Raw genomic sequence first — 144179 nt, 5'->3', positions numbered from 1 at the left:
ATGCCCGTCCCAGCACACCACAGCCCACCACAGCCCATCACAGCCCGTCACAGCTTACCACAGCCCACCACAGCCCGTCCCAGCCCACCACTGCCCGTCCCAACCCACCACTGCCCGTCCCAGCCCGTCCCAGCCTGTCCCAACCCACCACAGCCCGTCCCAGCCCACCACAGCCCACCACAGGCCACCGCAGGCCATCCCAGCCCAAAACAGCCGGTCATGGCCAACCACAGCTCGTCGAGCCCACCACGGCCCGTCCCAGCCCACCACGGCCCATCACAGCCCACCGCAGTTCACCACAGCCCGTCCTAGCCCAGCACGGCCCGTCCCAGCCAACCACGGACCACCACGGCCCATCTCAGCCCACCACAGCCTGTCCAAGCCCAGCACAGCCCTCCACAACCCTCCACAGCCCGTCCCAACCCTCCACAGCTCATCCCAGCCTACCACAGCCCGTCGCAGCCCAACACAGCTTATCCCAGCCCACCGCAGCCCGTCCTAGCCCACCGAAACCCGTCCCAGCCCACCGCAACCCGTCCCAGCGCACCACAGCCCACCACCGGTCACCACAGCCCACCACAGGTCACCACAGCCTGTTTCAGCCCACCACGGCAAACCACGGCCCGTCCCAGCCCACCACGGCCCGCCATGGCCCACCACAGCTCGTCCCAGATAAACACGGCGCACCACAGCCCACCACGGCCCGTCCCGGCCCACCACAGCCCGTCCCAGCACACCACAGCCCACCACAGCCCGTCCCAGCTTACCACAGCCCACCACAGACCGTCCCAGCCCACCACAGCCTGTCCCAGCCCACCACAGCCCACCACAGGCCACCGCAGGCCATCCCAGCCCAAAACAGACGGTCCCAGCCAACCACAGCCCGTCGAGCCCACCACAGCCCGTCCCAGCCCTCCACAGCCCGTCCCAGCCCTCCACAGCCCACCACAGCCCGTCCTAGGTCACAACAGCCCGTCCCAGCCTACCACAGCCCACCACGGCTCACCACGGCCCACTACAGCCCACCACGGCCAACGACGGCCCGCCACAGCCCGCCACAGACTGTCCCGGCCCGCCAAAGCCCATCCCAGCCTGCCACAGCCCGACCCAGCCCACCACAGCCTGTCACAGCCCACCACAGCCCGTCCCGGTCCACCACAGCCCGTCCCTGACCACAACAGCCCGTCCCAGCCCACCACAACCCACCACAGACCGTCCCAACCCACCACAGCCCGTCTAAGCTCACCATAACCCACCACAGCCCACCACAGCCCGTCCCGGCCCACAACAGCCCGTCACAGCCCACCACAGCCTGGCACAGCCCGTCCAAGCCCGGCATAGCCCGTCCCAGCTCGGCACAGCCCACCACAGCCCGGCAAGGCCCACCACAGACCGTCCCAGCCCGTCTCCGCCCACCACAAACTGTCCTCGCCCACCACAGCCTGTCCCCGCCCAGCAAAATCTCTCCCCGCCCACCACAGCCCATCCCAGCCCACCACAGCTCACCACAAACCACCACAGCCCACCACGGCCCGTCCCAGACCACCACGGCCCGTCCCAGCGCACCACGGCCTGTCTCCACTCACCACAGCACGTACCAGCCTGTCTCAGCCTACCACAGCCCGTCCCCGCCCACCGCAGCCCGTCCCAGCCCACCACAGCCCGTCCCAGCCCACCACAGCCCGTCCCAGCCCACCACAGCCCGTCCCAGCCCACCACAGCCCGTCCCAGCCCAGCGCAGCCCGTCCCAGCCCAGCGCAGCCCGTCCCAGCCCAGCGCAGCCCGTCCCAGCACACCACAGCTCGTCCCAGCACACCACAGCCCGTCCCAGCCCACCACAGCCCACCACAGCCCGTCCCAGCCCGTCTCCGCCCACCACAAACTGTCCTCGCCCACCACAGCCTGTCCCCGCCCAGCAAAATCTCTCCCCGCCCACCACAGCCCATCCCAGCCCACCACAGCTCACCACAAACCACCACAGCCCACCACAGCCCGTCCCAGACCATCCCAGCCCATCCCAGCCCACGACAGCCCGTCACAGCCCGTCCCAGCCCACCACAGCCCGTCCCAGCCCACAACAGCCAGTCCCAGCCCGTCCCAGCCCACCACAGCCCGTACCAGCCCACCACAGCCCGTACCAGCCCACCACATCAAGTACCAGTCCGTCCTAGCCCACCACGGCTTGTCCCAGCCCACCACGGCCCGTCTCTGCTCACCACAGCACGTACCAGCCTGTCTCAGCCCACCGCAGCCCGTCCCAGCCCACCGCACCCCGTCCCAGCCCAGCGCAGCCCGTCCCAGCCCAGCGCAGCCCGTCCCAGCCCACCACAGCCCGTCCCAGCCCGTCCCAGCCCACCACAGCCCGTCCCGGCTCACCACAGCTCGTCCCGTCCCAACACGGCCGACCACAGCCCATTACGGCCCACCACAGCCTGTCCCAGCCCACCACGGCCCGTCCCAGCCCACCACGGCCCGTCCCAGCCTACCACGGCCCGTCCCAGCCCACCTCAGCCCACCACAGCCCGTCCCAGCCCACCACAGCCCGTCCCAATTCACCACGGCCCGTCCCAGCCCACCACGGCCTGTCCCAGCGAACCGCAGCCCGTCCCAGCCCACCACAGCCCACCATAGTCAGTCCAAGCCCACCACAGCTCGTGCCTGTCCATCCCAGCCCACCACAGCCCACCACAGCCCGTCCCAGCCCACCACAACCCGTCCAAGCCCACCACAGGTCGTACCTATCCATCCCAGCCCACCACAGCCCACCACAGCCCGTCCCAGCCAACCAGAGCCAGTCCCAGCCCACCACAACACGTCCAAGCCCTCCACAGGTCGTACCTGTCCATCCCAGCCCACCACAGCCCGTGTCAGCCCGTCCCAGACCGTCCCAGCTCACCACAACCCACCACAGCCCGTCCCCGCCCAGCAGAGCCCGTCCCCGCGCAGAAGAGCCCGTCCCCGCCCAGCACAGCTCGTCCCAGCCTGTCCCAGGCCTTCCAAGCCCACCACAGCCCGTCCCGGCCCACCACAGCCCTGTCCGGCCCACCACGGCGCACCACAACCCACCACAACTTGTCCCAGCACACCACAGCCCGTCCTAGCCCACCACAGCCCGTCCCAGCCCACCACAGCCCGTCACAGCCCGTCCCAGCCCGTGCCAACCCGTCCCAGCCCGTCCCAGCCCACCACAGCCCGTGCCTACCCACCACAGCCCGTCCCAGCCCACCACAGCCCGTCCCAGCCCACCACAGCCCACCACAGCCCGTCCCAGCCCACCACAGCCCGTCTCCGCCCACCACAAACTGTCCTCGCCCACCACAGCCTGTCCCCGCCCAGCAAAATCTCTCCCCGCCCACCAAAGACAATCCCAGCCCACCACAGCTCACCACAAACCACCACAGCCCACTACAGCCCGTCCCAGACCATCCCAGCCCATCCCAGCCCAGGACAGCCCGTCACAGCCCGTCCCAGCCCACAACAGCCAGTCCCAGCTTGTCCCAGACCACCACAGCCCGTCCCAGCCCACCACAGCCCGTACCAGCCCACCACATCAAGTACCAGTCCGTCCTAGCCCACCACGGCCCGTCCAAGCCCACCACAGCCCGTCTCCGCTCACCACAGCACGTACCAGCCTGTCTCAGCCTACCACAGCCCGTCCCAGCATGTCCCAGCCCACCGCAGCCCGTCCCAGCCCATCACAGCTCGCCCCAGCCCGTCACAGCTCGTCCCAGACCTTCCCAGCCCACCACAGTATGTCCCAGGCCCCCACAGCCCACGACAGCCCGTCCCAGCCCACGACAGCCCGTCCCATCCCATGACAGCCCGTCCCAGCCCACCACAGACCACTACAGCACACCACAGCCTACCGCAGCCCACCACAGCCCGTCCCAGCCCGTCACAGCTCGTCCCAGCCCGTCACAGCCCGTCCCAGCCCACCACGGCCCGTCCCAGCCCACAACAGACCACCACAGTTCGTCCCAGCCCGCCACAACCCGTCCCAAACCGCCACGGCCCGTCCCAGCCCACCATGGCCCGTCCCGGCCCACCACGGCCTGTCCGGGCCCACTACGCCCCGTCCCGGCCCACCACGGCCCGTCCCGGCCCACCACGGCCCGTCCCGGCCCACCACAGCCTTTCCCAGCCCACCACAGCCCGTTCCAGCCCACCACAGACCGTCGCAGCTCACCACAGAAAGTCCCTACCCATCCCAGCCCACCACAACCCGTCCCAGCTTACCACAGCCCACCACAGCCCGTGTCAGCCCGTCCCAGCTCACCACAACCCACCACAGCCCGCTCCAGCCCGCCACAGCCCGTACCAGCCCACCACAGCCCGTACCAGCCCACCACAGCCCGTGCCATCCCACCATGGCCCGTCCCAGCTTGTCGCAGCCCACCACAGCGCGTCCCAGCCCACCACAGCCAACCACAGCCAGTCCCAGCCCGTCCCAGCCCACCACAGCCCGTCCTAGCCCATCCCAGCCCACCACGGCCCGTCCCAGCCCACCACGGCACATCACAGCCCGTCCCAGCCCTCCACAGCACACCACAGCCCACTACAGCCCATCCCAGCGCACCACAGCCCGTCCCAGCCCACCACAGCCCACCACAACACGTCCCAGCCTGTCCCAGCTCATCCCAGGCCACCATAGCCCACCACAGTTTGTCCCAGCCCACCACAGGCCACTACAGCACACCACAGCCCGTCACAGCTCGTCCCAGCCCGTCACAGCTTGTCCCAGCCCTTCCCAGCCCACCACAGCATGTCCCAGGCCCCCACAGCCCACGGCAGCCCGTCCCAGCCCACGACAGCCCGTCCCAGCCCACCACAGCCCGTCCCAGCCCACCACAGCCCATCCCAGCCCATCACAGACCACTACAGCACACCACAGCCTACCGCAGCCCACCACAGCCAGTCCCAGCCCGGCACAGCTCGTCCCAGCCCGTCCCAGCCCACCACGGCCCGTACCAGCCCACCACAGACCACCACAGTTCGTCCCAGTCCTCCACAACCCGTCCCAGCCCACCACGGCCCGGCCCGGCCCACCACGGCCCGGCCCAGCCCACCACGGCCCGTCCCAGCCAAACACAGCCCGTCCCGGCCCACCACGGCCCGTCCCGGCCCACCACGGCCCGTCCCGGCCCACCACGGCCCGTCTTGGCACACCACGGCCCGTCCCAGCCCACCGCGGCCCGTCCCAGCCCACCGCAGCCCGTCCCAGCCCACCGCAGCTCGTCCCAGCCCACCGCAGCCAATCCCAGCCCGTCCCAGCCCACCGCAGACCGTCCCAGCCCACCGCAGACCGTCCCAGCCCACCACAGCCCCTTCCAGCCGTCCCAGCAAATCCCAGCCCACCACAGCCCGTCTCAGCTCACCACAGCGCGTCCCAGGCCACCACACCCACCACAGCCCGTCCCAGCCCATTCCAGCCCACCACAGCCCACCGCAGCCGGTCCCAGCCCACCACAGCCCACCACAGCCAGTCCCAACCCACCACAGCCCACCACAGCCTGTCCCGGCCCTCCAGAGCCCATCCCGGCTTACCACAGCCCGTCCCGGCCCACCACGGCCCGTCCCGGCCCGTCCCAGCCCACAGCCCGTCCCAGCTCACCACATCCCGTCCCAGACCTTGCCAGCCCACCACAGCCCACTACAGACCGTCCCAGCCCGTCCCAGCCCGTCCAAGCCCACCACAGCACGTCCCCACCCACCACAGCCCGTCCCTGTCCACCACATCCCGTCCCAGCCCACCGCAGCCCATCCCAGCCCACCACAGTCGACCACAGCCCGTCCCAACTCACCACAGCCCACCACAGCCCGTCCCGGCCTACCAGAGCCCGTCCCGGATTACCATGGCCCGTCCCAGCGAACCACAGCCCGTCCCAGCCCACCACAGCCCGTCCCTAGCCCAACACAGCCTGTCCCAGCCCGTGCCAGCCCATCCCAGCCCGTCCCAGCCCACCACAGCCCGTCCCCGCCCGTCCCAGCCCACCACAGACCAGCACAGCCCGTCCCAGCACACCACAGCCCGTCCCAGCCCGTCACAGCCCGTCCCAGCCCACCACAGACCGTCCCAGCCCACCACAGACCGTCCCAGCCCACCACAGACCGTCCCAGCCCACCACAGACCGTTCCAGACCACCACAGCCCGTCCCCGCCCACCACAGCCCGTCCCATCCCACCACAGCCCGTCCCAGCCCACCACAGCCCGTCCCAGCCCACCACAACCCATCCCAGCTCGTTCCAGCCCACCACAGCCCGTCTCAAGCTCAGCAGAACCCACCACAGCCCACCACAGCCCGTCCCAGCCCGTCCCAGACCACCACAGCCCACCACAGCCCGTCCCAGCCCACCACAGCCCGTCCCAGCCCGTCACAGCTCATCCCAGCCCAACACAGCTGGTCCCAGCCCACCACAGCCCGTCCCAGCCCACCACGGCCCGTCCCTGATTACCACGGACCGTCCCGTCCCACCACTGCCCGTCCCGGCCCACCACGGCCCGTCCCGGCCCACCACGGCCCATCCCAGCCAACCACGGCCCATCCCAGCCAACCACGGCCCATCCCAGCACACCACAGCCCGTCCCAGCCCACCACAGCCTACAACAGCACGTCCCGGCCCACCAAAGCCCGTCCCAGCCCACTACGGTCCACCACGGCCCGTCCCGGCCCACCATGGTCCGTCCCGGCCCACCATGGTCCGTCCCGGCCCACCGTGGCCCACCTCAGCCCACCACTGCCCGTCCCAGCCCACCACAGGCCACTACAGCACACCACAGGCTACCGTAGACCACCACAGCCCGTCCCAGCCCACCACAGCCTGTCCCGTCCCACCACAGCCCACCACAGCCCGTCCCAGCCCGCCACAGCCCGTCCCAGCCCACCACAGCCCACCATAGCCCAATACAGCCCACCACAGCCCGTCCCAGCCCGTCCCAGCCCATCTCAGCTCACCACAACCCACCACAACCCGTCCAAGCCCACCACAGCCCATTACAGCTCTTTCCATCCTGTTCCAGCCCAGCAGAGCCCGTTCCAGCCCACCAGAGCCCATCCCCGCCCAACACAGCCCGTCCCCGCTCACCACAGCCCGTCCCAGGCCACCACAGCCCTTCCCTGCTCACCACAGCCTGTCCCCGCCCACCACAACTTGACCCGGCCCACTACAGCCCGGCCCGGCCCACCACGGCCCGTCACGGCCAACCAAGGCCAGTCCTGGCCCACCACGGCCCGTCCTGGCCCACCACAGCCCGTCCCAGCCCACCACAGCTTGTCCCAGCCCACCACGTCCGACCACAGCCCACCACGGCCCACCACAACCCACCACGGCTTACCACAGCCCACCACAGTTCACCACGGCACACCACGGCACGTCATAGCCCACCACAGCCTGTCCCAGCCCACCACGGCCCACCACAGCCCACCACGGCCCACCGCATCCTGTCCCAGCCCACCACAGCCCGTCCCAGCCCACCACAGCCCATCCCAGGCCACCACAGCCGGTCCCAGCCCGTCACAGCTCGTCCCAGCCCATCACAGCCCGTCCCAGCCCACCACGGCCCGTCCCTGATTACCATAGCCCGTCCCGGCCCACCACGGCCCGTCCCGGCCCACCACGGCCCGTCCCAGCACACCACGGCCCACCACGACAGATCACAACCCACCACAGCCTGTCCAAGCCCACCACAGCCCTCCACAGCTCTCCACAGCACGTCCCAACCCACCACAGACTGTCTCAGCTCATCACAACCCAACACAGCGCACCAGAGCCCATCCCAACCCACCACAGCCCGGCCCAGCCCACCAAATCGTGTCCCAGCACACCACAGCCCGTCTCAACTCACCACAGCCTGTCCCAGCCCACCACAACCCACCACAGCCAAACACGGCCCACCACAGCCCGTCCCAGCCCACCACAGCTTGTCCCAGCCCACCACAGCCCGTCCCAGCCCACCACAGGACACTACAGCACACCACAGCCTACCGCAGACCACCACAGCCCGTCCCAGCCCACCACAGCCCGTCCCAGCCCTCCACAGCCCACCTCAGCTCACCACAGCCCGTCCCAGCCCACCACAGCCCGTCCCAGCCCACCACAGCCCGTCCCAGCCCGTCCCAGCCCCCCACAGCCCGTCCCAACCCACCACAGTTCACCACGGCCCGTCCCAGCCCACAACGGTACACCACGGCTCACCACAGCCCGTCCCAGCCCACCACAATTCGTCCCAGTGCACCACAGCGCGTCCCAGCCCACCACAGCCCGTCCCGGCACACCACAGCCCATCCCGTCCCACCACAGCCCGTCCCGTCCCACCACAGCCCGTCCCGGCCCACCACAGCCCGTCCCGGCCCACCACAGCCCGTCACGGCCCACCACAGCCCGTCACGGCCCACCACAGCCCGTCACGGCCCACCAGAGCCCGTCTCAGCACACCACAGCCCGTCCCAGCCCACCACAGCCCATCCCGTCCCACCACAGCCCACCAAAGCCCGTCCCAGACCACCACAGCCCAATACAGCCCACCACAGCCCAATACAGCACACCACAGGCTACCGTAGACCACCACAGCCCGTCCCAGCCCACCACAGCCCATCCCGGCCCACCACAGCCCACCACAGCGCGTCCCAGCCTGCCACAGCCCGTCCCAGCCCGCCACAGCCCAATACAGCCCACCACAGCCCAATACAGCCCACCACAGCCCGTCTCAGCTCACCACAACCCACCACAGCCCGTCCAAGCCCACCACAGCCCATTACAGCTTACCACAGCCCGTCCCAGCCCACCAGACCCCGTTCCAGCCCACCAGAGCCCACCAAAGCCCGTCCCCGCCCACCACAGCCTGTCCCCGCTCACCACAGCCCGTCCCAGCCCGTCCCAGGCCACCACAGCCCTTCCCTGCTCACCACAGCCTGTCCCCGCCCACCACAACTTGTCCCCGCTCACTACAGCCCGGCCCGGCCCACCACGGCCCGTCATGGCCAACCAAGGCTGGTCCTGGCCCACCACAGCCCGTCCCAGCCCTTCCCAGCCCACCGCAGCGCGTGCCAGCCCACCACAGCGCGTCCCAGCCCACCACAGCCCGTCCCAGCCCACCACAGCGCGTCCCAGCATAGCACAGCGCGTCCCAGCCCACCACAGCCCGTCCCAGCCCACCACAGCCCGTCCCAGCACACCACAGCCTACAACAGCACGTCATAGCCCACCAAAGCCCGTCCCAGCCCACTACAGTCCACCACGGCCCGTCCAGGCCCATCACCGCCCGTCCCGGCCCACCATGGTCCGTCCCGGCCCACCGCGGCCCACCTCAGGCCACCACTGCCCGTCCCAGCCCACCACTGCCCGTCCCAGCCCGTCCCAGCTCGTCCCAGCCCATCACAGGCCTTCCCAGCCCCTCCCAGACCCCCAGAGCCGGCCCAGCCCGTTCCAGCCCCTCCCAGACCGTCTCAGCTCACCACACCCCACCACAGCCCATCCCAGCCCACCACGGCATGTTCCAGCCCACCAGAGCCCGTCCCAGTCCACCACAGCCCGTCCCAACCTACCACAGCTTGTCCCGGCCCACCATAGCCCATCCCGTCCCACCACAGCCCGTCCTGGCCCACCAGAGCCCGTCTCAGCACACCACAGCCCGTCCCGGCCCACCAGAGCCTGTCCCAGCCCACCATAGCCCAATACAGCCAACCACAGCCTGTCCCAGCCCGTCCCAGCCCATCTCAGCTCACCACAACCCACCACAGCCCGTCCCAACCCTCCACAGCTCATCCCAGCCTACCACAGCCCGTCGCAGCCCAACACAGCTTATCCCAGCCCACCGCAGCCCGTCCTAGCCCACCGAAACCCGTCCCAGCCCACCGCAACCCGTCCCAGCGCACCACAGCCCACCACCGGTCACCACAGCCCACCACAGGTCACCACAGCCTGTTTCAGCCCACCACGGCAAACCACGGCCCGTCCCAGCCCACCACGGCCCGCCATGGCCCACCACAGCTCGTCCCAGATAAACACGGCGCACCACAGCCCACCACGGCCCGTCCCGGCCCACCACAGCCCGTCCCAGCACACCACAGCCCACCACAGCCCGTCCCAGCTTACCACAGCCCACCACAGACCGTCCCAGCCCACCACAGCCTGTCCCAGCCCACCACAGCCCACCACAGGCCACCGCAGGCCATCCCAGCCCAAAACAGACGGTCCCAGCCAACCACAGCCCGTCGAGCCCACCACAGCCCGTCCCAGCCCTCCACAGCCCGTCCCAGCCCTCCACAGCCCACCACAGCCCGTCCTAGGTCACAACAGCCCGTCCCAGCCTACCACAGCCCACCACGGCTCACCACGGCCCACTACAGCCCACCACGGCCAACGACGGCCCGCCACAGCCCGCCACAGACTGTCCCGGCCCGCCAAAGCCCATCCCAGCCTGCCACAGCCCGACCCAGCCCACCACAGCCTGTCACAGCCCACCACAGCCCGTCCCGGTCCACCACAGCCCGTCCCTGACCACAACAGCCCGTCCCAGCCCACCACAACCCACCACAGACCGTCCCAACCCACCACAGCCCGTCTAAGCTCACCATAACCCACCACAGCCCACCACAGCCCGTCCCGGCCCACAACAGCCCGTCACAGCCCACCACAGCCTGGCACAGCCCGTCCAAGCCCGGCATAGCCCGTCCCAGCTCGGCACAGCCCACCACAGCCCGGCAAGGCCCACCACAGACCGTCCCAGCCCGTCTCCGCCCACCACAAACTGTCCTCGCCCACCACAGCCTGTCCCCGCCCAGCAAAATCTCTCCCCGCCCACCACAGCCCATCCCAGCCCACCACAGCTCACCACAAACCACCACAGCCCACCACGGCCCGTCCCAGACCACCACGGCCCGTCCCAGCGCACCACGGCCTGTCTCCACTCACCACAGCACGTACCAGCCTGTCTCAGCCTACCACAGCCCGTCCCCGCCCACCGCAGCCCGTCCCAGCCCACCACAGCCCGTCCCAGCCCACCACAGCCCGTCCCAGCCCACCACAGCCCGTCCCAGCCCACCACAGCCCGTCCCAGCCCAGCGCAGCCCGTCCCAGCCCAGCGCAGCCCGTCCCAGCCCAGCGCAGCCCGTCCCAGCACACCACAGCTCGTCCCAGCACACCACAGCCCGTCCCAGCCCACCACAGCCCACCACAGCCCGTCCCAGCCCGTCTCCGCCCACCACAAACTGTCCTCGCCCACCACAGCCTGTCCCCGCCCAGCAAAATCTCTCCCCGCCCACCACAGCCCATCCCAGCCCACCACAGCTCACCACAAACCACCACAGCCCACCACAGCCCGTCCCAGACCATCCCAGCCCATCCCAGCCCACGACAGCCCGTCACAGCCCGTCCCAGCCCACCACAGCCCGTCCCAGCCCACAACAGCCAGTCCCAGCCCGTCCCAGCCCACCACAGCCCGTACCAGCCCACCACAGCCCGTACCAGCCCACCACATCAAGTACCAGTCCGTCCTAGCCCACCACGGCTTGTCCCAGCCCACCACGGCCCGTCTCTGCTCACCACAGCACGTACCAGCCTGTCTCAGCCCACCGCAGCCCGTCCCAGCCCACCGCACCCCGTCCCAGCCCAGCGCAGCCCGTCCCAGCCCAGCGCAGCCCGTCCCAGCCCACCACAGCCCGTCCCAGCCCGTCCCAGCCCACCACAGCCCGTCCCGGCTCACCACAGCTCGTCCCGTCCCAACACGGCCGACCACAGCCCATTACGGCCCACCACAGCCTGTCCCAGCCCACCACGGCCCGTCCCAGCCCACCACGGCCCGTCCCAGCCTACCACGGCCCGTCCCAGCCCACCTCAGCCCACCACAGCCCGTCCCAGCCCACCACAGCCCGTCCCAATTCACCACGGCCCGTCCCAGCCCACCACGGCCTGTCCCAGCGAACCGCAGCCCGTCCCAGCCCACCACAGCCCACCATAGTCAGTCCAAGCCCACCACAGCTCGTGCCTGTCCATCCCAGCCCACCACAGCCCACCACAGCCCGTCCCAGCCCACCACAACCCGTCCAAGCCCACCACAGGTCGTACCTATCCATCCCAGCCCACCACAGCCCACCACAGCCCGTCCCAGCCAACCAGAGCCAGTCCCAGCCCACCACAACACGTCCAAGCCCTCCACAGGTCGTACCTGTCCATCCCAGCCCACCACAGCCCGTGTCAGCCCGTCCCAGACCGTCCCAGCTCACCACAACCCACCACAGCCCGTCCCCGCCCAGCAGAGCCCGTCCCCGCGCAGAAGAGCCCGTCCCCGCCCAGCACAGCTCGTCCCAGCCTGTCCCAGGCCTTCCAAGCCCACCACAGCCCGTCCCGGCCCACCACAGCCCTGTCCGGCCCACCACGGCGCACCACAACCCACCACAACTTGTCCCAGCACACCACAGCCCGTCCTAGCCCACCACAGCCCGTCCCAGCCCACCACAGCCCGTCACAGCCCGTCCCAGCCCGTGCCAACCCGTCCCAGCCCGTCCCAGCCCACCACAGCCCGTGCCTACCCACCACAGCCCGTCCCAGCCCACCACAGCCCGTCCCAGCCCACCACAGCCCACCACAGCCCGTCCCAGCCCACCACAGCCCGTCTCCGCCCACCACAAACTGTCCTCGCCCACCACAGCCTGTCCCCGCCCAGCAAAATCTCTCCCCGCCCACCAAAGACAATCCCAGCCCACCACAGCTCACCACAAACCACCACAGCCCACTACAGCCCGTCCCAGACCATCCCAGCCCATCCCAGCCCAGGACAGCCCGTCACAGCCCGTCCCAGCCCACAACAGCCAGTCCCAGCTTGTCCCAGACCACCACAGCCCGTCCCAGCCCACCACAGCCCGTACCAGCCCACCACATCAAGTACCAGTCCGTCCTAGCCCACCACGGCCCGTCCAAGCCCACCACAGCCCGTCTCCGCTCACCACAGCACGTACCAGCCTGTCTCAGCCTACCACAGCCCGTCCCAGCATGTCCCAGCCCACCGCAGCCCGTCCCAGCCCATCACAGCTCGCCCCAGCCCGTCACAGACCTTCCCAGCCCACCACAGTATGTCCCAGGCCCCCACAGCCCACGACAGCCCGTCCCAGCCCACGACAGCCCGTCCCATCCCACGACAGCCCGTCCCAGCCCACCACAGACCACTACAGCACACCACAGCCTACCGCAGCCCACCACAGCCCGTCCCAGCCCGTCACAGCTCGTCCCAGCCCGTCACAGCCCGTCCCAGCCCACCACGGCCCGTCCCAGCCCACAACAGACCACCACAGTTCGTCCCAGCCCGCCACAACCCGTCCCAAACCGCCACGGCCCGTCCCAGCCCACCATGGCCCGTCCCGGCCCACCACGGCCTGTCCGGGCCCACTACGCCCCGTCCCGGCCCACCACGGCCCGTCCCGGCCCACCACGGCCCGTCCCGGCCCACCACAGCCTTTCCCAGCCCACCACAGCCCGTTCCAGCCCACCACAGACCGTCGCAGCTCACCACAGAAAGTCCCTACCCATCCCAGCCCACCACAACCCGTCCCAGCTTACCACAGCCCACCACAGCCCGTGTCAGCCCGTCCCAGCTCACCACAACCCACCACAGCCTGCTCCAGCCCGCCACAGCCCGTACCAGCCCACCACAGCCCGTACCAGCCCACCACAGCCCGTACCAGCCCACCACAGCCCGTGCCATCCCACCATGGCCCGTCCCAGCTTGTCGCAGCCCACCACAGCGCGTCCCAGCCCACCACAGCCAACCACAGCCAGTCCCAGCCCGTCCCAGCCCACCACAGCCCGTCCTAGCCCATCCCAGCCCACCACGGCCCGTCCCAGCCCACCACGGCACATCACAGCCCGTCCCAGCCCTCCACAGCACACCACAGCCCACTACAGCCCATCCCAGCGCACCACAGCCCGTCCCAGCCCACCACAGCCCACCACAACACGTCCCAGCCTGTCCCAGCTCATCCCAGGCCACCATAGCCCACCACAGTTTGTCCCAGCCCACCACAGGCCACTACAGCACACCACAGCCCGTCACAGCTCGTCCCAGCCCGTCACAGCTTGTCCCAGCCCTTCCCAGCCCACCACAGCATGTCCCAGGCCCCCACAGCCCACGGCAGCCCGTCCCAGCCCACGACAGCCCGTCCCAGCCCACCACAGCCCGTCCCAGCCCACCACAGCCCATCCCAGCCCATCACAGACCACTACAGCACACCACAGCCTACCGCAGCCCACCACAGCCAGTCCCAGCCCGGCACAGCTCGTCCCAGCCCGTCCCAGCCCACCACGGCCCGTACCAGCCCACCACAGACCACCACAGTTCGTCCCAGTCCTCCACAACCCGTCCCAGCCCACCACGGCCCGGCCCGGCCCACCACGGCCCGTCCCAGCCCACCACGGCCCGTCCCAGCCAAACACAGCCCGTCCCGGCCCACCACGGCCCGTCCCGGCCCACCACGGCCCGTCCCGGCCCACCACGGCCCGTCCCGGCCCACCACGGCCCGTCTTGGCACACCACGGCCCGTCCCAGCCCACCGCGGCCCGTCCCAGCCCACCGCAGCCCGTCCCAGCCCACCGCAGCTCGTCCCAGCCCACCGCAGCCAATCCCAGCCCGTCCCAGCCCACCGCAGACCGTCCCAGCCCACCGCAGACCGTCCCAGCCCACCACAGCCCCTTCCAGCCGTCCCAGCAAATCCCAGCCCACCACAGCCCGTCTCAGCTCACCACAGCGCGTCCCAGGCCACCACACCCACCACAGCCCGTCCCAGCCCATTCCAGCCCACCACAGCCCACCGCAGCCGGTCCCAGCCCACCACAGCCCACCACAGCCAGTCCCAACCCACCACAGCCCACCACAGCCTGTCCCGGCCCTCCAGAGCCCATCCCGGCTTACCACAGCCCGTCCCGGCCCACCACGGCCCGTCCCGGCCCGTCCCAGCCCACAGCCCGTCCCAGCTCACCACATCCCGTCCCAGACCTTGCCAGCCCACCACAGCCCACTACAGACCGTCCCAGCCCGTCCCAGCCCGTCCAAGCCCACCACAGCACGTCCCCACCCACCACAGCCCGTCCCTGTCCACCACATCCCGTCCCAGCCCACCGCAGCCCATCCCAGCCCACCACAGTCGACCACAGCCCGTCCCAACTCACCACAGCCCACCACAGCCCGTCCCGGCCTACCAGAGCCCGTCCCGGATTACCATGGCCCGTCCCAGCGAACCACAGCCCGTCCCAGCCCACCACAGCCCGTCCCTAGCCCAACACAGCCTGTCCCAGCCCGTGCCAGCCCATCCCAGCCCGTCCCAGCCCACCACAGCCCGTCCCCGCCCGTCCCAGCCCACCACAGACCAGCACAGCCCGTCCCAGCACACCACAGCCCGTCCCAGCCCGTCACAGCCCGTCCCAGCCCACCACAGACCGTCCCAGCCCACCACAGACCGTCCCAGCCCACCACAGACCGTCCCAGCCCACCACAGACCGTTCCAGACCACCACAGCCCGTCCCCGCCCACCACAGCCCGTCCCATCCCACCACAGCCCGTCCCAGCCCACCACAGCCCGTCCCAGCCCACCACAACCCATCCCAGCTCGTTCCAGCCCACCACAGCCCGTCTCAAGCTCAGCAGAACCCACCACAGCCCACCACAGCCCGTCCCAGCCCGTCCCAGACCACCACAGCCCACCACAGCCCGTCCCAGCCCACCACAGCCCGTCCCAGCCCGTCACAGCTCATCCCAGCCCAACACAGCTGGTCCCAGCCCACCACAGCCCGTCCCAGCCCACCACGGCCCGTCCCTGATTACCACGGACCGTCCCGTCCCACCACTGCCCGTCCCGGCCCACCACGGCCCGTCCCGGCCCACCACGGCCCATCCCAGCCAACCACGGCCCATCCCAGCCAACCACGGCCCATCCCAGCACACCACAGCCCGTCCCAGCCCACCACAGCCTACAACAGCACGTCCCGGCCCACCAAAGCCCGTCCCAGCCCACTACGGTCCACCACGGCCCGTCCCGGCCCACCATGGTCCGTCCCGGCCCACCATGGTCCGTCCCGGCCCACCGTGGCCCACCTCAGCCCACCACTGCCCGTCCCAGCCCACCACAGGCCACTACAGCACACCACAGGCTACCGTAGACCACCACAGCCCGTCCCAGCCCACCACAGCCTGTCCCGTCCCAGCACAGCCCACCACAGCCCGTCCCAGCCCGCCACAGCCCGTCCCAGCCCACCACAGCCCACCATAGCCCAATACAGCCCACCACAGCCCGTCCCAGCCCGTCCCAGCCCATCTCAGCTCACCACAACCCACCACAACCCGTCCAAGCCCACCACAGCCCATTACAGCTCTTTCCATCCTGTTCCAGCCCAGCAGAGCCCGTTCCAGCCCACCAGAGCCCATCCCTGCCCAACACAGCCCGTCCCCGCTCACCACAGCCCGTCCCAGGCCACCACAGCCCTTCCCTGCTCACCACAGCCTGTCCCCGCCCACCACAACTTGACCCGGCCCACTACAGCCCGGCCCGGCCCACCACGGCCCGTCACGGCCAACCAAGGCCAGTCCTGGCCCACCACGGCCCGTCCTGGCCCACCACAGCCCGTCCCAGCCCACCACAGCTTGTCCCAGCCCACCACGGCCCACCACAACCCACCACGGCTTACCACAGCCCACCACAGTTCACCACGGCACACCACGGCACGTCATAGCCCACCACAGCCTGTCCCAGCCCACCACGGCCCACCACAGCCCACCACGGCCCACCGCATCCTGTCCCAGCCCACCACAGCCCGTCCCAGCCCACCACAGCCCATCCCAGGCCACCACAGCCGGTCCCAGCCCGTCACAGCTCGTCCCAGCCCATCACAGCCCGTCCCAGCCCACCACGGCCCGTCCCTGATTACCATAGCCCGTCCCGGCCCACCACGGCCCGTCCCGGCCCACCACGGCCCGTCCCAGCACACCACGGCCCACCACGACAGATCACAACCCACCACAGCCTGTCCAAGCCCACCACAGCCCTCCACAGCTCTCCACAGCACGTCCCAACCCACCACAGACTGTCTCAGCTCATCACAACCCAACACAGCGCACCAGAGCCCATTCCAACCCACCACAGCCCGGCCCAGCCCACCAAATCGTGTCCCAGCACACCACAGCCCGTCTCAACTCACCACAGCCTGTCCCAGCCCACCACAACCCACCACAGCCAAACACGGCCCACCACAGCCCGTCCCAGCCCACCACAGCTTGTCCCAGCCCACCACAGCCCGTCCCAGCCCACCACAGGACACTACAGCACACCACAGCCTACCGCAGACCACCACAGCCCGTCCCAGCCCACCACAGCCCGTCCCAGCCCTCCACAGCCCACCTCAGCTCACCACAGCCCGTCCCAGCCCACCACAGCCCGTCCCAGCCCACCACAGCCCGTCCCAGCCCGTCCCAGCCCCCCACAGCCCGTCCCAACCCACCACAGTTCACCACGGCCCGTCCCAGCCCACAACGGTACACCACGGCTCACCACAGCCCGTCCCAGCCCACCACAATTCGTCCCAGTGCACCACAGCGCGTCCCAGCCCACCACAGCCCGTCCCGGCACACCACAGCCCATCCCGTCCCACCACAGCCCGTCCCGGCCCACCACAGCCCGTCACGGCCCACCACAGCCCGTCACGGCCCACCACAGCCCGTCACGGCCCACCAGAGCCCGTCTCAGCACACCACAGCCCGTCCCAGCCCACCACAGCCCATCCCGTCCCACCACAGCCCACCAAAGCCCGTCCCAGACCACCACAGCCCAATACAGCCCACCACAGCCCAATACAGCACACCACAGGCTACCGTAGACCACCACAGCCCGTCCCAGCCCACCACAGCCCATCCCGGCCCACCACAGCCCACCACAGCGCGTCCCAGCCTGCCACAGCCCGTCCCAGCCCGCCACAGCCCAATACAGCCCACCACAGCCCAATACAGCCCACCACAGCCCGTCTCAGCTCACCACAACCCACCACAGCCCGTCCAAGCCCACCACAGCCCATTACAGCTTACCACAGCCCGTCCCAGCCCACCAGACCCCGTTCCAGCCCACCAGAGCCCACCAAAGCCCGTCCCCGCCCACCACAGCCTGTCCCCGCTCACCACAGCCCGTCCCAGCCCGTCCCAGGCCACCACAGCCCTTCCCTGCTCACCACAGCCTGTCCCCGCCCACCACAACTTGTCCCCGCTCACTACAGCCCGGCCCGGCCCACCACGGCCCGTCATGGCCAACCAAGGCTGGTCCTGGCCCACCACAGCCCGTCCCAGCCCTTCCCAGCCCACCGCAGCGCGTGCCAGCCCACCACAGCGCGTCCCAGCCCACCACAGCCCGTCCCAGCCCACCACAGCGCGTCCCAGCATAGCACAGCGCGTCCCAGCCCACCACAGCCCGTCCCAGCCCACCACAGCCCGTCCCAGCCCACCACAGCCCGTCCCAGCCCACCACAGCCTACAACAGCACGTCATAGCCCACCAAAGCCCGTCCCAGCCCACTACAGTCCACCACGGCCCGTCCAGGCCCATCACCGCCCGTCCCGGCCCACCGCGGCCCACCTCAGGCCACCACTGCCCGTCCCAGCCCGTCCCAGCTCGTCCCAGCCCATCACAGGCCTTCCCAGCCCCTCCCAGACCCCCAGAGCCGGCCCAGCCCGTTCCAGCCCCTCCCAGACCGTCTCAGCTCACCACACCCCACCACAGCCAATCCCAGCCCACCACGGCATGTTCCAGCCCACCAGAGCCCGTCCCAGTCCACCACAGCCCGTCCCAACCTACCACAGCTTGTCCCGGCCCACCATAGCCCATCCCGTCCCACCACAGCCCGTCCTGGCCCACCAGAGCCCGTCTCAGCACACCACAGCCCGTCCCGGCCCACCAGAGCCTGTCCCAGCCCACCATAGCCCAATACAGCCCACCACAGCCTGTCCCAGCCCGTCCCAGCCCATCTCAGCTCACCACAACCCACCACAGCCCGTCCAAGCCCACCACAGCCCATTACAGCTTACCACAGCACGTCCCAGCCCACCAGAGCCCGTTCCAGCCCACCAGAGCACACCAAAGCCCGTCCCCGCCCAACACAGCCCGTCCCAGCCCACCACAGCCCTTCCCTGCTCACCACAGCCTGTCCCAGCCCACCACGTCCGACCACAGCCCACCACGGCCCACCACAACCCACCACGGCTTACCACAGCCCACCACAGTTCACCACGGCACACCACGGCACGTCATAGCCCACCACAGCCTGTCCCAGCCCACCACGGCCCACCGCATCCCGTCCCAGCCCACCACAGCCCGTCCCAGCCCACCACAGCCCGTCCCAGCCCTCCACAGCCCGTCTCAGCCCACCACAGCCCACCACAGCTTGTCCCAGCCCACCACAGTCCGTCCCAGCCCACCACAGCCTATCCCAGCACACCACAGCCCGTCCCAGCCCACCACAGCCCGTCCCAGCCCACCACAGCCCGTCCCAGCCCACCACGGCCAGTCCCAGCCCACCACGGCCCGTCCCAGCCCGTCCCAGCCCACGACAGCCCGTCCCAGCCCACGATAGTCCGTCCCAGCCCACCAGAGCCCACCAGAGCCCACCACAGCCCGTCCCAGCCCACCACAGCCCACTACGGCCCACCACAGCCCGTCCCAGCCCACCACAACCCGTCCCAGCCCACCACAGCCCGTAACAGCCCACCACAGCAAGTACCAGCCCGTCCCAGCCCACTACGGCCTGTCTCAGCCCACCACGGCCCGTCTCAGCCCACCACGGCCCGTCTCAGCTCACCACAACCCGTCCCAGCCCACCACAGCCCACCACAGCCCGTCCCAGCCCACCACAGCCCGTCCCAGGCCACCACAGCCCGTCCCAGCCCACGACAGCCCGTCCCAGCCCACGACAGCCCGTCCCAGCCCACCAGAGCCCACCAGAGCCCACCACAGCTCGTCCCAGCCCACCACAGCCCACAAGAGCTTTTCACAGACCACCACAGCCCGTCCCAGCCCACCACAGCCCACTACGGCCCACCACAGCCCGTCCCAGCTCGTCCCAGACCACCACAGCCTCTCACAGCACATCACAGCCCGTAACAGCCCACCACAGCAAGTACCAGCCCGTCCCAGCCCACCACGGCCCGTCTCAGCCCACCACGGCCCGTCTCAGCTCACCACAACCCGTCCCAGACGACCACAGCCCGTCCCAGCCCACCACAGCCCACCACAGCCCGTCCCAGCCCACCACGGCCCGTCCCAGCCCACCACATCCCGTCCCAGCCCACCACATCCCGTCCCAGCCTGTTTCAGCCCAGCACGGCTAACCACGGCCTGTCCCGGCCCACCACGGCCAACCACGGTCCACCATGGCCCACCAGAGCACACCACGGCCCACCACGGCCCTTCCCAGTCCACCACAGCCCACCACAGCCTGTCCCAGCCCACCACGGCCCGTCCCAGCCCACCACGGCCCGTCGCAGCCCACCACGGCCCGTCGCACCCCACCATGGCCCGTCCCAGCCCACCACGGCCCATCACAGCCCACCACAGTTCACCACAGCCCGTCCTAGCCCAGCACGGCTCGTCCCAGCCCACCACGGACCACCACGGCCCATCTCAGCCCACCACAGCCTGTCCAAGCCCAGCACAGCCCTCCACAACCCTTCACAGCCCGTCCCAACCCTCCACAGCTCATCCCAGCCTACCATAGCCCGTCGCAGCCCAACACAGCTTATCCCAGCCCACCGCAGCCCGTCCCAGCCCACCGAAACCCGTCCCAGCCCACCGCAACCCGTCCCAGCCCACCACAGCCCACCACAGGTCACCACAGCCCACCACCGGTCACCACAGCCCACCACCGGTCACCACAGCCCACCACCGGTCACCACAGCCTGTTTCAGCCCACCACGGCAAACCACGGCCCGTCCCAGCCCACCACGGCCCGCCATGGCCCACCACAGCTCGTCCCAGCTAAACAAGGCGCACCACAGCCCACCATGGCCCGTCCCGGCCCACCACAGCCCGTCCCAGCCCACCACTGCCCGTCCCAGCCCGTCCCAACCCTCCAAAGCCCGTCCCAGCACACCACAGCCTACCACAGCCCATCACAGCCCACCACAGCCTGTCCCAGCTTACCACAGCCCACACCAGACCGTCCCAGCCCACCACAGCCCGTCCCAGCCCACCACAGCCCGTCCCAGCCCACCACAGCCCGTCCCAGCCCACCACTGCCCGTCCCAGCCCACCACTGCCCGTCCCAGCCCGTCCCAACCCACCACAGCCCGTCCCAGCCCACCACAGCCCACCACAGCCCACCGCAGCCCATCCCAGCCCACCACGGCCCGTTCCAGCCCGTGCCAACCCGTCATAACACGCCACAGCCCGTCCCAGCCCACCACAGCCCACCACAGCCCACCGCAGCCCATCCCAACCCACCACAGCCCGTCCCTACCCACCACAGCGTGTCCCAACCCACCACAGCCCGTCCCTACCCACCACAGCCCACCACAGCCCGTCCCAGCCCACCACAGCACGTCCCAGGCCACCACAGACCACCACAGCCCACCACAGCCCATGAAGCCCACCACAGCCCGCCTCAGCCCACTACAGCCCGTCCCAGCCCACCACAGCACGTCCCAGGCCACCACAGACCACCACAGCCCACCACAGCCCACCACAGCTTGTCCCAGACCACCACAGCTCTTCCCAGCCCACCATAACCAACCACAGCCTATCCCAGCCGATCCCAGCCCACCACAGCCCGTCCCATCACACCACAGCCCACCACAGCCCGTCCCAGCCAACCACGGCCCGTCCCAGCCCACCACAGCCCGTCCCAGCCCACCACGGCCCACCACAGCCCACCACAGTTCACCACAGCCCGTCCTAGCCCAGCACGGCTCGTCCCAGCCCACCACGGACCACCACGGCCCATCTCAGCCCACCACAGCCTGTCCAAGCCCAGCACAGCCCTCCACAACCCTTCACAGCCCGTCCCAACCCTCCACAGCTCATCCCAGCCTACCATAGCCCGTCGCAGCCCAACACAGCTTATCCCAGCCCACCGCAGCCCGTCCCAGCCCACCGCAGCCCGTCCCAGCCCACCGAAACCCGTCCCAGCCCACCGCAACCCGTCCCAGCCCACCACAGCCCACCACAGGTCACCACAGCCCACCACCGGTCACCACAGCCCACCACCGGTCACCACAGCCCACCACCGGTCACCACAGCCTGTTTCAGCCCACCACGGCAAACCACGGCCCGTCCCAGCCCACCACGGCCCGCCATGGCCCACCACAGCTCGTCCCAGCTAAACAAGGTGCACTACAGCCCACCATGGCCCGTCCCGGCCCACCACAGCCCGTCCCAGCCCACCACTGCCCGTCCCAACCCGTCCCAGCCCGTCCCAACCCTCCAAAGCCCGTCCCAGCACACCACAGCCCACCACAGCCCATCACAGCCCACCACAGCCTGTCCCAGCTTACCACAGCCCACACCAGACCGTCCCAGCCCACCACAGACCGTCCCAGCCCACCACAGCCCGTCCCAGCCCACCACTGCCCGTCCCAGCCCGTCCCAACCCACCACAGCCCGTCCCAGCCCACCACAGCCCACCACAGCCCACCGCAGCCCATCCCAGCCCACCACGGCCCGTCCCTACCCACCACAGCGTGTCCCAACCCACCACAGCCCACCACAGCCCGTCCCTACCCACCACAGCCCACCACAGCCCGTCCCAGCCCACCACAGCACGTCCTAGGCCACCACAGACCACCACAGCCCACCACAGCCCATGAAGCCCACCACAGCCCGCCTCAGCCCACTACAGCCCGTCCCAGCCCACCACAGCACGTTCCAGGCCACCACAGCCAACCACAGCCCACCACAGCTTGTCCCAGACCACCACAGCTCTTCCCAGCCCACCATAACCAACCACAGCCTATCCCAGCCGATCCCAGCCCACCACAGCCCGTCCCATCACACCACAGCCCACCACTGCCCGTCCCAGCCAACCACGGCCCGTCCCAGCCCACCACAGCCCGTCCCAGCCCACCATGGCCCACCACGGCCCATCCGGGCCCAACACAGCCCACCAAGGCGCACCACAGCCCATCACAGCCCATTACAGCCTGTCCCAGACCACCACATCCCATCTCAGCCCACCACAGCCCGTCCCAGCCCACCACAACCGACCACAGCCCACCACAGCCCACCACGGCCGACCACAGCCCACCACGGCAGACCACAGCCCACCACGGCCCATCCAAGCCCACCACGGCCCATCCAAGCCCACCACGGTCCACCACGGCACGTCCCAGCCCACCACAGAGCACCACAGCCCGTCCCAGCCCGTCCCAGCCCACCACAGTATGTCCCAGACCACCAGAGCCCGTCCCAGCCCACCACAGCCCGTCCCAGCCCACCACAGCCCACCACGCCCCGTGCCAACCCACCAGAGCCCGTCCCAGCTCACCACAGCCCACCACAGCCCGTCCCAGACCACAAGAGGTCGTCCCAGCCCACCACTAACCCACCAAAGCCCGTCCCCGCCCACCACAGCCCGTCCCAGCCCACCACTGCCCGTCCCAACCCACCACTGCCCGTCCCAGCCCGTCCCAGCCTGTCCCAACCCACCACAGCCCGTCCCAGCCCACCACAGCCCACCACAGGCCACCGCAGGCCATCCCAGCCCAAAACAGCTGGTCATGGCCAACCACAGCTCGTCGAGCCCACCACGGCCCGTCCCAGCCCACCACGGCCCATCACAGCCCACCGCAGTTCACCACAGCCCGTCCTAGCCCAGCACGGCCCGTCCCAGCCAACCACGGACCACCACGGCCCATCTCAGCCCACCACAGCCTGTCCAAGCCCAGCACAGCCCTCCACAACCCTCCACAGCCCGTCCCAACCCTCCACAGCTCATCCCAGCCTACCACAGCCCGTCGCAGCCCAACACAGCTTATCCCAGCCCACCGCAGCCCGTCCTAGCCCACCGAAACCCGTCCCAGCCCACCGCAACCCGTCCCAGCGCACCACAGCCCACCACCGGTCACCACAGCCCACCACCGGTCACCACAGCCTGTTTCAGCCCACCACGGCAAACCACGGCCCGTCCCAGCCCACCACGGCCCGCCATGGCCCACCACAGCTCGTCCCAGCTAAACAAGGCGCACCACAGCCCACCATGGCCCGTCCCGGCCCACCACAGCCCGTCCCAGCCCACCACTGCCCGTCCCAGCCCGTCCCAGCCCGTCCCAACCCTCCAAAGCCCGTCCCAGCACACCACAGCCTACCACAGCCCATCACAGCCTGTCCCAGCTTACCACAGCCCACACCAGACCGTCCCAGCCCACCACAGACCGTCCCAGCCCACCACAGCCCGTCCCAGCCCACCACAGCCCGTTCCAGCCCACCACTGCCCGTCCCAGCCCACCACTGCCCGTCCCAGCCCGTCCCAACCCACCACAGCCCGTCCCAGCCCACCACAGCCCACCACAGCCCACCGCAGCCCATCCCAGCCCACCACGGCCCGTTCCAGCCCGTGCCAACCCGTCATAACACGCCACAGCCCGTCCCAGCCCACCACAGCCCAACACAGCCCACCGCAGCCCATCCCAACCCACCACAGCCCGTCCCTACCCACCACAGCGTGTCCCAACCCACCACAGCCCACCACAGCCCGTCCCTACCCACCACAGCCCACCACAGCCCGTCCCAGCCCACCACAGCACGTCCCAGGCCACCACAGACCACCACAGCCCACCACAGCCCATGAAGCCCACCACAGCCCGCCTCAGCCCACTACAGCCCGTCCCAGCCCACCACAGCACGTCCCAGGCCACCACAGCCCACCACAGCCCACCACAGCTTGTCCCAGACCACCACAGCTCTTCCCAGCCCACCATAACCAACCACAGCCTATCCCAGCCGATCCCAGCCCACCACAGCCCGTCCCATCACACCACAGCCCACCACTGCCCGTCCCAGCCAACCACGGCCCGTCCCAGCCCACCACAGCCCGTCCCAGCCCACCATGGCCCACCACGGCCCATCCGGGCCCAACACAGCCCACCAAGGCGCACCACAGCCCATCACAGCCCATTACAGCCTGTCCCAGACCACCACATCCCATCTCAGCCCACCACAGCCCGTCCCAGCCCACCACAACCGACCACAGCCCACCACAGCCCACCACGGCCGACCACAGCCCACCACGGCAGACCACAGCCCACCACGGCCCATCCAAGCCCACCACGGCCCATCCAAGCCCACCACGGTCCACCACGGCACGTCCCAGCCCACCACAGAGCACCACAGCCCGTCCCAGCCCGTCCCAGCCCACCACAGTATGTCCCAGACCACCAGAGCCCGTCCCAGCCCACCACAGCCCGTCCCAGCCCACCACAGCCCACCACGCCCCGTGCCAACCCACCAGAGCCCGTCCCAGCTCACCACAGCCCACCACAGCCCGTCCCAGACCACAAGAGGTCGTCCTAGCCCACCACTAACCCACCAAAGCACGTCCCCGCCCACCACAGCCCGTCCCAGCCCACCACTGCCCGTCCCAACCCACCACTGCCCGTCCCAGCCCGTCCCAGCCTGTCCCAACCCACCACAGCCCGTCCCAGCCCACCACAGCCCACCACAGGCCACCGCAGGCCATCCCAGCCCAAAACAGCCGGTCATGGCCAACCACAGCTCGTCGAGCCCACCACGGCCCGTCCCAGCCCACCACGGCCCATCACAGCCCACCGCAGTTCACCACAGCCCGTCCTAGCCCAGCACGGCCCGTCCCAGCCAACCACGGACCACCACGGCCCATCTCAGCCCACCACAGCCTGTCCAAGCCCAGCACAGCCCTCCACAACCCTCCACAGCCCGTCCCAACCCTCCATAGCTCATCCCAGCCTACCACAGCCCGTCGCAGCCCAACACAGCTTATCCCAGCCCACCGCAGCCCGTCCTAGCCCCCCGAAACCCGTCCCAGCCCACCGCAACCCGTCCCAGCCCACCACAGCCCACCACCGGTCACCACAGCCCACCACCGGTCACCACAGCCTGTTTCAGCCCACCACGGCAAACCACGGCCCGTCCCAGCCCACCACGGCCCGCCATGGCCCACCACAGCTCGTCCCAGATAAACACGGCGCACCACAGCCCACCACGGCCCGTCCCGGCCCACCACAGCCCGTCCCAGCACACCACAGCCCACCACAGCCCGTCCCAGCTTACCACAGCCCACCACAGCCCGTCCCAGCCCACCACAGCCCGTCCCAGCCCACCACAGCCCACCACAGGCCACCGCAGGCCATCCCAGCCCAAAACAGACGGTCCCAGCCAACCACAGCCCGTCGAGCCCACCACAGCCCGTCCCAGCCCTCCACAGCCCGTCCCAGCCCTCCACAGCCCACCACAGCCCGTCCTAGGTCACCACAGCCCGTCCCAGCCTACCACAGCCCACCACGGCTCACCACGGCCCACTACAGCCCACCACGGCCAACGACGGCCCGCCACAGCCCGCCACAGACTGTCCCGGCCCGCCAAAGCCCATCCCAGCCTGCCACAGCCCGACCCAGCCCACCACAGCCTGTCACAGCCCACCACAGCCCGTCCCGGTCCACCACAGCCCGTCCCTGACCACAACAGCCCGTCCCAGCCCACCACAACCCACCACAGACCGTCCCAACCCACCACAGCCCGTCTAAGCTCACCATAACCCACCACAGCCCACCACAGCCCGTCCCGGCCCACAACAGCCCGTCACAGCCCACCACAGCCTGGCACAGCCCGTCCTAGCCCGGCATAGCCCGTCCCAGCTCGGCACAGCCCACCACAGCCCGGCAAGGCCCACCACAGACCGTCCCAGCCTGTCCCAGCCCTTCCCAGCCCGTCCTAGCCCACCACAGCCCGGCACAGCCCACCACAGCCCACCACAGCCCACCAGAGCCCGTCCCGGCCCACCAGAGCCCGCCCCGAGCCACCACGGCCCGTCCCAGCCCACCACGGCTGACCACAGCCTGTCCCAGCCCACTACAGCCGGTGCCAGCCCACCACAGCCCACCAGAGCCCGTCCCAGCCCACCACGGCCGGTCCCGGCCCACCACGGCCCACCACAGCCCGTCCCAGCACATCACAGCCTGTCCCAGCCCACCACAGCTCGTCCCAGCCCACCACAGCCCGTGCCAGCCCACCACGGCTGACCACAGCCCGTGCCAGGCCACCACGGCCCACCACAGCCCATCACAGTTCACCACGGCCCTTCCCAGCCCACCACGGACCACCGCAGCCCACCACGGCCCGTCCCAGTTCACCACGGCCTGTCCCAGCCCACCACAGCCCATCCCAGCCCACCACAGCCCATCCCAGACCACCACAGACCGTCCCAGCCCACCACAGCTTGTCCCAGCACATCACAGCCCGTCCCAGCCAGCCACAGCCCACCACAGCCCACCACAGCACGTCCCAGACCGTCCCAATCCTTCCGAGCCCGTCCTAGCCAAACAAAGACCGCCACAGCCCACCACAGCCCACCACAGCCCGTCCCAACCCACCAGAGCCCGTCCGGAGCCACAACGGCCCGTCCCAGCCCACCACGGCTGACCAAAGCCCTTCCCAGCCCACCACAGCCCGTCCAAGCCCACCACAGCACGTCCCTGCCCACCACAGCACGTCCCTGCCCACCACAGCACGTCCCCGCCGACCACAGCCCACCACAGCCCACCACAGCCCAACACAGTGCATCCCAGCCTGTCCCTGCCCACCACAGCCCATCACAGCACGTCCCAGCTCGTCCCAGCCCACCACAGCTTGTCCCAGCCCACCATAGCCCGTCCAAGCTCACCACAACCCACCATAGCCCGTCCCAGCCCGTCCCAGCCCAGCCTAGCCCACCACAGCCCGTCCCCGCCAACCACAGCCCGTCCCCGCCCACCACAGCCCGTCCCCGCCCACCACAGCCCGTCCCCGCCCACCACAGCCCACCACAGCCCGTCCCAGCCCACCACAGCTTGTCCCAGCCCGTCCCAGCCCACCACAGCCCGACTCAAGCTCACCAGAACCCACCACGCCCCACCACAGCCCAACACGGCCCATCCCAGCCCACCACTGCCCACCACAGCCCACCACAGTTCACCACGTCCCATCCCAGCCCACCACGGCCCATCTCAGCCCACCAGAGCCCGTCCCAGCCCATCCCAGACCACCACATCCCGTCCCAGCCCACCACAGGCCACCACAGCCCGTCCCAGCCCACCACAGCCCGTCCCAGCCCACCAGAGCCCGTCACAGCCCGTCCCAGCCCACCATATAAAGTACAAGCCCATAGAAGCCCACCACAGCCCGTCCCAGCCCACCACGGCCCGTCCCAGACCACCACAGCCCACCACAGCCGGTTACAGCTTATCACAGCCCATCCCAGCCCACCACAACCCGTCCCAGCCCACCACAACCCGTCCCAGCCCACCACAACCCACCATAGCCCGTCCCAGCCCACCACAACACGTCCCAGCCCGTCCCAGCCTACCACAGCCCGTCCCAGCCCACCACAGCCCACCACAGCCTGTCCCAGCCCATCCCAGCCCACGACAGCCCGTCACAGCCCACCACAGCCAGTCCCAGCTTGTCCCAGACCACCACAGCCCGTCCCAGCCCACCACAGCCCGTACCAGCCCACCACATCAAGTACCAGTCCGTCCCAGCGCACCACGGCCCGTCCCAGACCACCACGGCCTGTCTCCACTCACCACAGCACGTACCAGCCTGTCTCAGCCTACCACAGCCCGTCCCCGCCCACCGCAGCCCGTCCCAGCCCACCACAGCCCGTCCCAGCCCACCACAGCCCGTCCCAGCCCAGCGCAGCCCGTCCCCGCCCACCGCAGCCCGTCCCAGCCCACGACAGCCCGTCCCAGCCCACGACAGCCCGTCCCAGCCCACCACAGCCCGTCCCAGCCCACCACAGCCCGTCCCAGCCCATCACAGACCACTACAGGACACCACAGCCTACCGCAGCCCACCACAGCCAGTCCCAGCCCGGCACAGCTCGTCCCAGCCCGTCCCAGCCCACCACGGCCCGTACCAGCCCACCACAGACCACCACAGTTCGTCCCAGTCCTCCACAACCCGTCCCAGCCCGCCACGGCCCGTCCCAGCCCACCACGGCCCGTCCTGGCCCACCACGGCCCGGCCCGGCCCACCACGGCCCGGCCCAGCCCACCACAGCCCGTCCCAGCCAAACACAGCCCGTCCCGGCCCACCACGGCCCGTCCCGGCCCACCACGGCCCGTCCCGGCCCACCACGGCCCGTCCCGGCACACCACGGCCCGTCCCGGCACACCACAGCCCGTCCCAGCCCACCGCGGCCCGTCCCAGCCCACCGCGGCCCGTCCCAGCCCACCGCAGCCCGTCCCAGCCCACCGCAGCTCGTCCCAGCCCACCGCAGCCAATCCCAGCCCGTCCCAGCCCGTCCCAGCCCACCGCAGACCGTCCCAGCCCACCGCAGACCGTCCCAGCCCACCACAGCCCCTTCCAGCCGTCCCAGCAAATCCCAGCCCACCACAGCCCGTCTCAGCTCACCACAGCGCGTCCCAGGCCACCACACCCACCACAGCCCGTCCCAGCCCATTCCAGCCCACCACAGCCCACCGCAGCCGGTCCCAGCCCACCACAGCCCACCACAGCCCACCACAGCCAGTCCCAACCCACCACAGCCCACCACAGCCTGTCCCGGCCCACCAGAGCCCATCCCGGCTTACCACAGCCCGTCCCGGCCCACCACGGCCCGTCCCGGCCCGTCCCAGCCCACAGCCCGTCCCAGCTCACCACATCCCGTCCCAGACCTTGCCAGCCCACCACAGCCCACTACAGACCGTCCCAGCCCGTCCAAGCCCACCACAGCACGTCCCCACCCACCACAGCCCGTCCCTGTCCACCACATCCCGTCCCAGCCCACCGCAGCCCATCCCAGCCCACCACAGTCGACCACAGCCCGTCCCAACTCACCACAGCCCACCACAGCCCGTCCCGGCCTACCAGAGCCCGTCCCGGATTACCATGGCCCGTCCCAGCGAACCACAGCCCGTCCCAGCCCACCACAGCCCGTCCCTAGCCCAACACAGCCCGTCCCAGCCCGTGCCAGCCCATCCCAGCCCGTCCCAGCCCACCACAGCCCGTCCCCGCCCGTCCCAGCCCACCACAGACCAGCACAGCCCGTCCCAGCACACCACAGCCCGTCCCAGCCCGTCACAGCCCGTCCCAGCCCACCACAGACCGTCCCAGCCCACCACAGACCGTTCCAGACCACCACAGCCCGTCCCCGCCCACCACAGCCCGTCCCATCCCACCACAGCCCGTACCAGCCCACCACAGCCCGTCCCAGCCCACCACAACCCATCCCAGCTCGTTCCAGCCCACCACAGCCCGTCTCAAGCTCAGCAGAACCCACCACAGCCCACCACAGCCCGTCCCAGCCCGTCCCAGACCACCACAGCCCACCACAGCCCGTCCCAGCCCACCACAGCCCGTCCCAGCCCGTCACAGCTCATCCCCGCCCACCACAGCTGGTCCCAGCCCACCACAGCCCGTCCCAGCCCACCACGGCCCGTCCCTGATTACCACGGACCGTCCCGTCCCACCACTGCCCGTCCCGGCCCACCACGGCCCGTCCTGGCCCACCACGGCCCATCCCAGCCCCCCACGGCCCATCCCAGCACACCACGGCCCGTCCCAGCCCACCACGGCCCACCACGACAGATCTCAACCCACCACAGCCTGCCACAGCCCACCACAGCCCTCCACAGCCCTCCCCAACCCACCACAGACTGTCTCAGCTCATCACAACCCAACACAGCGCACTACAGCCCGTCCCAACCCACCACAGCCCGGCCCAGCCCACCACATCGTGTCCCAGCCCACCACAGCCCGTCTCAACTCACCACAGCCCGTCCCAGACCACCACAGCGCGTCCACGCCCACCACAGCGCGTCCTAGACCACCACAGCCCGTCCCAGCCCACCACAGTGCGTCCCAGCCCACCACAGCGCGTCCCAGCCCACCACAGCGCGTCCCAGCCCACCACAGCGCGTCCCAGCCCACCACAGCCCGTCCCAGCCCACCACAGCCCGTCCCAGCCCACCACTGCCCGTCCCAGCCCACCACAGACCATCCCAGCCCGTCCCAGCTCGTCCCAGCCCACCACAGGCCTTCCCAGCCCCTCCCAGACCCCCAGAGCCGGCCCAGCCCGTTTCAGCCCCTCCCAGACCGTCTCAACTCACCACACCCCACGACAGCCCATCCCAGCCCACCACGGCCTGTTCCAGCCCACCAGAGCCCGTCCCAGTCCACCAGAGCCCGTCGCAACCTACCACAGCTTGTCCCGGCCCACCATAGCCCGTCCCAGCCCACCACAACCCGTCCCAGCCCACTGCGGCCCATCCCAGCCCACCACAGCCCGTCTTAGCCCGACCCAGCCCCCCACAGCCCGTCCCAACCTACCACAGTTCACCACGGCCCATCCCAGCCCACAATGGCCCACCACGGCCCACCACAGCCCGTGCCAGCCCACCACAATTCGTCCCAGTGCACCACAGCGCGTCACAGCCCACCACAGCCCGTCACAGCCTACCACAGCCCGTCCCGGCACACCACAGCCCGTCCCGGCCCACCAGAGCCCGTCTCAGCACACCACAGCCCGTCCCGGCTCACCACAGACCGTTCCGTCCCACCACAGCCTACCACAGCCCGTCCCAGCCCACCACAGCCCGTCCCAGCCCACCACAGGCCACTACAGCACACCACAGGCTACCGTAGACCACCACAGCCCGTCCCAGCCCACCACAGCCTGTCCCGTCCCACCACAGCCCACCACAGCCCGTCCCAGCCCGCCACAGCCCGTCCCAGCCCACCACAGCCCACCATAGCCCAATACAGCCCACCACAGCCCGTCCCAGCCCGTCCCAGCCCATCTCAGCTCACCACAACCCACCACAACCCGTCCAAGCCCACCACAGCCCATTACAGCTCTTTCCATCCTGTTCCAGCCCAGCAGAGCCCGTTCCAGCCCACCAGAGCCCATCCCCGCCCAACACAGCCCGTCCCCGCTCACCACAGCCCGTCCCAGGCCACCACAGCCCTTCCCTGCTCACCACAGCCTGTCCCCGCCCACCACAACTTGACCCGGCCCACTACAGCCCGGCCCGGCCCACCACGGCCCGTCACGGCCAACCAAGGCCAGTCCTGGCCCACCACGGCCCGTCCTGGCCCACCACGGCCCGTCCCAGCCCACCACAGCTTGTCCCAGCCCACCACGTCCGACCACAGCCCACCACGGCCCACCACAACCCACCACGGCTTACCACAGCCCACCACAGTTCACCACGGCACACCACGGCACGTCATAGCCCACCACAGCCTGTCCCAGCCCACCACGGCCCACCACAGCCCACCACGGCCCACCGCATCCCGTCCCAGCCCACCACAGCCCGTCCCAGCCCACCACAGCCCATCCCAGGCCACCACAGCCGGTCCCAGCCCGTCACAGCTCGTCCCAGCCCATCACAGCCCGTCCCAGCCCACCACGGCCCGTCCCTGATTACCATAGCCCGTCCCGGCCCACCACGGCCTGTCCCGGCCCACCACGGCCCGTCCCAGCACACCACGGCCCACCACGACAGATCACAACCCACCACAGCCTGTCCAAGCCCACCACAGCCCTCCACAGCTCTCCACAGCACGCCCCAACCCACCACAGACTGTCTCAGCTCATCACAACCCAACACAGCGCACCAGAGCCCATCCCAACCCACCACAGCCCGGCCCAGCCCACCAAATCGTGTCCCAACACACCACAGCCCGTCTCAACTCACCACAGCCTGTCCCAGCCCACCACAACCCACCACAGCCAAACACGGCCCACCACAGCCCGTCCCAGCCCACCACAGCTTGTCCCAGCCCACCACAGCCCGTCCCAGCCCACCACAGGACACTACAGCACACCACAGCCTACCGCAGACCACCACAGCCCGTCCCAGCCCACCACAGCCCACCTCAGCCCACCACAGCCCGTCCCAGCCCACCATAGCCCGTCCCAGCCCACCACAGCCCGTCCCAGCCCGTCCCAGCCCACCACAGCCCGTCCCAGCCCACCACAGCCCGTCCCAGGCCACCACAGCCCTTCCCTGCTCACCACAGCCTGTCCCCGCCCACTACAGCCCGGTCCTGGCCCACCACGGCCCGTCCCAGCCCACCACAGCCCGTCCCAGCCCTTCCCAGCCCACCACAGCGCGTCCCAGCCCACCACAGCCCACCACAGCCCGTCCCAGCCCACCACAGCCCGTCCCAGCACACCACAGCCTACAACAGCACGTCCCGGCCCACCAAAGCCCGTCCCAGCCCACTACGGTCCACCACGGCCCGTCCAGGCCCATCACCGCCCGTCCCGGCCCACCATGGTCCGTCCCGGCCCACCGCGGCACACCTCAGCCCACCACAGCCCGTCCCAGCCCACCACAGCCCGTCCCAGCCCACCACTGCCCGTCCCAGCCCACCACTGCCCGTCCCAGCCCACCAGTGCCCGTCCCAGCCCGTCCCAGCTCGTCCCAGCCCACCACAGGCCTTCCCAGCCCCTCCCAGACCCCCAGAGCCGGCCCAGCCCGTTTCAGCCCCTCCCAGACCGTCTGAGCTCACCACACCCCACCACAGCCCATCCCAGCCCACCACGGCCTGTTCCAGCCCACCAGAGGCCGTTCCAGTCCACCAGAGCCCGTCCCAACCTACCACAGCTTGTCCCGGCCCACCATAGCCCGTCCCAGCCCACTGCGACCCGTCCCAGCCCACCACAGCCCGTCTTAGCCCGACCCAGCCCCCCACAGCCCGTCCCAACCCACCACAGTTCACCACGGCCCGTCCCAGCCCACAACGGTCCACCACGGCTCACCACAGCCCGTCCCAGCCCACCACAATTCGTCCCAGTGCACCACAGCGCGTCCCAGCCCACCACAGCCCGTCCCGGCACACCACAGCCCATCCCGTCCCACCACAGCCCGTCCCGTCCCACCACAGCCCGTCCCGGCCCACCACAGCCCATCCCGGCCCACCACAGCCCGTCACGGCCCACCACAGCCCGTCACGGCCCACCACAGCCCGTCACGGCCCACCACAGCCCGTCACGGCCCACCACAGCCCGTCACGGCCCACCACAGCCCGTCACGGCCCACCACAGCCCGTCACGGCCCACCAGAGCCCGTCTCAGCACACCACAGCACACCAAAGCCCGTCCCAGACCACCACAGCCCAATACAGCCCACCACAGCCCAATACAGCACACCACAGGCTACCGTAGACCACCACAGCCCGTCCCAGCCCACCACAGCCCATCCCGGCCCACCACAGCCCACCACAGCGCGTCCCAGCCTGCCACAGCCCGTCCCAGCCCGCCACAGCCCAATACAGCCCACCACAGCCCAATACAGCCCACCACAGCCCGTCTCAGCTCACCACAACCCACCACAGCCCGTCCAAGCCCACCACAGCCCATTACAGCTTACCAAAGCCCGTCCCAGCCCACCAGACCCCGTTCCAGCCCACCAGAGCCCACCAAAGCCCGTCCCCGCCCACCACAGCCTGTCCCCGCTCACCACAGCCCGTCCCAGCCTGTCCCAGGCCACCACAGCCCTTCCCTGCTCACCACAGCCTGTCCCCGCCCACCACAACTTGTCCCCGCTCACTACAGCCCGGCCCGGCCCACCACGGCCCGTCATGGCCAACCAAGGCTGGTCCTGGCCCACCACAGCCCGTCATAGCCCTTCCCAGCCCACCGCAGCGCGTGCCAGCCCACCACAGCCCGTCCCAGCCAACCACAGCCCGTCCCAGCCCACCACAGCGCGTCCCAGCATAGCACAGCGCGTCCCAGCCCACCACAGCCCGTCCCAGCCCACCACAGCCCGTCCCAGCCCACCACAGCCCGTCCCAGCACACCACAGCCTACAACAGCACGTCATAGCCCACCAAAGCCCGTCCCAGCCCACTACAGTCCACCACGGCCCGTCCAGGCCCATCACCGCCCGTCCCGGCCCACCATGGTCCGGCCCGGCCCACCGCGGCCCACCTCAGGCCACCACTGCCCGTCCCAGCCCACCACTGCCCGTCCCAGCCCGTCCCAGCTCGTCCCAGCCCATTACACGCCTTCCCAGCCCCTCCCAGACCCCCAGAGCCGGCCCAGCCCGTTCCAGCCCCTCCCAGACCGTCTCAGCTCACCACACCCCACCACAGCCAATCCCAGCCCACCACGGCATGTTCCAGCCCACCAGAGCCCGTCCCAGTCCACCACAGCCCGTCCCAACCTACCACAGCTTGTCCCGGCCCACCATAGCCCATCCCGTCCCACCACAGCCCGTCCTGGCCCACCAGAGCCCGTCTCAGCACACCACAGCCCGTCCCGGCCCACCAGAGCCCGTCCCAGCCCACCATAGCCCAATACAGCCCACCACAGCCTGTCCCAGCCCGTCCCAGCCCATCTCAGCTCACCACAACCCACCAAAGCCCGTCCAAGCCCACCACAGCCCATTACAGCTAACCACAGCCCGTCCCAGCCCACCAGAGCCCGTTCCAGCCCATCAGAACCCACCAAAGCCCGTCCCCGCCCAACACAGCCCGTCCCAGCCCACCACAGCCCACCACAGCCCTTCCCTGCTCACCACAGCCTGTCCCAGCCCACCACGTCCGACCACAGCCCACCACGGCCCACCACAACCCACCACGGCTTACCACAGCCCACCACAGTTCACCACGGCACACCACGTCACGTCATAGCCCACCACAGCCTGTCCCAGCCCACCACGGCCCACCGCATCCCGTCCCAGCCCACCACAGCCCGTCCCAGACCACCACAGCCCGTCCCAGCCCTCCACAGCCCGTCTCAGCCCACCACAGCCAACCACAGCTTGTCCCAGCCCACCACAGTCCGTCCCAGCCCACCACAGCCTATCCCAGCACACCACAGCCCGTCCCAGCCAACCACAGCCCGTCCCAGCCCGTCCCAGCCCACCACAGCCCGTCCCAGCCCACCACGGCCCGTCCCAGCCCACCACGGCCCGTCCCAGCACACCACGGCCCGTCCCAGCCCGTCCCAGCCCACGACAGCCCGTCCCATCCCACGATAGTCCGTCCCAGCCCACCAGAGCCCACCACAGCTCGTCCCAGCCCACCACAGCCCACAAGAGCTTGTCACAGCCCACTACGGCCCACCACAGCCCGTCCCAGCCCACCACAGCCCACTACGGCCCACCACAGCCCGTCCCAGCCCACCACAGCCCGTAACAGCCCACCACAGCAAGTACCAGCCCGTCCCAGCCCACTATGGCCTGTCTCAGCCCACCACGGCACGTCTCAGCCCACCACGGCCCGTCTCAGCTCACAACAACACGTCCCAGCCCACCACAGCCCGTCCCAGCCCACCACGGCCCGTCCCAGGCCACCACAGCCCGTCCCAGCCCACGACAGCTCGTCCCAGCCCACCACAGCCCACAAGAGCTTGTCACAGACCACCACAGCCCGTCCCAGCCCACCACAGCCCACTACGGCCCACCACAGCCCGTCCCAGCCCACCACAGCCTGTCCCAGCTAGTCCCAGACCACCACAGCCTCTCACAGCACATCACAGCCCGTAACAGCCCACCACAGCAAGTACCAGCCCGTCCCAGCCCACCACGGCCCGTCTCAGCCCACCACGGCCCGTCTCAGCTCACCACAACCCGTCCCAGACGACCACAGCCCGTCCCAGCCCACCACAGCCCACCACAGCCCGTCCCAGCCCACCACGGCCCGTCCCAGCCCACCACATCCCGTCCCAGCCTGTTTCAGCCCAGCACAGCTAACCACGGCCTGTCCCGGCCCACCACGGCCAACCACGGTCCACCATGGCCCACCAGAGCACACCACGGCCCACCACGGCCCTTCCCAGTCCACCACAGCCCACCACAGCCTGTCCCAGCCCACCACGGCCCGTCCCAGCCCACCACGGCCCACCCCAGCCCACCACGGCCCGTCCCAGACCACCACGGCCCGTCCCAGCCCACCACGGCCCATCACAGCCCACCACAGTTCACCACAGCCCGTCCTAGCCCAGCACGGCTCGTCCCAGCCCACCACAGACCACCACGGCCCATCTCAGCCCACCACAGCCTGTCCAAGCCCAGCACAGCCCTCCACAACCCTTCACAGCCCGTCCCAACCCTCCACAGCTCATCCCAGCCTACCATAGCCCGTCGCAGCCCAACACAGCTTATCCCAGCCCACCGCAGCCCGTCGCAGCCCACCGCAGCCCGTCCTAGCCCACCGAAACCCGTCCCAGCCCACCGCAACCCGTCCCAGCCCACCACAGCCCACCACCGGTCACCACAGCCCACCACCGGTCACCACAGCCCACCACCGGTCACCACAGACTGTTTCAGCCCACCACGGCAAACCACGGCCCGTCCCAGCCCACCACGGCCCGCCATGGCCCACCACAGCTCGTCCCAGCTAAACAAGGCGCACCACAGCAAACCATGGCCCGTCCCGGCCCACCACAGCCCGTCCCAGCCCGTCCCAGCCCGTCCCAGCCCGTCCCAACCCTCCAAAGACCATCCCAGCACACCACAGCCTACCACAGCCCATCACAGCCCACCACAGCCCGTCCCAGCTTACCACAGCCCACACCAGACCGTCCCAGCCACCACAGACCGTCCCAGCCCACCACAGCCCGTCCCAGCCCACCACTGCCCGTCCCAGCCCACCACAACCCACCACAGCCCGTCCCAGCCCACCACAGCCCACCACAGCCCAACGCAGCCCATCCCAGCCCACCACGGCCCGTTCCAGCCCGTGCCAACCCGTCACAACACGCCACAGCCCGTCCCAGCCCACCACAGCCCACCGCAGCCCATCCCAACCCGTCCCTACCCACCACAGCGTGTCCCAACCCACCACAGCCCACCACAGCCCTTCAGAACCCACCACAGCCCACCACAGCCCGTCCCAGCCCACCACAGCACGTCCCAGGCCACCACAGACCACCACAGCCCACCACAGCCCATGAAGCCCACCACAGCCCGCCTCAGTCCACTACAGCCCGTCCCAGCCCACCACAGCCCATCCCAGCCCACCACAGCCCGTCCCAGCCCACCACAGCTTGTCCCAGACCACCACAGCTCTTCCCAGCCCACCATAACCAACCACAGCCTATCCCAGCCCACCACAGCCCGTCCCATCACACCACAGCCCACCACTGCCTGTCCCAGCCAACCACGGCCCGTCTCAGCCCACCACGGCCCGTCTCAGCCCACCACAGCCTGTCCCAGCCCACCACGGCCCGTCCCAGCCCACCACATCCCGTCCCAGCCCACCAGAGCCCGTCCCAGCCTGTTTCAGCCCAGCACGGCTAACCACGGCCTGTCCCGGCCCACCACGGCCAACCACGGTCCACCATGGCCCACCAGAGCACACCACGGCCCACCACAGCCCGTCCCAGCCCACCACGGCACACCACAGCCCACCACGGCACACCACAGCCCACCACGGCACACCACGGCACACCACAGCCCACCACGGCCCGTCCCAGCCCATCACGGCACACCACAGCCCACCACGGCCCGTCCCAGCCCATCACGGCACACCACAGCCCACCACGGCCCGTCCCAGCCCACCACATCAAGTACCGGCCCGTCCCAGCCCACCCCGGCCCGTCCCAGCCCACCACGGCCCGTCCCAGCCCACCACAGCACACCACAGCCGGTTACAGCCTGTCCCAGCCCGTCCCGGCCCACCGCGGCCCGTCCCGGCTCACCTGTGTTAGGAACAGTATCTCACCTTCTTGATTTTGGCACCTCCTTTCGCTATGATGTTCTTGTGGAACTGTTTGCAGATGGGGACAGAAATAGAAAAGCTGTTTTCAACCTAAGGGAGAAAGGAAGGGAGACATGAAGTTTACACTGTCGTGGCAAGGGAGGCCTGACTTCAGGAGCTCTGATAAACGAGCTTTTGAAAACAGGCTTAGACCCAAGGAAGTTCTCTATACGAGGGACTTTTGTAAGACTAAACAAAGGCAAGGACGTTCCCCTATAGCCTTCCCATAACAGGTACTATCCCCCTGCCTCCATTCAGCCAAAACAGAGCTGACAGCTCCCTCCTCTTGAGGTGTTTTAGCTCTACCCAAGCCAGTAGAGCTCTGCTTTGCCCCAGGGTTATCCAGGCACGTAGGAGGGAAGAGCAGGCAGAAGACCTCCTTACCAGGTCTGCCACCATCTTTTGCATGTACTCGGTGCACTTCTCCACCTCGTTTTTGGGACCTCGGAGTTGGACGATGTCACTCTTGTGTGCAGGGTCTGGGAAGCTGATGATAACCTGCAGGAGCGGTCATTTCTAGTTAGCTCAAGCAAAAGCAAGAACCCTTGTGTCAGACACATGCAAAGGTTGGGGGGATCCTACTCATGCCCTTTTCCCATTCAGAAACGGGGAACCGTGTTAGCGGCCTCTGGCTAAAAGAACTATCTTCTCAGACACTTGCGCTACAGAGCCACTAAAGTTACGACTTCTGTGACGACAGGCCTACTACCCATGTAGGAAATATCCCCTCTGGATTCCTCCTCTCCTACAAAGCCTTACCTCTGGGAATTGCTCCCGGATTTCCCAGACCCGCTCAGCCTTCTGCCCAATGATGGTCCGGTGGAATTTCTGCTCAACGATTAGGTCCGCAGCGTGTTCATTTTCCTGATGGGAACAGAGGGCACACTGAGTGTTCAGCCGGAGAGCCATCTACTTTGACTTAGCGGTTTGCTGCCCGACGGTTTACTTGCCAGCACTGTCCCTCTTTTCTCCAGACAAAATTCACTCTGCGTTGACAGAGAAAGGCTACCCGAGGGAACAGGGGAAGACATTTGTGAAGAGGAACTTGCACTTGTCATGAGATCCAAGTGCTCGGTGGGCAAGGGGCACACACTCGCACCAGAAGGTTACAAGGGAACACGAGAGCGCAAACCCTGCAGTCTCCCAAACATCACGTCCTACCCACTCACCATACGGGAAGCGAGTTCCAGCAGCTCTTTCTTGGCCTGTGGGACCCCCTGTGGGTCTCCTTCCATTCTGATCGGGTTGCTCTTCTCGTTGTCCGGGGGAATGCGCACAGACACCTTGTACAGATCCTTCATCCTGTTCACTTCGAGGCAAGGACTGTGGTGACGCCATCTGCTAGGCAAAGACCTGGAAGCAAGGCACCTTGATTATCACTGCTCAGAGGCTGTTGAAGAAGTAAAGCCGCCTCTGGGAAGGGCTCAGCGGGGTAGGGTTGAGACAGGGGAAATTGCCTCTTCCCCCTGGAGTTCAGTGAGAGCAGACCTGTGCCACACGAGAGCCTGTCCAAGTAAATACCGTGGCATCTACAGAGCCCATTGTTCCCTTGTCAGAGCGAGGCGTGTTTCTTCCCCAAACAGTATCACATTTAGAGCAGAAGATAATCGTTCCTTTCTACCCCAAACTCTTGGCTGGGGTCACGTTGCAGTGCTATCAAACTAGCAGACCGCAACAAGGCTCTACCGTTGACCATATTCTACTGCCGGTGCTGTAGCGCCTTCCTCCAGAGGCCAGACCACACTGCTCCTCCTCCAGCTGACACCCTCTCCCACAAGCCACAGGGCTATTTAACCCCTTAGCGGGAACCAGCTACACCTGCACGTCATCCACGTCAATCAACCCACTGCCTCTGAGGCAAGGCCACAGCTGCGTGTTATCAATGCTAATCAACCCACCGCCTTCATTCCTCTACAGGGAGAAGCTCACCAAGCACATTTCCACCACCCACAACTGGCTGCTAAAATGTCATTCGCACAGAGAAGTAATTCCACTACTGTTCAGGCTCCCAAGGTACTTTCACACGTTAAAGCCATCGCAAGGCCTCACGGCCCATTTCTCTCCTTGTACCACCACCACTCCAGGAAAGCAGAGGAAACGTGATGGAGACAGCACACTGGGTGAGCTACAGAGCCCCTGATACCATCTACTAAACACGAAGAGTGTGAGCATGGGAAGGACTAGAAAGGCACTCCACTTACCGTTTAGCTGCGTTCTTGCCAATGAGGTGTCGGTGGAATTGGTGGTCAGCCTTGATTATTGCGTAATCCATCCCGTGGATCTAAAAAGAATTATATTTTTATATCTATATCTATATATGTATGTATGTCCACTATTATATATTATATTATATAGGGCCAGGTAGGACAGGCCACCGCTTCTGTCTCGTGCCCTAAGTAACTGCCTACTGCCAGTATTGGCACTGACTCACCAGCGGTCAGCTACAAGCACTTCTGCTCTTAAGCAGAGCACAAGCATTCCTCTGCTTTGAGAAGAGAGCATTGTGCTCATGAAACATTGAAAAGACTCACTTCTATGCCTCTCCAGCTATAACCAAGAGAATCCTTCCTTCTCCGCACCAAAAAAATTAATGCTGACTTTTCAAGGATGCTATGGATGACCAAGGGGTGTCATCCACCTGCCACACAATTTGTCTCCTGCAAGTTCGATTAAGCATGCCAAGACATCCTATGGATGTGACAAACACCTCATCACCTCTGCTCTGTTGCCCCTTCTTCCCCCAGTTTCTTACTGGAACTAGTAACTGCAGCTCACCAGTTCCTTGAGCACGGCTTCAATCTGTTCCTGAGCCACATGCACATCTTCTGTAGGTCCTTCCAAAGTGATGTTATCCTCTCCTCCAGTGAATTTGATGTGAACCTTGAGGTGAAGGACAATGAATCTCTTCAGAATTTGCCAAGATCCAAGCCAGGCCAATGCTTTTGGTCAGGCCTACACCATCGATCCCTGCCACTGAGAGATGCGCTCCTTCCCCAAAAGCCCAGACCAAATCCCCACAATTTTACAAGTCAGAAACTTAACAATTTCGGCCATATGGCAGTGCCTAGAGCCCAAGGCTCTGGTGCCGTCCCGGTTTCTGCAAGGGCTTTGGAGAAGTTTACTCATTTAGCCTTTATCTAGATACCGTCTAACTCCCCAGGGAGAAGCCTTGCTGCACTCGCCATTTCCAGGTATCCTACTACATCAGTTCTCAAAACAGCACCACATAAAGCTTCCTTGGAAGGGCTCAACCCATGACAATAACATAGGAGGAGCAGTGTTTGCAGCAGTAAAAGAGAGGGTTCCCTTGAACGGCAAAGATCTGTGTCATTTCCCCCTGGTTTTACCCACGCTAGAATACACCTCTCTCTTTCGTGACGAGTGATCTGGACTAAACCTTTTTCTACGCCGGGGGTGCTAAGCTAACCAGCTCACCCATACCTTTGGCATCTGCTGAGTTATTTTGGCGAGGTTCTGTCCTTTCTTTCTAATAATGAAACGATGAAGCCAAGAGGGGGCAGAGACCGAGGAGACGGTAAAACTGTTGGCCTGAGAGACAGAAAAACAGAGAAGCTGTTTGATGGACAAACCACAGCACACCACAGCAAGTCCCAGCCCACCACAGCCCGTCCCAGCCACCCACAGCCCGTCCCAGCCCGTCCCAGCTCACCACAGTCCATCCCAGCCCACCACAGCCCACCAGAGCCCGTCCAGGACCACCACAGTCCGTTCCAGCCCACCACAGCCCGTCCCAGCCCAACACAGCCCGTCCCAGACCACCACAGCCCGTCCCAGCCCCTCCCAGCCCGTCTCAGCCCACCACAGCCCGTCCCAGCCTGTCCCAGCCCGTCCCAGACCACCAGAGCCCATTCCAGCCCACCACAGCCCGTCACAGCTCTCCACAACCCACCACAGCCCGTCCCAGCCCGTCCTCGCCCACCACAGCCCACCACAGCCCACGAAAGCCCACCACGGCCCACCACAGTTCACCACAGCCCGTCCCAGCCCACCACAGCCCTCCAGAGCCCGTCTCAGCTCACCACAGCCTGTCCCAGCCCACCACAGCCCACCGCAGCCCATCCCAGCCCACCACGGCCCGTCCCAGCCCGTGCCAACCCGTCACAACACACCACAGCCCACCACAGCCCGTCCCTACCCACCACAGCGTGTCCCAACCCACCACAGCCCACCACAGCCCTTCAGAACCCACCACAGCCCACCACAGCCCGTCCCAGGCCACCACAGACCACCACAGCCCACCACAGCCCGTGCCAGCCCACCACAGCCCGTCCCAGCTCGTCCCAGACCACCACAGCCTCTCACAGCACACCACAGCCCGTAACAGCCCACCACAGCAAGTACCAGCCCGTCCCAGCCCACCACGGCCCGTCTCAGCCCAACACGGCCCGTCTCAGCTCACCACAACCCGTCCCAGACGACCACAGCCCGTCCCAGCCCACCACAGCCCACCACAGCCCGTCCCAGCCCACCACGGCCCGTCCCAGCCCACCACATCCCGTCCCAGCCCACCACGGCCCGTCCCAGCCCACCACAGCCCGTCCCAGCCCACCACAGCCCGTCCCAGCCTGTTTCAGCCGAGCACGGCCAGCCACGGCCTGTCCCGGCCCACCACGGCCAACCACGGTCCACCATGGCCCACCAGAGCACACCACGGCCCACCACGGCCCTTCCCAGTCCACCACAGCCCACCACGGCCTGTCCCAGCCCACCACGGCCCGTCCCAGCCCACCACAGCCCACCCCAGCCAACCACAGCCCATCCCAGCCCACCACGGCCCGTCCCAGCCCACCACGGCCCATCACAGCCCACCACAGCCCGTCCTAGCCCAGCACGGCCCGTCCCAGCCCACCACGGACCACCACGGCCCATCTCAGCCCACCACAGCCTGTCCAAGTCCAGCACAGCCCTCCACAACCCTCCACAGCCCGTCCCAAACCTACACAGCTCATCCCAGCCTACCACAGCCCGTCGCAGCCCAACACAGCTTATCCCAGCCCACCGAAACCCGTCCCAGCCCACCGCAGCCCTACCCAGCACACCACAGCCCACCACAGCCCACCACAGCCCACCACCGGTCACCACAGCCCACCACAGGTCACCACAGCCTGTTTCAGCCCACCACGGCAAACCACGGCCCGTCCCAGCCCACCACGGCCCGCCATGGCCCACCACAGCTCGTCCCAGCTAAACAAGGCGCACCACAGCCCACCACGGCCCGTCCCGGCCCACCACAGCCCGTCCCAGCACACCACAGCCCACCACAGCCCATCACAGCCCACCACAGCCCGTCCCAGCTTACCACAGCCCACCACAGACCGTCCCAGCCCACCACAGCCCGTCCCAGCCCCTCCCAGCCCGTCTCAGCCCACCACAGCCTGTCCCAGCTCGTCCAAGCATGTCCCAGACCCCCAGAGCCCGTCGCAGCCCACCACAGCCCGTCACAGCCCGTCCCAGCTCTCCACAACCCACCGCAGCTCGTCCCAGCCCACCGCAGCCCGTCCCAGCCCACCACGGCCAACAAAAGCCCACCACAGCCCACCACGGCCCACCACAGCCCGTCCCAGCCCACCACAAGCCGTCCTAGCCCACCACAGACCTCCAGAGCCCGTCTCAGCTCACCACAGCCTATCCCAGCCCACCACGGCCCACCACAGCACACCACGGCCCACCGCAGCCTATCCCAACCCGTCCCAGCCCACCACGGCCCGTCCCAGCCCACCACGGCCCGTCCCAGCCCGTCCCAGCCCACGACAGCCCGTCCCAGCCCACCAGAGCCCACCAGAGCCCACCACAGCTCGTCCCAGCCCACCACAGCCCACAAGAGCTTGTCACAGACCACCACAGCCCGTCCCAGCCCACCACAGCCCGTCCCAGCCCACCACAGCCCGTCCCAGCCCACCACAGCCCGTCCCAGCTCGTCCCAGACCACCACAGCCTCTCACAGCACATCACAGCCCGTAACAGCCCACCACAGCAAGTACCAGCCCGTCCCAGCCCACCACGGCCCGTCTCAGCCCACCACGGCCCGTCTCAGCTCACCACAACCCGTCCCAGACGACCACAGCCCGTCCCAGCCCACCACAGCCCACCACAGCCCGTCCCAGCCCACCACGGCCCGTCCCAGCCCACCACATCCCGTCCCAGCCCACCAGAGCCCGTCCCAGCCTGTTTCAGCCCACCACGGCTAACCACGGCCTGTCCCGGCCCACCACGGCCAACCACGGTCCACCATGGCCCACCAGAGCACACCACGGCCCACCACGGCCCTTCCCAGTCCACCACAGCCCACCACAGCCTGTCCCAGCCCACCACGGCCCGTCCCAGCCCACCACGGCCCGTCGCAGCCCACCACGGCCCGTCCCAGCCCACCACGGCCCGTCCCAGCCCACCACGGCCCGTCCCAGCCCGTCCCAACCCACCACAGCCCGTCCCAGCCCACCACAGCCCACCACAGCCCACCGCAGCCCATCCCAGCCCACCACGGCCCGTCCCAGCCCGTCACAACACACCACAGCCCGTCCCTACCCACCACAGCGTGTCCCAACCCACCACAGCCCACCACAGCCCTTCAGAACCCACCACAGCCCACCACAGCCCGTCCCAGCCCACCACAGCACGTCCCAGGCCACCACAGACCACCACAGCCCACCACAGCCCGTGAAGCCCACCACAGCCCGCCTCAGCCCACTACAGCCCGTCCCAGTCCACCACAGCCCGTCCCAGCCCACCACAGCCCACCACAGCTTGTCCCAGACCACCACAGCTCTTCCCAGCCCACCATAACCAACCACAGCCTATCCCAGCCGATCCCAGCCCACCACAGCCCGTCCCATCACACCACAGCCCACCACAGCCCACCACAGCCCACCACGGCCCGTCCCAGCCCACCACAGCCCGTCCCAGCCCACCACGGCCCACCACAGCCCACCACGGCCCATCCGGGCCCAACACAGCCCACCAAGGCGCACCACAGCCCATCCCAGTACACCACAGCCCGTCCCAGCCCACCACAACCGACCACAGCCCACCACAGCCCACCACAGCCGACCACAGCCCACCACGGCCGACCACAGCCCACCACGGCCCATCCAAGCCCACCACGGCCCATCCAAGCCCACCACGGTCCACCACGGCACGTCCCAGCCCACCACAGAGCACCACAGCCCGTCCCAGCCCGTCCCAGCCCACCACAGTATGTCCCAGACCACCAGAGCCCGTCCCAGCTCACCACAGCCCGTCCCAGCCCACCACAGCCCACCACGCCCCGTGCCAACCCACCAGAGCCCGTCCCAGCTCACCACAGCCCACCACAGCCCGTCCCAGACCACAAGAGGTCGTCCCAGCCCACCACTAACCCACCAAAGCCCGTCCCCGCCCACCACAGCCCGTCCCAGCCAACCACAGCGCACCACAGCCTGCCCCAACCCACCTGAGCCCGTCCCAGCTTACCACAGCCCACCACAGCCCGTCACAGCCCGTCCCAGCCCACCAGAGGTCGTCCCAGCTCACCACAACCCAACACAGCCCTTCCCAGCCCGTCCCAGCCCACCACAGCCCGTCCCAGCCCACCACGGCCGCCGCAGACCATCAGAGCCCGTCCCAGCCCACCACAATCCCGTCCCAGCCCACTATAGCACGTCCCAGCCCACCACAACCCGTTCTAGCTCACCACAACCCACCACAGCGCACCATAGCCCACCACAGCCCACCACAGCGCACCAGAGTCTGTCCCGGCCCACCAGAGCCTGTCCCAGCCCACCGCAGCCCGCCACGGCCCGTCCCAGCCCACCACAGCCCATTCCAGACCACCAGAGCCCTTCCCAGTTCACCACAGCCCACCACAGCCCGTCCAATTTCACCACAGCCCGTCTCAGCTCACCACAACCCACCACAGCCCGTCCCAGCCCACCGCAGCCTATCCCAACCCGTCCCAGCCCACCACGGCCCGTCCCAGCCCACCACGGCCCGTCCCAGCCCGTCCCAGCCCACGACAGCCCGTCCCAGCCCACGACAGTCCGTCCCAGCCCACCAGAGCCCACCACAGCTCGTCCCAGCCCACCACAGCCCACAAGAGCTTGTCACAGACCACCACAGCCCGTCCCAGCCCACCACAGCCCACTACGGCCCACCACAGCCCGTCCCAGCCCACCACAGCCCGTCCCAGCCCACCACAGCCCGTCCCAGCTCGTCCCAGACCACCACAGCCTCTCACAGCACACCACAGCCCGTAACAGCCCACCACAGCAAGTACCAGCCCGTCCCAGCCCACCACAGCCCGTCCCAGGCCACCAGGGCCGCCGCAGACCATCAGAGCCCGTCCCAGCCCACCACAACCCGTTCTAGCTCACCACAACCCACCACAGCGCACCAGAGCCTGTCCCAGCCCACCACAGCCCGTCCCAGCCCACCGCAGCCCGCCACGGCCCGTCCCAGCCCACCACAGCCCATTCCAGACCACCAGAGCCCTTCCCAGTTCACCACAGCATGTCCCAGCACACCACAGCCCACCACAGCCCGTCCAATTTCACCACAGCCCGTCTTAGCTCACCACAACCCACCACAGCCCGTCCCAGCACACCGCAGCCTATCCCAGCCCGTCACAGCCCACAACGGCCCGTCCCAGCCCGTCCCAGCCCACGACAGCCCGTCCCAGCCAACGACAGTCCGTCCCAGCCCACCAGAGCCCACCAGAGCCCACCACAGCTCGTCCCAGCCCCACCACAGCCCACAAGAGCTTGTCACAGACCACCACAGCCCGTCCCAGCCCACCACAGCCCGTCCCAGCCCACCACAGCCCGTCCCAGCTCGTCCCAGAACACCACAGCCTCTCACAGCACACCACAGCCCGTAACAGCCCACCACAGCAAGTACCAGCCCGTCCCAGCCCACCACGGCCCGTCTCAGCCCACCCACGGCCCGTCTCAGCTCACCACAACCCGTCCCAGACGACCACAGCCCGTCCCAGCCCACCACAGCCCGTCCCAGCCCACCACGGCCCGTCCCAGCCCACCACATCCCGTCCCAGCCCACCAGACCCCGTCCCAGCCTGTTTCAGCCGAGCACGGCCAACCACGGCCTGTCCCGGCCCACCACGGCCAACCACGGTCCACCATGGCCCACCAGAGCACACCACGGCCCACCACGGCCCTTCCCAGTCCACCACAGCCCACCACGGCCTGTCCCAGCCCACCACGGCCCGTCCCAGCCCACCACGGCCCACCCCAGCCCACCACGGCCCGTCCCAGCCCACCACGGCCCGTCCCAGCCCACCACGGCCCATCACAGCCCACCACAGTTCACCACAGCCCGTCCCAGCCCACCACAGCCCACTACGGCCCACCACAGCCCGTCCCAGCCCACCACAGCCCGTCCCAGCCCACCACAGCCCGTCCCAGCTCACCACAGCCCGTCCCCAGCTCGTCCCAGACCACCACAGCCTCTCACAGCACACCACAGCCCGTAACAGCCCACCACAGCAAGTACCAGCCCGTCTCAGCCCACCACGGCCCGTCCCAGACGACCACGGCCCGTCTCAGCACACCACAATCCGTCCCAGACGACCACAGCCCGTCCCAGCCCACCACAGCCGACCACAGCCCGTCCCAGCTTACCAGATCCCGTCCCAGCCTGTTTCAGCCCACCACGGCTAACCACGGCCTGTGCCGGCCCACAACAGCCAACCACGGTCCACCATGGCCCACCAGAGCACACCACGGCCCACCACGGCCCTTCCCAGTCCTCCACAGCCCACCACAGACTGTCCCAGCCCACCACGGCCCTGTCCCAGCCCACCACGGCCCACCCCAGCCCACCACGGCCCGTCCCAGCCCACCACGGCCCGTCCCAGCCCACCACGGCCCATCACAGCCCACCACAGTTCACCACAGCCCGTCCTAGCCCAGCACGGCCCGTCCCAGCCCACCACGGACCACCCACGGCCAATCTCAGCCCACCACAGCCTGTCCAAGCTCAGCACAGCCCTCCACAACCCTCCACAGCCCGTCCCAACCCTCCACAGCTCATCCCAGCCTACCACAGCCCGTCGCAGCCCAACACAGCTTATCCCAGCCCACCGCAGCCCGTCCCAGCCCACCGCAGCCCGTCCTAGCCCACCGAAACCCGTCCCAGCCCACCGCAACCCGTCCCAGCCCACCACAGCCCACCACCGGTCACCACAGCCCACCACCGGTCACCACAGCCCACCACAGGTCACCACAGCCTGTTTCAGCCCACCACGGCAAACCACGGCCCGTCCCAGCCCACCACGGCCCGCCATGGCTCACCACAGCTCGTCCCAGAAAAACACGGCACACCACAGCCCACCACGGCCCGTCCCGGCCCACCACAGCCCGTCCCAGCACACCACAGCCCACCACAGCCCATCACAGCCCACCACAGCCCGTCCCAGCTTACCACAGCCCACCAAAGACCGTCCCAGCCCACCACAGCCCGTCCCAGCCCACGACAGTCCGTCCCAGCCCACCAGAGCCCACCAGAGCCCACCACAGCTCGCCCCAGCCCACCACAGCCCACAAGAGCTTGTCACAGACCACCACAGCCCGTCCCAGCCCACCACAGCCCACTACGGCCCACCACGGCCCGTCTCAGCCCACCACAACCCGTCCCAGACGACCACAGCCCGTCCCAGCTCGTCCCAGCCCACCACAGCCTCTCACAGCACACCACAGCCCGTAACAGCCCACCACAGCAAGTACCAGCCCGTCCCAGCCCACCACGGCCCGTCCCAGCCCACCACGGCCCGTCTCAGCCCACCACGGCCCGTCTCAGCTCACCACAACCCGTCCCAGACGACCACAGCCCAGTCCCAGCCCACCACAGCCCACCACAGCCCGTCCCAGCCCACCATGGCCCGTCCCAGCCCACCACATCCCGTCCCAGCCCACCAGAGCCCGTCCCAGCCTGTTTCAGCCGAGCACGGCCAGCCACGGCCTGTCCCGGCCCACCACGGCCAACCACGGTCCACCATGGCCCACCAGAGCACACCACGGCCCACCACGGCCCTTCCCAGTCCACCACAGCCCACCACGGCCTGTCCCAGCCCACCACGGCCCGTCCCAGCCCACCACGGCCCACCCCAGCCCACCACGGCCCGTCCCAGCCCACCACAGCCCGTCCCAGCCCACCACAACCCATCACAGCCCACCACAGTTCACCACAGCCCGTCCCAGCTCATCCCAGCCCACTACGGCCCACCACAGCCCGTCCCAGCCCACCACAGCCCGTCCCAGCCCACCACAGCCCGTCCCAGCTCACCACAGCCCGTCCCAGCTCGTCCCAGACCACCACAGCCTCTCACAGCACACCACAGCCCGTAACAGCCCACCACAGCAAGTACCAGCCCGTCTCAGCCCACCACGGCCCGTCCCAGACGACCACGGCCCGTCTCAGCACACCACAATCCGTCCCAGACGACCACATCCCGTCCCAGCCCACCACAGCCGACCACAGCCCGTCCCAGCTTACCAGATCCCGTCCCAGCCTGTTTCAGCCCACCACGGCTAACCACGGCCTGTGCCGGCCCACAACGGCCAACCACGGTCCACCATGGCCCACCAGAGCACACCACGGCCCACCACGGCCCTTCCCAGTCCTCCACAGCCCACCACAGACTGTCCCAGCCCACCACGGCCCGTCCCAGCCCACCACGGCCCACCCCAGCCCACCACGGCCCGTCCCAGCCCACCACGGCCCGTCCCAGCCCACCACGGCCCATCACAGCCCACCACAGTTCACCACAGCCCGTCCTAGCCCACCACGGCCCGTCCCAGCCCACCACGGACCACCACGGCCCATCTCAGCCCACCACAGCCTGTCCAAGCTCAGCACAGCCCTCCACAACCCTCCACAGCCCGTCCCAACCCTCCACAGCTCATCCCAGCCTACCACAGCCCGTCGCAGCCCAACACAGCTTATCCCAGCCCACCGCAGCCCGTCCCAGCCCACCGCAGCCCGTCCTAGCCCACCGAAACCCGTCCCAGCCCACCGCAACCCGTCCCAGCCCACCACAGCCCACCACCGGTCACCACAGCCCACCACCGGTCACCACAGCCCACCACAGGTCACCACAGCCTGTTTCAGCCCACCACGGCAAACCACGGCCCGTCCCAGCCCACCACGGCCCGCCATGGCCCACCACAGCTCGTCCCAGATAAACACGGCACACCACAGCCCACCACGGCCCGTCCCGGCCCACCACAGCCCGTCCCAGCACACCACAGCCCACCACAGCCCATCACAGCCCACCACAGCCCGTCCCAGCTTACCACAGCCCACCACAGACCGTCCCAGCCCACCACAGCCCGTCCCAGCCCACGACAGTCCGTCCCAGCCCACCAGAGCCCACCAGAGCCCACCACAGCTCGTCCCAGCCCACCACAGCCCACAAGAGCTTGTCACAGACCACCACAGCCCGTCCCAGCCCACCACAGCCCACTACGGCCCACCACGGCCCGTCTCAGCCCACCACAACCCGTCCCAGACGACCACAGCCCGTCCCAGCTCGTCCCAGCCCACCACAGCCTCTCACAGCACACCACAGCCCGTAACAGCCCACCACAGCAAGTACCAGCCCGTCCCAGCCCACCACGGCCCGTCTCAGCCCACCACGGCCCGTCTCAGCCCACCACGGCCCGTCTCAGCTCACCACAACCCGTCCCAGACGACCACAGCCCGTCCCAGCCCACCACAGCCCACCACAGCCCGTCCCAGCCCACCACGGCCCGTCCCAGCCCACCATATCCCGTCCCAGCCCACCAGAGCCCGTCCCAGCCTGTTTCAGCCCAGCACGGCCAGCCACGGCCTGTCCCGGCCCACCACGGCCAACCACGGTCCACCATGGCCCACCAGAGCACACCACGGCCCACCACGGCCCTTCCCAGTCCACCACAGCCCACCACGGCCTGTCCCAGCCCACCACGGCCCGTCCCAGCCCACCACGGCCCACCCCAGCCCACCACGGCCCGTCCCAGCCCACCACGGCCCGTCCCAGCCCACCACGGCCCATCACAGCCCACCACAGTTCACCACAGCTTATCCCAGCCCACAACAGCCCACTACGGCCCACCACAGCCCGTCCCAGCCCACCACAGCCCGTCCCAGCCCACCACAGCCCGTCCCAGCTCACCACAGCCCGTTCCAGCTCGTCCCAGACCACCACAGCCTCTCACAGCGCACCACAGCCCGTAACAGCCCACCACAGCAAGTACCAGCCCGTCTCAGCCCACCACAGCCCGTCTCAGCCCACCACGGCCCGTCTCAGCACACCACAATCCGTCCCAGACGACCACAGCCCGTCCCAGCCCACCACAGCCGACCACAGCCCGTCCCAGCCCACCAGAGCCTGTCCCAGCCCACCAGAGCCCGTCCCAGCCTGTTTCAGCCCACCACGGCTAACCACGGCCTGTCCCGGCCCACCACGGTCCACCATGGCCCACCAGAGCACACCACGGCCCACCACGGCCCTTCCCAGTCCACCACAGCCCACCACAGCCTGTCCCAGCCCACCACGGCCCGTCCCAGCCCACCACGGCCCACCCCAGCCCACCACGGCCCGTCCCAGCCCACCACGGCCCGTCCCAGCCCACCACGGCCCGTCCCAGCCCACCACGGCCCATCACAGCCCACCACAGTTCACCACAGCCCGTCCTAGCCCAGCACGGCCCGTCCCAGCCCACCACGGACCACCACGGCCCATCTCAGCCCACCACAGCCTGTCCAAGCCCAGCACAGCCCTCCACAACCCTCCACAGCCCGTCCCAACCCTCCACAGCTCATCCCAGCCTACCACAGCCCGTCGCAGCCCAACACAGCTTATCCCAGCCCACCGCAGCCCGTCCTAGCCCACCGAAACCCGTCCCAGCCCACCGCAACCCGTCCCAGCCCACCACAGCCCACCACCGGTCACCACAGCCCACCACAGGTCACCACAGCCCACCACAGGTCACCACAGCCTGTTTCAGCCCACCACGGCAAACCACGGCCCGTCCCAGCCCACCACGGCCCGCCATGGCCCACCACAGCTCGTCCCAGATAAACACGGCACACCACAGCCCACCACGGCCCGTCCCGGCCCACCACAGCCCGTCCCAGCACACCACAGCCCACCACAGCCCATCACAGCCCACCACAGCCTGTCCCAGCTTACCACAGCCCACCACAGACCGTCCCAGCCCAGAACAGCCCGTCCCAGCCCACCACTGCCCGTCCCAGCCCACCACAGCCCGTCCCAGCCCGTCCCAGCCCACCACAGCCCACCGCAGCCCATCCCAGCCCACCATGGCCCGTCCCAGCCCGTGCCAACCCGTCACAACACACCACAGCCCACCACAGCCCGTCCCTATCCACCACAGCGTGTCCCAACCCACCACAGCCCACCACAGCCCTTCAGAACCCACCACAGCCCACCACAGCCCGTCCCAGCCCACCACAGCACGTCCCAGGCCACCACAGACCACCACAGCCCACCACAGCCCGTGAAGCCCACCACAGCCCGCCTCAGCCCACTACAGCCCGTCCCAGCCCACCACAGCCCGTCCCAGCCCACCACAGCCCACCACAGCTTGTCCCAGACCTCCACAGCTCTTCCCAGCCCACCATAACCAACCACAGCCTATCCCAGCCGATCCCAGCCCACCACAGCCCGTCCCATCACACCACAGCCCACCACAGCCTGTCCCAGCCAACCACGGCCCGTCCCAGCCCACCACAGCCCGTCCCAGCCCACCACGGCCCACCACAGCCCACCACGGCCCATCCGGGCCCAACACAGCCCACCAAGGCGCACCACAGCCCATCCCAGCCCATTACAGCCTGTCCCAGACCACCACATCCCATCTCAGCCCACCACAGCCCGTCCCAGCCCACCACAACCGACCACAGCCCACCACAGCCCACCACGGCCGACCACAGCCCACCACGGCAGACCACAGCCCACCACGGCCCATCCAAGCCCACCACGGCCCATCCAAGCCCACCACGGTCCACCACGGCACGTCCCAGCCCACCACAGAGCACCACAGCCCGTCCCAGCCCGTCCCAGCCCACCACAGTATGTCCCAGACCACCAGAGCCCGTCCCAGCCCACCACAGCCCGTCCCAGCCCACCACGCCCCGTGCCAACCCACCAGAGCCCGTCCCAGCTCACCACAGCCCACCACAGCCCGTCCCAGCCCACCACGGCCGCCGCAGACCATCAGAGCCCATCCCAGCCCACCACAATCCCGTCCCAGCCCACTATAGCCCGTCCCAGCCCACCACAACCCGTTCTAGCTCACCACAACCCACCACAGCGCACCATAGCCCACCACAGCCCACCACAGCGCACCAGAGTCTGTCCCGGCCCACCAGAGCCTGTCCCAGCCCACCACAGCCCGTCCCAGCCCACCGCAGCCCGCCACGGCCCGTCCCAGCCCACCACAGCCCATTCCAGACCACCAGAGCCCTTCCCAGTTCACCACAGCCCACCACAGCCCGTCCAATTTCACCACAGCCCGTCTCAGCTCACCACAACCCACCACAGCCCGTCCCAGCCCACCGCAGCCTATCCCAACCCGTCCCAGACCACCACTGCTCGTCCCAGCCCACCACGGCCCGTCCCAGCCCGTCCCAGCCCACGACAGCTCGTCCCAGCCCACGACAGCCCGTCCCAGCCCACCACAGCCCACCACAGCTCGTCCCAGCCCACCACAGCCCACAAGAGCTTGTCACAGACCACCACAGCCCGTCCAAGCCCAACACAGCCCACTACGGCCCACCACAGCCCGTCCCAGCCCACCACAGCCCGTCCCAGCCCACCACAGCCCGTCCCAGACCACCACAGCCTCTCACAGCACACCACAGCCCGTAACAGCCCACCACAGCAAGTACCAGCCCGTCCCAGCCCACCACGGCCCGTCTCAGCCCACCACGGCCCGTCTCAGCTCACCACAACCCGTCCCAGACGACCACAGCCCGTCCCAGCCCACCACATCCCGTCCCAGCCCGTCCCAGCCCACCACGGCCCGTCCCAGCCCACCACATCCCGTCCCAGCCCACCAGAGCCCGTCCCAGCCTGTTTCGGCCCACCACGGCTAACCACGGCCTGTCCCGGCCCACCACGGCCAACCACGGTCAACCATGGCCCACCAGAGCACACCACGGCCCACCACGGCCCGTCCCAGCCCACCACAGCCCACCACGGCCTGTCCCAGCCCACCACGGCCCGTCCCAGCCCACCACGGCCCACCCCAGCCCACCACGGCCCGTCCCAGCCCACCACGGCCCATCACAGCCCACCACAGTTCACCACAGCCCGTCCTAGCCCAGCACGGCCCGTCCCAGCCCACCACGGACCACCACGGCCCATCTCAGCCCACCACAGCCTGTCCAAGCCCAGCACAGCCCTCCACAACCCTCCACAGCCCGTCCCAACCCTCCACATCTCATCCCAGCCTACCACAGCCCGTCGCAGCCCAACACAGCTTATCCCAGCCCACCGAAACCCGTCCCAGCCCACTGCAACCCGTCCCAGCCCACCACAGCCCACCACCGGTCACCACAGCCTACCACAGGTCACCATAGCCTGTTTCAGCCCACCACGGCAAACCACGGCCCGTCTCAGCCCACCACGGCCCACCACAGCTCGTCCCAGATAAACACGGCGCACCACAGCCCACCACGGCCCGTCCCGGCCCACCACAGCCCGTCACAGCCCGTCCCAGCTCTCCACAACACACCGCAGCCCGTCCCAGCCCACCACGGGCCACGAAAGCCCACCACAGCCCACCACAGCCCGTCCCAGCCCACCACTAAGCCGTCCTAGCCCACCACAGACCTCCAGAGCCCGTCTCAGCTCACCACAGCCTATCCCAGCCCACCACGGCCCACCACAGCACACCACGGCCCGCCGCAGCCTATCCCAACCCGTCCCAGCCCACCACGGCCCGTCCCAGCCCACCACGGCCCGTCCCAGCCCGTCCCAGCCCACCACAGCCCGTCCCAGCCCACCACAGCCCGTCCCAGCCCACCAGAGCCCACCAGAGCCCACCACAGCTCGTCCCAGCCCACCAGAGCCCACCACAGCTTGTCCCAGCCCACCACAGCCCGTCCCAGCCCACCACAGCTCACCACAGCCCGTCCCAGCCCACCACAGCCCGTCCCAGCTCGTCCCAGACCACCACAGCCTCTCACAGCACACCACAGCCCGTAACAGCCCACCACAGCAAGTACCAGCCCGTCCCAGCCCACCACGGCCCGTCTCAGCCCACCACGGCCCGTCTCAGCTCACCACAACCCGTCCCAGACGACCACAGCCCGTCCCAGCCCACCACAGCCCACCACAGCCCGTCCCAGCCCACCACGGCCCGTCCCAGCCCACCACATCCCGTCCCAGCCCACCAGAGCCCGTCCCAGCCTGTTTCAGCCCACCACGGCTAACCACGGCCTGTCCCGGCCCACCACGGCCAACCACGGTCCACCATGGCCCACCAGAGCACACCACGGCCCACCACGGCCCTTCCCAGTCCACCACAGCCCACCACAGCCTGTCCCAGCCCACCACGGCCTGTCCCAGCCCACCACGGCCCACCCCAGCCCACCACGGCCCGTCCCAGCCCACCACGGCCCGTCCCAGCCCACCACGGCCCATCACAGCCCACCACAGTTCACCACAGCCCGTCCTAGCCCAGCACGGCCCGTCCCAGCCCACCACGGACCACCACGGCCCATCTCAGCCCACCACAGCCTGTCCAAGCCCAGCACAGCCCTCCACAACCCTCCACAGCCCGTCCCAACCCTCCACAGCTCATCCCAGCCTACCACAGCCCGTCGCAGCCCAACACAGCTTATCCCAGCCCACCGCAACCCGTCCCAGCCCACCGCAGCCCGTCCTAGCCCACCGAAACCCGTCCCAGCCCACCGCAACCCGTCCCAGCCCACCACAGCCCACCACCGGTCACCACAGCCTGTTTCAGCCCACCACGGCAAACCACGGCCCGTCCAAGCCCACCAAGGCCCGCCATGGCCCACCACAGCCCGTCCCAGATAAACACGGCGCACCACAGCCCACCACGGACCGTCCCACCCCACCACAGCCCGTCCCAGCTTACCACAGCCCGACCCAGCCCACCACAGCCCGTCCCAGCTTACCACAGCCCACCACAGACCGTCCCAGCCCACCACGGCCCGTCCCAGCCCACCACTGACCGTCCCAGCCCACCACGGCCCGTCCCAGCCCACCACGGCCCGTCCCAGCCTGTCCCAGCCCACGACAGCCCATCCCAGCCCACGACAGTCCGTCCCAGCCCACCAGAGCCCACCACAACTCGTCCCAGCCCACCACAGCCCACAAGAGCTTGTCACAGACCACCACAGCCCGTCCCAGCCCACCACAGCCCACTACGGCCCACCACAGCCCGTCCCAGCCCACCACAGCCCGTCCCAGCCCACCACAGCCCGTCCCAGCCCACCACAGCCCGTCCCAGCCCACCACAGCCCGTCCCAGCTCGTCCCAGACCACCACAGCCTCTCACAGCACACCACAGCCCGTAACAGCCCACCACAGCAAGTACCAGCCCGTCCCAGCCCACCACAGCCCGTCCCAGCCCACCACAGCTCACCACAGCCCGTCCCAGCCCACCACAGCCCGTCCCAGCTCGTCCCAGACCACCACAGCCTCTCACAGCACACCCCAGCCCGTAACAGCCCACCACAGCAAGTACCAGCCCGTCCCAGCCCACCACGGCCCGTCTCAGCCCACCACGGCCCGTCTCAGCTCACCACAACCCGTCCCAGACGACCACAGCCCGTCCCAGCCCACCACAGCCCACCACAGCCCGTCCCAGCCCACCACAGCCCGTCCCAGCCCACCAGAGCCCGTCCCAGCCCACCAGAGCCTGTCCCAGCCTGTTTCAGCCCAGCACGGCTAACCACGGCCTGTCCCGGCCCACCACGGCCAACCACGGTCCACCATGGCCCACCAGAGCACACCACGGCCCACCACGGCCCTTCCCAGTCCACCACAGCCCACCACAGCCTGTCCCAGCCCACCACGGCCTGTCCCAGCCCACCACGGCCCACCCCAGCCCACCACGGCCCGTCGCAACCCACCACGGCCCGTCCCAGCCCACCATGGCCCATCACAGCCCAACACAGTTCACCACAGCCCGTCCTAGCCCAGCACGGCCCGTCCCAGCCCACCACGGACGACCACGGCCCATCTCAGCCCACCACAGCCTGTCCAAGCCCAGCACAGCCCTCCACAACCCTCCACAGCCCGTCCCAACCCTCCACAGCTCATCCCAGCCTACCACAGCCCGTCGCAGCCCAACACAGCTTATCCCAGCCCACCGCAGCCCGTCCCAGCCCACCGCAGCCCGTCCTAGCCCACCGCAACCCGTCCCAGCCCACCGCAACCCGTCCCAGCCCACCACAGCCCACCACCGGTCACCACAGCCCACCACAGGTCACCACAGCCTGTTTCAGCCCACCACGGCAAACCACAGCCCGTCCCAGCCCACCAAGGCCCGCCATGGCCCACCACAGCTCGTCCCAGATAAACACGGCGCACCACAGCCCACCACGGCCCGTCCCAGCCCACCACAGCCCGTCCCAGCTTACCACAGCCCGTCCCAGCCCACCACAGCCCGTCCCAGCCCACCACAGCCCGTCCCAGCTTACCACAGCCCACCACTGACCGTCCCAGCCCACCACGGCACGTCGCAGCCCACCACAGCCCTCCACAGCCTGTCCCAGCCCACCACGGCCCGTCCCAGCCCACCACGGCCCACCCCAGCCCACCACGGCCCGTCCCAGCCCACCACAGTTCACCACAGCCCGTCCTAGCCCAGCACGGCCCGTCCCAGCCCACCACGGACCACCACAGCCAATCTCAGCCCACCACAGCCTGTCCAAGCCCAGCACAGCCCTCCACAACCCTCCACAGCCCGTCCCAACCCTCCACAGCTCATCCCAGCCTACCACAGCCCGTCGCAGCCCAACACAGCTTATCCTAGCCCACCGCAGCCCGTCCTAGCCCACCGCAACCCGTCCCAGCCCACCGCAACCCGTCCCAGCCCACCACAGGCCACCACAGGTCACCAAAGCCCACCACCGGTCACCACAGCCCACCACCGGTCACCACAGCTCACCACAGGTCACCACAGCCTGTTTCAGCCCACCACGGCAAACCACGGCCCGTCCCAGCCCACCACGGCCCGCCATGGCCCACCACAGCTCGTCCCAGATAAACACGGCACACCACAGCCCACAACGGCCCGTCCCGGCCCACCACAGCCCATCCCAGCACACCACAGCCCACCACAGCCCATCACAGCCCACCACAGCCCGTCCCAGCACACCACAGCCCACCACAGACCGTCCCAGCCCACCACAGACCGTCCCAGCCCACCACAGACCGTCCCAGCCCACCACAGCCTCTCACAGCCCACCACAGCCCGTCCCAGCCCACCACTGCCCGTCCCAGCCCACCACTGCCCGTCCCAGCCCGTCCCAGCCCGTCCCAACCCTCCAAAGCCCGTCCCAGCACACCACAGCCCACCACAGCCCATCACAGCCCGTCTCAGCTTACCACAGCCCACCACAGACCGTCCCAGCCCACCACAGCCCGTCCCAGCCCACCACAGCCCGTCCCAGCCCACCACAGCCCGTCCCAGCCCACCACTGCCCTTCCCAACCCACCACTGCCCGTCCCAGCCCGTCCCAGCCTGTCCCAACCCACCACAGCCCGTCCCAGCCCACCACAGCCCACCACAGGCCACCGCAGGCCATCCCAGCCCAAAACAGCCGGTCCCAGCCAACCACAGCTCGTCGAGCCCACCACGGCCCGTCCCAGCCCACCACAGCCCATCACAGCCCACCGCAGTTCACCACAGCCCGTCCTAGCCCAGCACGGCCCGTCCCAGCCCACCACGGACCACCACGGCCCATCTCAGCCCACCACAGCCTGTCCAAGCCCAGCACAGCCCTCCACAACCCTCCACAGCCCGTCCCAACCCTCCACAGCTCATCCCAGCCCACCACGGCCCGTCCCAGCCCACCACAGCCCGTCCCAGCCCACCAAAGCCCGTCCCAGCCCACCACTGCCCGTCCCAACCCACCACTGCCCGTCCCAGCCCGTCCCAGCCTGTCCCAAACCACCACAGCCCGTCCCAGCCCACCACAGCCCACCACAGGCCACCGCAGGCCATCCCAGCCCAAAACAGCCGGTCCCAGCCAACCACAGCTCGTCGAGCCCACCACGGCCCGTCCCAGCCCACCACAGCCCATCACAGCCCACCGCAGTTCACCACAGCCCGTCCTAGCCCAGCACGGCCCGTCCCAGCCCACCACGGACCACCACGGCCCATCTCAGCCCACCACAGCCTGTCCAAGCCCAGCACAGCCCTCCACAACCCTCCACAGCCCGTCCCAACCCTCCACAGCTCATCCCAGCCTACCACAGCCCGTCCCAGCCCACCACTGCCCGTCCCAGCCCACCACTGCCCGTCCCAGCCCACCACTGCCCGTCCCAGCCCGTCCCAACCCACCACAGCCCGTCCCAGCCCACCACAGCCCACCACAGGCCACCGCAGGCCATCCCAGCCCAAAACAGACGGTCCCAGCCCTCCACAGCCCGTCCCAGCCCTCCACAGCCCACCACAGCCCGTCCCAGGTCACCACAGCCCGTCCCAGCCTACCACAGCCCACCACGGCTCACCACAGCCCACTACAGCCCACCACGGCCAACGACGGCCCGCCACAGCCCGCCACAGACTGTCCCGGCCCGCCAAAGCCCGTCCCAGCCTGCCACAGCCCGACCCAGCCCACCACAGCCTGTCACAGCCCACCACAGCCCGTCCCGGTCCACCACAGCCCGTCCCTGACCACAACAGCCCGTGCCAGCCCACCACAACCCACCACAGACCGTCCCAACCCACTACAGCCCGTCTAAGCTCACCATAACCCACCACAGCCCACCACAGCCCACCACAACTCGTCCCAGCCCACCACAGGCCGTCCCGGCCCACCACAGCCCGTCCCGGCCCACAACAGCCCGTCACAGCCCACAACAGCCCGTCACAGCCCGTCCTAGCCCGGCATAGCCCGTCCCAGCTCGGCACAGCCCACCACAGCCCGGCAAGGCCCACCACAGACCATCCCAGCCTGTCCCAGCCCTTCCCAGCCCGTCCTAGCCCACCACAGCCCGGCACAGCCCACCACAGCCCACCACAGCCCACCAGAGCCCGTCCCGGCCCACCAGAGCCCGCCCCGAGCCACCACGGCCCGTCCCAGCCCACCATGGCTGACCACATTCTGTCCCAGCCAACTACACCCGCTGCCAGCCCACCACAGCCCACCACAGCCCGTCCCAGCCCACGACAGCTCGTCCCAGCCCACGACAGTCCGTCCCAGCCCACCAGAGCCCACCAGAGCCCACCACAGCTCGTCCCAGCCCACCACAGCCCAGAAGACCTTGTCACAGACCACCACAGCCTGTCCAAGCCCACCACAGCCCACTACGGCCCACCACAGCCCGTCCCAGCCCACCACAGCCCGTCCCAGACCACCACAGCCTCTCACAGCACACCACAGCCCGTAACAGCCCACCACAGCAAGTACCAGCCCGTCCCAGCCCACCACGGCCCGTCCCAGCCCACCACAGCCCACCACAGCCCGTCCCAGCCCACCAGAGCTTGTCCCAGCCCACCAGAGCCCGTCCCAGCCTGTTTCAGCCCAGCACGGCTAACCACAACCTGTGCCGGCCCACCACGGCCAACCACGGTCAACCATGGCCCACCAGAGCACACCACGGCCCACCACGGCCCTTCCCAGTCCACCACAGCCCACCACGGCCTGTCCCAGCCCACCACGGCCCGTCCCAGCCCACCACGGCCCGTCCCAGCCCACCACGGCCCGTCCCAGCCCACCACGGCCCATCACAGCCCACCACAGTTCACCACAGCCCGTCCTAGCCCAGCACGGCCCGTCCCAGCGCACCACGGACCACCACGGCCCATCTCAGCCCACCACAGCCTGTCCAAGCCCAGCACAGCCCTCCACAACCCTCCACAGCCCGTCCCAACCCTCCACAGCTCATCCCAGCCTACCACAGCCCGTCGCAGCCCAACACAGCTTATCCCAGCCCACCGAAACCCGTCCCAGCCCACTGCAACCCGTCCCAGCCCGCCACAGCCCACCACCGGTCACCACAGCCTACCACAGGTCACCATAGCCTGTTTCAGCCCACCACGGCAAACCACGGCCCGTCTCAACCCACCACGGCCCACCACAGCTCGTCCCAGATAAACACGGCGCACCACAGCCCACCACGGCCCGTCCCGGCCCACCACAGCCCGTCACAGCCCGTCCCAGCTCTCCACAACACACCGCAGCCCGTCCCAGCCCACCACGGCCCACGAAAGCCCACCACAGCCCACCACAGCCCGTCCCAGCCCACCACTAAGCCGTCCTAGCCCACCACAGACCTCCAGAGCCCGTCTCAGCTCACCACAGCCTATCCCAGCCCACCACGGCCCACCACAGCACACCACGGCCCACCGCAGCCTATCCCAACCCGTCCCAGCCCACCACGGCCCGTCCCAGCCCACCACGGCCCGTCCCAGCCCACCACGGCCCGTCCCAGCCCGTCCCAGCCCACCACAGCCCGTCCCAGCCCACCACAGCCCGTCCCAGCCCACCACAGCCCGTCCCAGCCCACCAGAGCCCACCAGAGCCCACCACAGCTCGTCCCAGCCCACCAGAGCCCACCACAGCTTGTCCCAGCCCACCACAGCCCGTCCCAGCCCACCACAGCTCACCACAGCCCGTCCCAGCCCACCACAGCCCGTCCCAGCTCGTCCCAGACCACCACAGCCTCTCACAGCACACCACAGCCCGTAACAGCCCACCACAGCAAGTACCAGCCCGTCCCAGCCCACCACGGCCCGTCTCAGCCCACCACGGCCCGTCTCAGCTCACCACAACCCGTCCCAGACGACCACAGCCCGTCCCAGCCCACCACAGCCCACCACAGCCCGTCCCAGCCCACCACGGCCAGTCCCAGCCCACCACATCCCGTCCCAGCCCACCAGAGCCCGTCCCAGCCTGTTTCAGCCCAGCACGGCTAACCACGGCCTGTCCCGGCCCACCACGGCCAACCACGGTCCACCATGGCCCACCAGAGCACACCACGGCCCACCACGGCCCTTCCCAGTCCACCACAGCCCACCACAGCCTGTCCCAGCCCACCACGGCCTGTCCCAGCCCACCACGGCCCACCCCAGCCCACCACGGCCCGTCGCAACACACCACGGCCCGTCCCAGCCCACCACGGCCCATCACAGCCCACCACAGTTCACCACAGCCCGTCCTAGCCCAGCACGGCCCGTCCCAGCCCACCACGGACCACCACGGCCCATCTCAGCCCACCACAGCCTGTCCAAGCCCAGCACAGCCCTCCACAACCCTCCACAGCCCGTCCCAACCCTCCACAGCTCATCCCAGCCTACCACAGCCCGTCGCAGCCCAACACAGCTTATCCCAGCCCACCGCAACCCGTCCCAGCCCACCGCAGCCCGTCCTAGCCCACCGAAACCCGTCCCAGCCCACCGCAACCCGTCCCAGCCTACCACAGCCCACCACAGGTCACCACAGCCTGTTTCAGCCCACCACGGCAAACCACGGCCCGTCCAAGCCCACCAAGGCCCGCCATGGCCCACCACAGCCCGTCCCAGATAAACACGGCGCACCACAGCCCACCACGGCCCGTCCCAGCCCACCACAGCCCGTCCCAGCTTACCACAGCCCGTCACAGCCCACCACAGCCCGTCCCAGCTTACCACAGCCCACCACAGACCGTCCCAGCCCACCACGGCCCGTCCCAGCCCACCACTGACCGTCCCAGCCCACCACGGCCCGTCCCAGCCTGTCCCAGCCCACGACAGCCCATCCCAGCCCACGAAAGTCCGTCCCAGCCCACCAGAGCCCACCACAACTCGTCCCAGCCCACCACAGCCCACAAGAGCTTGTCACAGACCACCACAGCCCGTCCCAGCCCACCACAGCCCACTACGGCCCACCACAGCCCGTCCCAGCCCACCACAGCCCGTCCCAGCCCACCACAGCCCGTCCCAGCCCACCACAGCCCGTCCCAGCTCGTCCCAGACCACCACAGCCTCTCACAGCACACCACAGCCCGTAACAGCCCACCACAGCAAGTACCAGCCCGTCCCAGCCCACCACAGCCCGTCCCAGCCCACCACAGCTCACCACAGCCCGTCCCAGCCCACCACAGCCCGTCCCAGCTCGTCCCAGACCACCACAGCCTCTCACAGCACACCCCAGCCCGTAACAGCCCACCACAGCAAGTACCAGCCCGTCCCAGCCCACCACGGCCCGTCTCAGCCCACCACGGCCCGTCTCAGCTCACCACAACCCGTCCCAGACGACCACAGCCCGTCCCAGCCCACCACAGCCCACCACAGACCGTCCCAGCCCACCACGGCCCGTCCCAGCCCACCACATCCCGTCCCAGCCCACCAGAGCCCGTCCCAGCCTGTTTCAGCCCAGCACGGCTAACCACGGCCTGTCCCGGCCCACCACGGCCAACCACGGTCCACCATGGCCCACCAGAGCACACCACGGCCCACCACGGCCCTTCCCAGTCCACCACAGCCCACCACAGCCTGTCCCAGCCCACCACGGCCTGTCCCAGCCCACCACGGCCCACCCCAGCCCACCACGGCCCGTCGCAACACACCACGGCCCGTCCCAGCCCACCACGGCCCATCATAGCCCAACACAGTTCACCACAGCCCGTCCTAGCCCAGCACGGCCCGTCCCAGCCCACCACGGACCACCACGGCCCATCTCAGCCCACCACAGCCTGTCCAAGCCCAGCACAGCCCTCCACAACCCTCCATAGCCCGTCCCAACCCTCCACAGCTCATCCCAGCCTACCACAGCCCGTCGCAGCCCAACAGAGCTTATCCCAGCCCACCGCAGCCCGTCCCAGCCCACCGCAGCCCGTCCTAGCCCACCGAAACCCGTCCCAGCCCACCGCAACCCGTCCCAGCCCACCACAGCCCACCACCGGTCACCACAGCCCACCACAGGTCACCACAGCCTGTTTCAGCCCACCACGGCAAACCACGGCCCGTCCCAGCCCACCAAGGCCCGCCATGGCCCACCACAGCTCGTCCCAGATAAACACGGCGCACCACAGCCCACCACGGCCCGTCCCAGCCCACCACAGCCCGTCCCAGCTTACCACAGCCCGTCCCAGCCCACCACAGGCCGTCTCAGCTTACCACAGCCCACCACAGACCGTCCCAGCCCACCACGGCCCGTCCCAGCCCACCACGGCCCGTCCCAGCCCACCAGAGCCCGTCCCAGCCTGTCCCAGCCCACGACAGCCCATCCCAGCCCACGACAGTCCGTCCCAGCCCACCAGAGCCCACCACAACTCGTCCCAGCCCACCACAGCCCACAAGAGCTTGTCACAGACCACCACAGCCCGTCCCAGCCCACCACAGCCCACTACAGCCCACCACAGCCCGTCCCAGCCCACCACAGCCCGTCCCAGCCCACCACAGCCCGTCCCAGCTCGTCCCAGACCACCACAGCCTCTCACAGCACACCACAGCCCGTAACAGCCCACCACAGCAAGTACCAGCCCGTCCCAGCCCACCACGGCCCGTCTCAGCCCACCACGGCCCGTCTCAGCTCACCACAACCCGTCCCAGACGACCACAGCCCGTCCCAGCCCACCACAGCCCACCACAGCCCGTCCCAGCCCACCACGGCCCGTCCCAGCCCACCAGAGCCCGTCCCAGCCCACCAGAGCCTGTCCCAGCCTGTTTCAGCCCAGCACGGCTAACCATGGCCTGTCCCGGCCCACCACGGCCAACCACGGTCCACCATGGCCCACCAGAGCACACCACGGCCCACCACGGCCCTTCCCAGTCCACCACAGCCCACCACGGCCCGTCCCAGCCCACCACGGCCCACCCCAGCCGACCACGGCCCGTCGCAGCCCACCACGGCCCGTCCCAGCCCACCACGGCCCATCACAGCCCACCACAGTTCACCACAGCCCGTCCTAGCCCAGCACGGCCCGTCCCAGCCCACCACGGACCACCACGGCCCATCTCAGCCCACCACAGCCTGTCCAAGCCCAGCACAGCCCTCCACAACCCTCCACAGCCCGTCCCAACCCTCCACAGCTCATCCCAGCCTACCACAGCCCGTCGCAGCCCAACACAGCTTATCCCAGCCCACCGCAACCCGTCCCAGCCCACCGCAACCCGTCCCAGCCTACCGCAGCCCACCACAGGTCACCACCGGTCACCACAGCCCACCACTGGTCACCACAGCCTGTTTCAGCCCACCACGGCAAACCACGGCCCGTCCCAGCCCACCACGGCCCGCCATGGCCCACCACAGCTCGTCCCAGATAAACACGGCGCACCACAGCCCAACACGGCCTGTCCCGGCCCACCACAGCCCGTCCCAGAACACCACAGCCCACCACAGCCCATCACAGCCCACCACAGCCCACCACAGCCCGTCCCAGCCCACCACAAGCCGTCCTAGCCCACCACAGACCTCCAGAGCCCGTCTCAGCTCACCACAGCCTATCCCAGCCCACCACGGCCCACCGCAGCCTATCCCAACCTGTCCCAGCCCACCACGGCCCGTCCCAGCCCACCACGGCCCGTCCCAGCCCACCACGGCCCGTCGCAGCCCACCACGGCCCGTCCCAGCCCACCACGGACCACCACGGCCCATCTCAGCCCACCACAGCCTGTCCAAGCCCAGCACAGCCCTCCACAACCCTCCACAGCCCGTCCCAACCCTCCACAGCTCATCCCAGCCTACCACAGCCCGTCGCAGCCCAACACAGCTTATCCCAGCCCACCGCAGCCCGTCCCAGCCCACCGCAGCCCGTCCTAGCCCACCACGGACCACCACAGCCAATCTCAGCCCACCACAGCCTGTCCAAGCCCAGCACAGCCCTCCACAACCCTCCACAGCCCGTCCCAACCCTCCACAGCTCATCCCAGCCTACCACAGCCCGTCGCAGCCCAACACAGCTTATCCCAGCCCACCGCAGCCTGTCCCAGCCCACCGCAGCCCGTCCTAGCCCACCGCAACCCGTCCCAGCCCACCGCAACCCGTCCCAGCCCACCACAGCCCACCACCGGTCACCACAGCCCACCACCGGTCACCACAGCTCACCACAGGTCACCACAGCCTGTTTCAGCCCACCACGGCAAACCACGGCCCGTCCCAGCCCACCACGGCCCGCCATGGCCCACCACAGGTCGTCCCAGATAAACACGGCACACCACAGCCCACCAGGGCCCGTCCCGGCCCACCACAGCCCATCCCAGCACACCACAGCCCACCACAGCCCATCACAGCCCACCACAGCCCACCACAGCCCGTCCCAGCCCACCACAGCCCGTCCCAGCCCACCACAGCCTCTCACAGCCCACCACTGCCCGTCCCAGCCCACCACTGCCCATCCCAGCCCGTCCCAACCCACCACAGCCCGTCCCAGCCCACCACAGCCCACCACAGCCCACCACAGGCCACCGCAGGCCATCCCAGCCCAAAACAGACGGTCCCAGCCAACCACAGCCCGTCGAGCCCACCACAGCCCGTCCCAGCCCTCCACAGCCCGTCCCAGCCCTCCACAGCCCACCACAGCCCGTCCCAGGTCACCACAGCCCGTCCCAGCCTACCACAGCCCACCACGGCTCACCACGGCCCACTACGGCCCACCACGGCCAACGACGGCCCGCCACAGCCCGCTACAGACTGTCCCGGCCCGCCAAAGCCCATCCCAGCCTGCCACAGCCCGACCCAGCCCACAACAGCCTGTCACAGCCCACCACAGCCCGTCCCTGACCACAACAGCGCGTCCCAGCCCACCACAACCCACCACAGACCGTCCCAACCCACCACAGCCCGTCTAAGCTCACCATAACCCACCACAACCCACCACAGCCCGTCCCGGCCCACCACAACTCGTCCCAGCCCACCACAGGCCGTCCCGGCCCACCACAGCCCGTCCCGGCCCACAACAGCCCGTCCCAGCCCACCACAGCCTGGCACAGCCCGTCCCAGCCCGTCCTAGCCCGTCCCAGCTCGGCACAGCCCACCACAGCCCGGCAAGGCCCACCACAGACCGTCCCAGCCTGTCCCAGCCCTTCCCAGCCCGTCCTAGCCCACCACAGCCCGGCACAGCCCACCACAGCCCACCAGAGCCCGTCCCGGCCCACCAGAGCCCGCCCCGAGCCACCACGGCCCGTCCCAGCCCACCATGGCTGACCACATTCTGTCCCAGCCAACTACACCCGCTGCCAGCCCACCACAGCCCACCAGAGCCCGTCCCAGCCCACCACGGCCCACCACAGCCCGTCCCAGCACATCACAGCCTGTCCCAGCCCACCACAGCTCGTCCCAGCCCACCACAGCCCGTGCCAGCCCACCACGGCTGACCACAGCCCGTGCCAGGCCACCACGGCCCACCACAGCCCATCACAGTTCACCACGGCCCTTCCCAGCCCACCACGGACCACCGCAGCCCACCACGGCCCGTCCCAGTTCACCACGGCCTGTCCCAGCCCACCACAGCCCATCCCAGACCACCACAGACCGTCCCAGCCCACCACAGCTTGTCCCAGCACATCACAGCCCGTCCCAGCCAGCCACAGCCCACCGCAGCCCATCCCAGCCCACCCCAGCCAGCCACAGCCCACCACAGCCCACCACAGCACGTCCCAGACCGTCCCATTCCTTCCCAGCCCGTCCTAGCCAAACAAAGACCGCCACAGCCCACCACAGCCCACCACAGCCCGTCCCAACCCACCAGAGCCCGTCCGGAGCCACAAAGGCCCGTCCCAGCCCACCACGGCTGACCACAGCCCGACCCAGCCCACCACAGCCCGTCCAAGCCCACCACAGCACGTCCCTGCCCACCACAGCACGTCCCCGCCGACCACAGCCCACCACAGCCCACCACAGCCCACCACAGTGCATCCCAGCCTGTCCCAGCCCACCACAGCCCATCACAGCACGTCCCAGCTCGTCCCAGCCCACCACAGCTTGTCCCAGCCCACCATAGCCCGTCCAAGCTCACCACAACCCACCATAGCCCGTCCCAGCCCGGCCCAGCCTGGCCTAGCCCACCACAGCCCGTCCCCGCCAACCACAGCCCGTCCCCGCCTACCACAGCCCGTCCCCGCCCACCACAGCCCGTCCCCGCCCACCACAGCCCGTCCCCGCCCACCACAGCCGGTCCCAGCTCACCACAGCCCACCACAGCCCGTCCCAGCTCACCACAGCCCGTCACAGCCCGTCCCAGCCCACCACAGCCTGTCCCAGCTCGTCCCATTCCACCACACCGAGTCCCAGCCCACCACAGCCCATCCCAGCACGTCCCAGCCCGTCCCAGCCTGTCCCTGCACACCACAGCTCGTCCCAGCACACCACAGCCTGTCCCAGCACACCACAGCCCGTCCCAGCCCACCACAGCCCCTCCCAGCCCCACACAGACAATCCCAGCACACCACAGCCCGTCCCAGCTTACCACAGCCCACCACAGCCCGTCCCGGCCCACTACAACTCGTCCCAGCCCACCACAGCCCACCACAGCCCGTCCCGGCCCACCACAGCCCGTCCCAGCTCACCACAGCCCGTCCCAGCCCACCACAACCCGTCCCAGACCACCACAGCCCGTCCCAGCCCACCACAGACCACCACAGCCCGTCCCAAACCACCACAGCCCGTCCCAGCCCACCACAGCCCACCACAGTCCGTCCCGGCCCACTACAACTCGTCCCAGCCCACCACAGCCCACCACAGCCCGTCCCAGCCCACCACAGCCCGTCCCTGAGCACCACAGCCCGTCCCAGCCCACCACAGCCCATCCCAGACCACCACAGACCGTCCCAGCCCACCACAGCTTGTCCCAGCACATCACAGCCCGTCCCAGCCAGCCACAGCCCACCGCAGCCCATCCCAGCCCACCCCAGCCAGCCACAGCCCACCACAGCCCACCACAGCACGTCCCAGACCGTCCCAATCCTTCCCAGCCCGTCCTAGCCAAACAAAGACCGCCACAGCCCACCACAGCCCACCACAGCCCGTCCAAGCCCACCACAGCACGTCCCTGCCCACCACAGCACGTCCCCGCCCACCACAGCCCACCACAGCCCACCACAGTGCATCCCAGCCTGTCCCAGCCCACCACAGCCCATCACAGCACGTCCCAGCTCGTCCCAGCCCACCACAGCTTGTCCCAGCCCACCATAGCCCGTCCAAGCTCACCACAACCCACCATAGCCCGTCCCAGCCCGTCCCAGCCCGGCCTAGCCCACCACAGCCCGTCCCCGCCAACCACAGCCCGTCCCCGCCAACCACAGCCCGTCCCCGCCCACCACAGCCCGTCCCCGCCCACCACTAGCCCGTCCCCGCCCACCACAGCCGGTCCCAGCTCACCACAGCCCACCACAGCCCGTCCCAGCTCACCACAGCCCGTCACAGCCCGTCCCAGCCCACCACAGCCTGTCCCAGCTCGTCCCATTCCACCACACCGAGTCCCAGCCCACCACAGCTCATCCCAGCACGTCCCAGCCCGTCCCAGCCTGTCCCTGCACACCACAGCTCGTCCCAGCACACCACAGCCTGTCCCAGCCCACCGCAACCCGTCCCAGCCCACCGCAACCCGTCCCAGCCTACCACAGCCCACCACAGGTCACCACAGCCCACCACCGGTCACCACAGCCCACCACTGGTCACCACAGCCTGTTTCAGCCCACCACGGCAAACCACGGCCCGTCCCAGCCCACCACGGCCCGCCATGGCCCACCACAGCTCGTCCCAGATAAACACGGCGCACCACAGCCCAACACGGCCTGTCCCGGCCCACCACAGCCCGTCCCAGAACACCACAGCCCACCACAGCCCATCACAGCCCACCACAGCCCACCACAGCCCGTCCCAGCCCACCACAAGCCGTCCTAGCCCACCACAGACCTCCAGAGCCCGTCTCAGCTCACCACAGCCTATCCCAGCCCACCACGGCCCACCGCAGCCTATCCCAACCTGTCCCAGCCCACCACGGCCCGTCCCAGCCCACCACGGCCCGTCCCAGCCCACCACGGCCCGTCGCAGCCCACCACGGCCCGTCCCAGCCCACCACGGACCACCACGGCCCATCTCAGCCCACCACAGCCTGTCCAAGCCCAGCACAGCCCTCCACAACCCTCCACAGCCCGTCCCAACCCTCCACAGCTCATCCCAGCCTACCACAGCCCGTCGCAGCCCAACACAGCTTATCCCAGCCCACCGCAGCCCGTCCCAGCCCACCGCAGCCCGTCCTAGCCCACCACGGACCACCACAGCCAATCTCAGCCCACCACAGCCTGTCCAAGCCCAGCACAGCCCTCCACAACCCTCCACAGCCCGTCCCAACCCTCCACAGCTCATCCCAGCCTACCACAGCCCGTCGCAGCCCAACACAGCTTATCCCAGCCCACCGCAGCCTGTCCCAGCCCACCGCAGCCCGTCCTAGCCCACCGCAACCCGTCCCAGCCCACCGCAACCCGTCCCAGCCCACCACAGCCCACCACCGGTCACCACAGCCCACCACCGGTCACCACAGCTCACCACAGGTCACCACAGCCTGTTTCAGCCCACCACGGCAAACCACGGCCCGTCCCAGCCCACCACGGCCCGCCATGGCCCACCACAGGTCGTCCCAGATAAACACGGCACACCACAGCCCACCAGGGCCCGTCCCGGCCCACCACAGCCCATCCCAGCACACCACAGCCCACCACAGCCCATCACAGCCCACCACAGCCCACCACAGCCCGTCCCAGCCCACCACAGCCCGTCCCAGCCCACCACAGCCTCTCACAGCCCACCACTGCCCGTCCCAGCCCACCACTGCCCGTCCCAGCCCGTCCCAACCCACCACAGCCCGTCCCAGCCCACCACAGCCCACCACAGGCCACCGCAGGCCATCCCAGCCCAAAACAGACGGTCCCAGCCAACCACAGCCCGTCGAGCCCACCACAGCCCGTCCCAGCCCTCCACAGCCCGTCCCAGCCCTCCACAGCCCACCACAGCCCGTCCCAGGTCACCACAGCCCGTCCCAGCCTACCACAGCCCACCACGGCTCACCACGGCCCACTACGGCCCACCACGGCCAACGACGGCCCGCCACAGCCCGCTACAGACTGTCCCGGCCCGCCAAAGCCCATCCCAGCCTGCCACAGCCCGACCCAGCCCACAACAGCCTGTCACAGCCCACCACAGCCCGTCCCTGACCACAACAGCGCGTCCCAGCCCACCACAACCCACCACAGACCGTCCCAACCCACCACAGCCCGTCTAAGCTCACCATAACCCACCACAACCCACCACAGCCCGTCCCGGCCCACCACAACTCGTCCCAGCCCACCACAGGCCGTCCCGGCCCACCACAGCCCGTCCCGGCCCACAACAGCCCGTCCCAGCCCACCACAGCCTGGCACAGCCCGTCCCAGCCCGTCCTAGCCCGTCCCAGCTCGGCACAGCCCACCACAGCCCGGCAAGGCCCACCACAGACCGTCCCAGCCTGTCCCAGCCCTTCCCAGCCCGTCCTAGCCCACCACAGCCCGGCACAGCCCACCACAGCCCACCACAGCCCACCAGAGCCCGTCCCGGCCCACCAGAGCCCGCCCCGAGCCACCACGGCCCGTCCCAGCCCACCATGGCTGACCACATTCTGTCCCAGCCAACTACACCCGCTGCCAGCCCACCACAGCCCACCAGAGCCCGTCCCAGCCCACCACGGCCGGTCCCGGCCCACCACGGCCCACCACAGCCCGTCCCAGCACATCACAGCCTGTCCCAGCCCACCACAGCTCGTCCCAGCCCACCACAGCCCGTGCCAGCCCACCACGGCTGACCACAGCCCGTGCCAGGCCACCACGGCCCACCACAGCCCATCACAGTTCACCACGGCCCTTCCCAGCCCACCACGGACCACCGCAGCCCACCACGGCCCGTCCCAGTTCACCACGGCCTGTCCCAGCCCACCACAGCCCATCCCAGACCACCACAGACCGTCCCAGCCCACCACAGCTTGTCCCAGCACATCACAGCCCGTCCCAGCCAGCCACAGCCCACCGCAGCCCATCCCAGCCCACCCCAGCCAGCCACAGCCCACCACAGCCCACCACAGCACGTCCCAGACCGTCCCATTCCTTCCCAGCCCGTCCTAGCCAAACAAAGACCGCCACAGCCCACCACAGCCCACCACAGCCCGTCCCAACCCACCAGAGCCCGTCCGGAGCCACAAAGGCCCGTCCCAGCCCACCACGGCTGACCACAGCCCGACCCAGCCCACCACAGCCCGTCCAAGCCCACCACAGCACGTCCCTGCCCACCACAGCACGTCCCCGCCGACCACAGCCCACCACAGCCCACCACAGCCCACCACAGTGCATCCCAGCCTGTCCCAGCCCACCACAGCCCATCACAGCACGTCCCAGCTCGTCCCAGCCCACCACAGCTTGTCCCAGCCCACCATAGCCCGTCCAAGCTCACCACAACCCACCATAGCCCGTCCCAGCCCGGCCCAGCCTGGCCTAGCCCACCACAGCCCGTCCCCGCCAACCACAGCCCGTCCCCGCCTACCACAGCCCGTCCCCGCCCACCACAGCCCGTCCCCGCCCACCACAGCCCGTCCCCGCCCACCACAGCCGGTCCCAGCTCACCACAGCCCACCACAGCCCGTCCCAGCTCACCACAGCCCGTCACAGCCCGTCCCAGCCCACCACAGCCTGTCCCAGCTCGTCCCATTCCACCACACCGAGTCCCAGCCCACCACAGCCCATCCCAGCACGTCCCAGCCCGTCCCAGCCTGTCCCTGCACACCACAGCTCGTCCCAGCACACCACAGCCTGTCCCAGCACACCACAGCCCGTCCCAGCCCACCACAGCCCCTCCCAGCCCCACACAGACAATCCCAGCACACCACAGCCCGTCCCAGCTTACCACAGCCCACCACAGCCCGTCCCGGCCCACTACAACTCGTCCCAGCCCACCACAGCCCACCACAGCCCGTCCCGGCCCACCACAGCCCGTCCCAGCTCACCACAGCCCGTCCCAGCCCACCACAGCCCGTCCCAGACCACCACAGCCCGTCCCAGACCACCACAGACCACCACAGCCCGTCCCAAACCACCACAGCCCGTCCCAGCCCACCACAGCCCACCACAGTCCGTCCCGGCCCACTACAACTCGTCCCAGCCCACCACAGCCCACCACAGCCCGTCCCAGCCCACCACAGCCCGTCCCTGAGCACCACAGCCCGTCCCAGCCCACCACAGCCCATCCCAGACCACCACAGACCGTCCCAGCCCACCACAGCTTGTCCCAGCACATCACAGCCCGTCCCAGCCAGCCACAGCCCACCGCAGCCCATCCCAGCCCACCCCAGCCAGCCACAGCCCACCACAGCCCACCACAGCACGTCCCAGACCGTCCCAATCCTTCCCAGCCCGTCCTAGCCAAACAAAGACCGCCACAGCCCACCACAGCCCACCACAGCCCGTCCAAGCCCACCACAGCACGTCCCTGCCCACCACAGCACGTCCCCCGCCCACCACAGCCCACCACAGCCCACCACAGTGCATCCCAGCCTGTCCCAGCCCACCACAGCCCATCACAGCACGTCCCAGCTCGTCCCAGCCCACCACAGCTTGTCCCAGCCCACCATAGCCCGTCCAAGCTCACCACAACCCACCATAGCCCGTCCCAGCCCGTCCCAGCCCGGCCTAGCCCACCACAGCCCGTCCCCGCCAACCACAGCCCGTCCCCGCCAACCACAGCCCGTCCCCGCCCACCACAGCCCGTCCCCGCCCACCACTAGCCCGTCCCCGCCCACCACAGCCGGTCCCAGCTCACCACAGCCCACCACAGCCCGTCCCAGCTCACCACAGCCCGTCACAGCCCGTCCCAGCCCACCACAGCCTGTCCCAGCTCGTCCCATTCCACCACACCGAGTCCCAGCCCACCACAGCTCATCCCAGCACGTCCCAGCCCGTCCCAGCCTGTCCCTGCACACCACAGCTCGTCCCAGCACACCACAGCCTGTCCCAGCACACCACAGCCCGTCCCAGCCCACCACAGCCCGTCCCAGCCCACCACAGCCCCTCCCAGCCCCACACAGACAATCCCAGCACACCACAGCCCGTCCCAGCTTACCACAGCCCACCACAGCCCGTCCCGGCCCACTACAACTCGTCCCAGCCCACCACAGCCCACCACAGCCCGTCCCGGCCCACCACAGCCCGTCCCAGCTCACCACAGCCCGTCCCAGCCCACCACAACCCGTCCCAGACCACCACAGCCCGTCCCAGCCCACCACAGACCACCACAGCCCGTCCCAAACCACCACAGCCCGTCCCAGCCCACCACAGCCCACCACAGTCCGTCCCGGCCCACTACAACTCGTCCCAGCCCACCACAGCCCACCACAGCCCGTCCCAGCCCACCACAGCCCGTCCCTGAGCACCACAGCCCGTCCCAGCCCACCACAGCCCATCCCAGACCACCACAGACCGTCCCAGCCCACCACAGCTTGTCCCAGCACATCACAGCCCGTCCCAGCCAGCCACAGCCCACCGCAGCCCATCCCAGCCCACCCCAGCCAGCCACAGCCCACCACAGCCCACCACAGCACGTCCCAGACCGTCCCAATCCTTCCCAGTCCGTCCTAGCCAAACAAAGACCGCCACAGCCCACCACAGCCCACCACAGCCCGTCCCAACCCACCAGAGCCCGTCCGGAGCCACAACGGCCCGTCCCAGCCCACCACGGCCCACCACAGCCCGACCCAGCCCACCACAGCCCGTCCAAGCCCACCACAGCACATCCCTGCCCACCACAGCACGTCCCCGCCGACCACAGCCCACCACAGCCCACCACAGCCCACCACAGTGCATCCCAGCCTGTCCCAGCCCACCACAGCCCATCACAGCACGTCCCAGCTCGTCCCAGCCCACCACAGCTTGTCCCAGCCCACCATAGCCCGTCCAAGCTCACCACAACCCACCATAGCCCGTCCCAGCCCGTCCCAGCCCGGCCTAGCCCACCACAGCCCGTCCCTGCCTACCACAGCCCGTCCCCGCCCACCACAGCCCGTCCCCGCCCACCACAGCCGGTCCCAGCTCACCACAGCCCACCACAGCCCGTCCCAGCTCACCACAGCCCGTCACAGCCCGTCCCAGCCCGTCCCAGCCCACCACAGCCTGTCCCAGCTCGTCCCATTCCACCACACCGAGTCCCAGCCCACCACAGCCCGTCCCAGGACGTCCCAGCCCGTCCCAGCCTGTCCCTGCACACCACAGCTAGTCCCAGCACACCACAGCCTGTCCCAGCACACCACAGCCCGTCCCAGCCCACCACAGCCCGTCCCAGCCCACCATAGCCCCTCCCAGCCCCACACAGACAATCCCAGCCCACCACAGCCCGTCCCAGCCCACCACAGCCCACCGCAGCCCGTCTCAGCCCACCACAGCCCGTCTCAGCCCACCACAGCCCGTCTCAGCCCACCACAGCACACCACAGCCCGTCCCAGCCCACCAGAGCCCGTCCCAGCTTACCACAGCCCACCACAGCCCGTCTCAGCCCACCACAGCCCGTCCCGGCCCACTACAACTCGTCCCAGCCCACCACAGGCCACCACAGCCCACCACAGCCCAATACAGCACACCACAGCCCGTCACAGCCCGTCAGAGGCCACCAGAGCTTGTCCCGGCCCACCAGAGTCCGTCCCAAGCCACCACGGCCCGTCCCAGCCCACGACAACTGACCACAGGCCGTCCCAGCCCACCACGGCCCGTCCCAGCCCACCACAGACCACCACAGCCCGTCCCAAACCACCACAGCCCTTCCCAGCCCACCACAGCCCACCACAGTCTGTCCCAGCCCAGTACAACTCGTCCCAGCCCACCACAGCCCACCACAGCCCATCCCAGCCCACCACAGCCCGTCCCTGAGCACCACAGCCCGTCCCAGCCCACCACGGCCCGTCCCAGCCCACCACGGCCCATCCCAGCCCACCACGGCCCGTCCCAGCCCACCACGGCCCGTCCCAGCCCACCACGGCCCGTCCCAGCCCACCACGGCCCGTCTCAGCCCACCACGGCCCGTCCCAGCCCACCACTAGCCCGTCCCAGCCCACCACAGGCCGTCCCAGCCCGTCCCAGCCCACCACAGCCCATCCCCGCCCACCACAGGCCGTCCCCGCCCATTACAGCCCATCCCAGCCCGTCCCAGACCACCACAGCCCGTCTCAAGCTCACCAGAACCTACCACAGACCACCACAGCCCGTCCCAGACCACCACGGCCCACCACAGCCCACCACGGCCCGTCCCAGCCCACCACGGCCCGACCAAGCCCACCACGGCCCGAACAAGCCCACCACGGCCCGAACAAGCCCACCACGGCTCGTAGCGGCCCACCACAGCCCGTCGCGGCCCACCACGGCCCACAGCGGTCCGTCCCGGCCAACCACGGTCCGTCGCAGCCGACCATGGCCCACCTCAGCCCACCACGGCCCTTCCCAGCCCACCACTGCCCGTCCCAGCCCACCACAGCCCGTCCCAGCCCACCACAGCTGGTCCCAGCCCACCACAGCCCGTCCCAGCCCACCACAGCCCACCACAGCCTGTCCCAGCCCACCAGAACCCGCCTCAACCCAAAACAGCTCTTCCCAGGCCACCACAGCCCGTCCCAGGCCACCACAGCCCGTCCCAGCCCACCACAGCCCGTCCCAGCCAGTGTCAGACCGTACCAGCCCACCACAGCCCGTGCCAGCCCGTCCCAGCTCGTCCCAGCCCACCACAGCCCGTCCCAGCTCGTCCCAGCCCACCACAGCCCGTCCCAGCTCGTCCCAGCCCACCACAGCCAGTCCCCGTCGACCACAGCCCGTCCCAGCCCACCACGGCCCGTCTCAGCCCACAACGGCCCGTCCCAGCCCACCACGGCCCGTCCCAGCCCACCACGGCCCGTCCCAGCCCACCACGGCCCGAACAAGCCCAGCACGGCCCGAACAAGCCCAGCACGGCCCGAACAAGCCCAGCACGGCCCGAACAAGCCCACCACGGCCCGAACAAGCCCACCACGGCTCGTAGCAGCCCACCACAGCCCGTCGCGGCCCACCACGGCCCACAGCGGTCCATCCCGGCCAACCACGGTCCGTCGCAGCCCACCATGGCCCACCTCAGCCCACCACGGCCCTTCCCAGCACACCACAGCCCGTCCCAGCCCGTCCCAGCCCACCACAGCCCTTCCCAGCCCACCACAGCCCGTCCCAGCCCACCACAGCCCGTCCCAGCCCACCACAACCCACCACAGCCTATCCCAGCCCACCAGAACCCGCCTCAACCCAAAACAGCTCTTCCCAGCCCACCACAGCCCGTCCAAGCCCACCACAGCCCGTCCCAGCCCACCACAGCCCGTCCCAGCCAGTGTCAGACCGTACCAGCCCACCACAGCCCGTGCCAGCCCGTCCCAGCTCGTCCCAGCCCGTCCCAGCTCGTCCCAGCCCACCACAGCCTGTCCCAGCTCGTCCCAGCCCACCACAGCCCGTCACAGCTCGTCCCAGCCCACCACAGCCCGTCCCAGCTCGTCCCAGCCCACCACAGCTGGTTCCAGCCTGTCCCAGCCCACCACAGCCCGTTCCAGCCCACCACAGCCCGTCCCAGCCCACCGCAGCCCGTCCCAGCCCACCGCAGCCCGTCCCAGCCCACCGCAGCCCGTCCAAGCCGTCCCAGCAAATCCCAGCCCACCATAGCCCGTCTCAGCTCACCACAGCGCGTCCCAGTCCACCACACCCACCACAGCCCATCCCAGCCCATTCCAGCCCACCACAGCCCGTCCCTGCCCACCAGAGCCCGTCACAGCCCGTCCCAGCCCACCATATAAAGTACAAGCCCATAGAAGCCCACCACAGCCCGTCCCAGCCCACCACAACCCGTCCCAGCCCACCACAGCCCGTCCCAGCCCACCACAGCCCGTCCCAGACCACCACAACCCACCACAGCCCGTCCCAGCCCACCACAACCCGTCCCAGCCCACCACAGCCCGTCCCAGCCCACCGCAGCCAGTCACAGCTTGTCCCAGCCCACCACAGCCCACCACAGCCTGTACCAGCCCATCCCAGCCCACGACAGCCCGTCACAGCCCACCACAGCCAGTCCCAGCTTGTCCCAGACCACCACAGCCCGTCCCAGCCCACCACAGCCCGTACCAGCCCACCACATCAAGTACCAGTCCGTCCCAGCGCACCACGGCCCGTCCCAGACCACCACGGCCCGTCCCAGCGCACCACGGCCTGTCTCCACTCACCACAGCAAGTACCAGCCTGTCTCATCGTACCACAGCCCGTCCCCGCCCACCGCAGCCCGTCCCAGCCCACCGCAGCCCGTCCCAGCCCACCACAGCCCGTCCCAGCCCAGCGCAGCCCGTCCCAGCCCAGCGCAGCCCGTCCCAGCCCAGCGCAGCCCGTGCCAGCCCACCACAGCCCGTCCCAGCACACCACAGCTCGTCCCAGCACACCACAGCCCATCCCAGCCCACCACAGCACACCACAGCCCGTCCCAGCCCACCAGAGCCCGTCCCAGCTTACCACAGCCCACCACAGCCCGTCTCAGCCCACCACAGCCCGTCCCGGCCCACTACAACTCGTCCCAGCCCACCACAGGCCACCACAGCCCACCACAGCCCAATACAGCACACCACAGCCCGTCACAGCCCGTCAGAGGCCACCAGAGCTTGTCCCGGCCCACCAGAGTCCGTCCCAAGCCACCACGGCCCGTCCCAGCCCACGACAACTGACCACAGGCCGTCCCAGCCCACCACGGCCCGTCCCAGCCCACCACAGACCACCACAGCCCGTCCCAAACCACCACAGCCCTTCCCAGCCCACCACAGCCCACCACAGTCTGTCCCAGCCCAGTACAACTCGTCCCAGCCCACCACAGCCCACCACAGCCCATCCCAGCCCACCACAGCCCGTCCCTGAGCACCACAGCCCGTCCCAGCCCACCACGGCCCGTCCCAGCCCACCACGGCCCATCCCAGCCCACCACGGCCCGTCCCAGCCCACCACGGCCCGTCCCAGCCCACCACGGCCCGTCCCAGCCCACCACGGCCCGTCTCAGCCCACCACGGCCCGTCCCAGCCCACCACTAGCCCGTCCCAGCCCACCACAGGCCGTCCCAGCCCGTCCCAGCCCACCACAGCCCATCCCCGCCCACCACAGGCCGTCCCCGCCCATTACAGCCCATCCCAGCCCATCCCAGACCACCACAGCCCGTCTCAAGCTCACCAGAACCTACCACAGACCACCACAGCCCGTCCCAGACCACCACGGCCCACCACAGCCCACCACGGCCCGTCCCAGCCCACCACGGCCCGACCAAGCCCACCACGGCCTGAACAAGCCCACCACGGCCCGAACAAGCCCACCACGGCTCGTAGCGGCCCACCACAGCCCGTCGCGGCCCACCACGGCCCACAGCGGTCCGTCCCGGCCAACCACGGTCCGTCGCAGCCGACCATGGCCCACCTCAGCCCACCACGGCCCTTCCCAGGCCACCACAGCCCGTCCCAGCCCACCACAGCCCGTCCCAGCCCACCACAGCCGGTCCCAGCCCACCACAGCCCGTCCCAGCCCACCACAGCCCACCACAGCCTGTCCCAGCCCACCAGAACCCGCCTCAACCCAAAACAGCTCTTCCCAGGCCACCACAGCCCGTCCCAGGCCACCACAGCCCGTCCCAGCCCACCACAGCCCGTCCCAGCCAGTGTCAGACCGTACCAGCCCACCACAGCCCGTGCCAGCCCGTCCCAGCTCGTCCCAGCCCACCACAGCCCGTCCCAGCTCGTCCCAGCCCACCACAGCCAGTCCCCGTCGACCACAGCCCGTCCCAGCCCACCACGGCCCGTCCCAGCCCACCACGGCCCGTCCCAGCCCACCACGGCCCGAACAAGCCCAGCACGGCCCGAACAAGCCCAGCACGGCCCGAACAAGCCCAGCACGGCCCGAACAAGCCCACCACGGCCCGAACAAGCCCACCACGGCTCGTAGCAGCCCACCACAGCCCGTCGCGGCCCACCACGGCCCACAGCGGTCCATCCCGGCCAACCACGGTCCGTCGCAGCCCACCATGGCCCACCTCAGCCCACCACGGCCCTTCCCAGCACACCACAGCCCGTCCCAGCCCGTCCCAGCCCACCACAGCCCTTCCCAGCCCACCACAGCCCGTCCCAGCCCACCACAGCCCGTCCCAGCCCACCACAACCCACCACAGCCTATCCCAGCCCACCAGAACCCGCCTCAACCCAAAACAGCTCTTCCCAGCCCACCACAGCCCGTCCAAGCCCACCACAGCCCGTCCCAGCCCACCACAGCCCGTCCCAGCCAGTGTCAGACCGTACCAGCCCACCACAGCCCGTGCCAGCCCGTCCCAGCTCGTCCCAGCCCGTCCCAGCTCGTCCCAGCCCACCACAGCCTGTCCCAGCTCGTCCCAGCCCACCACAGCCCGTCACAGCTCGTCCCAGCCCACCACAGCCCGTCCCAGCTCGTCCCAGCCCACCACAGCTGGTTCCAGCCTGTCCCAGCCCACCACAGCCCGTTCCAGCCCACCACAGCCCGTCCCAGCCCACCGCAGCCCGTCCCAGCCCACCGCAGCCCGTCCCAGCCCACCGCAGCCCGTCCAAGCCGTCCCAGCAAATCCCAGCCCACCATAGCCCGTCTCAGCTCACCACAGCGCGTCCCAGTCCACCACACCCACCACAGCCCATCCCAGCCCATTCCAGCCCACCACAGCCCGTCCCTGCCCACCAGAGCCCGTCACAGCCCGTCCCAGCCCACCATATAAAGTACAAGCCCATAGAAGCCCACCACAGCCCGTCCCAGCCCACCACAACCCGTCCCAGCCCACCACAGCCCGTCCCAGCCCACCACAGCCCGTCCCAGACCACCACAACCCACCACAGCCCGTCCCAGCCCACCACAACCCGTCCCAGCCCACCACAGCCCGTCCCAGCCCACCGCAGCCAGTCACAGCTTGTCCCAGCCCACCACAGCCCACCACAGCCTGTCCCAGCCCATCCCAGCCCACGACAGCCCGTCACAGCCCACCACAGCCAGTCCCAGCTTGTCCCAGACCACCACAGCCCGTCCCAGCCCACCACAGCCCGTACCAGCCCACCACATCAAGTACCAGTCCGTCCCAGCGCACCACGGCCCGTCCCAGACCACCACGGCCCGTCCCAGCGCACCACGGCCTGTCTCCACTCACCACAGCAAGTACCAGCCTGTCTCATCGTACCACAGCCCGTCCCCGCCCACCGCAGCCCGTCCCAGCCCACCACAGCCCGTCCCAGCCCAGCGCAGCCCGTCCCAGCCCAGCGCAGCCCGTCCCAGCCCAGCACAGCCCGTGCCAGCCCACCACAGCCCGTCCCAGCACACCACAGCTCGTCCCAGCACACCACAGCCCATCCCAGCCCACCACAGCACACCACAGCCCGTCCCAGCCCACCAGAGCCCGTCCCAGCTTACCACAGCCCACCACAGCCCGTCTCAGCCCACCACAGCCCGTCCCGGCCCACTACAACTCGTCCCAGCCCACCACAGGCCACCACAGCCCACCACAGCCCAATACAGCACACCACAGCCCGTCACAGCCCGTCAGAGGCCACCAGAGCTTGTCCCGGCCCACCAGAGTCCGTCCCAAGCCACCACGGCCCGTCCCAGCCCACGACAACTGACCACAGGCCGTCCCAGCCCACCACGGCCCGTCCCAGCCCACCACAGACCACCACAGCCCATCCCAAACCACCACAGCCCTTCCCAGCCCACCACAGTCCACCACAGTCTGTCCCAGCCCAGTACAACTCGTCCCAGCCCACCACAGCCCACCACAGCCCATCCCAGCCCACCACAGCCCGTCCCTGAGCACCACAGCCCGTCCCAGCCCACCACGGCCCGTCCCAGCCCACCACGGCCCGTCCCAGCCCACCACGGCCCGTCCCAGCCCACCACGGCCCGTCCCAGCCCACCACGGCCCGTCCCAGCCCACCACGGCCCGTCTCAGCCCACCACGGCCCGTCCCAGCCCACCACTAGCCCGTCCCAGCCCACCACAGGCCGTCCCAGCCCGTCCCAGCCCACCACAGCCCATCCCCGCCCACCACAGGCCGTCCCCGCCCATTACAGCCCATCCCAGCCCGTCCCAGACCACCACAGCCCGTCTCAAGCTCACCAGAACCTACCACAGACCACCACAGCCCGTCCCAGCCCACCACGGCCCACCACAGCCCACCACGGCCCGTCCCAGCCCACCACGGCCCGACCAAGCCCACCACGGCCCGAACAAGCCCACCACGGCCCGAACAAGCCCACCACGGCTCGTAGCGGCCCACCACAGCCCGTCGCGGCCCACCACGGCCCACAGCGGTCCGTCCCGGCCAACCACGGTCCGTCGCAGCCGACCATGGCCCACCTCAGCCCACCACGGCCCTTCCCAGCCCACCACTGCCCGTCCCAGCCCACCACAGCCCGTCCCAGCCCACCACAGCTGGTCCCAGCCCACCACAGCCCGTCCCAGCCCACCACAGCCCACCACAGCCTGTCCCAGCCCACCAGAACCCGCCTCAACCCAAAACAGCTCTTCCCAGGCCACCACAGCCCGTCCCAGGCCACCACAGCCCGTCCCAGCCCACCACAGCCCGTCCCAGCCAGTGTCAGACCGTACCAGCCCACCACAGCCCGTGCCAGCCCGTCCCAGCTCGTCCCAGCCCACCACAGCCCGTCCCAGCTCGTCCCAGCCCACCACAGCCAGTCCCCGTCGACCACAGCCCGTCCCAGCCCACCACGGCCCGTCTCAGCCCACAAAGGCCCGTCCCAGCCCACCACGGCCCGTCCCAGCCCACCACGGCCCGTCCCAGCCCACCACGGCCCGAACAAGCCCAGCACGGCCCGAACAAGCCCAGCACGGCCCGAACAAGCCCAGCACGGCCCGAAACAGCCCACCACGGCCCGAACAAGCCCACCACGGCTCGTAGCAGCCCACCACAGCCCGTCGCGGCCCACCACGGCCCACAGCGGTCCATCCCGGCCAACCACGGTCCGTCGCAGCCCACCATGGCCCACCTCAGCCCACCACGGCCCTTCCCAGCACACCACAGCCCGTCCCAGCCCGTCCCAGCCCACCACAGCCCTTCCCAGCCCACCACAGCCCGTCCCAGCCCACCACAGCCCGTCCCAGCCCACCACAACCCACCACAGCCTATCCCAGCCCACCAGAACCCGCCTCAACCCAAAACAGCTCTTCCCAGCCCACCACAGCCCGTCCAAGCCCACCACAGCCCGTCCCAGCCCACCACAGCCCGTCCCAGCCAGTGTCAGACCGTACCAGCCCACCACAGCCCGTGCCAGCCCGTCCCAGCTCGTCCCAGCCCGTCCCAGCTCGTCCCAGCCCACCACAGCCTGTCCCAGCTCGTCCCAGCCCACCACAGCCCGTCACAGCTCGTCCCAGCCCACCACAGCCCGTCCCAGCTCGTCCCAGCCCACCACAGCTGGTTCCAGCCTGTCCCAGCCCACCACAGCCCGTTCCAGCCCACCACAGCCCGTCCCAGCCCACCGCAGCCCGTCCCAGCCCACCGAAGCCCGTCCCAGCCCACCGAAGCCCGTCCAAGCCGTCCCAGCAAATCCCAGCCCACCATAGCCCGTCTCAGCTCACCACAGCGCGTCCCAGTCCACCACACCCACCACAGCCCATCCCAGCCCATTCCAGCCCACCACAGCCCGTCCCTGCCCACCAGAGCCCGTCACAGCCCGTCCCAGCCCACCATATAAAGTACAAGCCCATAGAAGCCCACCACAGCCCGTCCCAGCCCACCACAACCCGTCCCAGCCCACCACAGCCCGTCCCAGCCCACCACAGCCCGTCCCAGACCACCACAACCCACCACAGCCCGTCCCAGCCCACCACAACCCGTCCCAGCCCACCACAGCCCGTCCCAGCCCACCACAGCCAGTCACAGCTTGTCCCAGCCCACCACAGCCCACCACAGCCTGTCCCAGCCCATCCCAGCCCACGACAGCCCGTCACAGCCCACCACAGCCAGTCCCAGCTTGTCCCAGACCACCACAGCCCGTCCCAGCCCACCACAGCCCGTACCAGCCCACCACATCAAGTACCAGTCCGTCCTAGCCCACCACGGCTTGTCCCAGCCCACCACGGCCCGTCTCTACTCACCACAGCACGTACCAGCCTGTCTCAGCCTACCACAGCCCGTCCCAGCATGTCCCAGCCCACCGCAGCCCGTCCCAGCCCACCACAGCCCGTCCTAGCCCATCCCAGCACACCACGGCCCGTCCCAGCCCACCACGGCACATCACAGCCCGTCCCAGCCCTCCACAGCACACCACAGCCCACTACAGCCCATCCCAGCACACCACAGCCCGTCCCAGCCCACCACAGCCAACCACAACCCGTCCCAGCCTGTCCCAGCTCATCCCAGCCCACTATAGCCCACCACAGTTTGTCCCAGCCCACCACAGCCCGTCCCAGCCCACCACAGGCCACTACAGCACACCACAGGCCACTACAGCACACCACAGCCCGTCACAGCTCGTCCCAGCCCGTCACAGCTTTTCCCAGCCCACCACAGCCCACCACAGCATGTCCCAGGCCCCCACAGCCCACGACAGCCCGTCCCAGCCCACCACAGCCCGTCCCAGCCCACGACAGCCCGTCCCAGCCCACCACATCCCGTCCCAGCCCACCAAAGCCCGTCCCAGCCCACCACGGCCCGTCCCAGACCACCACAGCACACCACAGCCGGTTACAGCTTATCACAGCCCATCCCAGCCCACCACAACCCGTCCCAGCCCACCACAGCCCGCCCCAGCCCACCACAACCCGTCCCAGACCACCACAACCCACCACAGCCCGTCCCAGCCCACCACAACCCGTCCCAGCCTACCACAGCCCGTCCCAGCCCACCGCAGCCAGTCACAGCTTGTCCCAGCCCACCACAGCCCACCACAGCCTGTCCCAGCCCATCCCAGCCCACGACAGCCCGTCACAGCCCACCACAGCCAGTCCCAGCTTGTCCCAGACCACCACAGCCCGTCCCAGCCCACCACAGCCCGTACCAGCCCACCACATCAAGTACCGGTCCGTCCCAGCGCACCACGGCCCGTCCCAGACCACCACGGCCCGTCCCAGCGCACCACGGCCCGTCCCAGCCCACCACGGCCCGTCCCAGCCCACCACGGCACATCACAGCCCACCACAGTACACCACAGCCCGTCCTAGCCCAGCACGGCCCGTCCCAGCCCACCACAGCCCACCACAACCCGTCCCAGCCTGTCCCAGCTCATCCAAGCCCACCATAGCCCACCACAGTTTGTCCCAGCCCACCACAGCCCGTCCCAGCCCACCACAGGCCACTACAGCACACCACAGGCCACTACAGCACACCACAGGCCACTACAGCACACCACAGGCCACTACAGCTCGTCCCAGCCCGTCACAGCTTTTCCCAGCCCACCACAGCCCACCACAGCATGTCCCAGGCCCCCACAGCCCACGACAGCCCGTCCCAGCCCACCACAGCCCGTCAGAGCCCACGACAGCCCGTCCCAGTCCACCACAGCCCGTCCCAGCCCACCACGGCCCATCCCAGACCACCACAGCCCACCACAGCCATTTACAGCTTATCACAGCCCATCCCAGCCCACCACAACCAGTCCCAGCCCACCACAGCCCGTCCCAGCCCACCACAACCCGTCCCAGACCACCACAACCCACCACAGCCCGTCCCAGCCCACCACAACCCGTCCCAGCCTACCACAGCCCGTCCCAGCCCACCGCAGCCAGTCACAGCTTGTCCCAGCCCACCACAGCCCACCACAGCCTGTCCCAGCCCATCCCAGCCCACGACAGCCCGTCACAGCCCACCACAGCCAGTCCCAGCTTGTCCCAGACCACCACAGCCCGTCCTAGCCCACCACAGCCCGTACCAGTCCACCACATCAAGTACCAGTCCGTCCCAGCGCACCACGGCCCGTCCCAGAGCACCACGGCCCGTCCCAGCGCACCACGGCCTGTCTCCACTCACCACAGCACGTACCAGCCTGTCTCAGCCTACCACAGCCCGTCGCCGCCCACCGCAGCCCGTCCTAGCCCACCACAGCCCGTCCCAGCCCACCACAGCCCGTCCCAGCCCAGCGCAGCCCGTCCCAGCCCACCACAGCCCGTGCCAGCCCACCACAGCCCGTCCCAGCACACCACAGCCCGTCCCAGCACACCACAGCCCGTCCCAGCCCGTCTCCGCCCACCACAAACTGTCCTCGCCCACCACAGCCTGTCCCCGCCCAGCAAAATCTCTCCCCGCCCACCACAGCCCATCCCAGCCCACCACAGCTCACCACAAACCACCACAGCCCACCACAGCCCGTCCCAGACCATCCCAGCCCATCCCAGCCCACGACAGCCCGTCACAGCCCGTCCCAGCCCACTGCAGCCCGTCCCAGCCCACAACAGCCAGTCCCAGCCCGTCCCAGCCCACCACAGCCCGTCCCAGCCCACCACAGCCCGTCCCAGCCCACCACATCAAGTACCAGTCCGTCCTAGCCCACCACGGCTTGTCCCAGCCCACCACGGCCCGTCTCTGCTCACCACAGCACGTACCAGCCTGTCTCAGCCCACCCCCGCCCGTCCCAGCCCACCGCAGCCCGTCCCAGCCCACCGCAGCCCGTCCCAGCCCACCACAGCCCGTCACAGCCCGTCCCAGCACATCACAGCCTGTCCCAGCCCACCACAGCTCGTCCCAGCCCACCACAGCCCGTGCCAGCCCACCACGGCTGACCACAGCCCGTGCCAGGCCACCACGGCCCACCACAGCCCATCACAGTTCACCACGGCCCTTCCCAGCCCACCACGGACCACTGCAGCCCACCACGGCCCGTCCCAGTTCACCACGGCCTGTCCCAGCCCACCACAGCCCGTCCCAGCCCACCACAGCCCGTCCCAGCCCACCACAGCCCGTCCCAATTCACCACGGCCCGTCCCAATTCACCACGGCCCGTCCCAGCCCACCACGGCCTGTCCCAGCGAACCACAGCCCGTCCCAGCCCACCACAGCCCACCATAGCCAGTCCCAGCCCACCACAGCCCGTCCAAGCCCACCACAGCTCGTGCCTGTCCATCCCAGCCCACCACAGCCCACCACAGCCCGTCCCAGCCCACCACAACCCGTCCAAGCCCACCACAGGTCGTACCTATCCATCCCAGCCCACCACAGCCCGTCCCAGCCAACCAGAGCCAGTCCCAGCCCACCACAACACGTCCAAGCCCACCACAGGTCGTACCTGTCCATCCCAGCCCACCACAGCCCGTGTCAGCCCGTCCCAGACCGTCCCAGCTCACCACAACCCACCACAGCCCGCCCCGCCCAGCAGAGCCCGTCCCCACCCAGAAGAGCCCGTCCCCGCCCAGCACAGCTCGTCCCAGCCTGTCCCAGGCCTTCCCAGCCCACCACAGCCCGTCCCGGCCCACCACAGCCCTGTCCGGCCCACCACGGCGCACCACAACCCACCACAACTTGTCCCAGCACACCACAGCCCGTCCTAGCCCACCACAGCCCGTCTCAGCCCACCACAGCCCGTCACAGCCCGTCCCAGCCCGTGCCAACCCGTCCCAGCCCGTCCCAGCCCACCACAGCCCGTGCCTACCCACCACAGCCCGTCCTAGCCCACCACAGCCCGTCCCAGCCCACCACAGCCCACCACAGCCCGTCCCAGCCCACCACAGCCCGTCTCCGCCCACCACAAACTGTCCTCGCCCACCACAGCCTGTCCCCGCCCAGCAAAATCTCTCCCCGCCCACCAAAGACAATCCCAGCCCACCACAGCTCACCACAAACCACCACAGCCCACTACAGCCCGTCCCAGACCATCCCAGCCCATCCCAGCCCACGACAGCCCGTCACAGCCCGTCCCAGCCCACAACAGCCAGTCCCAGCTTGTCCCAGACCACCACAGCCCGTCCCAGCCCACCACATCAAGTACCAGTCCGTCCTAGCCCACCACAGCCCGTCCCAGCCCGTCACAGCTCGTCCCAGCCCGTCACAGCTCGTCCCAGCCCGTCCCAGCCCACCACGGCCCGTCCCAGCCCACAACAGACCACCACAGTTCGTCCCAGCCCGCCACAACCCGTCCCAAACCGCCACGGCCCGTCCCAGCCCACCATGGCCCGTCCCGGCCCACCACGGCCCGTCCCGGCCCACTACGCCCCGTCCCGGCCCACCACGGCCCGTCCCGGCCCACCACAGCCTTTCCCAGCCCACCACAGCCCGTTCCAGCCCACCACAGACCGTCGCAGCTCACCACAGAAAGTCCCAGCCCATCCCAGCCCACCACAACCCGTCCCAGCTTACCACAGCCCACCACAGCCCGTGCCAGCCCGACCCAGCTCACCACAACCCACCACAGCCCGCTCCAGCCCGCCACAGCCCGTACCAGCCCACCACAGCCCGTGCCATCCCACCACGGCCCGTCCCAGCTTGTCGCAGCCCACCACAGCGCGTCCCAGCCCACCACAGCCAACCACAGCCAGTCCCAGCCCGTCCCAGCCCACCACAGCCCGTCCTAGCCCATCCCAGCCCACCACGGCCCGTCCCAGCCCACCACGGCACATCACAGCCCGTCCCAGCCCTCCACAGCACACCACAGCCCAATACAGACCATCCCAGCGCACCACAGCCCGTCCCAGCCCACCACAGCCCACCACAACCCGTCCCAGCCTGTCCCAGCTCATCCCAGCCCACTATAGCCCACCACAGTTTGTCCCAGCCCACCACAGGCCACTACAGCACACCACAGGCCACTACAGCACACCACAGCCCGTCACAGCTTGTCCCAGCCCGTCACAGCTTGTCCCAGCCCTTCCCAGCCCACCACAGCATGTCCCAGGCCCCCACAGCCCACGACAGCCCGTCCCAGCCCACGATAGCCCGTCCCAGCCCACCACAGCCCGTCCCAGCCCACCACAGCCCGTCCCAGCCCATCACAGACCACTACAGCACACCACAGCCTACCGCAGCCCACCACAGCCAGTCCCAGCCCGGCACAGCTCGTCCCAGCCCGTCCCAGCCCACCACGGCCCGTACCAGCCCACCACAGACCACCAGAGTTCGTCCCAGTCCTCCACAACCCGTCCCAGCCCGCCACGGCCCGTCCCGGCCCACCACGGCCCGTCCTGGCCCACCACGGCCCGGCCCGGCCCACCACGGCCCATCCCAGCCCACCACAGCCTGTCCCAGCCAAACACAGCCCGTCCCGGCCCACCACGGCCCGTCCCGGCCCACCACGGCCCGTCCCGGCACACCACGGCCCGTCCCAGCCCACCACGGCCCGTCCCAGCCCACCACAGCCCGTCACAGCCCACCACAGACCGTCCCAGCCCACCACAGCCCGGCCCGGACCTACCAGAACCCGTCCCTGACCACCACAGCAGGTCTAAGCCCACCACAGCCCGTCCCAGCCCACCACAGCCTGTCCCAACCCACCAAAGCCCATTCCAGCCCTTCCCAACCCACCACAGCCGGTTTGAGACCACCAGAGCCCGTCCCAGCCCACCACAGCCCGTCCCCGCCCACCACAGCCCGTCCCAGCCCGTCCCAGGCCTTCCCAGCCCACCACAGCCCGTCCCGGAATACGACAGCCCGTCCCGGATCTACCACAACCCGTCCCCAACCACCACAGCAGGTCCAAGCCCACCACAGCCTGTCCCAGCCCACCACAGACCGTCCCAGCCCACCACAGCCCATCCCAACCCACCACAGCCCATTCCAGCCCTTCCCAGCCCACCACAGCCCGGTCCATACCACCAGAGCCCGTCCCAGCCCACCACGGCCCGTCCCAGACCACCACAGCCCGTCCCAGCCTACCACAGCCCGTCCCAGCCCGCCACGGCCCGTCCCAACCCGCCACAGTTTGTCCCAGCCTACCACAGCCCGTCCCAGGCCACCACAGACCACCACAGTTCATCCCAGCCCACCACAGTTTGTCCCAGCCCGCCACGGCCCGTCCCGGCCCACCACGGCCCGTCCCGGCCCACCACGGCCCGTCACAGCTCACCACGGCCCGTCCCAGCCCACCACGGCCCGTCCCAGCTCACCACGGCCCGTCCCAGCCCGTCCCAGCCCACGACAACCCGTCCCAGCCCACGAAAGCCCGTCCCAGCTTACCACATCCCGTCCCAGCTTACCACAGCCCATCACAGCCCACCACGGTCCACCACAGCCCACCACAGACCACCACAGTTCGTCCCAGTCCTCCACAACCCGTCCCAGCCCGCCACGGCCCGTCGCAGCCCACGACGGCCCGTCCCGGCCCACCACGGCCCATCCCAGCCCACCACAGCCTGTCCCAGCCAAACACAGCCTGTCCCAGCCAAACACAGCCTTTCCCGGCCCACCACGGCCCACCACAGCCCGCCACAGTTTGTCCCAGCCTACCACAGCCCGTCCCAGATCACCACAGCCCGTCCCAGCCCACCACAGCCCACCACAGTTCATCCCAGCCCACCACAGTTCGTCCCAGCCCGCCACGGCCCGTCCCGGCCCACCACAGCCCGTCCTGGCCCACCACGGCCCGTCCCAGCTCACCACAGCCCGTCCCAGCCCACGACAACCCGTCCCAGCCCATGAAAGCACGTCCCAGCTTACCACATCCCGTCCCAGCTTACCACAGCCCATCACGGTCCACCACAGCCCACCACAGCCCGTCCCAGCCCACCACGGCCCATAACAACCCACCACGGCCCGTCACGGCCCATCACGGCCCGTCCCAGCTTACAACGGCTCGTCCCAGCCCACCACAGCCTGTCCAAGCCCACCAGAGCCCGTCCCAGCCCACCACAGCCCGTCCCAGACCACCACGGCCCGTCCCAGCCCGTCCCAGCCCACCACAGCCCGCCCCAGCCCATCCCAGCCCACCCGGCCCGTCCCAGCCCACCACGGCACACTACAGCCCGTCCCAGCCCTCCACAGCCCACCACAGCCCACTACAGCCCGTCCCAGCCCACCACAGCCCATCCCAGCCCACCACAGCCCGTCTCAGCCCGTCCCAGCCTGTCCCAGCTCATCCCAGCCCACCACAGCCCACCACAGTTTGTCCCAGCCCACCACAGCCCGTCCCAGCCCACCACAGGCCACTACAGCATACCACAGGCCACTACAACACACCACAGCCCGTCACAGCTCGTCCCAGCTCGTCACAGCACGTCCCAGGCCACCACAGCCCACCCCAGCATGTCCCAGGCCCCCACAGCCCACGACAGCCCTTCCCAGCCCACGACAGCCTGGCCCAGCCCACCACAGCCCGTCCCAGCCCACCACAGACCACTACAGAACACCACAGACCACTACAGAGCACCACAGCCTACCGCAATCCACCACAGCCCGTCCCAGCTCGTCCCAGCCCATCCCCGCCCACCACAGCCCGTCCCCGCCCACCACAGCCCGTCCCAGCTCGTCCCAGCCCGTCCCAGGTTTTCCCAGCCCACCACAGCCCGTCCCGGACCACGACAGCTTGTCCCGGACCTACCACAACCCGTCCCCGACCACCACAGCAGGTCCAAGCCCACCACAGCCTGTCCCAGCCCACCACAGACCGTCCCAGCTCTCCACAGCTCTCCATAGCCCGTCCCAATCCTCCACAGCCTGTCCCAGCTTAACACAGCCCGTCCCAGCCCACCACAGCCCGTCCCAGCCCACCACAGCCCGTCCCAGCCCACCACAGCCCGTCCCAGCCCACCACAGCCCGTCCCAGCCCACCACAGGCCACTACAGCACACCACAGCCTAGCGCAGACCACCACAGCCCGTCCCACCCCGTCACAGCTCGACCCAGCCCGACACAGCCCACCACAGCCCGTCTCAGCTCACCACAGCCTGTCCGAGCCCACCACGGCCCACCACAGCCCGTCCCAGCTAAACACAGTCCGTCCCAGCCCGTCCCAGCCCACCACACTCACCACAACTCGTCCCAGACCGTTCCAGCACAGCACAGCCCATCCAAGCCCACCACAGCCCGTCCCAGCCCACCATAGCCGTTCTAGCCCGTCCCAGCCCACCACAGCCCTTCCCAGCCCCCCACAGCCCACCACAGCCCCTCCCAGCCCTACACAGGCCGTCCCAGCCCGTCCCAGCCCACCACAGTGCGTCCAAGTCCGTCACAGCCCACCAGAGCCCGTCCCAGCCCTCCACAGCCCACCAGAGCCTGTCCCGGCCCACCACGGCCCATCACAGCCCGTCTCAGCTCATCACAGCTCGACCCAGCCCACCACAGCCCGTCCCAGCCCACCAGAGCCCGTCCCAGCCCACCACAACCAACCACAGCCCGTCCCCATCCCACCACAGCCTGTCCCAGCCCACCACAGCCCGTTCCAGCCCACCCCAGCCTGTCCCAGCCCACCACAGCCCGTCCCAGCCCACCACAGGCCACTACAGCATACCACAGGCCACTACAACACACCACAGCCCGTCACAGCTCGTCCCAGCTCGTCACAGCACGTCCCAGCCCACCACAGCCCACCCCAGCATGTCCCAGGCCCCCACAGCCCACGACAGCCCTTCCCAGCCCACGACAGCCCGTCCCAGCCCACCACAGACCACTACAGAACACCACAGACCACTACAGAGCACCACAGCCTACCGCAATCCACCACAGCCCGTCCCAGCGCGTCCCAGCCCATCCCCGCCCACCACAGCCCGTCCCCGCCCACCACAGCCCATCCCAGCTCGTCCCAGCCCGTCCCAGGCCTTCCAAGCCCACCACAGCCCGTCCCGGACCACGACAGCTTGTCCCGGACCTACCACAACCCGTCCCCGACCACCACAGCAGGTCCAAGCCCACCACAGCCTGTCCCAGCCCACCACAGACCGTCCCAGCTCTCCACAGCTCTCCATAGCCCGTCCCAATCCTCCACAGCGCGTCCCAGCCTAACACAGCCTGTCCCAGCCCAACACAGCCCGTCCCAGCCCACCAGAGCCCGTCCCAGCCCAACACAGCCCGTCCCAGCCCACCACAGCCCGTCCCAGCCCACCACAGCCCCACCCAGCCCATCACAGGCCACTACAGCACACTACAGCCTAGCGCAGACCACCACAGCCCGTCCCACCCCGTCACAGCTCGTCCCAGCCCGACACAGCCCACCACAGCCCGTCTCAGCTCACCACAGCCTGTCCCAGCCCACCACGGCCCACCACAGCCCGTCCCAGCTAAACACAGTCCGTCCCAGCCCGTCCCAGCCCACCACACTCACCACAACTCGTCCCAGACCGTTCCAGCACAGCACAGCCCATCCAGGCCCACCACAGCCCGTCCCAGCCCACCATAGCTGTTCTAGCCCGTCCCAGCCCACCACAGCCCTTCCCAGCCCCCCACAGCCCACCACAGCCCCTCCCAGCCCTACACAGGCCGTCCCAGACCGTCCCAGCCCACCACAGTGCGTCCAAGTCCGTCCCAGCCCACCAGAGCCCGTCCCAGCCCTCCACAGCCCACCAGAGCCTGTCCCGGCCCACCCCGGCCCATCACAGCCCGTCTCAGCTCATCACAGCTCGTCCCAACCCACCACAGCCCGTCCCAGCCCACCACAGCCCGTCCCAGCCCATCACAACCAACCACAGCCCGTTCCAGCCCACCCCAGCCTGTCCCAGCCCACCGCAGCCCGTCCCAGCCCACCATGGCACACCACAGCCCGTCCCAGACCACCACAGCCCACCATGGCTTACCACGGCCCACCACAGCCTGTCCCAGCCCATCCCAGACCACCACAGCCCGTCACAGCCCGTCCCAGCCCACCACATAAAGTACCAGCCCATAGAAGCCCACCACAGCCCGTCCCAGCCCACCACGGCCCGTCCGAGCCCACCCCAGCCCACCAAAGCCCACCACAGCCCATCTCAGCTCACCACAACCCGTACCAGACCACCACAGCCGATTACAGCTTATCAGAGCCCATCGCAGCCCACCACAGCCCGTCCCAGCCCGCCACGGCCCGTCCCAGCCCGCCACGGCCCGTCCCAGCCTACCACAGCCCGTCCCAGATCACCACAGCCCGTCCCAGGCCACCACAGCCCACCACAGTTCATCCCAGCCCACCACAGTTCGTCCCAGCCCGCCACGGCCCGTCCCGGCCCACCACGGCCCGTCCCGGCCCACCACGGCCCGTCCCAGCTCACCACAGCCTGTCCCAGCCCGCCACGGGCTGTCCCAGCCGACCACGGCCCGTCCCAGCTCACCACGGCCCGTCCCAGGCCGTCCCAGCCCACGACAACCCGTCCCAGCCCACGAAAGCCTGTCCCAGCTTACCACATCCCGTCCCAGCTTACCACAGCCCATCACAGCCCACCACGGTCCACCACAGCCCACCACAGACCACCACAGTTCGTCCCAGTCCTCCACAACCCGTCCCAGCCCGCCACGGCCCGTCGCAGCCCACGACGGCCCTGCCCGGCCCACCACGGCCCGTCCCAGCCCACCACAGCCTGTCCCAGCCAAACACAGCCTGTCCCAGCAAAACACAGCCTTTCCCGGCCCACCACGGCCCGTCCCGGCCCACCACGGCCCGTCCCAGCCCGCCACAGTTTGTCCCAGCCTATCACAGCCCGTCCCAGATCACCACAGCCCGTCCCAGCCCACCACCGACCACCACAGTTCATCCCAGCCCACCACAGTTCGTCCCAGCCCGCCACGGCCCGTCCCGGCCCACCACGGCCCGTCCCGGCCCACCACGGCCCGTCCCAGCCCACCACAGCCTGTCCCAGCCCGCCACGGGCTGTCCCAGCCGACCACGGCCCGTCCCAGCTCACCACGGCCCGTCCCAGCCCGTCCCAGCCCACGACAACCCGTCCCAGCCCACGAAAGCCTGTCCCAGCTTACCACAGCCCATCACAGCCCACCACGGTCCACCACAGCCCACCACAGACCACCACAGTTCGTCCCAGTCCTCCACAACCCGTCCCAGCCCGCCACGGCCCGTCGCAGCCCACGACGGCCCGGCCCGGCCCACCACGGCCCGGCCCGGCCCACCACGGCCCGTCCCAGCCCACCACAGCCCGTCCCAGCCCACCACAGCCCGTCCCAGCCCACCACAGCCCGTCCCAGCACACCACAGCCCGTCCCAGCACGGCCCAGCACACCACAGCCCGTCCAAGCCCACCACAGCTCGTCCCAGCCCACCACAGCCCGTCCCAGCCCACCACAGCCCGTCCCAGCCCACCACAGCCCGTCCCAGCCCACCACAGCCCGTCCCAGCCCACCACAGCTCTTCCCAGCCCACCACACCCCGTCCCAGCCCGTCCCAGCAAACCAGAGCCCGTCCCAGCCTGTCCCAGCCCACCACAGCCCGTCTCAAGCTCACCAGAACCCACCACAGCCCACCACAGCCTGTCCCAGACCATCACAGCCCACCACGGCCCGTCCCAGCCCACCACGGCCCACCACAGCCCACCACAGTTCACCACGGGCCATCTCAGACCACCATGACCTGTCCCAGCCCACCACGGCCCACCACAGCCCATCCCTTCCCATACCGGCTCAAAACAACTCACCACGGCCCACCACAGCCCACCACGGCCCGTCCCAGCCCACCACGCCCCACCACAGCCCATCCCTGCCCACCACAGCCCGTCCCAGCACACCACAAACCATCCCAGTCCACCACACACCGTCACAGCATGTCCCAGCCTGTCCCAACCCACCACAGCCTGTTCCAGACCACCACAGCCCGTCCCAGCCCACCACAGCCCGTCCCCGCCCGTCCCAGCCCACCACAGACCAGCACAGCCCGTCCCAGCCCACCACAGCCCGTCCCAGCCCACCACACACCATTCCAGACGACCACAGCCCGTCCCCGCCCACCACAGCCCGTTCCAGGCCACCACAGCACGTCCCAGCTCGTTCCAGACTACCAGAACTCGTCGCAGCCCGTCCCAGCCCACCACAGCCCGTCTCAAGCTCAGCAGAACCCACCACAGCCCACCACAGCCTGTCCCGGCCCGTCCCAGCCCACCACGGCCCGTCCCAGCCCACCACGGCCCGTCCCAGCCCACCACCGCCCGTCCCAGCCCGTCCCAGCCCACCACGGACCATAACAACCCACCACGGCCCGTCCCGGCCTACTACGCCTCGTCCCAGCCCACCAAAGCCCGTCCCAGCCCACCACGGCCCGTCCCAGCCCGTCCCAGCCCACCACAGCCCGTCCCAGCCCACCACAGCCCTCCACAGCCAGTCCCAGCCCGTCCCAACCCGCCCCAGCCCACCACGACCCGTCCCAGCCCACCACGACCCACCACAGCCGGTTACAGCTTATCACAGCCCGTCCCAGCCCAACACAGGCCGTCTCTGCTCACCACCAGAGCCCGTCCCAGCCCACCACGGCCCGTCCCTGCCCACCACGGCCCGTCCCAGCCCACCACGGCTCTCCACAGCTCTCCATAGCCCGGTCCAATCCTCCACAGCCCGTCCCAGCCCAACACAGCCCGTCCCAGCCCACCACAGCCCGTCCCCGCCCACCACAGCCCGTCCCCGCCCACCACAGCCCGTCCCAGCAAATCCCAGCCCACCACAGCCCGTCTCAGCTCACTACAGCGCGTCCCAGTCCACCACACCCACCACAGCCCGTCCCCGCCCACCACAGCCCGTCCCCGCCCACCACAGCCCGTCCCAGCCCACCACAGGCCACTACAGCACACCACAGCCTACCGCAGACCACCACAGCCCGTCCCACCCCATCACAGCTCGTCCCAGCCCGACACAGCCCACCACAGCCCGTCTCAGCTCACCACAGCCTGTCCCAGCCCACCACGGCCCACCACAGCCCGTCCCAGCCAAACACAGTCCGTCCCAGCCCGTCCCAGCCCACCACACTCACCACAACTCGTCCCATACCGTTCCAGCATGGCACAGCCCATTCCAGCCCACCGCATCCCGTCCCAGCTCACCACAGCCCACCGCAGCCGGTCCCAGCCCACCACAGCCCACCGCAGCCGGTCCCAGCCCACCACAGCCCACCGCAGCCGGTCCCAGCCCACCACAGCCCATCCCAGCACACCACAGCACGTCCCAGCCCACCACAGCCCACCGCAGCCCATCCCAGCCCACCACAGCCCATCCCAGCACACCACAGCACGTCCCAGCACTCCACAGCCCACCAGGGCCTGTCCCATCCCAACACGGCCCACCGCAGCCCGTCTCAGTTCATCACAGTCCGTCCCACCCAACCACAGCCCGTACCAGCCCACCACAACCAACCACGGCCCGTCCCTGCCCACCACAGTCCGTCCCCGTCCCACCACAGCCCACCACGGCCCATCCCAGCCCATCACGGCACACCACAGCCCACCACGGCCCGTCCCAGCCCACCACATCAAGTACCGGCCCGTCCCAGCCCACCCCGGCCCGTCCCAGCCCACCACGGCCCGTCCCAGCCCACCACAGCACACCACAGCCGGTTACAGCCTGTCCCAGCCCGTCCCGGCCCACCACGTTCCGTCCCGGCTCACCTGTGTTAGGAACAGTATCTCACCTTCTTGATTTTGGCACCTCCTTTCGCTATGATGTTCTTGTGGAACTGTTTGCAGATGGGGACAGAAATAGAAAAGCTGTTTTCAACCTAAGGGAGAAAGGAAGGGAGAACTGAAGATTACACTGTCGTGGCAAGGGAGGCTCGACTTCAGGAGCTCTGATAAACGAGCTTTTGAAAACAGGCTTAGACCCAAGGAAGTTCTCTATACGAGGGACTTTTGTAAGACTAAACAAAGGCAAGGACGTTCCCCTATAGCCTTCCCATAACAGGTACTATCCCCCTGCCTCCATTCAGCCAAAACAGAGCTGACAGCTCCCTCCTCTTGAGGTGTTTTAGCTCTACCCAAGCCAGTAGAGCTCTGCTTTGCCCCAGGGTTATCCAGGCACGTAGGAGGGAAGAGCAGGCAGAAGACCTCCTTACCAGGTCTGCCACCATCTTTTGCATGTACTCGGTGCACTTCTCCACCTCGTTTTTGGGACCTCGGAGTTGGACGATGTCACTCTTGTGTGCAGGGTCTGGGAAGCTGATGATAACCTGCAGGAGCGGTCATTTCTAGTTAGCTCAAGCAAAAGCAAGAACCCTTGTGTCAGACACATGCAAAGGTTGGGGGGATCCTACTCATGCCCTTTTCCCATTCAGAAACGGGGAACCGTGTTAGCGGCCTCTGGCTAAAAGAACTATCTTCTCAGACACTTGCGCTACAGAGCCACTAAAGTTACGACTTCTGTGACGACAGGCCTACTACCCATGTAGGAAATATCCCCTCTGGATTCCTCCTCTCCTACAAAGCCTTACCTCTGGGAATTGCTCCCGGATTTCCCAGACCCGCTCAGCCTTCTGCCCAATGATGGTCCGGTGGAATTTCTGCTCAACGATTAGGTCCGCAGCGTGTTCATTTTCCTGATGGGAACAGAGGGCACACTGAGTGTTCAGCCGGAGAGCCATCTACTTTGACTTAGCGGTTTGCTGCCCGACGGTTTACTTGCCAGCACTGTCCCTCTTTTCTCCAGACAAAATTCACTCTGCGTTGACAGAGAAAGGCTACCCGAGGGAACAGGGGAAGACATTTGTGAAGAGGAACTTGCACTTGTCATGAGATCCAAGTGCTCGGTGGGCAAGGGGCACACACTCGCACCAGAAGGTTACAAGGGAACACGAGAGCGCAAACCCTGCAGTCTCCCAAACATCACGTCCTACCCACTCACCATACGGGAAGTGAGTTCCAGCAGCTCTTTCTTGGCCTGTGGGACCCCCTGTGGGTCTCCTTCCATTCTGATCGGGTTGCTCTTCTCGTTGTCCGGGGGAATGCGCACAGACACCTTGTACAGATCCTTCATCCTGTTCACTTCGAGGCAAGGACTGTGGTGACGCCATCTGCTAGGCAAAGACCTGGAAGCAAGGCACCTTGATTATCACTGCTCAGAGGCTGTTGAAGAAGTAAAGCCGCCTCTGGGAAGGGCTCAGCGGGGTAGGGTTGAGACAGGGGAAATTGCCTCTTCCCCCTGGAGTTCACTGAGAGCAGACCTGTGCCACACGAGAGCCTGTCCAAGTAAATACCGTGGCATCTACAGAGCCCATTGTTCCCTTGTCAGAGCGAGGCGTGTTTCTTCCCCAAACAGTATCACATTTAGAGCAGAAGATAATCGTTCCTTTCTACCCCAAACTCTTGGCTGGGGTCACGTTGCAGTGCTATCAAACTAGCAGACCGCAACAAGGCTCTACCGTTGACCATATTCTACTGCCGGTGCTGTAGCGCCTTCCTCCAGAGGCCAGACCACACTGCTCCTCCTCCAGCTGACACCCTCTCCCACAAGCCACAGGGCTATTTAACCCCTTAGCGGGAACCAGCTACACCTGCACGTCATCCACGTCAATCAACCCACTGCCTCTGAGGCAAGGCCACAGCTGCGTGTTATCAATGCTAATCAACCCACCGCCTTCATTCCTCTACAGGGAGAAGCTCACCAAGCACATTTCCACCACCCACAACTGGCTGCTAAAATGTCATTCGCACAGAGAAGTAATTCCACTACTGTTCAGGCTCCCAAGGTACTTTCACACGTTAAAGCCATCGCAAGGCCTCACGGCCCATTTCTCTCCTTGTACCACCACCACTCCAGGAAAGCAGAGGAAACGTGATGGAGACAGCACACTGGGTGAGCTACAGAGCCCCTGATACCATCTACTAAACACGAAGAGTGTGAGCATGGGAAGGACTAGAAAGGCACTCCACTTACCGTTTAGCTGCGTTCTTGCCAATGAGGTGTCGGTGGAATTGGTGGTCAGCCTTGATTATTGCGTAATCCATCCCGTGGATCTAAAAAGAATTATATTTTTATATCTATATCTATATATGTATGTATGTCCACTATTATATATTATATTATATAGGGCCAGGTAGGACAGGCCACCGCTTCTGTCTCGTGCCCTAAGTAACTGCCTACTGCCAGTATTGGCACTGACTCACCAGCGGTCAGCTACAAGCACTTCTGCTCTTAAGCAGAGCACAAGCATTCCTCTGCTTTGAGAAGAGAGCATTGTGCTCATGAAACATTGAAAAGACTCACTTCTATGCCTCTCCAGCTATAACCAAGAGAATCCTTCCTTCTCCGCACCAAAAAAATTAATGCTGACTTTTCAAGGATGCTATGGATGACCAAGGGGTGTCATCCACCTGCCACACAATTTGTCTCCTGCAAGTTCGATTAAGCATGCCAAGACATCCTATGGATGTGACAAACACCTCATCACCTCTGCTCTGTTGCCCCTTCTTCCCCCAGTTTCTTACTGGAACTAGTAACTGCAGCTCACCAGTTCCTTGAGCACGGCTTCAATCTGTTCCTGAGCCACATGCACATCTTCTGTAGGTCCTTCCAAAGTGATGTTATCCTCTCCTCCAGTGAATTTGATGTGAACCTTGAGGTGAAGGACAATGAATCTCTTCAGAATTTGCCAAGATCCAAGCCAGGCCAATGCTTTTGGTCAGGCCTACACCATCGATCCCTGCCACTGAGAGATGCGCTCCTTCCCAAAAAGCCCAGACCAAATCCCCACAATTTTACAAGTCAGAAACTTAACAATTTCGGCCATATGGCAGTGCCTAGAGCCCAAGGCTCTGGTGCCGTCCCGGTTTCTGCAAGGGCTTTGGAGAAGTTTACTCATTTAGCCTTTATCTAGATACCGTCTAACTCCCCAGGGAGAAGCCTTGCTGCACTCGCCATTTCCAGGTATCCTACTACATCAGTTCTCAAAACAGCACCACATAAAGCTTCCTTGGAAGGGCTCAACCCATGACAATAACATAGGAGGAGCAGTGTTTGCAGCAGTAAAAGAGAGGGTTCCCTTGAACGGCAAAGATCTGTGTCATTTCCCCCTGGTTTTACCCACGCTAGAATACACCTCTCTCTTTCGTGACGAGTGATCTGGACTAAACCTTTTTCTACGCCGGGGGTGCTAAGCTAACCAGCTCACCCATACCTTTGGCATCTGCTGAGTTATTTTGGCCAGGTTCTGTCCTTTCTTTCTAATAATGAAACGATGAAGCCAAGAGGGGGCAGAGACCGAGGAGACGGTAAAACTGTTGGCCTGAGAGACAGAAAAACAGAGAAGCTGTTTGATGGACAAACCACAGCACACCACAGCAAGTCCCAGCCCACCACAGCCCGTCCCAGCCACCCACAGCCCGTCCCAGCCCGTCCCAGCTCACCACAGTCCATCCCAGCCCACCACAGCCCACCAGAGCCCGTCCAGGACCACCACAGTCCGTTCCAGCCCACCACAGCCCGTCCCCGCCCAACACAGCCCGTCCCAGACCACCACAGCCCGTCCCAGCCCCTCCCAGCCCGTCTCAGCCCACCACAGCCCGTCCCAGCCTGTCCCAGCCCGTCCCAGACCACCAGAGCCCGTCGCAGCCCACCACAGCCCGTCACAGCTCTCCACAACCCACCACAGCCCGTCCCAGCCCGTCCTCGCCCACCACAGCCCGTCCCAGCCCACCACAGCCCACGAAAGCCCACCACGGCCTACCACAGTTCACCACAGCCCGTCCCAGCCCACCACAGCCCTCCAGAGCCCGTCTCAGCTCACCACAGCCTGTCCCAGCCCACCACAGCCCACCGCAGCCCATCCCAGCCCACCACGGCCCGTCCCAGCCCGTGCCAACCCGTCACAACACACCACAGCCCACCACAGCCCGTCCCTACCCACCACAGCGTGTCCCAACCCACCACAGCCCACCACAGCCCTTCAGAACCCACCACAGCCCGTCCCAGGCCACCACAGACCACCACAGCCCACCACAGCCCACCACAGCCCGTGCCAGCCCACCACAGCCCGCCTCAGCCCACCACAGCCCATCCCAGCCCACCACAGCCCGTCCCAGCCCACCACAGCCCACCACAGCTTGTCCCAGACCACCACAGCTCTTCCCAGCCCACCATAACCAACCACAGCCTATCCCAGCCAATCCCAGCCCACCACAGCCCGTCCCATCACACCACAGCCCACCACAGCCCGTCCCAGCCAACCATGGCCCGTCCCAGCCCACCACAGCCCGTCCCAGCCCACCACGGCCCACCACGGCCCATCCGGGCCCAACACAGCCCACCAAGGCGCACCACAGCCCATCCCAGCCCATTACAGCCTGTCCCATACCACCACATCCCATCTCAGCCCACCACAGCCCGTCCCAGCCCACCACAACCGACCACAGCCCACCACAGCCCACCACGGCCGACCACAGCCCACCACGGCCCATCCAAGCCCACCACGGCCCATCCAAGCCCACCACGGTCCACCACGGCACGTCCCAGCCCACCACAGAGCACCACAGCCCGTCCCAGCCCGTCCCAGCCCACCACAGTATGTCCCAGACCACCAGAGCTTGTCCCAGCCCACCACAGCTCGTCTCAGCCCACCACAGCCTGTCCCAGCCTGTCCCAGCTCGTCCAAGCCTGTCCCAGACCCCCAGAGCCCGTCGCAGCCCACCACAGCCCGTCACAGCCCGTCCCAGCTCTCCACAACCCACCGCAGCCCGTCCCAGCCCACCACAGCCCGTCCCAGCCCACCACAGCCCGTCCCAGCCCACCACGGCCCACCACAGCCCACCACAGCCCGTCCCAGCCCACCACAAGCCGTCCTAGCCCACCACAGACCTCCAGAGCACGTCTCAGCTCACCACAGCCTATCCCAGCCCACCACGGCCCACCACAGCACACCACGGCCCACCGCAGCCTATCCCAACCCGTCCCAGCCCACCACGGCACGTCCCAGCCCACCACGGCCCGTCCCAGCCCACCACGGCCCGTCCCAGCCCGTCCCAGGCCACCACAGCTCGTCCCAGCCCACCACAGCCCACAAGAGCTTGTCACAGAACACCAGAGCCCGTCCCAGCCCACCACAGCCCACTACGGCCCACCACAGCCCGTCCCAGCCCGTCACAGCCCGTCCCAGCCCACCACAGCCCGTCCCAGCCCACCACAGCCCGTCCCAGCTCGTTCCAGACCACCACAGCCTCTCACAGCACACCACAGCCCGTAACAGCCCACCACAGCAAGTACCAGCCCGTCCAAGCCCACCACGGCCCGTCTCAGCCCACCACGGCCCGTCTCAGCTCACCACAACCCGTCCCAGACGACCACAGCCCGTCCCAGCCCACCACAGCCCACCACAGCCCGTCCCAGCCCACCACGGCCCGTCCCAGCCCACCACAGCCCGTCCCAGCCCACCAGAGCCCGTCCCAGCCTGTTTCAGCCCAGCACGGCTAACCACGGCCTGTCCCGGCCCACCACGGCCAACCACGGTCCACCATGGCCCACCAGAGCACACCACGGCCAACCACGGCCCTTCCCAGTCCACCACAGCCCACCACGGCCCACCCCAGCCCACCACGGCCCGTCCTAGCCCACCACAGTTCACCACAGCCCGTCCTAGCCCAGCACGGCCCGTCCCAGCCCACCACGGACCACCACGGCCCATCTCAGCCCACCACAGCCTGTCCAAGCCCAGCACAGCCCTCCACAACCCTCCACAGCCCACTACGGCCCACCACAGCCTGTCCCAGCCCACCACAGCCCGTCCCAGCCCACCACAACCCGTCCCAGCCCACCACAGCCCGTCCCCGCCCACCACAGCCCGTCCAAGGCCATCCCAGCCCACCACAACCCGTCCCAGACCACCAGAGCCCGTCGCAGCCCACCACAGGCCGTCACAGCCCATCCCAGCTCTCCACAACCCACCACAGCTCGTCCCAGCACACCACAGACCGTCCCAGCCCGTCCCCGCCCACCACAGCCCGTCCCAGCCCACCACGGCCCACCACAGCCCACCGCGGCCCCTCCCAGCCAACCGCGGCCTGTCCCAGCCCACCACGGCCCACCACAGCCTGTCCCAGCCCACCACAGCCCGTCCCTACTCACCGCAGCCCACCACAACCCGTCCCAGCCCACCACGACCCGTCCCAGCCCACCACAGCCCGTCCCAGCCCACCACGGCCCGTCCCAGCCCACCACGGCCCGTCCCAGGTCACCTCAGCCCGTCCCAGCCCACCACGGCCGCCGCAGACCATCAGAGCCCGTCCCAGCCCACCACAATCCCATCCCAGCCCACTATAGCCCGTCCCAGCCAAACCACAACCCGTTCTAGCTCACCACAACCCACCACAGCGCACCATAGCCCACCACAGCCCACCACAGCGCACCAGAGTCTGTCCCGGCCCACCAGAGCCTGTCCCAGCCCACCACAGCCCGTCCCAGCCCACCGCAGCCCATTCCAGACCACCAGAGCCCTTCCCAGTTCACCACAGCATGTCCCAGCACACCACAGCCCACCACAGCCCGTCCAATTTCACGACAGCCCGTCTCAGCTCACCACAACCCACCACAGCCCGTCCCAGCCCACCACAGCCCACCACAGCCCGTCGCAGCCCACCACAGCCCGTCTCAGCCCACCAGAGCCCGTCCCAGCTTACCACAGCCCACCACAGCCTGTCCCAGCCAGTCCGATCCCACCACAGCCCGTCCCAGCCCACCAGAGCTCGTCCCAGCCCGTCCCAGCCCACCACATCCCGTCCCAGCCCACCAGAGCCCGTCCCAGCCTGTTTCAGCCCACCACGGCTAACCACGGCCTTTCCCGGCCCACCACGGCCAACCACGGTCCACCATGGCCCACCAGAGCACACCACGGCCCACCACGGCCCTTCCCAGTCCACCACAGCCCACCACAGCCTGTCCCAGCCCACCACGGCCCGTCCCAGCCCACCACGGCCCACCCCAGCCCACCACGGCCCGTCCCAGCCCACCACAGTTCACCACAGCCCGTCCTAGCCCAGCACGGCCCGTCCCAGCTCACCACGGACCACCACGGCCCATCTCAGCCCACCACAGCCTGTCCAAGCCCAGCACAGCCCTCCACAACCCTCCACAGCCCGTCCCAACCCTCCACAGCTCATCCCAGCCTACCACAGCCCGTCGCAGCCCAACACAGCTTATCCCAGCCCACCGAAACCCGTCCCAGCCCACCGCAACCCACCACAGGTCACCACAGCCCACCACCGGTCACCACAGCCTGTTTCAGCCCACCACGGCAAACCACGGCCCGTCCCAGCCCACCACGGCCCGCCATGGCCCACCACAGCTCGTCCCAGATAAACACGGCGCACCACAGCCCACCACGGCCTGTCCCGGCCCACCACAGCCCGTCCCAGCACACCACAGCCCACCACAGCCCATCACAGCCCACCACAGCCCGTCCCAGCTATACCACAGCCCACCACAGACCGTCCCAGCCCACCACAGCCCGTCCCAGCCCCTCCCAGCCCGTCTCAGCCCACCACAGCCCGTCCCAGCCTGTCCCAGCTCGTCCAAGCCTGTCCCAGACCACCAGAGCCCGTCGCAGCCCACCACAGCCCGTCACAGCCCGTCCCAGCTCTCCACAACCCACCGCAGCCCGTCCCAGCCCACCACTGCCCGTCCCAGCCCACCACAGCCCGTCCCAGCCCGTCCCAGCTCGTCCCAGCGCACCACAGGCCTTCCCAGCCCCTCCCAGACCCCCAGAGCCGGCCCAGCCCGTTTCAGCCCCTCCCAGACCGTCTCAGCTCACCACACCCCACCACAGCCCATCCCAGCCCACCACGGCCTGTTCCAGCCCACCAGAGCCCGTCCCAGTCCACCAGAGCCCGTCCCAACCTACCACAGCTTGTCCCGCCCCACCATAGCCCATCCCGGCCCACCACAGCCCGTCCCGGCCCACCAGAGCCCGTCTCAGCACACCACAGCCTGTCCTGGCTCACCGCAGCCCGTCCCGTCCAACCACAGCCCACCACAGCCCGTCCCAGCCCACCACAGCCCGTCCCAGCCCACCACAGGCCACTACAGCACACCACAGGCTACCGTAGACCACCACAGCCCGTCCCAGCCCACCACAGCCTGTCCCGTCCCACCACAGCTCACCACAGCCCGTCCCAGCCCGTCCCAGCCCATCTCAGCTCAACACAACCCACCACAGCCCGTCCAAGCCCACCACAGCCCATTACAGCTTACCACAGCCCGTCCCAGCCTACCAGAGCCCGTTCCAGCCCACCAGAGCCCACCAAAGCCCGTCCCCGCTCACCACAGCCCGTCCCAGCCCGTCCCAGGCCACCACAGCCCTTCCCTGCTCACCACAGCCTGTCCCCGCCCACCACAACTTGTCCCCGCCCACTACAGCCCGGCCCGGCCCACCACAGCCCGTCACGGCCAACCAAGGCCGGTCCTGGCCCACCACGGCCCGTCCCAGCCCACCACAGCTTGTCCCAGCCCACCACGTCCGACCACAGCCCACCACGGCCCACCACAACCCACCACGGCTTACCACAGCCCACCACAGTTCACCACGGCACACCACAGCACGTCATAGCCCACCACAGCCTGTCCCAGCCCACCACGGCCCACCACAGCCCACCACGGCCCACCGCATCCCGTCCCAGCCCTCCACAGCCCTTTTCAGCCCACCACAGCCCACCACAGCTTGTCCCAGCCAACCAGAGCCCGTCCCAGCCCACCACAGCCCGTCTCAGCCCACCACAGTCCACCCCAACTTGTCCCAGACCACCACAGTCCGTCCCAGCCCACCAGAGCCCGTCCCAGCCCACCACAGCCCGTCTCAGCCCACCACAGCCCGTCCCAGCCCACCACAGCCCGTTCCAGCCCACGACAGCCCATCCCAGCACACCACAGCCTACCACAGCACGTCCCGGCCCACCAGAGCCAGTCCCAGCCCACCACAGCCCATCCCAGCACACCACAGCCCGTCCCAGCCCACCACAGCCCGTCCCAGCCCTTCCCAGCCCACCACAGCACGTCCCAGCCCACCACAGCGCATCCCAGCCCACCACAGCGCATCCCAGCCCACCACAGCCCACCACAGCTTGTCCCAGCCCACCAGAGCCCGTCCCAGCCCACCACAGCTCATCCCAGCCCACCAGAGCCCACCACAGCTTGTCCCAGCCCACCACAGTCCGTCCCAGCCCACCGCAGCCCGTCCCAGGACACCACAGTCCGTCCCAGCCCACCACAGCCCGTCCCAGCCCACCACAGCCCACCACAGCCAACCACAGCCCGTCCCAGCCCACCACAGCCCGTCCCAGCCCTTCCCAGCCCACCACAGCGCGTCCCAGCCCACCACAGCGCATCCCAGCCCACCACAGCGCATCCCAGCCCACCACAGCCCGTCCCAGCCCACCACAGCCCACCACAGCTTGTCCCAGCCCACCGCAGTCCGTCCCAGCCCACCGCAGCCCGCCACAGCCCACCAAAGCCCGTCCCCGCTCACCACACCCCGTCCCCGCCCACCACAGCCCGTCCCCGCCCACCACAGCCCGTCCCTGCCCACTACAACTTGTCCCCGCCCACCACAACTTGTCCCCACCCACTACGGCCCTTCCGGCCCACCACGGCCCGTCCCAGCCAACCAAGACCGGTCCCGGCCCACCACGGCACGGCCCAGCCCAGCCCACCACAACTCACCACAGCCCATTACAGCTTACCAAAGCCCGTCCCAACCCACCACAGCCTGTTCCAGCCCACCACAGACCGTGCCCGCCCACCACAGCACATCCAAGCCCTTCCCAGCCCACCACAACCCGTCACCGCCCACCACAGCCCGTCCAAGGCGTCCCAGCCCGTCCCAGCCCATCTCAGCCCGTCCCAGCCCACCAGAACTCGTCCCAGCCCACCACAGCTCGTCCCAGCCCACCACAGCCCGTCCCAGCCCACCAAAGCCCGTTCCAGCCCACCACAGCCCACCAAAGCCCGTCCCCGCCCACCAAAGCCCGTCCCCGCCCACCACAACCCGTCACCGCCCACCACAACCCGTCCAAGGCGTCCCAGCCCGTCCCAGCCCATGTCAGCCCGTCCCAGCCCACCACAACTCGTCCCAGCCCACCACAGCCCGTCCCAGCCTGTCCCAGCCCACCACAGCCCGTCCCAGCCCACCACAGGCCACTACAGCACACCACAGCCTACCGCAGACCACCACAGCCCGTCACAGCTCGTCCCAACCCATCACAGCCCGTCACAGCCCGTCTCAGCCCACCACAGCCCGTCCCAGCCAAACACAGTCCGTCCCCGCCCACCACAGCCCGTCCCAGCCAAGAACAGACCATTCCAGACCAGCAGAGCCTGTCCCTGCCCACCAGAGCCTGTCCCCGCCCACCACAGCCCTTTCCCGCCCACCACGGCCCGTCCCAGCTCACCACGGCCCGTCCCAGCTCACCACGGCCCGTCCCAGCTCACCACAGCCCGTCCCAGCCCGTCCCAGCCCACGACAGCCCACTACAGACCGTCCCAGCACTTCCCAGCCCGTCCCAGCCCACCACAGCCCATTCCAGACCACCAGAGCCCGTCCCCACCGGCCACAGCCCGTCCCCGCCCACCACAGCCCGTCCAAGGCCATCCCAGCCCACCACAACCCGTCCCAGACCACCAGAGCCCGTCGCAGCCCACCACAGGCCGTCACAGCCCATCCCAGCTCTCCACAACCCACCACAGCTCGTCCCAGCACACCACAGACCGTCCCAGCCCGTCCCCGCCCACCACAGCCCGTCCCAGCCCACCACAGCCCACCACAGCCCATCCCAGCCCATCCCATTCCACCACGGCCCGTCCCAGCCCACCACGGCCCACCACAGCCCACCGCGGCCCGTCCCAGCCAACCGCGGCCTGTCCCAGCCCACCACGCCCCACCACAGCCTGTCCCAGCCCACCACAGCCCGTCCCTACTCACCGCAGCCCACCACAGCCCGTCCCAGCCCACCACGACCCGTCCCAGCCCACCACGGCCCGTCCCAGCCCACCACGGCCCGTCCCAGGTCACCACAGCCCGTCCCAGCCCACCACGGCCGCCGCAGACCATCAGAGCCCGTCCCAGCCCACCACAATCCCGTCCCAGCCCACTATAGCCCGTCCCAGCCAAACCACAACCCGTTCTAGCTCACCACAACCCACCACAGCGCACCATAGCCCACCACAGCCCACCACAGCGCACCAGAGTCTGTCCCGGCCCACCAGAGCCTGTCCCAGCCCACCACAGCCCGTCCCAGCCCACCGCAGCCCATTCCAGACCACCAGAGCCCTTCCCAGTTCACCACAGCATGTCCCAGCACACCACAGCCCACCACAGCCCGTCCAATTTCACGACAGCCCGTCTCAGCTCACCACAACCCACCACAGCCCGTCCCAGCCCACCACAGCCCACCATAGCCCGTCGCAGCCCACCACAGCCCGTCCCAGCACACCACAGCCCGTCTCAGCTCACCACAACCCACTACAGCACACCACAGCCCACCACAGTGCACCAGAGCCCGTCCCGGCCCACCAGAGCCCGTCCCAGCTAACCACAGCCCGTCCCGGCCCACCAGATCCCATCCAAGCCTGTGTAAGCTCACCACATCCCACCACAGCCCGTCCCAGCCCACCATAGCCCGTCTCAGCCCACCACAACCCGTCCTAGCCCACCACAGCCCGTCCCAGCTTACCAAAGCTCACCACAGCCCGTCGCAGCACACCACAACCCGTCCTAGCCCACCACAGCCCGTCCCCGCCCACCACAGCCCGTCTCAGCCCACCACAACCCGTCCCAGCCCGTCCCAGCTCGTCCCAGACCACCAGAGCCCATCGCAGCTTACCACAGGCCGTCACAGCCCATCCCAGCTCTCCACAACCCACCACAGCTCGTCCCAGCACACCACAGACCGTCCCAGCCCGTCCGCGCCCACCACAGCCCGTCCCAGCCCACCGCAGCCCACCACAGCCCGTCACAGCCCCCCCACAGCCCGTCCCAGCCCACCACAGCCCGTCCCAGCCCGCCACGGCCCGTCCCAGCCCACCACGGCCCGTCCCAGCCAACCGCGGCCCGTCCCAGCCCACCACGGCCCACCACAGCCTGTCCCAGCCCACCACAGCCCGTCGCTACTCACCGCAGCCCACCACAGCCCGTCCCAGCCCACCACAGCCCGTCCCAGCACACCACGGCCCGTCCCAGCCCGTCTCAGCTCACCACAGCCTGTCCCACCCCACCACAGCCCACCAGAGCCCATCCCTGCCCACCACAGCTCGTCCCAGCACACCACAGCCCGTCCCAGCTCACCACAGCCCCTCCCAGCCCACCACAACCCACCACAGCCCGTCCCAGCCCACCACAGCCCGTCCCAGCCCACCACGGCCCGTCCCAGCCCACCACGGCCCACCCCAGCCCACCACGGCCCGTCCCAGACCACCACGGCCCGTCCCAGCCCACCACGGCCCATCACAGCCCACCACAGTTCACCACAGCCCGTCCTAGCCCAGCACGGCCCGTCCCAGCCCACCACGGACCACCACGGCCCATCTCAGCCCACCACAGCCTGTCCAAGCCCAGCACAGCCCTCCACAACCCTCCACAGCCCGTCCCAACCCTCCACAGCTCATCCCAGCCTACCACAGCCCGTCGCAGCCCAACACAGCTTATCCCAGCCCACCGAAACCCGTCCCAGCCCACCGCAACCCACCACAGGTCACCACAGCCCACCACCGGTCACCACAGCCTGTTTCAGCCCACCACGGCAAACCACGGCCCGTCCCAGCCCACCACGGCCCGCCATGGCCCACCACAGCTCGTCCCAGATAAACACGGCGCACCACAGCCCACCACGGCCTGTCCCGGCCCACCACAGCCCGTCCCAGCACACCACAGCCCACCACAGCCCATCACAGCCCACCACAGCCCGTCCCAGCTATACCACAGCCCACCACAGACCGTCCCAGCCCACCACAGCCCGTCCCAGCCCCTCCCAGCCCGTCTCAGCCCACCACAGCCTGTCCCAGCCTGTCCCAGCTCGTCCAAGCCTGTCCCAGACCCCCAGAGCCCGTCGCAGCCCACCACAGCCCGTCACAGCCCGTCCCAGCTCTCCACAACCCACCGCAGCCCGTCCCAGCCCACCACAGCCCGTCCCAGCCCACCACGGCCCACGAAAGCCCACCACAGCCCACCACAGCCCGTCCCAGCCCACCACAAGCCGTCCTAGCCTACCACAGACCTCCAGAGCCCGTCTCAGCTCACCACAGCCTATCCCAGCCCACCACGGCCCACTGCAGCCTATCCCAACCCGTCCCAGCCCACCACGGCCCACCACAGCACACCATGGCCCGTCCCAGCCCGCCACGGCCCGTCCCAGCCCGTCCCAGCCCACGACAGCCCGTCCCAGCCCACCAGAGCCCACCAGAGCCCACCACAGCTCGTCCCAGCCCACCACAGCCCACAAGAGCTTGTCACAGACCACCACAGCCCGTCCCAGCCCACCACAGCCCACTACGGCCCACCACAGCCCGTCCCAGCCCACCACAGCCCGTCCCAGCTCGTCCCAGACCACCACAGCCTCTCACAGCACACCACAGCCCGTAACAGCCCACCACAGCAAGTACCAGCCCGTCCCAGCCAACAACGGCCCGTCTCAGCTTACCACAGCCCACCACAGCCCGTCCCAGCCCACCACAGCCCGCCACAGCCCCTCCCAGCCCGTCTCAGCCCACCACAGCCTGTCCCAGCCTGTCCCAGCTCGTCCAAGCCTGTCCCAGACCCCCAGAGCCCGTCGCAGCCCACCACAGCCCGTCACAGCCCGTCCCAGCTCTCCACAACCCACCGCAGCCCGTCCCAGCCCACCACAGCCCGTCCCAGCCCACCACGGCCCACGAAAGCCCACCACAGCCCACCACGGCCCACCACAGCCCGTCCCAGCCCACCACAAGCCGTCCTAGCCCACCACAGACCTCCAGAGCCCGTCTCAGCTCACCACAGCCTATCCCAGCCCACCACGGCCCACCACAGCACACCACGGCCCACCGCAGCCTATCCCAACCCGTCCCAGCCTACCACGGCCTGTCCCAGCCCACCACGGCCCGTCCCAGCCCACCACGGCCCATCCCAGCCCGTTCCAGCCCACGACAGCCCGTCCCAGCCCACGACAGCCCGTCCCAGCCCACCAGAGACCACCAGAGCCCACCACAGCTAGTCCCAGCCCACCACAGCCCACAAGAGCTTGTCACAGACCACCACAGCCCGTCCCAGCCCACCACAGCCCACTACGGCCCACCACAGCCCGTCCCAGCCCACCACAGCCCGACCCAGCTCGTCCCAGACCACCACAGCCTCTCACAGCACACCACAGCCCGTAACAGCCCACCACAGCAAGTACCAGCCCGTCCCAGCCCACCACGGCCCGTCTCAGCCCACCATGGCCCGTCTCAGCCCACCACGGCCCGTCTCAGCTCACCACAACCCGTCCCAGACGACCACAGCCCGTCCCAGCCCACCACAGCCCACCACAGCCCTTCCCAGCCCACCACAGCCCGTCCCAGCCCACCACAGCCCGTTCCAGCCCAGCAGAGCCCGTTCCAGCCCAACAGAGCCCACCAAAGCCCGTCCCCGCCCAACACAGCCCGTCCCCGCTCACCACAGCCCGTCCCAGGCCACCACAGCCCTTCCCTGCTCACCACAGCCTGTCCCCGCCCACCACAACTTGTCCCCGCCCACTACAGCCTGGCCCGGCCCACCACGGCCCGTCACGGCCAACCAAGGCCGGTCCTGGCCCACCACGGCCCGTCCCAGCCCACCACAGCTTGTCCCAGCCCACCACGTCCGACCACAGCCCACCACGGCCCACCACAACCCACCACGGCTTACCACAGCCCACCACAGTTCACCACGGCACACCACGGCACGTCATAGCCCACCACAGCCTGTCCCAGCCCACCACGGCCCACCGCATCCCGTCCCAGCCCACCACAGCCCGTCCCAGACCACCACAGCCCGTCCCAGCCCTCCACAGCCCGTCTCAGCCCACCACAGCCCACCACAGCTTGTCCCAGACCACCACAGTCCGTCCCAGCCCACCACAGCATATCCCAGCACACCACAGCCCATCCCAGCCCTTCCCAGCCCGTCCCAGACCGTCCCAGCCCACCACAGCCCGTCCCAGCCCACCACAGCCCGTCCCAGCCCACCACAGACAATCCCAGCACACCACAGCCTACCACAGCACGTCCCGGCCCACCAGAGCCAGTCCCAGCCCACCACAGCCCGTCCCAGCCAACCACAGCCCGTCCCAGCCCACCACAGCCCGTCCCAGCCCTTCCCAGCCCACCACAGCCCGTCCCAGCCCTTCCCAGCCCACCACAGCCCGTCCCAGCCCTTCCCAGCCCACCACAGCACGTCCCAGCCCACCACAGCGCATCCCAGCCCACCACAGCGCATCCCAGCCCACCACAGCCCACCACACCCCGTCCCAGCCCTTCCCAGCCCACCACGGCCCGTCCCAGCCCACCACGGCCCGTCCCAGCCCACCACAGCCCGTCCCAGCCCACCACGGCCCGTCCCAGCCCGTGCCAGCCAATACCAGTCCACCACAGCCCGTTCCAGCCCACCACAGCCCACCACAACCCGTCCCAGCCCACCACAGCCCACCACAGCTTGTCCCAGACCACCACAGCCCGTCCCAGCCCACCACAGCTCACCACAGACCGTCCCAAGCCACCAGAGCCCGTTCCAGCTTACCACAGCCCACCACAGCCCACCACGGCCTCTCCCAGCCCGTCCCAGCCCACCACAGCCCATCCCAGCCAACCACAGCCCGTCCCAGCCCACCACAGCCCGTCCCAGCCTTTCCCAGCCCACCACAGACCATCCCGGCCCACCACGGCCCACCACAGCCCACCGCAGTCCGTCCCAGCCCAGCACAGCCCGTCCCAGCCCAGCACAGCCCGTCCCAGCCCAGCACAGCCCACCACAGCCCACCACCGCCACCCACAGCCCACCACGGCTACCCACAGCCCACCACGGCCACCCACAGCCCCCCACGGCCCACCACAGCCCCTTCCAGACCAACACAGCATGTCCCAGCCCTCCACAGCCCGCCACAGACCATCTCAGCCCACCACAGCCCGTCCCAGCTCACCATAGCCCACCACAGCCCGTCCCGGCCCCCCACAGTGCGTCCTTGCCAACCACAGCCCATCCCAGCACACCACAGCCCATCCCCGCATACCACAGCCCGTCCCAGCGCACCACAGCCCATCCCAGCCTGCCACAGCCCACCACAGACCGTCCCAACCCACCGCAGCCCGTCCCAGCCCACCGCAGCCGGTCCCAGCCCGTCCCAGCCCACCGCAACCCGTCCCAGCCCATCGCAGCCCGTCCCAGCTCACCACAGCCCGTCCCAGCCCACCGCAGCCCGTCCCAGCCCACCGCAACCCGTCCCAGCCCACCGCAACCGGTCCCAGCCCACAGCAGCCCATCACAGACCTCCACAGCCTTTCACAGCCCACCACAGCTCACCACAGGTCACGACACCCCACCACAGCCCGCCACAGCCCTCCACAGCCCAACCCAGCCTACCACAGCTTATCCCAGCACACCACAGCCCGTCACAGACCACCACAGCCCACCACAGGCCACCACGGCCCGTCTCAGCCTACTACAGCCCACCACAGCCCGTCCCAGCCCATCACAGATGATCCCAGCAAACCACAGCCCGTCCCAGCCCACCGCAGCCCGTCCCAGCCCACCACAGCCCGTCCCAGCCCACCACAGCCCGTCCCAGCGCACCACAGCTTATCGCAGTCCACCACAGCCCGTCTCAGCCATTCACACATGACCCCAGCAAACCACAGCCCGTCCCAGCACACCGCAGCCCGTCCCAGCCCACCACAGCCCGTCCCAGTCTGTCCAAGCCCGTCCCCGCCCACCACAGCCCGTCCCAGCCCACCACAACCCGTCCCAGCCCGTCCCAGCCCGTCCCAGCTCGTCCCAGACCACCAGAGCCCATCGCAGCTTACCACAGGCCGTCACAGCCCATCCCAGCTCTCCACAACCCACCACAGCTCGTCCCAGCACACCACAGACCGTCCCAGCCCGTCCGCGCCCACCACAGCCCGTCCCAGCCCACCGCAGCCCACCACAGCCCGTCACAGCCCCCCCACAGCCCGTCCCAGCCCACCACAGCCCGTCCCAGCCCGCCACGGCCCGTCCCAGACCACCACGGCCCGTCCCAGCCAACCGCGGCCCGTCCCAGCCCACCACGGCCCACCACAGCCTGTCCCAGCCCACCACAGCCCGTCGCTACTCACCGCAGCCCACCACAGCCCGTCCCAGCCCACCACAGCCCGTCCCAGCACACCACGGCCCGTCCCAGCCCGTCTCAGCTCACCACAGCCTGTCCCACCCCACCACAGCCCACCAGAGCCCATCCCTGCCCACCACAGCTCGTCCCAGCACACCACAGCCCGTCCCAGCTCACCACAGCCCCTCCCAGCCCACCACAACCCACCACAGCCCGTCCCAGCCCACCACAGCCCGTCCCAGCCCACCACGGCCCGTCCCAGCCCACCACGGCCCACCCCAGCACACCACGGCCCGTCCCAGACCACCACGGCCCGTCCCAGCCCACCACGGCCCATCACAGCCCACCACAGTTCACCACAGCCCGTCCTAGCCCAGCACGGCCCGTCCCAGCCCACCACGGACCACCACGGCCCATCTCAGCCCACCACAGCCTGTCCAAGCCCAGCACAGCCCTCCACAACCCTCCACAGCCCGTCCCAACCCTCCACAGCTCATCCCAGCCTACCACAGCCCGTCGCAGCCCAACACAGCTTATCCCAGCCCACCGAAACCCGTCCCAGCCCACCGCAACCCACCACAGGTCACCACAGCCCACCACCGGTCACCACAGCCTGTTTCAGCCCACCACGGCAAACCACGGCCCGTCCCAGCCCACCACGGCCCGCCATGGCCCACCACAGCTCGTCCCAGATAAACACGGCGCACCACAGCCCACCACGGCCTGTCCCGGCCCACCACAGCCCGTCCCAGCACACCACAGCCCACCACAGCCCATCACAGCCCACCACAGCCCGTCCCAGCTATACCACAGCCCACCACAGACCGTCCCAGCCCACCACAGCCCGTCCCAGCCCCTCCCAGCCCGTCTCAGCCCACCACAGCCCACCACAGCCCACCACCGCCACCCACAGCCCACCACGGCTACCCACAGCCCACCACGGCCACCCACAGCCCCCCACGGCCCACCACAGCCCCTTCCAGACCAACACAGCATGTCCCAGCCCTCCACAGCCCGCCACAGACCATCTCAGCCCACCACAGCCCGTCCCAGCTCACCATAGCCCACCACAGCCCGTCCCGGCCCCCCACAGTGCGTCCTTGCCAACCACAGCCCATCCCAGCACACCACAGCCCATCCCCGCATACCACAGCCCGTCCCAGCGCACCACAGCCCATCCCAGCCTGCCACAGCCCACCACAGACCGTCCCAACCCACCGCAGCCCGTCCCAGCCCACCGCAGCCGGTCCCAGCCCGTCCCAGCCCACCGCAACCCGTCCCAGCCCATCGCAGCCCGTCCCAGCTCACCACAGCCCGTCCCAGCCCACCGCAGCCCGTCCCAGCCCACCGCAACCCGTCCCAGCCCACCGCAACCGGTCCCAGCCCACAGCAGCCCATCACAGACCTCCACAGCCTTTCACAGCCCACCACAGCTCACCACAGGTCACGACACCCCACCACAGCCCGCCACAGCCCTCCACAGCCCAACCCAGCCTACCACAGCTTATCCCAGCACACCACAGCCCGTCACAGACCACCACAGCCCACCACAGGCCACCACGGCCCGTCTCAGCCTACTACAGCCCACCACAGCCCGTCCCAGCCCATCACAGATGATCCCAGCAAACCACAGCCCGTCCCAGCCCACCGCAGCCCGTCCCAGCCCACCACAGCCCGTCCCAGCCCACCACAGCCCGTCCCAGCGCACCACAGCTTATCGCAGTCCACCACAGCCCGTCTCAGCCATTCACACATGACCCCAGCAAACCACAGCCCGTCCCAGCACACCGCAGCCCGTCCCAGCCCACCACAGCCCGTCCCAGTCTGTCCAAGCCCGTCCCCGCCCACCACAGCCCGTCCCAGCCCACCACAACCCGTCCCAGCCCGTCCCAGCCCGTCCCAGCTCGTCCCAGACCACCAGAGCCCATCGCAGCTTACCACAGGCCGTCACAGCCCATCCCAGCTCTCCACAACCCACCACAGCTCGTCCCAGCACACCACAGACCGTCCCAGCCCGTCCGCGCCCACCACAGCCCGTCCCAGCCCACCGCAGCCCACCACAGCCCGTCACAGCCCCCCCACAGCCCGTCCCAGCCCACCACAGCCCGTCCCAGCCCGCCACGGCCCGTCCCAGCCCACCACGGCCCGTCCCAGCCAACCGCGGCCCGTCCCAGCCCACCACGGCCCACCACAGCCTGTCCCAGCCCACCACAGCCCGTCGCTACTCACCGCAGCCCACCACAGCCCGTCCCAGCCCACCACAGCCCGTCCCAGCACACCACGGCCCGTCCCAGCCCGTCTCAGCTCACCACAGCCTGTCCCACCCCACCACAGCCCACCAGAGCCCATCCCTGCCCACCACAGCTCGTCCCAGCACACCACAGCCCGTCCCAGCTCACCACAGCCCCTCCCAGCCCACCACAACCCACCACAGCCCGTCCCAGCCCACCACAGCCCGTCCCAGCCCACCACGGCCCGTCCCAGCCCACCACGGCCCACCCCAGCCCACCACGGCCCGTCCCAGACCACCACGGCCCGTCCCAGCCCACCACGGCCCATCACAGCCCACCACAGTTCACCACAGCCCGTCCTAGCCCAGCACGGCCCGTCCCAGCCCACCACGGACCACCACGGCCCATCTCAGCCCACCACAGCCTGTCCAAGCCCAGCACAGCCCTCCACAACCCTCCACAGCCCGTCCCAACCCTCCACAGCTCATCCCAGCCTACCACAGCCCGTCGCAGCCCAACACAGCTTATCCCAGCCCACCGAAACCCGTCCCAGCCCACCGCAACCCGTCCCAGCCCACCACAGCCCACCACCGGTCACCACGGCCTGTTTCAGCCCACCACGGCAAACCACGGCCCGTCCCAGCCCACCACGGCCCGCCATGGCCCACCACAGCTCGTCCCAGATAAACACGGCGCACCACAGCCCACCACGGCCCGTCCCGGCCCACCACAGCCCGTCCCAGCACACCACAGCCCACCACAGCCCATCACAGCCCACCACAGCCCGTCCCAGCTATACCACAGCCCACCACAGACCGTCCCAGCCCACCACAGCCCGTCCCAGCCCCTCCCAGCCCGTCTCAGCCCACCACAGCCTGTCCCAGCCTGTCCCAGCTCGTCCAAGCCTGTCCCAGACCCCCAGAGCCCGTCGCAGCCCACCACAGCCCGTCACAGCCCGTCCCAGCTCTCCACAACCCACCGCAGCCCGTCCCAGCCCACCACAGCCCGTCCCAGCCCACCACGGCCCACGAAAGCCCACCACAGCCCACCACAGCCCGTCCCAGCCCACCACAAGCCGTCCTAGCCCACCACAGACCTCCAGAGCCCGTCTCAGCTCACCACAGCCTATCCCAGCCCACCACGGCCCACTGCAGCCTATCCCAACCCGTCCCAGCCCACCACGGCCCACCACAGCACACCATGGCCCGTCCCAGCCCGCCACGGCCCGTCCCAGCCCGTCCCAGCCCACGACAGCCCGTCCCAGCCCACCAGAGCCCACCAGAGCCCACCACAGCTCGTCCCAGCCCACCACAGCCCACAAGAGCTTGTCACAGACCACCACAGCCCGTCCCAGCCCACCACAGCCCACTACGGCCCACCACAGCCCGTCCCAGCCCACCACAGCCCGTCCCAGCTCGTCCCAGACCACCACAGCCTCTCACAGCACACCACAGCCCGTAACAGCCCACCACAGCAAGTACCAGCCCGTCCCAGCCAACAACGGCCCGTCTCAGCTTACCACAGCCCACCACAGCCCGTCTCAGCCCACCACAGCCCGTCCCAGCCCCTCCCAGCCCGTCTCAGCCCACCACAGCCTGTCCCAGCCTGTCCCAGCTCGTCCAAGCCTGTCCCAGACCCCCAGAGCCCGTCGCAGCCCACCACAGCCCGTCACAGCCCGTCCCAGCTCTCCACAACCCACCGCAGCCCGTCCCAGCCCACCACAGCCCGTCCCAGCCCACCACAGCCCACCACAGCCCGTCCCAGCCCACCACGGCCCGTCCCAGCCCACCACGGCCCATCACAGCCCACCACAGTTCACCACAGCCCGTCCTAGCCCAGCACGGCCCGTCCCAGCCCACCACGGACCACCACGGCCCATCTCAGCCCACCACAGCCTGTCCAAGCCCAGCACAGCCCTCCACAACCCTCCACAGCCCGTCCCAACCCTCCACAGCTCATCCCAGCCTACCACAGCCCGTCGCAGCCCAACACAGCTTATCCCAGCCCACCGAAACCCGTCCCAGCCCACCGCAACCCACCACAGGTCACCACAGCCCACCACCGGTCACCACAGCCTGTTTCAGCCCACCACGGCAAACCACGGCCCGTCCCAGCCCACCACGGCCCGCCATGGCCCACCACAGCTCGTCCCAGATAAACACGGCGCACCACAGCCCACCACGGCCTGTCCCGGCCCACCACAGCCCGTCCCAGCACACCACAGCCCACCACAGCCCATCACAGCCCACCACAGCCCGTCCCAGCTATACCACAGCCCACCACAGACCGTCCCAGCCCACCACAGCCCGTCCCAGCCCCTCCCAGCCCGTCTCAGCCCACCACAGCCTGTCCCAGCCTGTCCCAGCTCGTCCAAGCCTGTCCCAGACCCCCAGAGCCCGTCGCAGCCCACCACAGCCCGTCACAGCCCGTCCCAGCTCTCCACAACCCACCGCAGCCCGTCCCAGCCCACCACAGCCCGTCCCAGCCCACCACGGCCCACGAAAGCCCACCACAGCCCACCACAGCCCGTCCCAGCCCACCACAAGCCGTCCTAGCCTACCACAGACCTCCAGAGCCCGTCTCAGCTCACCACAGCCTATCCCAGCCCACCACGGCCCACTGCAGCCTATCCCAACCCGTCCCAGCCCACCACGGCCCACCACAGCACACCATGGCCCGTCCCAGCCCGCCACGGCCCGTCCCAGCCCGTCCCAGCCCACGACAGCCCGTCCCAGCCCACCAGAGCCCACCAGAGCCCACCACAGCTCGTCCCAGCCCACCACAGCCCACAAGAGCTTGTCACAGACCACCACAGCCCGTCCCAGCCCACCACAGCCCACTACGGCCCACCACAGCCCGTCCCAGCCCACCACAGCCCGTCCCAGCTCGTCCCAGACCACCACAGCCTCTCACAGCACACCACAGCCCGTAACAGCCCACCACAGCAAGTACCAGCCCGTCCCAGCCAACAACGGCCCGTCTCAGCTTACCACAGCCCACCACAGCCCGTCCCAGCCCACCACAGCCCGTCCCAGCCCCTCCCAGCCCGTCTCAGCCCACCACAGCCTGTCCCAGCCTGTCCCAGCTCGTCCAAGCCTGTCCCAGACCCCCAGAGCCCGTCGCAGCCCACCACAGCCCGTCACAGCCCGTCCCAGCTCTCCACAACCCACCGCAGCCCGTCCCAGCCCACCACAGCCCGTCCCAGCCCACCACGGCCCACGAAAGCCCACCACAGCCCACCACGGCCCACCACAGCCCGTCCCAGCCCACCACAAGCCGTCCTAGCCCACCACAGACCTCCAGAGCCCGTCTCAGCTCACCACAGCCTATCCCAGCCCACCACGGCCCACCACAGCACACCACGGCCCACCGCAGCCTATCCCAACCCGTCCCAGCCTACCACGGCCTGTCCCAGCCCACCACGGCCCGTCCCAGCCCACCACGGCCCATCCCAGCCCGTTCCAGCCCACGACAGCCCGTCCCAGCCCACGACAGCCCGTCCCAGCCCACCAGAGACCACCAGAGCCCACCACAGCTAGTCCCAGCCCACCACAGCCCACAAGAGCTTGTCACAGACCACCACAGCCCGTCCCAGCCCACCACAGCCCACTACGGCCCACCACAGCCCGTCCCAGCCCACCACAGCCCGACCCAGCTCGTCCCAGACCACCACAGCCTCTCACAGCACACCACAGCCCGTAACAGCCCACCACAGCAAGTACCAGCCCGTCCCAGCCCACCACGGCCCGTCTCAGCCCACCATGGCCCGTCTCAGCCCACCACGGCCCGTCTCAGCTCACCACAACCCGTCCCAGACGACCACAGCCCGTCCCAGCCCACCACAGCCCACCACAGCCCTTCCCAGCCCACCACAGCCCGTCCCAGCCCACCACAGCCCGTTCCAGCCCAGCAGAGCCCGTTCCAGCCCAACAGAGCCCACCAAAGCCCGTCCCCGCCCAACACAGCCCGTCCCCGCTCACCACAGCCCGTCCCAGGCCACCACAGCCCTTCCCTGCTCACCACAGCCTGTCCCCGCCCACCACAACTTGTCCCCGCCCACTACAGCCTGGCCCGGCCCACCACGGCCCGTCACGGCCAACCAAGGCCGGTCCTGGCCCACCACGGCCCGTCCCAGCCCACCACAGCTTGTCCCAGCCCACCACGTCCGACCACAGCCCACCACGGCCCACCACAACCCACCACGGCTTACCACAGCCCACCACAGTTCACCACGGCACACCACGGCACGTCATAGCCCACCACAGCCTGTCCCAGCCCACCACGGCCCACCGCATCCCGTCCCAGCCCACCACAGCCCGTCCCAGACCACCACAGCCCGTCCCAGCCCTCCACAGCCCGTCTCAGCCCACCACAGCCCACCACAGCTTGTCCCAGACCACCACAGTCCGTCCCAGCCCACCACAGCATATCCCAGCACACCACAGCCCATCCCAGCCCTTCCCAGCCCGTCCCAGACCGTCCCAGCCCACCACAGCCCGTCCCAGCCCACCACAGCCCGTCCCAGCCCACCACAGCCCATCCCAGCACACCACAGCCTACCACAGCACGTCCCGGCCCACCAGAGCCAGTCCCAGCCCACCACAGCCCGTCCCAGCCAACCACAGCCCGTCCCAGCCCACCACAGCCCGTCCCAGCCCTTCCCAGCCCACCACAGCACGTCCCAGCCCACCACAGCGCATCCCAGCCCACCACAGCGCATCCCAGCCCACCACAGCCCACCACACCCCGTCCCAGCCCACCACGGCCCGTCCCAGCCCACCACGGCCCGTCCCAGCCCACCACAGCCCGTCCCAGCCCACCACGGCCCGTCCCAGCCCGTGCCAGCCAATACCAGTCCACCACAGCCCGTTCCAGCCCACCACAGCCCACCACAACCCGTCCCAGCCCACCACAGCCCACCACAGCTTGTCCCAGACCACCACAGCCCGTCCCAGCCCACCACAGCTCACCACAGACCGTCCCAAGCCACCAGAGCCCGTTCCAGCTTACCACAGCCCACCACAGCCCACCACGGCCTCTCCCAGCCCGTCCCAGCCCACCACAGCCCATCCCAGCCAACCACAGCCCGTCCCAGCCCACCACAGCCCGTCCCAGCCTTTCCCAGCCCACCACAGACCATCCCGGCCCACCACGGCCCACCACAGCCCACCGCAGTCCGTCCCAGCCCAGCACAGCCCGTCCCAGCCCAGCACAGCCCGTCCCAGCCCAGCACAGCCCACCACAGCCCACCACCGCCACCCACAGCCCACCACGGCTACCCACAGCCCACCACGGCCACCCACAGCCCACCACGGCCCACCACAGCCCCTTCCAGACCAACACAGCATGTCCCAGCCCTCCACAGCCCGCCACAGACCATCTCAGCCCACCACAGCCCGTCCCAGCTCACCATAGCCCACCACAGCCCGTCCCGGCCCCCCACAGTGCGTCCTTGCCAACCACAGCCCATCCCAGCACACCACAGCCCATCCCCGCATACCACAGCCCGTCCCAGCGCACCACAGCCCATCCCAGCCTGCCACAGCCCACCACAGACCGTCCCAACCCACCGCAGCCCGTCCCAGCCCACCGCAGCCGGTCCCAGCCCGTCCCAGCCCACCGCAACCCGTCCCAGCCCATCGCAGCCCGTCCCAGCTCACCACAGCCCGTCCCAGCCCACCGCAGCCCGTCCCAGCCCACCGCAACCCGTCCCAGCCCACCGCAACCGGTCCCAGCCCACAGCAGCCCATCACAGACCTCCACAGCCTTTCACAGCCCACCACAGCTCACCACAGGTCACGACACCCCACCACAGCCCGCCACAGCCCTCCACAGCCCAACCCAGCCTACCACAGCTTATCCCAGCACACCACAGCCCGTCACAGACCACCACAGCCCACCACAGGCCACCACGGCCCGTCTCAGCCTACTACAGCCCACCACAGCCCGTCCCAGCCCATCACAGATGATCCCAGCAAACCACAGCCCGTCCCAGCCCACCGCAGCCCGTCCCAGCCCACCACAGCCCGTCCCAGCCCACCACAGCCCGTCCCAGCGCACCACAGCTTATCGCAGTCCACCACAGCCCGTCTCAGCCATTCACACATGACCCCAGCAAACCACAGCCCGTCCCAGCACACCGCAGCCCGTCCCAGCCCACCACAGCCCGTCCCAGTCTGTCCAAGCCCGTCCCCGCCCACCACAGCCCTTCCCAGCACACCACAGCCCGTCCCAGCCCGTCCCACCAAACCACAGACTGTCCCAGTCCACCACAGACCGTCCCAGCATGTCCCAGCCCGTCCCAGCCCATCACAGCCCGTTCCAGATCACCACAAACCGTTCCAGCCCACCACAGCCCACCACAGCCCTTCCCAGACTGTCCCAGCTCACTACAGACCGTCACCGAACACCACAGCCCTTCACAGCCTGTCCCAGCGCACCACAGCCCATCACCGCCAGCCACAGCCCGTCCCCGCACAACACAGCCCGTCCCAGCCCAACACAGCCCGTCCCAGCCCGTCCCAGCCCGTCACAGCTCGTCCAAGCCCGTCCCAGCCCACCACGGCCCGTCCAAGCCCACCACAGACAACCACAGTTCATCCAAGCCCGCCACGGCCCGGCCCGGCCCGCCACGGCCCGTCCCAGCCCACCACAGCCCGTCCCGGCCCGCCACAGCCTGTCCCAGCCCACCACAGCCTGTCCCAGCCCACCACAGACCGTCGCAGCTCACCACAGACCGTCGCAGCCCGTCACAGAACACCACAACCCGTCACCGCCCACCACAGCCCTTCCAAGGCGTCCCAGCCCATCCCAGCCCAACACAGCCCGTCCCAGCCCACCACAGCCCGTCCCCGCCCAACACAGCTTGTCCCAGCCCGTCCTGGACCACGACAGCCCGTCCTGGACCACGACAGCCCATCCCGGACCTACCAGAACCCGTCCCTGACCACCACAACAGGTCCAAGCCCACCACAGCCCGTCCCAACCCACCAAAGCCCATTCCAGCCCTTCCCAGCTCACCACAGCCCGTCCCCGCCCACCACAGCCCGTCCCAGCCCGTCCCAGGCCTTCCCAGCCCAACACAGCCCGTCCCCGCCCACCACAGCCCGTCCCCGCCCACCACAGCCCGTCCCAGCCCACCGCAGCCCGTCCCAGCCCACCGCAGCTCGTCCCAGGCCACCGCAGCCCGTCCCAGCCAATCCCAGTCCGTCCCAGCCCGTCTCAGCGCACCGCAGCCGGTCCCAGCCCGTCCCAACTTGTGCCAGCCAATACCAGCCCACCGCAGCCCGTGCCAGCCCGGCCCGGCCCACCACAGCCCGTTCCGGCCCACCACAGCCCCCCACAGCTTGCCCCGGCCCACCGCTGCTTGCCCCGGCCCACCGCAGCCCGCCCCGGCCCACCGCAGCCCGCCCCGGCCCACCACGGCTCGCCATGGCTCACGACAGCCCGCCCCAGCCCACCACGGCTCGCCATGGCTCACGACAGCCCGCCCCAGCCCACCACGGCTCGCCCCGGCTCACGACAGCCCGCCCCAGCCCACCACGGCTCGCCCCAGCTCACGACAGCCCGCCCCAGCCCACCACGGCTCGCCATGGCTCACGACAGCCCGCCCCAGCCCACCACGGCTCGCCATGGCTCACGACAGCCCGCCCCAGCCCACCACGGCTCGCCATGGCTCACGACAGCCCGCCCCAGCCCACGACGGCTCGCCCCAGCCAACGACAGCCCGCCCCGGACAACGACAGCCCGCCCCGGACCACGACAGCCCGCCCCGGACCACCACAGCCCGCCCCGGACCACCACAGCCCGCCCCGGACCACGACAGCCCGTCCCGGACCACGACAGCCCGCCCTGGACCACGACAGCTCGTCCCGGACCACGACAGCCCGTCCCAGCCCACCACAGCCCATCCCGGACCACCGCGGCCCGTCCCGGACCACGAAAGCCCGTCCCAGCCCACGACAGCCCGTCCGGGACCACCGCGGCCCGTCCCGGACCACCGCGGCCCACCAGGGCCCGGCCCGGCCCAGCACAGCCCGTCCCAGCCCACCTGTCTTAGGAACAATATCTCACCTTCTTGATGTTGGCACCTCCTTTCGCTACGATGTTCTTGTGGAACTGTTTGCAGATGGGGACAGAAATAGAAAAGCTGTTTTCAACCTAAGGGAGAAAGGAAGGGAGAACTGAAGATTACACTGTCGTGGCAAGGGAGGCCCGACTTCAGGAGCTCTGATAAACGAGCTTTTGAAAACAGACCCAAGGAAGTTCTCTATACGAGGGACTTTTGTAAGACTAAACAAAGGCAAGGACGTTCCCCTATAGCCTTCCCATAACAGGTACTACCCCCTGCCTCCATTCAGCCAAAACAGCGCCGACAGCTCCCTCCTCTTGAGGTGTTTTAGCTCTACCCAAGCCAGTAGAGCTCTGCTTTGCCCCAGGGTTATCCAGGCACGTAGAAGGGAAGAGCAGGCAGACCTCCTTACCAGGTCTGCCACCATCTTTTCCATCGCAGCCCACCACAGCCCGTCTCAGCTCACCACAGCCCTTCCCAGCCCACCACACCCACCACAGCCCGTCCCAGCCCACCACAGCCCGTCCCACCCCACCACGGCCCATCCCGGCCCCCCACGGCCCGTCCCGGCCCGTCCCGGCCCACCACGGCCCACCAGAGCCAGTCCCGGCCCATCCCAGCCCGTCTCGTCCCGTCCCAGCTCGTCCCGTCCCGTCCCAGAACAGCCCGTCCCGTCCCAGCCCACCACAACCCGTCCCGTCCCTTCCCAGCACAGCCCGTCCCAGCCTGTCCCGTCCCGTTGCAGCTCGTCCCGTCCCGTCCCAGGCCTTCCCAGCCCACCCCAGCCCGTCCCAGCCCACCGCAGCCCGTCCCCGCCCACCCCAGCCCGTCCCCGCCCACCGCAGCCCTTCCCCGCCCACCGCAGCCCATCCCCGCCCACCGCAGCCCGTCCCCGCCCACCGCAGCCCATCCCCGCCCACCGCAGGCCGTCCCCGCCCACCGCAGCCCGTCCCCGCCCACCGCAGCCCGTCCCCGCCCACCGCAGGCCGTCCCCGCCCACCGCAGCCCGTCCCCGCCCACCGCAGCCCGTCCCCGCCCACCTTAGCTCGTCCCAGACCACCGCAGCCCGTCCCAACCCACCGCAGCCCGTCCCCGCCCACCTTAGCTCGTCCCAGACCACCGCAGCCCGTCCCAACCCACCGCAGCCCGTCCCAGCCCGTCCCAGCCCACCTTAGCTCGTCCCAGCCCACCACAGCCCGTCCCAGCCCACCACAGCCCGTCCCAGCCCACCACAGCCCGTCCCAGCCCGTCCCAGCCCACCGCAGCCCGTCCCAGTCCACCGCAGCCCGTCCCAGCCCACCGCAGCCCGTCCCAGCCAACCACAGCCCCTTCCAGCTGTCCCAGCAAATCCCAGCCCACCACAGCCCGTCTCAGTTCACCACAGCGCGTCCCAGTCCACCACACCCACCACAGCCCGTCCCAGCCCAATCCAGCCCACCACAGCCCACCGCAGCCCGGTCCCAGCCCACCACACCCCACCGCAGCCGGTCCCAGCCCACCACACCCCACCGCAGCCGGTCCCAGCCCACCACGGCCCGTCCCAGCCCGTCTCGGCCCGTCCCAACCCGCCACGGCCCGTCCCAACCCGCCACGGCCCGTCCCAGCTCGCCACGGCCCGTCCCAGCCTGCCACGGCCCAGCCCAGCCCACCACGGCCCGTCCCAGCTCACCACGGCCCGTCCCAGCCCACCACGGCCCGTCCCAGCTCACCACAGCCCGTCCCAGCCCACCACTGACCACCACAGTTCATCCCAGCCCACCACAGTTCGTCCCAGCCCGCTACGGCCCGTCCCGGCCCACCACGGCCCATCCCAGCCCACCATGGCCCGTCCCAGCCCACCACGGCCCACCACGGCCCGTCCCAGCCCACGAAAGCCCGTCCCAGCTTACCACATCCTGTCCCAGCTTACCATAGCCCATCACAGCCCACTACGGTCCACCACAGCGCACCACAGCCTGTCCCAGCCCACCATGGCCTGTAACAACCCACCACGGCCCATCCCAGCCAACCATGGCCCGTCCTGGCCTACTACGGCTCGTCCCAGCCCACCACAGCCTACCCCAGCCCACCAGAGCCCATCCCAGCCCACCACCGCCTGTCCCAGCTCACCACGGCCCGTCCCAGCCCGTCCCAGCCCACCACAGCCCGTCCCAGCCCACCACAGCCCGTCCCAGCCCACCACAGCCCGTCCCAGCCGTCCACAGGCCACTACAGCACACCACAGGCAATTACAACACACCACAGCCCGTCACAGCTCGTCCCAGCCCTTCCCAGCCCACCCCAGCATGCCCCAGCCCCCACAGCCCACGACAGCCCATCCCAGCCCAAGACAGCCCGTCCCAGCCCACCACAGCCCGTCCCAGCCCACCACAGACCACTACAGAACACCACAGACCACTACAGAACACCACAGCCTACCGCAGCCCACCACAGCCCGTCCCAGCTCGTCCAAGCCCGTTCCCGCCCACCACAGCCCGTCCCAGGCCTTCCCAGCCCACCACAGCACGTCCCGGACCACGACAGCCCATCCCGGACCTACCACAACCCGTCCGCGACCACCACAGCAGGTCCAAGCCCACCACAGCCTGTCCCAGCCCACCACAGACCGTCCCAGCCCACCACAGCCCGTCCCAGCCCACCACAACCAACCACAGCCCGTCCCCATCCCACCACAGCCTGTCCCAGCCCACCATAGCCCGTCCCAGCCCGTCCCAGCCCGCCCCAACCCACCACAGCCCGTCCCAGCCCATCACAGCTCGTCCCAGCCCGACACAGCCCACCACAGCCCGTCTCAGCTCACCACAGCCTGTCCCAGCCCACCACGGCCCACCACAGCCCGTCCCAGCTAAACACAGTCCGTCCCAGCCCGTCCCAGACCACCACACTCACCACAACTCGTCCCAGACCGTTCCAGCACAGCACAGCCCATCCAAGCCCACCACAGCCCGTCCCAGCCCACCATAGCCGTTCTAGCCCGTCCCAGCCCACCACAGCCCTTCCCAGCCCCCCACAGCCCACCACAGCCCCTCCCAGCCCTACACAGGCTGTCCCAGACCGTCCCAGCCCACCACAGCCCGTCCCAGCCCGTCCCAGCCCACCACAGCCCGTCCCAGCCCACCGCAGCCCGTCCCAGCCCACCACAGCCCATCCCAGCCCGTCCCAGCCCACCATAGCCCGTCTCAAGCTCACCAGAACCCACCACAGCCCACGACAGCCTGTCCCAGACCACCACGGCCCACCACAGCCCACCACAGTTCACCACGGGCCATCTCAGACCACCATGACCTGTTCCAGCCAACCACGCCCCACCACAGCCCATCCCTGCCCACCACAGCCCGTCCCAGCACACCACAGACCATCCCAGTCCACCACAATCCGTCCCAGCATGTCCCAGCCTGTCCCAACCCACCACAGCCTGTTCCAGACCACCACAGCCCGTCCCAGCACACCACAGCCCGTCCCTAGCCCACCACAGCCCGTCCCAGCCCACCACAGCCCGTCCCCGCCCGTCCCAGCCCACCACAGACCACCACAGCCCGTCCCAGCCCACCACAGCATGTCCCAGCCCACCACAGCCCGTCCCAGCCCACCACAGCCCGTCCCAGCCCGTCCCAGCCATTCCCAGCCCGTCCCAGCCCGTCCCAGCCCAACTCAGCCCATCCCAGCACACCACAGGCCATCACAGCCCAACACAGCCCGTCCCAACCCGTCCCAGCACACCGGAGCCTGTCCCAGCCCGTCCCAGCCCACCACGGCCCGTCCCAGCCCACCACGGCCCACCACAGCCCACCACGGGCCATCTCAGCCCTCCATGACCTGTCCCAGCCCACCATGACCTGTCCCAGCCCACCACAGCCCACCACAGCCCATCCCTTCCCATACCGGCTCAAAACGGCCCACCACGGCCCACCACAGCCCACCACGGTTCACCACGGCCCGTCCCAGCCCACTACGCCCCACCACAGCCCAACCCTGCCCACCACAGCCCGTCCCAGCACACCACAGACCATCCCAGTCCACCACACACCGTCCCAGCATGTCCCAGCCTGTCCCAACCCACCACAGCCTGTCCCAACCCACCACAGCCTGTCCCAGCCCACCACAGCCCGTCCCACCACACCACAGCCCGTCCCAACCCCGCCACAGCCCGTCCCACCACACCACAGCCCGTCCCTAGCCCGCCACAGCCCGTCCCTAGCCCGCCACAGCCCACCAGAGCCCGTCCCGGCCCGTCCCCGCCCGTCCCGGCCTGTCCCCGCACACCACGGCCCGTCCCCGCCCACCACGGCCCGTCCCCGCCCACCACGGCCCGTCCCAGCCCACCACGGCCCGTCCCCGCCCACCACGGCCCGTCCCAGCCCACCACAGCCCGTCCCAGCCCACCACAGCCCGTCCCAGCCCACCACAGCCCGTCCTCGCCCACCACAGCCCGTCCCAGCCCACCACAGCCCACGAAAGCCCACCACGTCCCACCACAGTTCACCACAGCCCGTCCCAGCCCACCACAGCCCTCCAGAGCCCGTCTCAGCTCACCACAGCCTGTCCCAGCCCACCACAGCCCACCGCAGCCCATCCCAGCCCACCACGGCCCGTCCCAGCCCGTGCCAACCCGTCACAACACACCACAGCCCACCACAGCCCGTCCCTACCCACCACAGCGTGTCCCAACCCACCACAGCCCACCACAGCCCTTCAGAACCCACCACAGCTCACCACAGCCCGTCCCAGGCCACCACAGACCACCACAGCCCACCACAGCCCGTGCCAGCCCACCACAGCCCGCCTCAGCCCACTACAGCCCATCCCAGCCCACCACAGCCCGTCCCAGCCCACCACAGCCCACCACAGCTTGTCCCAGACCACCACAGCTCTTCCCAGCCCACCATAACCAACCACAGCCTATCCCAGCTGATCCCAGCCCACCACAGCCCGTCCCAGCCAACCACGGCCCGTCCCAACCCACCACAGCCCGTCCCAGCCCACCACGGCCCATCCGGGCCCAACACAGCCCACCAAGGCACACCACAGCCCATCCCAGCCCATTACAGCCTGTCCCAGACCACCACATCCCATCTCAGCCCACCACAGCCCGTCCCAGCCCACCACAACCGACCACAGCCCACCACAGCCCACCACGGCCGACCACAGCCCACCACGGCAGACCACAGCCCACCACGGCCCATCCAAGCCCACCACGGCCCATCCAAGCCCACCACGGTCCACCACGGCACGTCCCAGCCCACCACAGAGCACCACAGCCCGTCCCAGCCCGTCCCAGCCCACCACAGTATGTCCCAGCCCACCAGAGCCCGTCCCAGCCCACCACAGCCCGTCTCAGCCCACCACAGCCTGTCCAAAGCTGTCCCAGCTCGTCCAAGCCTGTCCCAGACCCCCAGAGCCCGTCGCAGCCCACCACAGCCCGTCACAGCCCGTCCCAGCTCTCCACAACCCACCGCAGCCCGTCCCAGCCCACCACAGCCCGTCCCAGCCCACCACGGCCCACAAAACCCCACCACAGCCCACCACGGCCCACCACAGCCCGTCCCAGCCCACCACAGCCCGTCCTAGCCCACCACAGACATCCAGAGCCCGTGTCAGCTCACCACAGCCTATCCCAGCCCACCACGGCCCACCACAGCACACCACGGCCCACCGCAGCCTATCCCAACCCGTCCCAGCCCACCACAGCCCGTCCCAGCCCACCACGGCCCGTCCCAGCCCGTCCCAGCCCACGACAGCCCGTCCCAGCCCACCAGAGCCCATCAGAGCCCACCACAGCTCGTCCCAGCCCACCACAGCCCACAAGAGCTTGTCACAGACCACCACAGCCCGTCCCAGCCCACCACAGCCCACTACGGCCCACCACAGCCCGTCCCAGCCCACCACAGCCCGTCCCAGCCCACCACAGCCCGTCCCAGCTCGTCCCAGACCACCACAGCCTCTCACAGCACATCACAGCCCGTAACAGCCCACCACAGCAAGTACCACCCCGTCCCAGACCACCACGGCCCGTCTCAGCCCACCACGGCCCGTCTCAGCTCACCACAACCCGTCCCAGACGACCACAGCCCGTCCCAGCCCACCACAGCCCACCACAGACCGTCCCAGCCCACCACGGCCCGTCCCAGCCCACCACAGCCCGTCCCAGCCCACCAGAGCCCGTCCCAGCCTGTTTCAGCCCACCACGGCTAACCACGGCCTGTCCCGGCCCACCACGGCCAACCACGGTCCACCATGGCCCACCACGGCCCTTCCCAGTCCACCACAGCCCACCACAGCCTGTCCCAGCCCACCACAGCCCGTCCCACCACACCACAGCCCGTCCCTAGCCCGCCACAGCCCACCAGATCCCGTCCCGGCCCGTCCCCGCCCGTCCCGGCCTGTCCCCGCCCACCACGGCCCGTCCCCGCCCACCACAGCCCGTCCCAGCCCACCACAGCCCGTCCCAGCCCACCACAGCCCGTCCTCGCCCACCACAGCCCGTCCCAGCCCACCACAGCCCACGAAAGCCCACCACGTCCCACCACAGTTCACCACAGCCCGTCCCAGCCCACCACAGCCCTCCAGAGCCCGTCTCAGCTCACCACAGCCTGTCCCAGCCCACCACAGCCCACCGCAGCCCATCCCAGCCCACCACGGCCCGTCCCAGCCCGTGCCAACCCGTCACAACACACCACAGCCCACCACAGCCCGTCCCTACCCACCACAGCGTGTCCCAACCCACCACAGCCCACCACAGCCCTTCAGAACCCACCACAGCTCACCACAGCCCGTCCCAGGCCACCACAGACCACCACAGCCCACCACAGCCCGTGCCAGCCCACCACAGCCCGCCTCAGCCCACTACAGCCCATCCCAGCCCACCACAGCCCGTCCCAGCCCACCACAGCCCACCACAGCTTGTCCCAGACCACCACAGCTCTTCCCAGCCCACCATAACCAACCACAGCCTATCCCAGCTGATCCCAGCCCACCACAGCCCGTCCCAGCCAACCACGGCCCGTCCCAACCCACCACAGCCCGTCCCAGCCCACCACGGCCCATCCGGGCCCAGCACAGCCCACCAAGGCACACCACAGCCCATCCCAGCCCATTACAGCCTGTCCCAGACCACCACATCCCATCTCAGCCCACCACAGCCCGTCCCAGCCCACCACAACCGACCACAGCCCACCACAGCCCACCACGGCCGACCACAGCCCACCACGGCAGACCACAGCCCACCACGGCCCATCCAAGCCCACCACGGCCCATCCAAGCCCACCACGGTCCACCACGGCACGTCCCAGCCCACCACAGAGCACCACAGCCCGTCCCAGCCCGTCCCAGCCCACCACAGTATGTCCCAGCCCACCAGAGCCCGTCCCAGCCCACCACAGCCCGTCTCAGCCCACCACAGCCTGTCCAAAGCTGTCCCAGCTCGTCCAAGCCTGTCCCAGACCCCCAGAGCCCGTCGCAGCCCACCACAGCCCGTCACAGCCCGTCCCAGCTCTCCACAACCCACCGCAGCCCGTCCCAGCCCACCACAGCCCGTCCCAGCCCACCACGGCCCACAAAACCCCACCACAGCCCACCACGGCCCACCACAGCCCGTCCCAGCCCACCACAGCCCGTCCTAGCCCACCACAGACATCCAGAGCCCGTGTCAGCTCACCACAGCCTATCCCAGCCCACCACGGCCCACCACAGCACACCACGGCCCACCGCAGCCTATCCCAACCCGTCCCAGCCCACCACAGCCCGTCCCAGCCCACCACGGCCCGTCCCAGCCCGTCCCAGCCCACGACAGCCCGTCCCAGCCCACCAGAGCCCATCAGAGCCCACCACAGCTCGTCCCAGCCCACCACAGCCCACAAGAGCTTGTCACAGACCACCACAGCCCGTCCCAGCCCACCACAGCCCACTACGGCCCACCACAGCCCGTCCCAGCCCACCACAGCCCGTCCCAGCCCACCACAGCCCGTCCCAGCTCGTCCCAGACCACCACAGCCTCTCACAGCACATCACAGCCCGTAACAGCCCACCACAGCAAGTACCACCCCGTCCCAGACCACCACGGCCCGTCTCAGCCCACCACGGCCCGTCTCAGCTCACCACAACCCGTCCCAGACGACCACAGCCCGTCCCAGCCCACCACAGCCCACCACAGACCGTCCCAGCCCACCACGGCCCGTCCCAGCCCACCACAGCCCGTCCCAGCCCACCAGAGCCCGTCCCAGCCTGTTTCAGCCCACCACGGCTAACCACGGCCTGTCCCGGCCCACCACGGCCAACCACGGTCCACCATGGCCCACCACGGCCCTTCCCAGTCCACCACAGCCCACCACAGCCTGTCCCAGCCCACCACGGCCCGTCCCAGCCCACCACGGCCCGTCCCAGCCCACCACGGCCCGTCCCAGCCCACCACGGCCCATCACAGCCCACCACAGTTCACCACAGCCCGTCCTAGCCCAGCACGGCCCGTCCCAGCCCACCACGGACCACCACGGCCCATCTCAGCCCACCACAGCCTGTCCAAGCCCAGCACAGCCCTCCACAACCCTCCACAGCCCGTCCCAACCCTCCACAGCTCATCCCAGCCTACCACAGCCCGTCGCAGCCCAACACAGCTCATACCAGCCCACCGCAGCCCGTCCCAGCCCACCGCAGCCCGTCCTAGCCCACCGCAACCCGTCCCAGCCCACCGCAACCCGTCCCAGCCCACCACCGGTCACCACAGCCCACCACAGGTCACCACAGCCCACCACCGGTCACCACAGCCCACCACCGGTCACCACAGCCTGTTTCAGCCCACCACGGCAAACCACGGCCCGTCCCAGCCCACCACGGCCCGCCATGGCCCACCACAGCTCGTCCCAGCTAAACAAGGCGCACCACAGCCCACCACGGCCCGTCCCGGCCCACCACAGCCCGTCCCAGCTTACAACAGCCCACCACAGCCCGTCCCAGCTTACCACAGCCCACCACAGCCCGTCCCAGCCCACCACAGACCGTCCCAGCCCACCACAGCCCGTCCCAGCCCACCACTGCCCGTCCCAGCCCACCACTGCCCGTCCCAGCCCGTCCCAGCCCGTCCCAACCCTCCAAAGCCCGTCCCAGCCCACCACAGCCCACCACAGCCCACCACAGCCCGTCCCAGCTTACCACAGCCCACACCAGACCGTCCCAGCCCACCACAGCCCGTCCCAGCCCACCACTGCCCGTCCCAGCCCACCACTGCCCGTTCCAGCCCGTCGCAGCCCGTCCCAACCCACCACAGCCCGTCCCAGCTTACAACAGCCCACCACAGCCCGTCCCAGCTTACCACAGCCCACCACAGACCGTCCCAGCCCACCACAGACCGTCCCAGCCCACCACAGCCCGTCCCAGCCCACCACTGCCCGTCCCAGCCCACCACTGCCCGTCCCAGCCCGTCCCAGCCCGTCCCAACCCTCCAAAGCCCGTCCCAGCACACCACAGCCCACCACAGCCCACCACAGCCCGTCCCAGCTTACCACAGCCCACACCAGACCGTCCCAGCCCACCACAGCCCGTCCCAGCCCACCACTGCCCGTCCCAGCCCACCACTGCCCGTTCCAGCCCGTCGCAGCCCGTCCCAACCCACCACAGCCCGTCCCAGCCCACCACAGCCCACCACAGCCCACCGCAGCCCATCTCAGCCCACCACGGCCCGTCCCAGCCCACCACAACCCGTCACAACACACCACAGCCCACCACAGCCCGTCCCTACCCACCACAGCGTGTCCCAACCCACCACAGCCCACCACAGCCTGTCCCAGCCCACCACAGCACGTCCCAGGCCACCACAGACCACCACAGCCCACCACAGCCCATGAAGCCCACCACAGCCCGCCTCAGCCCACTACAGCCCGTCCCAGCCCACCACAGCCCGTCCCAGCCCACCACAGCCCACCACAGCTTGTCCCAGACCTCCACAGCTCTTCCCAGCCCACCATAACCAACCACAGCCTATCCCAGCCGATCCCAGCCCACCACAGCCCGTCCCATCACACCACAGCCCACCACAGCCCGTCCCAGCCAACCACGGCCCGTCCCAGCCCACCACAGCCCGTCCCAGCCCACCACGGCCCACCACAGCCCACCACGGCCCATCCGGGCCCAACACAGCCCACCAAGGCGCACCACAGCCCATCCCAGCCCATTACAGCCTGTCCCAGACCACCACATCCCATCTCAGCCCACCACAGCCCGTCCCAGCCCACCACAACCGACCACAGCCCACCACAGCCCACCACGGCCGACCACAGCCCACCACGGCCCATCCAAGCCCACCACGGCCCATCCAAGCCCACCACGGTCCACCACGGCACGTCCCAGCCCACCACAGAGCACCACAGCCCGTCCCAGCCCGTCCCAGCCCACCACAGTATGTCCCAGACCACCAGAGCCCGTCCCAGCCCACCACAGCCCGTCCCAGCCCACCACAGCCCACCACGCCCCGTGCCAACCCACCAGAGCCCGTCCCAGCTCACCACAGCCCACCACAGCCCGTCCCAGAGCACAAGAGGTCGTCCCAGCCCACCACTAACCCACCAAAGCCCGTCCCCGCCCACCACAGCCCGTCCCAGCCAACCACAGCCCACCACAGCCCGTCACAGCCCGTCCCAGCCCACAAGAGGTCGTCCCAGCTCACCACAACCCACCACAGCCCTTCCCAGCCCGTCCCAGCCCACCACAGCCCGTCCCAGCACACCACGGCCGCCGCAGACCATCAGAGCCCGTCCCAGCCCACCACAATCCCGTCCCAGCCCACTATAGCCCGTCCCAGCCCACCACAACCCGTTCTAGCTCACCACAACCCACCACAGCGCACCATAGCACACCACAGCCCACCACAGCGCACCAGAGCCTGTCCCAGCCCACCACAGCCCGTCCCAGCCCACCACAGCCCATTCCAGACCACCAGAGCCCTTCCCAGTTCACCACAGCATGTCCCAGCACACCACAGCCCACCACAGCCCGTCCAATTTCACCACAGCCCGTCTCAGCTCACCACAACCCACCACAGCGCGTCCCAGCACACCGCAGCCTATCCCAACCCGTCCCAGCCCACCATGGCCCGTCCCAGCCCACCACGGCCCGTCCCAGCCCACCACGGCCCGTCCCAGCCCGCCACGGCCCACGACAGCCCGTCCCAGCCCACGACAGTCCGTCCCAGCCCACCAGAGCCCACCAGAGCCCACCACAGCTTGTCCCAGCCCACCAGAGCCCACAAGAGCTTGTCACAGACCACCACAGCCCGTCCCAGCCCACCACGGCCCGTCCCAGCCCACCACAGCCCGTCCCAGCCCTTCCCAGCCCGTCCCAGGACACCACAGTCCGTCCCAGGACACCACAGCCCGTCCCAGCCCACCACAGCCCGTCCCAGGACACCACAGTCCGTCCCAGGACACCACAGCCCGTCCCAGCCCACCACAGCCCGTCCCAGCCCACCACAGCCCACCAAAGCCCGTCCCCGCTCACCACACCCCGTCCCCTCCCACCACAGCCCGTCCCCGCCCACCACAGCCCGTCCCTGCCCACTACAACTTGTCCCCGCCCACCACAACTTGTCCCCACCCACTACGGCCCTTCCCGGCCCACCACGGCCCGTCCCAGCCAACCAAGACCGGTCCCGGCCCACCACGGCACGGCCCAGCCCAGCCCACCACAACTCACCACAGCCCATTACAGCTTACCACAGCCCGTCCCAACCCACCACAGCCTGTTCCAGCCCACCACAGACCGTGCCCGCCCACCACAGCACATCCAAGCCTGTCCCAGCCCACCACAACCCGTCACCGCCCACCACAACCCGTCACCACCCACCACAGCCCGTCCAAGGCGTCCCAGCCCGTCCCAGCCCATCTCAGCCAGTCCCAGCCCACCAGAACTCGTCCCAGCCCACCACAGCTCGTCCCAGCCCACCACAGCCCGTCCCAGCCCACCACAGCCCGTTCCAGCCCACCACAGCCCACCAAAGCCCGTCCCCGCCCACCAAAGCCCGTCCCCGCCCACCACAACCCGTCACCGCCCACCACAACCCGTCCAAGGCGTCCCAGCCCGTCCCAGCCCATGTCAGCCCGTCCCAGCCCACCACAGCCCGTCCCAGCCCACCACAGGCCACTACAGCACACCACAGCCTACCGCAGACCACCACAGCCCGTCACAGCTCGTCCCAAACCATCACAGCCCGTCACAGCCCGTCTCAGCCCACCACAGCCCGTCCCCGCCCACCACAGCACGTCCCAGCCAAGAACAGACCATTCCAGACCAGCAGAGCCTGTCCCTGCCAACCAGAGAATGTCCCCGCCCACCACAGCCCTTTCCCGCCCACCACGGCCCGTCCCCGCCCACCACGGCCCGTCCCTGCCCACCATGGCCCGTCCCCGCCCACCACGGCCCGTCCCCGCCCACCACGGCCCATCCCAGCCCACCACGGCCTGTCCCAGCCCACCACAGCTCGTCCCAGCCCACCACAGCCCGTCCCAGCTCAACCACAGCCCGTCCCAGCCCGTGCCAGCCCACCACAGCCCACTACAGACCGTCCCAGCACTTCCCAGCCCGTCCCAGCCCACCACAGCCCATTCCAGACCACCAGAGCCCGTCCCCACCGACCAAAGCTCGTCCCAGCCCACCACAGCCCGCCCCGGCCCTACACAGCCCGGCCTGGCCCACCACAGCCCGCCCCGGCCCACCACAGCCCGGCCCAGACCACCACAGCCCGTCCCAGCCCACCACAGCTTCTCCCAGCCCACCACAGCTTCTCCCAGCCCACTAAGTCCCACCACAACCCACCACAGAACACCACAGTTCACCACGGCCCACCACGGCACGTCCCAGCCCACCATAGCCCGTCTCAGCTCACCACAGCCTGTCGCAGCCCACCACGGCCCACCGCAGCCCGTCCCAGCCCACCACGGCCCGTCCCAGCCCACCACGGCCCGTCCCAGCCCGTGCCAGCCAATACCAGTCCACCACAGCCCGTGCCAGCCTGTCCCAGCCCACCACAGCCCTTCCCAGCCCACCACAGCCCGTCCCAGCCCACCACAGCCCACCACAACCCGTCCCAGCCCACCACAGCTTGTCCCAGACCACCACAGCCTGTCCCAGCCCACCACAGCTCACCACAGCCCGTCCCAGCCCACCACAGCCCGTCCCAGCCCACCACAGCCCACCATAGCCCAATACAGCCCACCACAGCCCGTCCCAGCCCGTCCCAGCCCATCTCAGCTCACCACAACCCACCACAACCCGTCCAAGCCCACCACAGCCCATTACAGCTCGTTCCAGCCCGTTCCAGCCCAGCAGAGCCCGTTCCAGCCCACCAGAGCCCACCAAAGCCCGTCCCCGCCCAACACAGCCCGTCCCCGCTCACCACAGCCCGTCCCAGGCCACCACAGCCCTTCCCTGCTCACCACAGCCTGTCCCCGCCCACCACAACTTGTCCCCGCCCACTACAGCCCGGCCCCGCCCACCACAGCCCGTCACGGCCAACGAAGGCCGGTCCTGGCCCACCACGGCCCCTCCCAGCCCACCACAGCTTGTCCCAGCCCACCACGGCCCACCACAACCCACCACGGCTTACTACAGCCCACCACGGCCTACCGCAGACCACCACATCCCGTCCCAGCCCACCACAGCCCGTCCCAGCCCTCCACAGCCCACCTCAGCCCACCACAGCCCGTCCCAGCCCACCACAGCCCGTCCCAGCCCACCAGAGCCCATCCCAGCCCACCACAGCCCGTCCCAGCACACCACAGGCCACTACAGCACACCACAGCCTACCGCAGACCACCACATCCCGTCCCAGCCCACTACAGCCCGTCCCAGCCCTCCACAGCCCACCTCAGCCCACCAGAGCCCGTCCCAGCCCACCACAGCCCGTCCCAGCCCACCACAGCCCGTCCCAGCCCTTCCCAGCCCACCACAGCACGTCCCAGCCCACAGCAGCCCGTCCCAGCCCACCACAGCCCGTCCCATCCCACCAGAGCCCACCACAGCTTGTCCCAGACCACCACAGCCCGTCCCAGCCCGTAACAGCCCACCACAGCCTGTCCCAGCGCACCAAAGCCCGTCCCAGCCCACCACAGCCCTTCCCAGCCCACGACAGCCCATCCCAGCACACCACAGCACGTACCGGCCCACCAGAGCCTGTCCCAGCCCACCACAGCCCTTCCCAGCCCACCACAGCCAGTCCCAGCCCACCACAGCCCACCACAGCCCGTCCCATCCCACCAGAGCCCACCACAGCTTGTCCCAGACCACCACAGGCCGTCCCAGCCCGTAACAGCCCACCACAGCCTGTCCCAGCGCACCACAGCCCGTCCCAGCCCACCACAGCCCTTCCCAGCCCACGACAGCCCATCCCAGCACACCACAGCCTACCACAGCACGTACCGGCCCACCAGAGCCTGTCCCAGCCCACCACAGCCCGTCCCAGCACACCACAGCCTGTCCCCGCCCACTACAGCCCGGCCCGGCCCACCACAGCCCGTCACAGCCAACCAAGGCCGGTCCTGGCCCACCACGGCCCGTCCCAGCCCACCACAGCTTGTCCCAGCCCACCACGTCCGACCACAGCCCACCACGGCCCACCACAACCCACCACGGCTTACCACAGCCCACCACAGTTCACCACGGCACACCACGGCACGTCATAGCCCATCACAGCCTGTCCCAGCCCATCACGGCCCACCACAGCCCACCACGGCCCACCGCATCCCGTCCCAGCCCACCACAGCCCGTCCCAGACCACCACAGCCCGTCCCAGCCCTCCACAGCCCTTTTCAGCCCACCACAGCTTGTCCCAGCCAACCAGAGCCCGTCCCAGCCCACCACAGCCCGTCTCAGCCCACCACAGTCCACCCCAACTTGTCCCAGCCCACCACAGTCCGTCCCAGCCCACCACAGCCCATGCCAGCCCACCACAGCCCGTCACAGCCCTTCCCAGCCCGTCCCAGCCCGTCCCAGCCCACCACAGCCCGTCCCAGCCCACCACAGCCCGTCCCAGCCCACCACAGCCCGTCCCAGCCCACGACAGCCCATCCCAGCACACCACAGCCTACCACAGCACGTCCCGGCCCACCAGAGCCAGTCCCAGCCCACCACAGCCCATCCCAGCCAACCACAGCCCGTCCCAGCCCACCACAGCCCGTCCCCGCCCGTCCCAGCCCACCACAGCCCGTCCCAGCCCACCACAGCGCATCCCAGCCCACCACAGCGCATCCCAGCCCACCACAGCCCGTTTCAGCCCACCACAGCCCACCACAGCTTGTCCCAGCCCACCAGAGCCCGTCCCAGCCCACCACAGCTCGTCCCAGCCCACCAGAGCCCACCACAGCTTGTCCCAGCCCACCACAGTCCGTCCCAGCCCACCGCAGCCCGTCCCAGGACACCACAGTCCGTCCCAGCCCACCACAGCCCGTCCCAGCCCACCACAGCCCACCACAGCCAACCACAGCCCGTCCCAGCCCACCACAGCCCGTCCCAGCCCTTTCCAGCCCACCACAGTCCGTCCCAGCCCACCGCAGCCCGTCCCAGGACACCACAGTCCGTCCCAGGACACTACAGCCCATCCCAGCCCACCACAGCCCGTCCCAGCCCACCACAGCCCACCAAAGCCCGTCCCCGCTCACCACACCCCGTCCCCGCCCACCACAGCCCGTCCCCGCCCACCACAGCCCGTCCCTGCCCACTACAACTTGTCCCCGCCCACCACAACTTGTCCCCACCCACTACGGCCCTTCCCGGCCCACCACGGCCCGTCCCAGCCAACCAAGACCGGTCCCGGCCCACCACGGCATGGCCCAGCCCAGCCCACCACAACTCACCACAGCCCATTACAGCTTACCACAGCCCGTCCCAACCCACCACAGCCTGTTCCAGCCCACCACAGACCGTGCCCGCCCACCACAGCACATCCAAGCCCGTCCCAGCCCACCACAACCCGTCACCACCCACCACAACCCGTCACCACCCACCACAGCCCGTCCAAGGCGTCCCAGCCCGTCCCAGCCCATCTCAGCCCGTCCCAGCCCACCAGAACTCGTCCCAGTCCACCACAGCTCGTCCCAGCCCACCACAGCCAGTCCCATCCCACCACAGCCCACCACAGCTTGTCCCAGACCACCACAGCCCGTCCCAGCCCGTAACAGCCCACCACAGCCTGTCCCAGCGCACCACAGCCCGTCCCAGCCCACCACAGCCCTTCCCAGCCCACGACAGCCCATCCCAGCACACCACAGCCTACCACAGCACGTACCGGCCCACCAGAGCCTGTCCCAGCCCACCACAGCCTTTCCCAGCCCACCACAGCCAGTGCCAGCCCACCACAGCCCACCACAGCCCGTCCCATCCCACCAGAGCCCACCACAGCTTGTCCCAGACCACCACAGGCCGTCCCAGCCCGTAACAGCCCACCACAGCCTGTCCCAGCGCACCACAGCCCGTCCCAGCCCACCACAGCCCTTCCCAGCCCACGACAGCCCATCCCAGCACACCACAGCCTACCACAGCACGTACCGGCCCACCAGAGCCTGTCCCAGCCCACCACAGCCCGTCCCAGCACACCACAGCCTGTCCCCGCCCACCACAACTTGTCCCCGCCCACTACAGCCCGGCCCGGCCCACCACAGCCCGTCACGGCCAACCAAGGCTGGTCCTGGCCCACAACGGCCCGTCCCAGCCCACCACAGCTTGTCCCAGACCTTCCCAGCCCACCACAGCGCGTCCCAGCCCACCACAGCCCGTCCCAGCCCACCACAGCCCGTCCCAGCCCACCACAGCGCGTCCCAGCCCACCACAGCCCGTCCCAGCACACCACAGCCTACAACAGCACGTCCCGGCCCACCAAAGCCCGTCCCAGCCCACTACGGTCCACCACGGCCCGTCCAGGCCCATCACCTCCCGTCCCGGCCCACCATGGTCCGTCCCGGCCCACCGCGGCCCACCTCAGCCCACCACAGCCCGTCCCAGCCCACCACAGCCCGTCCCAGCCCACCACTGCCCGTCCCAGCCCACCACTGCCCGTCCCAGCCCGTCCCAGCTCGTCCCAGCCCACCACAGGCCTTCCCAGCCCCTCCCAGACCCCCAGAGCCGGCCCAGCCCGTTTCAGCCCCTCCCAGACCGTCTCAGCTCACCACACCCCACCACAGCCCATCCCAGCACACCACGGCCTGTTCCAGCCCACCAGAGCCCGTCCCAGTCCACCAGAGCCCGTCCCAACCTACCACAGCTTGTCCCGGCCCACCATAGCCCATCCCGGCCCACCACAGCCCGTCCCAGTCCACCACAGCCCGTCTCAGCACACCACAGCCTGTCCTGGCTCACCGCAGCCCGTCCCGTCCAACCACAGCCCACCACAGCCCGTCCCAGCCCACCACAGCCCGTCCCAGCCCACCACAGGCCACTACAGCACACCACAGGCTACTGTAGACCACCACAGCCCGTCCCAGCCCACCACAGCCTGTCCCGTCCCACCACAGCCCACCACAGCCCGTCCCAGCCCGTCCCAGCCCATCTCAGCTCACCACAACCCACCACAGCCCGTCCAAGCCCACCACAGCCCATTACAGCTTACCACAGCCCGTCCCAGCCTACCAGAGCCCGTTCCAGCCCACCAGAGCCCACCAAAGCCCGTCCCCGCTCACCAC

This window comes from Falco cherrug, chromosome 21 (genome assembly GCF_023634085.1).
Source record: "Falco cherrug isolate bFalChe1 chromosome 21, bFalChe1.pri, whole genome shotgun sequence".
NCBI lineage: Eukaryota > Metazoa > Chordata > Aves > Falconiformes > Falconidae > Falco > Falco cherrug.
This window is presented reverse-complemented; position numbering follows the sequence as displayed.